General features: G+C 39.1%; 4 protein-coding genes and 1 long non-coding RNA gene across 8 annotated transcripts; 2 read left to right on the top strand and 3 right to left on the bottom strand.

Moving 5' to 3' along the window:
• Positions 1-23,274: 23,274 nt before the first annotated feature.
• On the top strand, positions 23,275-25,828 carry serp2 (stress-associated endoplasmic reticulum protein family member 2; the record flags this gene model as incomplete). The annotated part of the gene is made up of 3 exons (XM_081368955.1): positions 23,275-23,358; positions 25,616-25,688; positions 25,788-25,828. 3 exons carry the CDS (start codon positions 23,275-23,277, stop codon positions 25,826-25,828), a joined length of 198 nt encoding a protein of 65 aa, XP_081225081.1.
• A 1,461-nt stretch (positions 25,829-27,289) lies between these two features.
• tsc22d1 (TSC22 domain family, member 1) lies at positions 27,290-81,729 on the bottom strand. Of its 2 annotated transcripts, none has more exons than XM_081367971.1 (3): positions 78,605-81,729; positions 29,620-29,671; positions 27,290-28,660 (listed from the first exon to the last, which is right to left on the bottom strand). In XM_081367971.1, exons 1-3 carry the CDS (start codon positions 81,124-81,126, stop codon positions 28,385-28,387), a joined length of 2,850 nt encoding a protein of 949 aa, XP_081224097.1. In that variant the 5' UTR covers positions 81,127-81,729; the 3' UTR covers positions 27,290-28,384. The 2 variants fall into 2 exon arrangements, with proteins under 2 accessions (XP_081224097.1, XP_081224098.1); XM_081367972.1 differs by lacking the exon at positions 78,605-81,729 and adding an exon at positions 30,136-30,466.
• Positions 81,721-105,662, top strand: gtf2f2b (general transcription factor IIF, polypeptide 2b). 3 transcript variants are annotated; one of them, XM_081367974.1, is made up of 11 exons: positions 81,725-81,861; positions 85,356-85,507; positions 85,852-86,022; positions 86,582-86,662; positions 87,592-87,665; positions 87,753-87,771; positions 87,943-88,084; positions 100,639-100,720; positions 100,789-100,888; positions 101,430-101,573; positions 105,315-105,662. In XM_081367974.1, the coding sequence occupies exons 4-11, from the start codon at positions 86,594-86,596 to the stop codon at positions 105,450-105,452; spliced, it is 768 nt and encodes a 255-aa protein (XP_081224100.1). In that variant the 5' UTR covers positions 81,725-81,861; positions 85,356-85,507; positions 85,852-86,022; positions 86,582-86,593; the 3' UTR covers positions 105,453-105,662. The 3 variants fall into 3 exon arrangements, with proteins under 3 accessions (XP_081224101.1, XP_081224100.1, XP_081224102.1); XM_081367975.1 differs by lacking the exon at positions 85,852-86,022 and having other exon boundaries at positions 81,721-81,861; positions 85,356-85,470; XM_081367976.1 differs by lacking the exon at positions 85,852-86,022 and having other exon boundaries at positions 81,727-81,861.
• On the bottom strand, positions 95,515-96,392 carry kctd4 (potassium channel tetramerization domain containing 4; the record flags this gene model as incomplete). Its single annotated transcript, XM_081367973.1, has 1 exon — positions 95,515-96,392. Exon 1 carries the CDS (start codon positions 96,289-96,291, stop codon positions 95,515-95,517), a length of 777 nt encoding a protein of 258 aa, XP_081224099.1. The 5' UTR covers positions 96,292-96,392.
• A 1,479-nt stretch (positions 105,663-107,141) lies between the features above and the next one.
• On the bottom strand, positions 107,142-109,763 carry LOC308692286. The gene is made up of 4 exons (XR_014030320.1): positions 109,556-109,763; positions 108,704-108,825; positions 108,480-108,566; positions 107,142-108,246 (listed from the first exon to the last, which is right to left on the bottom strand). It is a non-coding gene; the product is annotated as an uncharacterized lncRNA (long non-coding RNA).
• Between the last annotated feature and the right edge of the window lie 22,735 nt (positions 109,764-132,498).

Genomic DNA, 132,498 nt, shown 5'->3' with positions numbered 1-132,498 from the left:
GTGATTTAGCAGACTATTTTTTTTCTCCAAATAATTAATTATGGTTTACTCCACTGCTTTTTTTTTTTGTAAGAAATGATAAATAAATATATAAAAAAGATTATGCAAAGCTAGATAATTTTATTTTCAAGAATTTTACAAGTTTAATTATTATTTTTAATTAAGATTATTGAAAGCGATTATTGTAATAAAAAAAAAAAACATATATATATAGCCTATATATATATGTACAGTGCTGGTAAGAATTATTTGCCCCCTTGGTAAATATGACCAAAGATGGCTATAAAAAATAAATGGAAAATAAAAATCAGTTCTCATCAACAGCCCCTCCCCAAAAAAAAGGTAAATAAATCTGAAACTGTTTATAATCTCAGATGAAAACCGCTTTGAAAGACTTCTTTGGAATCTGTCAAAGAAACCTGGTTCTGATCTGGTTTGCCGCGTCTTGACAGGAAGTGAGCCGGGTAGAGCCGGCCAGCTGTTTTGGAGGGAGTTTTTCTTTTCCCTGGCGAGGTTGAAGGAAGTGCCAGTTGTATTCAGGTGATCTCAGCAGATGGGCTGAATAGACTGTCTGTTATACACGTCAGTCGCAGCTATAAAGAGTGCAAACAAGCCGGGGGATGTTTTTATTCCCTCACATTCAGCAGATTCGGTAGCCCACGGTGAGGATCTCTTAACCTGGCACAGCTTGACCCATATCCCTCGAGAGCGCCTGAGCCCTGTGTTCATGAAGCCGGCTGGGTCTCCACCCTCCGAGCGGCCTCTCTGCTTTACAGCTGCCAAACATTTGCTCAAATATTTTCCTCACATGTGGAGGAGTGTATACATGTGTACATATGGACTGTGGGAAAAAAGCGGGGCCCGCAGAGGGAAAGAGAGAGGTGTGTTTAGGAGACAGAAATGGTGTGTTGTCGGCTGTTTAAACAGCCCTGTTTGGTTTGGCTGCACTGAAATCTGTTTGACTGATTCTCCTCGTCTCAAACCACTGCCGAGGACGAACCGCTCATCGCCTGAGCTTCTTAATTTGCAAAGACAGGCTTGCAGAATTGATTCTTTTCAAGAAACATTTGTTGCTTAGATCTCTAATCGTCCCAGAAAATGCTTACAGCACTATAGAGTCTAAAACAGCATGCTCAGATGCATTTTAAATATTAGATGTTTTTAAAGGAACGCACAGCTTTGTATGATGCATTGACGTACTTTCCACTGAAACAGGAAGCTAAGGTGGGACATATTGAATGGCTCCTCCCCCTTTTCAAATAGCCAATAGCGTTTAGTTTACCTCACAGACTGCAAGTCGTACTTGACAGCACCATGGAAGTGAATCCGAGCGCTGATGATACGTTGGATTCAATAGTAGAGGTTTGAATAAATTCTAGGCATTTCATTCTTAACCAACGTACAGTTGGAAAACGGAATAAAACTCGAGCATTTGAGCAACCAAACACACATCTCCAACTCATATTGCTCCGTGACGGGTCAACGGTCGCTTTGGCCAGCTGGTATTTATGGGGGTGGAGCTTAAGATTCTAGAGATAGATTCAAGATTCTATCTCCTAAATGCGAATTTTGTCATTGTTTTGAAACACACTAGCTTATTCATAACCTCAAGGCTAACATATTCATACTAAAAGCTAAAAAACGTACGTTTTGATTTCAGGGGGCCTTTAACAATAATTTTGATTGCATGCAAAGTCAAAAAATGTCCAAATCATAGGACTGTATATATGCTCAGTCTGAACCGCAGTATACTTTCACAAGCGTGTGCCAATGTCACCTCACAGGAAGTGGGCAGGGAAATTTAATTTACCCATCAGTCATTGTGGCCCACCTGAAAGAGAGAGTAAGCATTTCAACATGTGAACAAATCAGCACAAACAAGTGTTGTTTGTGTCGTCCCAAATGAAGAGATATGTGAAGATGCAGCTTATGTGTTTTTGGCCACATGTGGTCAGGCTTAGATAGTCCTGAGGTTGTGAATGTTTTTAAAGATTCTCAGAAATGATTTACCCAGAATGCACAGGTCACATAGATCTCCCAGTAATTACTCCAGTATTGTGAGTAATTACCATGGACACCTTGAAACCTGTTGAGCGTGTAACCCACAGTGCCAGGAAGATTCACTCTATCCTCACTCATTAACAAAAAGCCCACATGATATAACCTTACGTGATAGTCTCGGACTTCCACAAACCCTTGTCTTTTGCCTTTACAATGCCTGCATGTACAAATTGGCACACTTTCGAGTCTCGACTTCTGCTGCTTTTAAAAACAAACGGATCATTGTGATCAGGAATGTGGCCTGGAAGATGAAATTGTGCGGACTGAACCATCATGGCTTCCCACGCAAGACTCTGGTTACGCTCACAGATCGGTGACGGCGTCAGGTGACACATCAGAGACAGAGACGCAGGGTTTAGGCTACTGGAGGCAAAACAAACACAATCCCACAAAGACCTCAGCCTGTGTGTTTGCTCTGAGCTGTGGCTGTGTCACCTATACTACTGAATAACTCTGGCGTGACATAACACGGCCTTATATGTGCTTGCGTGACAAGGTGCCTATTATGTGCAATAGTGAAACTATCAGGTTTAGCAGAGGAACTCGGGATGAGTGAGAACATCTGAAGGGCTTCAAATGTCTTCATTCTGTAGACATACAACTGGATATAAAGTGAAGTAGAAAAGTGTGGTTTCTGGTGCATTTTTATATTACAAATTATATAACTGGCTATGTAAAGAAAATATCTGTATTATTTTACATTAATTTCATATCATAATGTTTTAAAATGTTCTAAATCCTAAAACTTTATTTTGTTTATTTCCATTCTAGCATTATATTGATAAACAGGAAAATAATGGTCAATGATGGAAACAGAATGAAATTATTCTGTAACAGCTCTAAAAAAAGCTGTGTTCTGACTTTGATGAAGGTTATCAAAAAAATACATAAAAATTATCCCTCGCTCGATTCTGACATTTATCAAATGCAAAAAATATGTTAATATTTATTGATCTAAAACAGAAAAAGTTTACTCTGATTTAATGTATGACAGTAAAGAAATAAAAGTTTTTGTGTTTTTTTCTTAAGTGTATGTAAATATCTGGTTTCAACTGTATATATATATATATATATACTAAAATAAATATATATAAACTAAAAATAATACTAATCAGAATTATATAACATGCAAATCAGCTTTAAGCAGCTTGTAAGCATTATTTAAATAGTGAGTTGAACACATCTCTTCTTAATATGTGTGAGAAATCACACCTGCGACAGCCTTAGAGTCTGTAAATAGCAAAAAACAACAACTCAAATGAGCGGCCCGAACCCTAGCCAATCAGAAATGCTCTTAGCCCGTCAATCATGTTGGCCGATACATTTTGCTGACATCAGATTGAAATGACCTGCTTGCCTAAACAGCTGAAATCACTTCCAGCACATCTAAACCATTACGGGAGCGCAGTGTGTCTGGAGTTTTTCAGTTGAATGTAATCTGCTGTTGACTTTCACCTGCATTCCTGCTCTGACTCAGAGACAATGGCTGTCGCATGCGTGTGTGAAACCTGCCCTTCACCCTGTCACTTACCGAGGAGCGCTTCACTAACGCTTCCATGGGGAATGCCCGCCTCAAACATTACATCATTAGTGACAGGCTAAGAATGCCAGCTGCCAGATATGGATGAACTGCTCAGCTGTGTGTGTTCAGGATTTGGCACGAAGGGACAAAATGTCAAGCTCCTGCACAGACACAAACAATAAAATCACTAAAATACACCTGACCTGTCCTGTAGATTCCTGGTTATTCCCATTAACAGGGTCCACTTTGGTGTCACATTACTTTACAAAAATCCTGTGTATTTTGTACACTCATAGAATAAAAGGTTCAGTGGGATTCTCAAATTTAAAAAACTCTTCTATGTAAGGAGAAATGTCTCAAATAATTGTACAATACTTTGATGTTTAAAAGGTTATTGTAGTGATAAAGTATGTTTACGAGCTGTTTAATTCAATGTATTCAAAATAAAAACTGATTTAAAACTAAATCCATAAAATGATCCCATGAGAGGAACCCCTATAAAAGGATCTATGAAGCGCCTGACAAACTATATAGAACCTCTTACACTGGTTTATCAAATTCAACTGTTTAAAAATGACTATATTACTGGAATAAAATTAACCCAAAATAGATTGGAGATTAAACCCAGTGTTTGGGTAGAAAAAATAACCTAGCATTACAGAGTGTAGAAGAAAATGCTCCTGCTATGTAATTATTATTATTATGAGAACTGTTATTAACTATTATATAACGTATTAGCCTGGCATGAAAAGTAGCTATAGATAGTACTTAAAACTTAAACTATAGTATTAAAAAATATCAAAATCTGCTATCAGAAACAGTGATTTTTGTCCTGACCCACCTCTGATTTCATCGAGTTAACTCGTTCAGTTATTAAAATCAATCAGCAATCTCATTACTTTAATATAATCTATTGATTTGATATTAACTTTTTAGTTTTTATTGTTTTAATTACCAAAAACTACATTTCCATGCTTATTCACATGATTATGGGCCTGTTACCAAACATGGAAAATGTGAATATAATTTTTGTAAAAATATATAATACAATATAGTCCAATATACAGTACAACATGTCATTTGGGCACTTTCTACATGCTTAAAAGCCTATAATAATAATAATAAAATCTGCATTTACACACATTGTGTTGCTGATCCATCAAGCTCAGCCATTCAGTCGTGTGACTAAATTTTGTAAGAAAAAATATTAGAATTAAAAAAATTTATTTAATGTATTGGAAATATATTTACAATACTATACACCAACATTTGGTCTCAAATTAGCCCTTACTGAGTAACATTTTAATTATTTCCGTTTCCACTATTTAAAATTCAACTTTATCATTTATTATTATTATTATTATTGGTAACACTTTACTATAAGTTTTCATTATTGACATTAGTTAACTACTTTAGTTAACATGAACTATAATGAACAGTACCTCTAAACTTTTGTTAATCTTAGTTTATGCTAATTTCAACATTTACTAATATGCCTACATTATTAAAATCATTTGCTAACATTAGTTAATGCACTGTGAACATGAACAAACAATGTACAACTGCATTTTTATTAACTAGTATTTAAAAAAATACTAAACACATTAACAAATGTATTGCTCATTGTTAGTCAATACATTGACGAAAGTTAACAAATGAGACCTTATCGTAAAGTGTTACCATTATTATTATTATTTCATTTGATAAAGTGTTTTGTTTTATTTATTTCCCTAAGTTTTGACTAACAAACTCACAAAAGTTGCAAGTCTAGAAAATAAATCAACTCAGATAATGAGGTTAACAGACCAATTGCTGAAAGAAAGAGCTTTTCTTTAGTTTAGGCCCTGTTTTGCCTTCTGAAATTCATGTGCAGTGCAAGTCTCACATGAGGGCATCCCTAAACAGAATGTCTTTGTCACTCCACCTCTGTGTTTTGCCACAGCACAATCATTCTCCAGACTGCAGTTTACAGATCACTCCACAAGCAGGGAACTCCACCACACCCACAAACCCAAATAAAGTCTGAGAGTTGACTGTGACTGGCTTCACCAGACCCGTGATAACACAAAGCTGACGTGTCACTTCCTAGAAAGATAAGGTCACCATGGTCACGATGTTTTCAAAACACCAGCGCTGGAGTTTCGGATGAAACTTCAGCGCTCTGCATGCGAGCAGCCGTGCGTGGAGACCTGTAAACCCAGACTGTTTGTTTTCATAGGCAGGGCCGTAAGAAACTAATTGTGGTCCAGCAGTCTCGTCTCAATGACATGTTTGAGGGAGTTTGACTCAAAGAGCGACTGCTTTTGCTGCTCTCTCTCATTCAGAAAGCTGTTTGGCTTGTCATGAAGTGACCCGCTTTCCACTGTGGCACAGGTTGGCATAGATGGCTTATTCACACAGGCTGGCGTTTCAGGTCACACTTCTAAACTTTTGTGTGGCTCAGTTTGTTTTTTTAAAAGATCTGGTAGAGCGAGTGGAAGGAAACCTGACTTGCTGATTTTTTTGTTGACTTTGGCTACACGAGGCCAGCTGGGCTACTTTGAAAATAATTGAATGGCTGTTGAGAGTCTGAAAGGCAGCAGTTTTCAAACTTGTTTATTTAAATAAAATCTCCTTTTGATTGTGGTAAGGGTGTGAGGGAAAACCAAGTGTATAAATATTGGAAGTCCCGAACAGGAATGTGTCTTTTGAAGAACGTTGGTAACCAGAAAGTTGACGGTAGCCATTGACTTCTATGGTATTTTTTTTTTCCTGCTATGGAAGTCAATGGCTACCGTCGACTTGATTACAAGCATTATTTCAAATATTTTCTTTTGTGTTCAACAAAAGAAAGAAACTCATACCGATTTGGAACAACATGAGGGCGAGTAAATGATTACAACGTTTTCATTTTTGGGTGAACTATCACTTTAAAGGGTTAGTTCACCAAAAAATGAAAATTCTGTCAGTAATTACTCACCCTCGTGTTGTTCCAACCCCGTAAGACCTTCGTTCATATTCGGAACACAAATTAAGATGTTTTTGATTAAATCTGAGAGCTGTCTCACTCCTTCATAGGCTGCTAGGTAATCGATATCTGCCATCCCAGAAAAGTTAGTAACGACATTGTTAAAATAGTCAAGTGACTACAGTGGCTCAACCATAAGGCATTGTGTCCACCAAAGTTTATCAAAGCTAGACACTCTGCTGAAAACGCCTAGCTGTGGGGGCTTGAGAGCATTTTTTTTTTTCAGTTGAGACGCTTTGTTGCTATGATACAGAATATCCGCAGCACAGTTTACTTGTACGCAGATAATTTGTTTCACACTAAAATATATTTTTCATCCATTTTGTTCGCTTAGCTCTGCTGGTTGCTGTCGTTGTACAGAAAGAATGTTGTGACAGTTGGTCGGTGTGGTATTAGTCCCGCCCCTCCACTGTGATTGGACGGCTGTGTAAAAGTGACAGTGATGAGCGCTGCGTTTTACCCAAAGTTGAACATTCTTCAACTCTCGGCGACCTGTAAAAAACGCCGAGCGCTCAGCGCTTCAGCGTGAAAAAAACGCTCAGCGCCTCGTTACGCTCATGGCATTTTAAAAACGCGGCGGTCCCGTTGAAAACAATTGAAAAAACACGCCAGCCGCGTGAAAAAACGCCTAGCTGTGGGCACTTGAGAGCGTTTTGCCAGCGTTGTGTTTTTTTCAGTTGAGACACTTTACTTGTTATGATACGGAATATCCGCGAAAGTGTTACTAGTATCTCATTTCACACATATTTTGTTTCTGTGTTGATTCTATATTAAAATGTCAATACAATACAATGTAATATTTTCTCTGGCTCTTGTTTTAGATGATTTTGTTCCGTTATTATGCTTGTTGTTGTCATCTGTTGACGTTGAACAAGCAGAATGTGGCGGTTGGTCGGTGTGGTATTAGCCCCGCCCCTCCTCTACTGTGATTGGACGGTTGGGTAAAAAGTGACAGTGATGAGCGCTGCGTTTTACCCAGAGTTGAACATTCTTCAGCTCTCGGCGATCTGTAAAAAACGCCAAAAGCTCAGCGCTTCAAGAGTGAAAAAGACGCTCAGCGCCTCGTTACACTCATGGCGTTTTAAAAACGCGGCGCTCCCATTGAAAACAATTGAAAAAACACGCCAGCCGCGTGAAAAAACATGTTTATCAAGCGACAAGAATACTTTTTGTGCACAAAAAAAAAACAAAAAAAAAAACAACTTTATTCAACTATTCATTTTCTTGAGTGAGTTCACGTAGTGTCATTTTTTTCACACGCATCACACACATGACCAGCGTCGGCCAATAGTGAGCCTACGTTCTGACGTACAACCCAGAAGCGCTGCGCTTTTACACTACGTGAGGCCCACACAGAGGAAAATGAATAGTTGAATAAAGTTGTTATTTTTATTTTTGTTTTTATGCACAAAAAGTTTTCTCGTCGCTTGATAAACTTAAGGTTGAGCCACTGTAGTCACTTGGACTATTTTAAACATTGTCTTTACTAACGTTTCTGGGCCGGCAAGTTTCAATAACATAGAATCCTATGAAGGAGTGAGACAGCTCTCAGATTTCATCATCTTAATTTGTGTTTCGAAGATGAACGAAAGTCTTACGGGTTGGAACAACATGAGGGTGAGTAATTACTGACAAATTTTTATTTATTTTTGGGTGAACTAACCCTTTAAGTTCTGCCCCTTAGCTTCTGTTTGGCCAGCTGTGAGGGTGAACGTGAATGTGTGTGTTTTGTATGTGAGGGTCATTGAGCAGAATAGACAGCACAAACACATGCACACGCTTGCACAGTCATAACAGCTCTGTCGTGACTGTATGGAGACGCAAAATAAGCACTGCAAGGACGAGCCGGAGAGCGGATGAGCCATTTAATATTCACGAGGGCTGTAAATCAGAAGCCTCTGCAAAGTCATTAGACCAGCAGTGAGAGAGCGAGCCAAAACTGACAGCGGATCCCTTCTGATGAGAAAAGCACTAGAAAATGTGACAATATAAAACCATAATATTTTGAAATATGCTATATTATAACTTTTTTAATATTACATTTTAGTAATATAATATTTATATAATTACAGAAATTAATACTTTTATTCAGCAAGGATGCATTAAATTAATCAAAAGTGACAGTAAATACATTTATAATGTTACAAAAGATTTTTATTCTAAATAATATACTTTATTCTTCATGTGTAAATGTACTTTTGGTTCCACTCAAATATTAAGCAGCACAACAGTTTTCAACCTTGATAATAATAATAAATGTTTTCAGATCAGCATATTAGAATAATTTCTGAAGGATCATGTGACACTGAAGACGGGTAATAATGCTGAAAATTCAGCTTTGATCACAGGAATTAGTATATTTTACAATATATTTAAAAGAAATAAAAGTTATTAAACTGTAATAATATTACACAGTATTACTATTTTTGCTGTATTTTTATCAAATAAATGTAGTCTTGGTGAGCATAAGAGACTTTCAAAAACTTGTTACATGTTTTTATTATAATTCATTTTATTATAGAATTGAATCTGGTGCTTTCCTGTGCAAAACTCCAGGTTGTGTTACAGGTTGTTGCCTATGTTGTTTTGGATGGTTTCTAGGGCGTTGATTAGGTGGTACCTAAGACTTTTTAGGCAGTTCCCAGGCCGTTTAAACTATATTTTTCCTCCCAAACCAGAATATGCGGTTATATTTGACATTTTCATGATATATGTTTCGCTGTTTACTCTATATGCTCCAATGTTGCACAATGGTGAAAATCTGCAAATGATTTTGCAGAAGATTTGCATGCAAAACTCAGCTGTCTCCTAATAAAACTTCTGCACAGTTAAATCTGTTGTCATATGCCACTGTGTATTCCTTCCCACATGCATGACATGGGTCACGTCCAGCCCACATGACGTGATGTTTGTTATCATTTCCATGTACCAGCAGAATCCACATCCACCCATCTTGCTGAATTCATACACTTCACTGACGGTGGTTTTCAGGGGTCAGGCCGGCCCGCTTTGTGTCCCTTTTGTGGTTGAGCGCTTTGTTCGGGTTGATTGCTTAAACGGCGCAGGCGTGCTCATAGTTTTGTGTGGGCCAGCAGCATTAACAATATGACCAGTGGCAAGCTTACAGAAGCACTAGAAGAGATTGACAAAGAAGAAAATGGCAGCGCTAATCGCACGCAGGGCTGAAACAATACGGGCCGAGTAACGCAACTGAGCCCCCCGCCGATGCGGCCCTATTTCATGTTCTCTCTACACTTCATACACTTCAGTGACCAGCCGAATACATCTCTCTCTAAACAGACCCTGCTCCTGTCTCACACACACCTCTTCATCCACAGTTACAACACCTATTTGCTTACTAGGCTTTTGTGAACAATACAAACTCTGTAATCCTAAGATTTGCTTGCGATCATTAAATCTATATGACACTCCCTCAATTTATATCCACTAAGCAACTCCCAAGTATGTTGTATTTTGTGGTTGAAATAGAGTTCACTGCAAAAATATCTTTGAAATCTTGATTTGAGTTTTTTTTATTCTTTTTTTTTTTGCTAGCTTTGAGCATAAATCACATTTTTTTGGTTTATTGATCAATGATTTGATCTATTAGTTTATTATTGATGTTTTTATTTTTAAATTCAAATAAATATAAAAAAATTTTGGGGCATAATAAAAAAAATATCAGGGTCATAAAACTGTCCTCAAATAATAATGAGAAAATTATTATTATTATTAAATGATGTTATGCAACCAACATGCAAACCCCCCCCCCCCCCCCCCAAAAAAAAACAGGGTGTTATAGAGAGGACTCCTATGGACCCATTATGAATTAATAATTATAATTAATATTTTAATATAAAAATAAAACATATACTGATGTATATATACATTTCTTAATACTGAAGATATTTTTACCCCAAAACAAGAGGAAAACATGGTTATATTTAAATATAATACTGTTAATATTTATATATAAAACTATTTTAAAAAGAGGAAGACTGTTATATTTAAATATAATAATTATATATATATATATATATATATATATATATATATATATACTGTATATATATATATACACATGTGTGTGTGTGTGTGTGTGTATATATATATATAATTTATAACGTTCCTTAAAATATAATACAAATATATTTACCTCAAAAAATATGAAAACAAATATTAGAAATTATTCAGATGATTAAGATTGAAATGACAACAATATATTCTCTGAAAACAAGTCTTAATATTTTATTACAAATTTCTTAAAACTGAAGATATTTTTACCCTGAATAATTGTAAATATTTTATTTGTATTATTATTTATTTATGAATGTTATAATATGTGTGTGTGTGTGTGTGTATGTATGTATGTATGTATGATATATATATATATATATATATATATATATATATATATATATATATACACACATACATATTATAACATTCATAAATAAATAATAATAAAAATAAAAATATTTACAATTATTCAGAAGATTAAGATTAAAATTAAGAACACCAACAACATGTTCTCTGAAAACAAGTCTCAATCTTAGGTATTTTTACCTAAAAGAAAGAGAGAGAGAGAAAAATAGAAAGGATTTTAGGAAAATGCTTTTGCAGTGTTAGCAACGTTGGCTTATACCTCATCATTAGCTCACACAATGTCACTCACTACATCATTACATATGAATAAGTTACGTCTCTGCTCTGAATAATCTGTTGTCCCAGAATATGATTAGGATTTGACTGAAGCACTTCTGACTGGCTCTGCTTTGTGCTGTCTCTTATAGTACAAAGCTCCTTTAATCAGATGCGACTGTGAAGGGTTTTGGTCTGAGACGTGCCGTATTATGTTCCATGTAAAGGTAACCCGTCAGGTTCTCAGAAGGGTGTGACTGAGTGTTAGCGTGAGAACTCCGTCGCATGCGTTTCTCTGCGCTGCCTGGATTCAGTTCAGTAAATCATTTATGAATGACCTTTGAGCAGAGTGCGGTCCTGTCTCTTGACCCACAGAGCGTACAGTGAGCTAGAACTGTCTATCTGTCTGTGTGTGTAGGTCAACTAACTTATTCTCAAATGGACAGAAGAACACCAAGCCCAGCAGTCAACAGAGAGTTAACAATAATACATTTCTGTGAGAACAGAACTCTGTTCCTGTGTGTTATATGTTCTAGACTAGTGTTTTCACTCTGTTTATTCATACGGCAAACAAATGAAACATCAGACTGAGTCTGAGGCTACTTCAGCTCAAAAAATCTGGCCTATTTCTTTCTTCAAATGCAGAGAACACATACTAAAACACTTCTTAGTATATTAGTCTTTCATAATTAGTATTCGATATTTCAGCTCTTAGAATGGAAGTTCCATCTTTATGGTAAAATAGCAAACTCGCATTAGCATGCTAAAGCCAAAGTATGATTTCTTTTGTCACATTTTATTCTTTATTTTTGTCACATTTGTTACTTTTACTAATTTCAGTCTTTCACCATTCAAGCAGATATATTTTGCATAGAAAACACCTGCTTGTTACCAATGTTACCGATGCATCTGACTATGCTTACAGTACTTAAACAGTATGTGAGCTGAGTAGTACAGTATATCCAAATTCATATTCATAAAACAGTAGGTGAAAGTAACTGGATGACCTACTACTTCTAGCGAGATTGTGAAATGTTCATTCGATGGACACTTTACTATCCCATGAGGCCACGGGAGAGGATTTCTGAATCGTCGGTGAAGCAACACAACCGACGCTGTATAGGTCACATGATAATGACAACATGGCGGAGGTATCTATCAGATACCTGTCAACATTTGGGTACCAAAATATGGGAGACCTGGGGGGTTTCAGTTCTACCACATGCGGTTTCATGCTATCTATGCATTACACACCCCATCGCCAAATCATTACATCATACAACAAATCAATATACAGAAAAACAGATTTCTAAAATAAGGTATCAGGCCACAAATCTGTGAGTAGGCTACAGTTTTCAAAACTGAACAGGTGATGTTGTGTAATATTCAGTTACTGTAAGAAACTGATAGTTACATCCAAATATTGTTATGTAATCAATCAGCATATTGTTGTGTAACTTCACCTATTGGAACAGTATTTCACAATTTTTCACAGCCTGAGGGAATTGCCCAGGAACTGAATATTACAAACAACTATTGCGAAAGAACGATTTACAAAACAACGATTGCGAAAGCGTGCACGGATTATGAATTTATACGTAGGTTTTTTTTTTTTTCTGTAAAGTTCTATTTTGTTAATAAATTTTGCATTCTATTTTGGCTTTCTCGTGTGTCCCTATTTTTGTTGTGCCCCTTTTGAGACACGGGGCGAAACAGGTACAGATTGAAAAACCAAAGCAACTGTAGCCTACGGTTTACAAATCTGAGCACAGCTGAGACTTTTTCTCTGGTATAGCCTACTTTTGGCGTAGGATATTTATTTCCGTCAAGGTCAGGCTGCGATGTCAAATGTATTCCCAGGAGTGAGTGATGCGCTTTCCGCTTTTAAAGTTTTATAAAATAAGTAGCCTAAGATATGGCTTGAATGGTTTAAAAGCATTAGCAAGAATAAAAGCGCATCATATAATGTAACGCCATGCAGCCAAAGGATGTCAGAAAAAAACGGATGCTGCGTTACCACTGAGTCTTTTCCCATTTCTACCAGTAACGCTTATTCAACTTCCCGCGTCTACTATCTGTGCGGATATCAACGGAACAACTGGGTTGTCGGTTGCCAGGTTGAGCTCACAAATGGGTTGAAATTTGTATGATGTGTTGATTGCGCGAGTAGGATGAGTAGCTTAAGGGTGCTTTCACATCTGTAGTTCGGTTCATTTGGTCCGGACTAAGGGCGAAAAATGATACTTTGTAGCATTTTTCAGGCGTTTTGGTTCCTTTTCACACCACACTGATCGCTCTGGTCCGAATCAGTTTATGAGTTGATAAAACGAACCAAAATGCAGTCACATGACAACATCCACATCACTCGGAACGCATTTCCATAACTGCACCTCGTTTGGTCAAAATTAACGTGCGGGAAAATTCCAACAGAACTCCCGGAAGTAAACAAAGAGGTGGAAAATCCGGCAGACAACACGCCGCTGTTTACTATGGAGAGACGACTGCGTGGGCTGATTGTATCCTTGGTCATATTTTATTATATAGTTTGTCTACACCACTTTAGACAAACAATAATATTTGAGAATGAAGCGAGGATGCGGCTCGAAAATAATGTTAATAATAATTTCTATCAGGCTCCGCACCTCCTCACAACTCCAAGTTTGTCTGTGAGCTGCAAACTGTCAACAAACATTTCTCCTCATCCTATAATGCACAGCGCAGCTGACTACGGCAACTGGCTTAGTCCAAAAATGCGCAGTTCTTTGGCAGTTGGTTCTGTTCGAGGTCGGATCACGTTCTCACCACAAACGAACCGCTCCAGAGTACGTTTCAAAACGTACCGAGACCACCTCTTCCAGGAGGTCTCGGTACGCTTGTTTAGTCCACTTTTGGTGCGCACCCGAGTGCGATTGCCGGATTCACACCTGCCCAAACGAACCGCACCAATGGGGAAAATGAACTCTAGTGCGATTCAACCGAACTAAATGAGGCAGGTGTGAAAGCACCCTAAGTAGCGTTTTCTCGGAGGTCACTGTATAGACTGCTCCCTGAATCGTTGCGCTTATTCATTTGTGGATGTTAACTGAATCTGTAAGTCAGCTACACCGTTTACTTCTGAATATTATATTTTATTCTGGTGCGCTTAACGTCATCACTACTGTGTTATAGTTGCCTATGCTATTCACCTACTAAACATATCCTATTCAATGCGTTAACAGTCTCTTTCACGGCCATCATTTATAGTAGCCTATTCACAAACTGTTTGCTCAAGCATAGCCTGGTCTCAGTGCTAAGTTATTACGCTGTCAGGTGTTTGGTGTTTTTAGCCCCCAACGGCGCCTTCCAGGCAGCGAGGGGATAGGTAGGTTTAAGGTTGAGGTTAGGGTTAGCTGCCTAACCAAAAGTCCAAAGTAGTCGATTGCCGAGTTCACGCGCGTGATCATAGGTACTAAACCTATGCGCGTGAACTCGGCAATCGACTACTTTGGACTTCAACCGAAAAAGAGGATGTAAACACAGGTATTTGCGCTGGCTTAAATAACATAATTTTTATACATTTCTTTCACATCTACTGCAGTCAGATTCACTCGTGTTCACTCTGAAGGAATCACTCACATTTTCTGTGCACTTGTAATGACACATCAAGGATGTTAAGAGGCTAAAAGCAGGTTTAGTACTTGCCCTATTGAAGTCAACAGGGTGCAAATTTTAAAAATAGAATAACTCGGTGTAGGCAACACCGATTTTTGTCGTTGTTCTCTGTATTGACAGCACTCCAAATGTACAAAAAATGAGCTCAATGTTAAAATTGACCAGAGTTCTCCTTTAAGTACTGTACTTAAGTAAATGTACTCTGTTATTGTCCGGCTCTGCCTGTAACTATGTGATGTTGAATATGCTATCGTTAAATAGTTGCCCTGCCTATTCAACTAGATAACTCATGTAGGCTATGCAGGCTTAAACAAGCTTAACTCTCCTCTTACCGATCATGACGCCAAATCCCCATCTTTCCAGTGTAAGCCATCCTTACTTTTCATCATTGAAACAACCAAGTTAGCTGTTTATGTGTTCTCCTTTATTGTGCTTAACGTTGTTTTATCGGTCGTTAACTGGATAGTAGTCAACACGTCAGTTCAATGACGCCAAAGCTATAATGTGATTGGTCATCAAGGCGCATTGCCCGTTTCCAAGTTGATTGTTTGTCCAGTACCAGAGCCAATATGAGTTACTATCCTGTTTCAAATATAGCCTGTGATTCCGATGCCTTACTAGTCTTCCTCTTGTAAACCAGTAACTGGTGTTTTTAACAGCTTCAATGAAGCATGTTTCATTTCTGGCATTCTCTCAGTTCATACCCTTTAGTCAAAGCACCTGAAATACCTGAAGGCTTACAAGTGAACTGTTTCCCTGTCCAGTGTGTACCAGCTCTCTCTGGCCTTGTTTGTGTCCTGCAGCGGGACTCCCAGACTAAACATCTGGAGGCACTGAAGTGTTCACTAGTCAACCACAGAGACATTCCACTGGTCTGTGACAGCTGCAAAACAAATTCATTAAGGACAAATGAAGGCAGGGCTTGAGGAAACCGAACATAGTGTAACATGCACACACGCTCGTGTTTTTCTTTTTCTGGGAAAGAGACAAAGTACAATATTGACTCCATTATGCACTTTTTTAGGCAGTTGTTATGTTTGAGCAAAATACACTACCATTCAAACGTATGAGGTTAGTTTTTCTTTCTTCTTTGAAGGAAATTCATTATTTTTATTGTGCAAGAATGCATTAAACTGATCAATACATTTACCGTGTTGCAAAATATATAATTTGCAAATAAATGTTGTTGTATTCATGCATTCAACGGTTTTCACCAAAAAGCTGTTTTCAACATTGATAATAATAAAAAATTCTTGAGCAGCAGATCAGAATATTAGAATGATTTCTGAAGGATCATGTGACACTGAAGACTGGAGTAATGATGCCTGAAATACAGCTTTGCTGTCACAGAAATGCAGCTGGCATTAAAGCAAGATAGAAACAAAAGACAATACAATTCCTTTATATCTTTTCATGGTTTAATAATTTAATTTGTAGTACAATACTTTGAATTGCTCTCAGACTTTTGGAGCCTACTATATTAACTAACTTACTTTAAAAAAGTCAGATGACGCAGATAAACTTATAAAGCCTACTGTAAATTTCAAAGGCCTCAAAACTTTTGTCAAAACTTTGCTGAATGTACACAATGTACTACATGTATTCTGTCCTCTGATTGACAGTTCATAGTTTTTTTGCAAGTAAAAGGCCTTAATTGTTTAAACGTCCACCTTCAGGTCATGGTATGCTTGTCTTTTTATGAAGTAAATGTAAGAATTTCTTTTAGTCATTTTTGGTAACACTTTATTTTACTGTGTCCCTGTTACCTATGTTGCATGTATTTTTTGTATTTTACTTAATTATGCATAATTACATGCAATTAACCCTCAACCAAAACAGTTCTTAAATATGTAATTACACTGTAACAATGACACCTTAAAATAAAGTGTAACCTAATATTTCAAGATGAACACTTACTGGACTGATGCAACTAGAGTTTACTTGATTATCCATGCATTGTTTTTTATGAACATCATATTAAAATGTGAATATCAAATATGATACATCAGGTTTATCTCTCACTCATCATTGTTTATTGCATTATATGTTTTGCCCCCACAATAATATCTACAAAGCTTTGATTGTAAAACTAAGCATTTAAGACATATTATTGGGAGATATATTGTGACAGTTGATATTTATGCATTGTATGTGTTATGCTGTTATTAAGATCTCATTGATTTACTCAACAAAAAACACACATGCAAACATTTTTTAGATCTTTTATTTTTAACATTTTGTCTAAAGATTAAATAATCTGTTAAAAAATGATTTTTTTCTGCCTCTTATTTCATGTGTCAGGCTTTAGAGGGTTAATGGAGCTGAAAGGAGGACATTACTGTTTGTTCTTCCACCCAGGCCAAACAGGTCACCTGTAATCTGACTGTCCCAGAGAGGCGGCCCTGGCTCCAAAAACCTGAGACGCCACAGCCTTCCACAAAAAGCTCTACAGAGATGTAAAGGGTCTCTTACAGGCCCCTCTTGTTCAGTCTGCTCCTGAGGGACGCATCTGCAGTGTCAGATCCACCGGCATAAAGATGGGAAGACAAAGACCTGGGATGTAACTTTTGAGGAGGTGCGTCGGGGTGAACGGAAGTACTTTTCACGATGATGACCTACATATCTGCTGCAGCTCCGTCTGAGACATGCGTGCCTGTGGTTCATGGACTGCTGGAGGGGGATGGTGCTTGTCTCTGATCTTCATCTCAGTGGCTCTCACGTGCTTTTGCTTTAATAGACAGATTTTACACAACATATTGTGCTAATGATATTGAACTGAATCTGAATATTTACAGTTCTGTTCCTAAATGTCTCAGTGATTTTCTCAGTGACAAATATGGTGTCATGACCTTTGAGGTTTGATGTTAGTTGATAGTAGTTTCATAGTTGTTATATGTTCTGTGGCAGTTCAGAAATGCTAATAATAGACTTTTAATGAACACGAAGAACACTAGCTTACACATAACAATGTGACGTTAACACAAGACAATGAACAAAGGAGAACTAAGGGCTTAAAGGATCAGCTCACCCAAAAATTTAAATTCTATCATCAGTTACTCACCTTCATGTCATTCCAAACCTGTGAGACTTTCGTTCATCTTCAGAACATATGAATCCATATGAATTGAGCAGTTTAGTCCACATTTTCTGAAAACACAAGATCGCTTTATATGATGAACAGATGAACAGGCTTTTATTCACATATAAACATTCATCAACACAAACATAAGTTGTGCTCAAGGGATGTTCGCTTGACGTGCGAGAACCAATGAGGTTCATTCTCGTGTTACGCAGCACGTTTGAGCTTCGGCAAGAACCAATGAGGTTCATTCTCGTGTTACGCAGCACGTTTGAGCTCCAGCAAGAACCAATGAGGTTCATTCTCACGTTACGCAGCACGTTTGAACTTCCGCCAGAACCAATGAGGTTCATTCTCATGTTACACAGCACGTTTGAGCTTCAGCAAGAACCAATGAGGTTCATTCTCGTGTTGTGCAACACGTTTGAGCTTCTGCAAGAACCAATGAGGTTCATTCTCGTGTTACGCAGCAGGTTTGAGCTTCAGCAAGAACCAATGAGGTTCATTCTCGTGTTGTGCAACACGTTTGAGCTTCGGCAAGAACCAATAAGGGTTCATTCTGGTGTTACACAGCACGTTTGAACTTCGGCAAGAACCAATGAGGTTCATTCTCGTGTTACACAGCACGTTTGAGCTTCAGCAAGAACCAATGAGGTTCATTCTCGTGTTACGCAGCACGTTTGAGCTTCAGCAAGAACCAATAAGGGTTCATTCTGGTGTTACACAGCACGTTTGAGCTTCAGCAAGAACCAATGAGGTTCATTCTCGTGTTGTGCAACACGTTTGAGCTTCGGCAAGAACCAATGAGGTTCATTCTCGTGTTACACAGCACGTTTGAACTTCCGCCAGAACCAATGAGGTTCATTCTCATGTTACACAGCACGTTTGAGCTTCAGCAAGAACCAATGAGGTTCATTCTCGTGTTGTGCAACACGTTTGAGCTTCGGCAAGAACCAATGAGGTTCATTCTCATGTTACACAGCACGTTTGAACTTCCGCCAGAACCAATGAGGTTCATTCTCATGTTACGCAGCACGTTTGAACTTCCGCCAGAACCAATGAGGTTCATTCTCATGTTACGCAGCACGTTTGAGCTCCAGCAAGAACCAATGAGGTTCATTCTCACGTTACGCAGCACGTTTGAACTTCCGCCAGAACCAATGAGGTTCATTCTCACGTTACACAGCACGTTTGAGCTTCAGCAAGAACCAATGAGGTTCATTCTCGTGTTGTGCAACACGTTTGAGCTTCAGCAAGAACCAATGAGGTTCATTCTTGTGTTGCACTGCACGTTTGAGCTTCAGCAAGAACCAATGAGGTTCATTCTCGTGTTGTGCAACACGTTTGAGCTTCGGCAAGAACCAATGAGGTTCATTCTTGTGTTACGCAGCACGTTTGAGCTTCAGCAAGAACCAATAAGGGTTCATTCTGGTGTTACACAGCACGTTTGAACTTCGGCAAGAACCAATGAGGTTCATTCTCGTGTTGTGCAACACGTTTGAGCTTCGGCAAGAACCAATGAGGTTCATTCTCGTGTTACGCAGCAGGTTTGAGCTTCAGCAAGAACCAATGAGGTTCATTCTCGTGTTACACAGCACGTTTGAGCTTCAGCAAGAACCAATGAGGTTCATTCTCGTGTTGCACTGCACGTTTGAGCTTCAGCAAGAACCAATGAGGTTCATTCTCGTGTTACGCAGCACGTTTGAGCTTCAGCAAAAACCAATAAGGGTTCATTCTGGTGTTACACAGCACGTTTGAACTTCAGCAAGAACTAATGAGGTTCATTCTTTTGTGATGCAGCACGTTTGAGCTTCAGCAAGAGGTTAATTCTCGCATGTCAAGCAGATTCGGTTGAGCTTCTATTAATATTCTCTGATCAATATTTAAATGTGAATAAAAGCCTAAATTAAATCTGTTCATCATATAAAGCGATCGATTCTCTTCAGAAAATTTGGACTAAACTGCTCAATTCATATGGATTAGTTTTACAATCTCTTTTTACGATGGACTTTTTAAGGCGTTAAAATGGTAGTTGCGTAGATGTCAATGGATTAAGAGAAAGGTCTCAGATTTCATCAAAAAGATCTTTATTTGTGTTCCATTGATGAACAAATGTCTTACTGGTTTGGAACAACATTAGGGTAAGTAATTAATGACTGAATTTTCAATTTTTGGTGAACTAACCCTTAAAATACACAGTACAAATAGATTGTGTATAGTTTTTTGTTTGAGAAGACTTTAAATATACTTGTTGAGTGGCATGGATTTATTTCATGCTATACCTTTATGCCCTTTTTGAATCTTGAAACATTTGGACCTCATTGAATTTCATTATATAGACAAGAACTATTCTTCAAAACATCTTTTCTATGTTCCACAGAAGAAAGAAAGTCCAACAGGGTTGGAAGGACACGAGGTTGAGTAAATAATGTCAGAGTTTTAATTTTTCAGTGAACTGAAGGTTGTTGAAGGATATTTGCAATAATGTAAATTGACATGGCGTGCCAAGCCCACACAGGCGAATAAAATACTGTTCATTACCTCAGTGTTGTTTATATCCACCATTCATTTTAATAGCATATCCATCTGATTCTATGTAAATTATGACACATACATATGACTCAAGCATCTCTCCTCCTGTTTTCCATACCTTTATTCAGTGAATACACTGTCTTCCCCACGAAGATTTAGTTAGAGCATAATTGGACGAGTAATTTAGGAGTAATAAGATCTGAATCTAGGTCAGACATTTCCTCGCCCTTTTTTGGCTCAGGGATTTAAAATGCGGCTGCACCGGCACTGACTCTCAGGACAATGGAGTTTGCTTGGAGTGTTAAAAATAAATAAAGATTTTTGTGTTTCTTCTGATGGTTAATATTTGAAAGCAAACATAAAGGACCCGTCTTCTAGTACATTGTTCTGGCACCTGACACAGAGGGACACTGTGCAGAGGATACGTGAGGAGGAGGGAAAAGAGGATGCCCACTTGTGAATTAGGTGAATGCAGAGAGTGAATGTGCCAATTTGTATGTATAAATGTGTGTGAGGGAAAGCAAAGGAGAGGGAAAGAGAAACCCTTGTGGTAGACAGAGAGAAATAATTTCAAGCTCAAACAGAGGAAGCTAAACCAGCTCTTGAGGTGACATCTAGGTTAAAGGTTTTACTTCCTTAACCTTTTTGCTATGGTCACACAACAGGACTCACTACGTCCTCTTGTCTTGACTTTTTAACCATCGCTCGTCTGAAAATCAGAACACCAGTGCATCTTCTGTCCTTAAAATCAAATGAAAAGACTACTTAGGAATGCTGTTTGCTCTATGTTATCAAATTTCTGGTGAATGGGTGTGCTATTTGCAAGCGGTGTTTATGTTTTATGGATCAGTTTCGTTATTAGTATGCATCTCAGTTCTCCTGTGTTGTGGTATGTGCTACGGTCATAAAGCATGAGAGGAATGGAGAAAGTCAATGTAGTGCGGCTATGAAACACAGTTGTTACTCAGCATGCCCTTGAGAACATTTGTGATCTATAACATGGAACATATAAGGGCCTCATCCCTCAAAATAATCATTGCTCAAATCTTAAGAATGCTGATTAATATTTCTTGTATTAAAAAGATGTGGTGTTCATGCTCTGAGGGATTGGGGATTAATTATACAAGAGATAAAGCAAATACGTATGCGTCAGAACATCTCAAAAGAATGTCAGGCATAATACTGCGCAGCTATTTGCACAATGTGGCATTTTGCATGGCTGGCTGAGTCTTGAACACAGCAGAAATGGAAAGTGCACTGTGGACCCGCTTTCACAACATGCGTTGTAATGCGAAATGTGAGCCCAGAGAACGCCTGAGCTCTTTGCATTGAAGGTGCGCGCTGCTGTGCACAACCCCCTTGATGCAGTTGCTAAGCAACCACTTTATCGTCTAGTAGGACCTGTGCCGTGGCAACCTCGTATCTGACTAACTGGCACCGACTCAAAAATACTGCAAAAATAGGGCATTATTCACCTTGGCGTTTGTGGGGAAACTCAGTGGGGAAGCACTGTACTCCCTAAAGAATTAAAAAGACATGGAAAAGCCCACTGCAACTAAATAAATAAAGTTACTTGGGAAAATTTGTAAATTTGAGTTGAAGTAACAAACAAGCTTGTTATGCTAGATCAAGATTTTTCTTTTTTTGCAACGTATTTTTATACCTGGTAAAACAGCAAACTTTACTCTTTTTCTTTTCCTCCTTTTTGTATCATTATTATTAATAGTTGATGATATTCATAATTATTAATAATAATTGATATTGTTGTTGTTATTAATTATATTATTATTCATTTATTTGTATATATTTTCTAAATGTATTTTGTTTTCTTTAGCTATTTTGTAAAACATAAAATTCATGAAAAATGACATGCTGAGAACAGAGAATAAACAGCTTCAATCCACTAATAACAACAGGTCAACATCTAACCTGGACTATATGGCCATCCTAAAAACAGCTAAAACCATTGTAGACCAGCTACTGACCATCTTAGATAAGCATTAACCAGCTTGACCCAGCTAGTGGCCGTCTTGGACCTGCTAATAACCAGCTTTGTTCAGCTGTGACCAGCTAATGACCATTCAGGAACATCTATGACCAGCTTGATCCAGCTAGTGACCAGCTTATATATCATGCAGTACAGTGACTAACTTTAAACCATCCTAAAAACAGCTAAACCCATTTTGGACCTGCTAGTGAACACCCTAAGCATTGACCAGCTTGGTCCAGCTAGTGATAAATCTTAGACCTGCTAATAATCATTTTATCCATTCTAGTGACCAGCTAATGAAGGGCTAGATAGTGACCAGGTTAGACCTGCTAATAACTATAGACCAGCCAGTGACTAGTTTATGACCAGCTTGGAACTGCTAATAAACAGCTAGATGGAAAAGCTACCATGTTCCAAAACAAATACCAGTTTCAGCTGGATTTCCCAGAAGGGAATAACATGTTTATCTAGTCCTCATATTTATTATTGTTATTATTATTCATAATTATCATCAAATTAACCTTTAGAGTGTGGCAAATCAAGGTTTTAAGTTCACTTGTGAATAAAAAATCTCAAGGAAAAGCAGAAATGTGTGCAGTTCAATGGAGCTGGGCTAAAGCGCGAGCGCGTCCCTCTAGACGTTATTAGTCTACATGGAGGCGCACTTCCGTCCCGCATAAATCGGTTTAGGGGAGCAGGTGCAGGGAAGGGGACTGAAGCATCACCTCAGATAAAGCAATATATTTGATTTACTGTAGCGTTTAATTTATACATATACGCTGGCTCGGAAGATGGTAGCAAAACAAAGAATCCGTATGGCAAACGAGAAGCACAGCAAAAACATCACTCAGAGGGGGAACGTGGCGAAGACCCTGGTAAGACGGTCGTTGGTTTGTCGTCTGTATAAACGTAAACGAATGATGCTCGTGTCATTTATTATGGATTTCGCTTTTAATGTGCATGATTTGGGGTTATCATGACTCATTTCGAAGCCGCTATCAGTTTTATCGATGGTTTTATTCAAACATCACATGAGGCGAGTGCAAGTCTAATTCTTCACCTAGTAATTATCTTCAGTATCGGGGATCATCTGAAATTAGGCTTAATTCGCATGCAGTGTAAACGTGCTATTGCTTTACATAATCACAATCTGCTCAATAAGCTTTATTGAGTCACTATATGATGCAAACCAGCTTTAGTAACGTTGACGCCTGTGTTGTTGCCATGGCTACAGTTGTACAAACTGATGACAGATGCACATAACTAATCTGACCATTGGTGACCCTCCCTTGTAAAGGTGCAGTTTAACCGGGTCACTACATCTGTCATAGGCATCAATGAAATCATTTTGCCCTGTGTGGCAAGCTGCAGTTGTATTTACTGTGAGAATGTGGCATGGGTTAATGCTTGATGAATGAAGATTCATATGATGAAGTACGTTAATGAGTATTTCGGCCATCATGACAGGAGTATGATAGTTATTATTAACATCCAACATGTCTTATGTGGATCCATTTACGAGTGACAAGGGTACTCGCAGAGACGGGCACTTTGACGTAATTTTGCGTACGTGTCCGTTCAAGCACAAAAAGACAAGAAAGCGCTGAATTCTGTGTTGCTATATATATATATATATATATATATATATATATATATATATATATATATATATATATATATATATATATATATATATAGGGTATATATATATAGGGGTTTATCAGTGAAACTGAAACACTGGCCAGTATAGTGTGAGGTTTCACAACTATATACAAACTTCACTGATTTTACTTTCAGTTAGAGTGGAGTGTGGATATTGAATTAGCAGAGCAATAGCACAGCTGAACATAAAATATTGCAATCCACACAACATAATGGGAGACATATCAGAGTTCAAAAGAGGATAAATGTGTTTGTGCTCGTCTCGCTGGCTCAGCAACTCTTTGTGGTTTATCGAGAGCTGTGGGATCCAGGGTAATGTCGGCATACCAACATACAGGATGAAACACATCCAACAGGAGTAACTGTCGACTCAAGAGGAAGCTGTCTGAAAGAGATGTCCAGGTATTAACCCGTATCCAAAAAAACAAAACCACAGCTGTCCAAAAATGTGCACCTCGACTCTCATGTTTCCGCCAAAACTGTTCATCTGGAGCTCCACAGAGTCAATATTCAAGGTCGGGCTGCTATAGCCAAACCTTTGGTCACTCGTTCCAATGCCAAATGTCGGTTTCAATGCTGCCAACAGTGCAGATCTTGGGCTGTGGACAGAAACATGTACTGTTCTCTGATGAGTCCACCTTCACTGTCTTTCCCACATCCGTGTGTTACGGTGTGGAGAAGATCCAGAGAGGCTCAACACCTGGACTGTTGCTGCTCAGAGTGAAGCACAGGGTGGATCAGTGATGGTTTGGGCTGCAATATCATGGCATTCCCTTCTGTGCTTGATGGACGCGTCACTGCCTAGGACTATCGAACCATTGTGGAGGATAATGTGCACCTAATGTTTCAAACGTTGTACGACGTTGCCATGTATCAGCATGATAAAGCACCAATAAACACAGCATGTGACAGAATGCTTTGATGAACATGAAAGTGAAGTCGAACATCTCCCATGGCCTGAACAGTCACCCGATCTAAATATTTTTGAGCCACTTTTGGATATTTTGGAGGAGCGAGTCTGAAAACGTTTTCCTCCACTAGCATCACATATGGACCTGGCCACTGTTCTGGAAGAGGAACGGCTCAGAATCCCTCTGGCCACTGTGAAGGACTTGAATCTGTCATTCTCAAGACAAATTGATGCTGTATTGGCCCCAGGAGGAGGCCCTACACCATGCTAATACATTATTGTGGCCTAAAACCAGGTGTTTCAGGTTCATTGTCCAGCCCCTGTATATAAAGATAAATGGCTGAAATGGCTGTATTAGATAAAATGGCTTTTTGGTTTATCTTGATGCACAAACATAATTTTGTGTATGGACAAATCAAGTCTTCAGGTGTTTGTTTTCTTTTTGTTACTGTGACATTATGCAGACATGTGTGTCATGTGTAAACAGATACCACAGCTTTGTTTTGTTTATGAAATATCTATTTTTTATTTATGAAACATTTCAACTTTCACTGTTTCAGCGACCGCAGGAGGAGAAATATCCGGTGGGGCCATGGCTTCTGGCACTCTTTGTATTTGTTGTCTGTGGATCAGGTGATTTTAAAGTTTGAATTTTTTTAGATTATATGTGCTGATTGCTCGCTGTTTGTGTAATAATGAACTGATTCCGTCATTTTCCTTTCTTGTTTTCAGCAATTTTTCAGATAATTCAAAGTATCCGAATGGGAATGTGAGTCCCAGTGTCGTTCACACACCCTGTCGTACACCTGAATGAGATTCTTCGTGTGATTGGACACAATCTGAAGGAAGACTGGAAGGTTGAAGTCTTGTATGCTGAGCTGGATCTAGTGTACAAAACTACATGACATTGTCACACATGTTTACAGTGTCCCTGGATGAAGGGAACACGTGCTTTTCTACAGAACCATTTTTGTTGTTGACATCTTATTATTTTTATCATATTTATTTGTGATTGATGATTGCCATGATCTATTTCTCTATTTAACTGTGTTTGCGTGAGCCTTTTTCAAATAAACGTCAAACACATTTGGATAATGCCTCATTAACATTTCGCTTTTTTTAAAGCAGTTCAAAGTCATTTAAATGTTATTTTATCTTTTTTTTTTTTCTGTAAACATTCATGAATGTTACGTGACCGTAGATTATGATTTGTCATGTAAAATTAGCAGACAGCACACTATGGCGCAGGCAACCCTACTGGATCAGAGGTCTTTATGAAAGGGATAGTTCGCCCAAAAATTAAAATTCTGTCTCACTCAAAAATCATTTACTCTCCCTCAAGTTGTTCCAAACCTGTATGAGTTTCTTTCTTTCTGTTGAACACAAAAGATGATATTTTGAAGAATGTTGGTTGTCAAAGAGGCACCCATTTACCTCCATAGTAGGAAGTCAATGGCTACCGTTCAACTGTCTGGTTATAAACATTCTTCAAAATATCTTCCTTTGTGTTCAACAGAAGAAATAAAACTCATACAGGTTTAGAACAACTTGAGGAAGAGTAAATGATAAAATGTTCATTTTTGGATCAACTATGCCTTGCAGTTTGTGTCACCTTGACTCTTGATCCTTATTTTTGTGAGTTTTACCATCTAGTCCCTAAGAAAACATGGATCAACTGAAGAGGAATTTTCAATTCAATCATTTCAATTTTTCAAGCATCATAAAGAGGGACTTATTTAGATAAGATACTTGTTAAATTCCTATCTGTTATATAGCCATTATTCATGGGACAGTTAAAAGATTACAGTATGCACTAGGCTACTATGAAGGCCATCAAAATAATGCAATTTGAAATGTACTATGAAATGAAAATTAACATTTTCTAAACACGTTATTGAACTTACTGTGAACGATTAATCTATGCATGTTTTATTTTTTACCTTTTTTTTATAATATAACTCGATCTTCCTGTGAAAACGACATTAGATTTACACTTTTACAATAATGTTACACTTAAAAATGATCTTCTGTTTCATCACGTCTTCAAGAAACAATGATTTTAGCTTGACTACAGCTGTTTGGCCAACTAACATTTGAACTGAAAAAAAACCCCAGCAATGATATAAACTCACCACATCCCTGTACTATGATAAACCCTGGCAAGCGTGTCTAGTTTATTCAGAAGTCTGGTTAAACGAATGCACCTGGCATGCCACACAAGCGAACGCATCAAGGATTTTTCTCACAAACATGACTTTATTGAGAGTTGTTAAGTGCAACTGGCAAGTGCAATTACAGTATTTTACAACTTATCTCCTGGTTTGAGAACATGCACAGAACATAAGCATACAAGTTGTGTACACAATGCAAATCCATGTCAGCTATATGATAGTCAAGAGTAACTGTAAGTTAATAGATTGATCCAGAATACTTCACTGTCCAAACTGAAAACAGAAATCACATGGTTGTAATACTTCAAAATCATCTCAAGTGAACAAAGTAGTGTACAGCGGGTGTTAGATGAGTAGGGTTTTTTTTGTCCGTTTGTCAGATAAATATCGTAAGACTGATCCTGCTTAACAGCATAAAAAAAAAAAGGATGTCGTCTCCTCCAACTACCTCGCTACCCTTTAAATATGTACAACCTATATAGTGTCTCTTTAACCGCTTCACATGATATCGCTATTTTACAAAATACTTACACTAATCGTACAATAATATACAGCCCGTCCACCTCGAATATTCAGCTTGCGTCTCATCCGTCATTCTCACTGCGCAGAGAACGAATGCAGATTTTAAGCATCATGCCTCCTCGTTTTCTTCATTCTTAAGAGTATCATGATTACCCCAATGCAACTATGAACGTCATTGATGCGTCTGCCTTCCCCATGCCAGCTGGGGCACAGATTGGCAGATCTTCAAAGTTTCATCACATTCGTCACCAGAAAAGTGCTTGCTTTACTAGAAGCTCGCAGTCTAAAAAGACTGCCGTCAGCATTTACACTACAAAAGGTAAGGGAGACATGACTGAAAACCAACATGACTTTAGACACAGGCACAGTGATTCTTTATATCGTGTCCACTCCGATTGTTTTTCTTCCACTTGACAATCAATCACATTCTGTGGATTTTGTCAACGTCCCAACCTCAGCCAACTGGATTGTCACCGGTGTATAAATCGCCTCGGTACGACATTTGTCAAGTTTTGAAAGGTGTGCAAATTTCATCAGTCTAACATGTGAGCGAGGCATGTTTGATCATAAGCTTCAGTCCGTTTCCTTTACGGTTCGAACCACTCAGTCGCCCTCAACGGGAACTTTCATCCTGTGCTATGCCGAAGGTCCCGAGTTTTGTGCTGCCAGTTGGGCTGACGGGGCGGGCGGCTGCTGCGCTCCTTGCGTGGAGGAGGAGGAGGACGACGACGGGGGCGAGCCGGTCTGAACTTGCGCCTGGAACTGTGCGAGCTGCTCCGGGCTGGCCAGGTTCTTCAGCAGGTTGTTTTCTTGTTCCAGTTGAGAATTTCTCTCAATCAGTTCTTTAATCTGTTCTTTCAACACCTCCACCTCCTCACGGACCGCATACATCAAGTGACTCTTCACGAGATCCTGAAAGTGGACAGCAAAGCGTTATTTTCACATCTTTCTTTTTGTTTATTCAAACCAAAACATCTGTGTTCATTCACACACACACGTTCAAAAACATCTTCATATTATTACATGTATCATATTGTTATGTGGAAACACAAATCTCCTCTGAGGTGCCGTGTTCACGGTTATGAAGGTTTGGAATAAAGTCTTGAAAATCATTTACTCGCCCCATGTTGCTCCAAACCTGTTACGATATGAGTTTTCTTTCTTCGGTTGAACACAAAAGAAGATATTTTGAAGAATGATGGTAACCAGTCATTTGATGGTAACCATTGACTTCTATAGGTTTTTTTTTCCCCAACAATTGAAGTCAATGGCTGATTACCATCATTCTTCAAAATATCTTTCACGTTCAACCAAAGAAAGAAACTCATTCAGGTTTGGAGCAATATGAGGGTCGAGTAAATGAAAGAATTTTCATTTTCGGGTGGACTATCCCTTTAACCTGCTTCTGCTCGATACCCACAGTCCCTCCCTCCCTTTATGCCGCTGCTCTGCGTCACCAAACCGACAAAATGGCCGTCCCACACCGCGTCAGGCCAATCAGAAGCCGAGATATTTTTAACTAGGTGTAAAAGCTAAGGGGTTTGCCTAGCAACAGTAACAAGGAGCACAGATCGCGTGAGCACGCAGGCAAAACCCCAGGCAAGTCAGCAAACAAACACTTCACTCGTTTTCTTACCAGCTTTTCAGTTCAAACTAAACCTGGACTAGTCTAGAGCGAAAGCTTACCATGTTCAAAACAATGAAACGTTCAGAATCGACGCCGTCGCAATGACAGAACAACAATAATTTGATAATGATTACATAATTCATTCCCCCGGCACTGATGCAACTCGATAGACTGCTTACATCATGTAAACAATATATCTGTTTAAATATGCACTATTCATGATGAGAAAAGCAAGATGACTTACCATCGCTTGTTCAATTTTGTTGTCTATGGCCACAACACTGGCACCCGATGAGCTGTGGGGGAAAAAGAGAGAGAATCGTCACTTCACTGCTTAATTACGCGAGAAACTATGGCAACAGCAAAACAACATCACCCTAAACACACAAAATGACGAAAATCATCGCTTCAAGTTTATGTAATATTACACATACTACAGTGTTTTCTGTGGAAACCTCTAGAACACGTAAAGCGCTGCTGTATTCTGTCGCTTATTCAGAAAGATGCACTTAAACTCAGCACCATCTTTCAGGCACTGTGAGTGAAACAGCAGGCAAGCAGCTTAACGTTACAGCGTTACAGTGAGGGTTTAACCCGACCGAAGCACAACCAGCCATCAAAACGCTCAGCTGTGGCATAAAATGAGACGAATTCTCCAAAACAGCACCGCGTATATTTTCATTTCCACCGCTCTAATTTTGCACAATACATGACACAAGCTTTAGCCTTTATCACGAGCATATCAAGTCTGACATTTTACCTATTGTCGAGCTTGACGGACGAAGTCTCTGTCCCCAACAACGACGAGAGAAAAGATATTGAGAAATTTCTAAGCTGACAAACACCAAGATCCATCGCCACGGAATAGCATGGAGAATTCATGCTATTGCGTCCATAAGAAACCGGGCAGGGAAGCGAGCGCGTGTCCTTCCTACAGCCTTTCCAGCATTACATCCTTTGTGTGCGTTTGCAGGGATATTATGCCGTGACTCCCCGGCAGAAAAGCTCGCTTTATCAAGAGACCGTACATCCAGTGCCGCAGCACAAAGAAACTCCAAGGTCAGCTCATCTCTGCGCTGGTGAATATCTGCAGCCTGGGCTATTTGCATAATATATTTTACACCAGCACAGCTGAGCACGCCATTGGCGGAGAGCGGGCGGGATTTGACTAATCTATGCAGCGACGTCCCCGTTTGGCGCTCTTCCGACTCGCTCTGGATAATTTATTCAAACGCGACTTGCCTTATTCGACAATCCGGTTGGAGCGAGTTGATGTTATTTCCACCAGAAGTCTCAAGGCACCAACAGCTCTTATCAGCCCATTTCTATTACTCAGCATCTATTTGACCACAGAAAGCAGGCAGAAATAATAAGTTTCTCCATGTTATGTCATTTGCACGGCCCTTCTGGGGGAGAACGGTTTTCTTTTTTTTATACTGATTTCTGAAAAATATTTTCCAGTTTGTTTAGTTGAATTGAATACACGGGCAAAACAATATTTGAAGGGCAATTGCCTCTGCTTTGAGCACCGCGTTTGCATGCCGCCACTTATCGGCAAGCAGCGGAACTGCACTGGAGTGAATCCCTAAAGCAGGGGTTTCTGGAGCCCCATCAGGACCCTCAACCGTCCCAGGGACTCCCAATAAGAAAAGTGAAACATTGTAACGATAAAACGTCATATCTTCCTGAGAACCAGACATTTTTTTTTTGGAATTTAGTATTTTTTCCCCCCATGTAATTACATTGTTTGGAGCATTAGAAACAAATTGATTTTTTTTTTTTTATTCAAGATATTTTATTCACGTTATACTATATCCACTGTAATGGACACCAGGACTCCTTGAACCTTTTTTAGCGCAATTTTCCACCGGACAAAATTGCGATTGTTAACTCATGATTTCTGTTCTGTCTGTGCGCACCAATCTTGCACTTCTATCTACTCCTCAACCAGACCACCTAGAGACTTCGGGTTTTCGGCATTATGTTAAGGAAGGTCTAATCTCGGGAACGCACAAAAAAAAAAAAACAGGAAAAGATTTACTATCTCTTAGTGTTGTGATCCCATGACGTGAGAAAATTGCGCTAAAACACTCACTGAGTTATTACTTGTTTTTTATTATTCACCAATCAATTTTTAAGTTTTAGGATTTTTTTAAACAAAGTTTGAATAAAGATGATTCTCAACTATGTTATGAAAGATATAACGGAATGAATTAATATACCATTTTACTTGTTATGCAATATGTGGGTAAAATGGCCATAAATGGGAAGTCCCCTTCAATACAATGCATCTAATTTGCATATTAATGTTCTTATGTCAACATAAAAATGTTGCCAATTATTACATTTCTTTTTTTTAATTACATCTAATATTTTATAGGAATATTGATATATTTAATTTATTTTCCCCATTTACTTCTTGTGATTCACTTATGTCCCAACATGCTGATAAACATGCTTCAAGTCCTGGTGTGTCCACCACTACAGTGGACATGTATAAAATCAATGCCCTGTTCCAAGGTCTTAATGCAGAAAGCATCGACAGCATGTTTAGATAAAACTCGGTCCCCTATGCTTTAAACGCAGCTAACTAATCTCATGTGAGCTTTAATGAACGTGTTTAAATACACATCAGCGTGCTTCATATTATCTGCGCCTGCACATGTGCTTGGTTTGCAAGGCTCAGGGTGATGCCAATTCAGTTGCAGAAGAGACAGAAGATAGATGAGCAAACTAAACCCAAACGCACTAATTCAATACATCTCACGCTATGGTGATGAAACTATGGTATACCTCAAACCTTTTTTTACCTTTTTAAATCCTAACAAGCATGATGTTCCAACTGTGTACCACTTAGCTTCATATACAGCTTTCAAAGCATGAAATGAAAATGATATTTTCTAAATGCACATTATTAATCTTGTGAACAATTCATTCATGTTTTGACCTGTAGTTCTTAAATCAAAATGTCATTAGTCAATCTTTCAGTGAAATGACACTTCTCTCCAGTGACGTTATGCTGGACTTCTCCAATCATTTAGTCCGCTTAAAACGCGCCTCTTTCTTACTATCGAATGCAAGCTCGCCTTCGGTTGTAAACTGAATGGAGGCAGAGCTGATGGACAGAACCCGGTCCCGCCCTACATTTTTGTGTTTTCCGATAATCCATTTCACTTGGATGTATGCCACAATATAGAAGAATATATCTGTCGCTACTTCAGTTATATCATGACTAAGTTGTATTTACAGGCATAATGGAGACTAGGTGGAAAAATTAAAAAATCTCCAACAATAACCACATACTACATTTTTTTGATTATATATATATATATATATATCTGCCCGAGATATATATTCAGATAAAAAATATAAACAAATGGACATGAAACATTGAGCTGATATCATAATGTAAGCAAAGAATGATGAGAGAAATGAAACTAGATATGTAGGAAATCGTTAGGGACAACAGTCAATTATATATAGTTAACAGTCATGACACAAAAATATCTGACAACAAACATGTAATAATAATAATAATAACAAGCCTTAGTTTGCATATAAGATGTGGGTATTTCATAATCCGGTTACATCAGCTTTGCAGTTTCAACACGCCGTCACCTTGAGTCATGATTGTGGTAAGGTTGGTTAATTTCTGTTGTAAAGGTGTGTACTTATCATCCACATGGATAAACTATAATAAAGGTGGCGTAACACCCAACCGGTAAGCTCAGAGGAATGCTTCATTGTGCTCACAGGATCATTTCCCGCCAAATGACAACAGATATCCTCAGTTCCTCTGAAACATTGCATAAGTCCTGTCCACTAATGACAAAGAAAACATCAGTGGGATTTAACACTGCTGTAATGTTTAAACCAAGTGTGTACGCTTGCATCCAGTAAAAATAGATCACTTATCCTAATGAAGTGCACACCAAATGAAGCCCCACACTAAGCTGCTCAGGACGCTGTTAGCTGTTCCAGGCTCTTTGACTGGAAGTGGATTTAAGCAATTATGAAGTCCAAATATACCTCTGCTGTCCATGACCTGACCTCACACTACCACCATTCAGAGCGCTCAACTGAACGACACCTACTTATTTATTGACATCTTTGTGTGGCGATCACAGTTCGCCATCTCACAATTAAAAAACAGGCCATGGCACACACTATTACTCCAGCTAAGTAAGTACTATGACACAATTTATATGAACACCTGATTGGACCAGTAGAAGGTTCTCTGGACAGTGTGTACTCAACATAGTGAACAAGAAGAACATGTTTGTCATTGATAAAGAAGCTTCTGTCTAGAAATCTGTCTCAAAAGGTCAACAGAACAAATCATCCATCTACCCTTTCCACTTAAAGTTTGATTGTAGCTCGAACGGAAGATCTTTGCTCTAGAAACGCCCAAGTCATGGGTCCAGTACCCAGGGAATGCATTAACAAAAAACAATGTTAAATGCAATGCAAGTTTCTTTGGATAAAAGCCTCTGCCATGTAAATGTAAATGAATTTCAACAGAGATCAATGACACCTGACAGGAATTAACAAAACAATGGAGACGTTTGACATGCATTGCTATCTAAAAGCATTTCAATGCACGCAAATATTATTTTGCACTAAAACATTCCTTCTGTATGCCAAAATATACTTTGATTCTCTCGGTTTATCTTCTTTGCGCATAAATCAACAGACTGAACATGATTTCCTCATTAAAATGACCAGATTAATCTGACACACATATGATGCTCAGAGGAACAAAGACCTCCTGAGACTCTCCAACAAATAGATGCCACACTTTTCATTCATGATGGCAAATGCATTTGCATCTTGGTTTAAAATATCTTCCAAGGAAGAATCAGAAAGCATATGAATAGAAAATGCCTTGTCTCACAACTAATATATATATATGGTAGTGTAAAACACACTTTACCTTTTCAAATGCTGCTCTAATTCCCAGAACAAAAGCTTCATGGCCATTTCGTCTCGGCCGTGAACTGGGAGGGCCGTTTCTCTCATTGATGTCGATCAGCGGCCCTCCAAACACAGAACTTGCTCCTCTATTCCTCACACGACTCAAAAACACACACGTGCACATCCACAAAGAGGCATGGCCACTGTTTCACTCCCTTTATCTTCTCCAGCAGTCGTAAAAGCTGAACCATCGCCACCACAAGACCTGGTATTAGCTCTGTTGTCCAGTCTCCGTTTGCCTTCACTATACTGCCTTTGTGCATATAGAGAGATTCGTGAACGATTGAGTGAAAACAAGAGTAGGGCAAGCTGTGATGTCACGTCACTGACATGGTCACGTGACTGTTACATAAACCAGCAACAGAGATTAAAATATTCCCAATGATGGCTTCTCGCACGCACCCGTGCTCTCGGGGAGGCTGCCTTCCTCGCAACCCTCAACGGCTATCCAAACCTATCCTGTCCCAATGTTTTTCTTCTCCTCTTTATTTTCCCGGCACAGAAGCGTGCATTTCTCCCCTGTGGAGAGAAGAGACGGGCCCCTGCACTTGAGCCGGGACTTATCTTGTCACTTCTCATCAGTTTCGTAGCCCGACGCAGGCTTACAGCGTGTGCGGCTGGTGAAACATGCACACACGTCTCTTGGCTTAGGCGGCTTGCAGTAAAAACAACATGGATCCCAACATTGGGAGGGATTTTACCTGTTCAAATAACACTGACAGTGACAGCTTTGAATGGCATTGTGAGGCTTCTGTACTTGCGTGCTGATCAGAATGAACACAGCTGCAGAACTTCAACTTGACTGACTGAAGCTCAGTGGCTTACAAACAAGCCTTCATAATACTTCAGAATCTTAACTCAAAAGGAAGTGATCTTCTGTCTGGTATTGTAGTTTTAAATCACCGCATTGCACTGTGAATAAAATACTAAAACAGGCCTGTGGCTATCATTACATAAGCAGATCATCGGATCAATAATCTGAGATATTAACAATCATTGTACTCTTTAATTTTCAAATCACGTTATTTAACAACTGATGTTTTATTTTAATTTCATATATACAGCACTTATGTGCCAAAGAACAAAAGGAATTTTAAGTGAATATAAAAAGACTACGAAATGCACACTTGTCTCTGTGTCTGATGCAGTAGTGCACTATGAGAGCACTCTAGATGACCTCAAAACAGGCGTGTTTTAAATAGTTCATTTTAAGTCCACAGCGCAGCTTGCATTATGATAATCCATTATGATAATGCCTTATAATGCACATGATTCCATACAGGCTTCATCGTTTCACATTTTTGCATAATTCCAACACTTTTATCCATTAACAGTTACCATCTCTAGTAGGGATGTCAATTTTCACAAATTCCCATGATCGATTAATCGTTAGCCTTAATACTGCAATTTGCGTCCACTGCAGTGGCATATAGCCAACAGCATGACAGGGTCTGCAAATGCAGCTCAAAACGCTATGTTCCTCACCAAATGAATGAGGTGGGTTTTTAATCCAAATAAAGGGCTAGGATTGTAAAATGTTTCGATGTGATTGATCATTTAATTAAATGACTTATTTAATAATCAAATATAACGACTAATACAGCGCGTCACCGACGCCACCTCAGAAACATGCTTGTTAGAATGTGTACGCTCTTCCTGGGACAACGCGTTGAAAACGGTAGCTAAACCCAATGAATTCACAACGATTTAATAATAGTGTTCTCATGTTATGTAATATGACAGTCCCAATCATAGTTATTATTAGTCGTGCATTGCTGATTGAGCTGCGCGCTGAATGAATACCGGTAAACTGGAGCACTTTGCTAGCACGTTATTTAACTCAAAGAAACGCATCCTATATGAGATTAATCAGATATATACAAAATAAACATAATATTATAAATTATATCTGCACAAAATGACGCAAATGCACAAGTGAACTTGAACTAAGTTACATGCGTGCCATTCAGAATGATGTGTTGTGGACGCGCTCGTCCTGGAGCAACGCGATGAAACACGGCAACTACTAAACCCAAATAATTCACAATGTTTTATTACAATATTGTTCTCTTTATAATGTTATATAATATGACAATCCCAATCATAGTCATTATTAGTCGTGCATACCCGTTTAAGCTGCGCGCGCTGAAGCTGATCATGCTTTACTACAGCGTTAATTCTTAACCAAATGCATCCTATATGAGATAAATCAGATATGGATAGGCCTACATAAAATAAACACACTATTACAACTTACATTTGCACAAAACAAAAGGCTGCGAAAGTACACGCAAACTTATAGTCATGATGAAGGTGAAAAATGGTCCCAAACACAACTCAGGTGCGTTCGCTTTACATTTTTTGCGGTTGAGCCGCACGCACACCCAATCGCTAAGTTTGATCGATTAAATGTATTATCGACAATTAATCGATCGTCGATTAATTGTTAACATCCCTAATCTCTAGTGGACATGACAGTGCTTCAACAATTAAAATGGAAAAATAAAAAATGTAATGTTTAACATAATATAATGATAATTTATTATTATTATTTTTTTTATTTTTTTTATAACTATGAACAGCAACAAGCATTTAAAATTAAATTAAATTGTCCTAACCCCAACATTTGTTTACAAAGCCTTAAAGGAAATCATACATCTTGTGCTTTCAAATTCAATCTAAATAAACGACTGTATGTGTGAAAGATGTATGGCAATTAAGCTTCCACTGCAAGTGACATGAGTGACCATTTATCGCTTCGTAATCATGGCAGTCCAAGCCTGAAACTGGGCAGCCTCAATATTTACATGTAAAATAGACTAGCATGATTTGAATAAGAGCCTGGAGAGCTTCGCAGAGAGAGGAGCTGAAACGGACACTGTTTAAACAGCAGTGCAGAGGAGGAGCGCTGCTTACAGAAGCCCTGCAGTCGACAGCTCCCCGATACTCGCGAGCCTTCAGCGCCACAGAATTTATAGAAAGGTAACACGTTTCAAACAGTGTATTTAGACAGGCAGGGCTGTCCCTAGGCAACCGGCCACCCTCAGTGTCTGAGAGTCAGAGTGCAGATGCCATTCTCCACAGCCTTCAACCTGACCCTAGTTTATGCGTTTTGCCCAATTCACAATAGTATGGCACAATGCCATCTGAAACGGTCCACCAACATAACACATATTAGAAATCTGAGTGTGTACCCTGCATACTACGATACAAGTTGGAAATTATTATTGAGAGGCACATCTCGTGAACATGGTATAGCTGGAAGATTGGTGAGATCACATTGTGGGATTTCGACATGAACAAACGAAGGCCACTCTGCGTGAGAGAGAGAAAGTGCCATTTTGCCATTTGGGCTGACAGCAGCAGGTTGCACAACAGAGCTTCATCCTGTATTCTCCAGCTCTGACTGTGCAGCACACACAGAATAGACTGGACAACCTCAGCAAGTTTCACTCCATGAGCAAGAAAAGAAGCATGTGAGAACAGCTTCAGTGCACATTTACTGCCCAGAATGACTTAATACGGTGATGGAGACAGATGTGCACTTCGTACATTTAAACATTTCGCAATTTACTCTTATTGAAATGTCTTTTTAGATTAAAGGCATGTAAAAAGTGCCTTTTAAAGGGGAAAATCATTTGCTTCTGCTGGTTGTATCTTGGAGCACAGTCCCACAGGTTCGTGAGGAAAGAGGCTTTATTTTCTGTAGAGTAGCATATTCCTCCAGTGTTTAGGGAAGTGTGAATGGTCACCGACTTCCTCACACATTTTTGGTTATGCAACAGTTCTACTAGTGTGCAGACAGAAGAAACAGGTATAAGTAATGTGGAGTGAAACCTGGAATTAACAGGATTAGCCCAAAAGCAAAACGGCAACGGAAAAGATCTGGGACGAGTCATTGAAGTAGTTTCCACTACAAAAAGCATGAAGGCCTGCGGCTAGAATAGTAGAAGCCTTCTTGCCTTGCCGCTGTTATACGCACCAAATCTGCACCGGTCCGCCCTCTCCCTTTGTCTGGAAGCACTGTAGCCTTTATATAAAGTGACAGACGAGGCACTGTAGAGATGCAAGACTCTGGGAAATTTACACACCCATGTTATTTTGCATTGTGTGCACCTTATAGCCCCATTGCACGCAATATATTGTAGCTTTCACCGCTTTATAAATGCACTTTTCTCAAGTGAACACTTCAAACTGCCAGAGAAAAACAGCCATTGATGGTGCGGTTAAGCTCCAGTTGGTTGGGGCTGATCGAGCGAGACAATAGCTGGGATATAGGCGAATTGAAGGGGATCTGAGAGGGGGGTTGTTTACATAGTACACTATGTTCTTGATGCAGACGGCCAGTCAAGCACGAGCATTACTTCCACTCGAGCTCCTAATGCGATTTGTGGGCTTTTCGGTATGTTTGCAGACACTGTCAAGATGTAGCTATATTGTATCAGACTGAGAACATAAATGAAAAGTGTGCTAAAGCTGGGCTGTTCTCCACATGGCGCTTTTACGTTGTCAAAAGGATGTGATTAATATAGCAGAATCCTGTTAAAAAAGTTTCACCCCTAGTCTGACACATGGCTAGCTTCAATATTTAAATATAAAATAAAATTGAATTAGTGCTTTGAGACAAAGTAAGTGCTTTACCACAAATTTAAATACAAGAAACTAATTTGAAATACATTTTATGAGAACAAGTTGTACAACTACTTTTCTTTCGAACAAAACAACTGATCAAAAGCACCCAGCAGCCCTCCATCTTTTAATGGAGTGTTTAGGCTTATGTGAATGTTTTTCCAAATGAGATATTTCACGGCATGCAGAGAAATCATTGAGGCTGATGCTTGATCCAATTTTAATATCAGTATGAGCACTGGGATAATCAGAGGAGGATCTCCATCCATCCCACTGTGATATAGAAGCCTAAAAAGGAAGAGGCATCTCCTCCTGACTGAACAAAACATTCCTACTGTAACTCTATAGGATGGGTAGTGTGTGAACAGCACAGGACCAAAAGCACACAGTTCTCAGGTGAAACAGGGTTCATGTGCACAGACTGGACAGTAATTACCCTGAAGTATAAAAGAGATAACAGGCCTGCCCTCAGCTCATATTTATATAAAAACATGAATCATTCCAGTTTCATGTGCAACTACATGCCAAACAGCCAACACCAAGCAATTTGTTTTTAATAATTCTCTCAAATAGTGTTAAGCCGAAAATCTGCTGATATTATATTTTGCCATTTTATTTTTTTGGCCAAGCTGAATTTTCAGTAGCCATAACTCCAGTCTTCACATGATCCATCAGAAATCGCTCTTATATACTGGTGAAAAATGTATTATTCTGTATTATCAATGTTGAAAACAGTGCTGCTAAAAAAAAAAAATTCTGGATTGTTGGATGAATAGAAAGTTAAAAAGAATATAAAAATTTCAATGTGGTAAAACTATTTTTATACGAGTTTAAGGGTGTAGTTCGGTTCGTTTGGTCCAAACCAGTCCTTTTTAGGGGCATCATGTCCCGTTTTTGGTTAGCTTGCATGTCTTTGGTCCCTGTTGTGTTCACATTTCATTCAAAGAGCACCTGAGTTCATTTGGAAGTGGACCAGGACCCATCTTTTCAGCGGTCTTGGTCTGCTTTTTTGTGTGCACGTTCACATTTAAATGGATCACACAAACAGACCAATCACACCAAACATGCCAAGTGTGAACATGCCATAAAAGTATTTAATGCAATGAATACACAGGCATTATTATGGGCCAATCTGTTGTAGATATCGGTAGCAGTATCAGCCATTAAAAATCCCATAGTTTCAACCACTAATCCCAAATATTTACATGTTAGACACCTAGGCAAATGCTTTACGTAAATGCACACACAACACTGGGGCCCACACTGCATTTCCCCAATAATTTACCATGTCTCTGTTGGTTCTCTTTCTTACTAAACTGCACTGCCTGTTTTTTCCAGATTCACTGAGTGGACTCCCCCGCCTGCTCCCTCTCTCCATCTGTCATGTCAGCCTGTGACGAGTGTTCCTCTCTCTCCGCTCTGCCCTAATTCTGAGAAGAATATATATGCTCAGTGCCAACAGGCAGAATCCAGTTTGCTTATGGAAAAGAGCCCACGAGGAGAGGCGCGGAGCTGTCCGGGCAATGAGGTGGGAAGCATTCCAAGCCCTCCCTCCACAGCGCTTAAAACCTCAGAAGCATCTCTGCAGTCGTGTGCTGGCCTGTGTGAGCACACACACCTGCAGCAGCGCTGGAGCTGCTCTATATGCTTGGCAAAAACAGACACGCGACTCACTGAATGCAGAGTAAGGGAGCATTACTGACTACAGCCATAGACACATGAAGTGTCTAATAGAAGATAGGTGGCAGTCATAATACATTAAGTAAAAGTTGGAGACAGCAGAAAAGAGATTCTAATACTGGGAGGTAATAGCAAAGTCCCATTTTACATCACGGTAAAGGTACACATACATATTATTTTGTTCCATTTAGGGCTGTCACGATTCCTCAATTAAACTAGAGTACTCGATTAAAAAAAGAAAAGAAAAAAAAATTAAAATCGACTGCAATTTACCAGTGTCGAGTAACCGGCAAAAATGCCAGAAGCGGCGCGTTCCACAGACGAGAATCCATGAACCGCATTATTAGACTATTTTCTAAGGCTGCACAATGTATTAAAACCATTTAAAAACCATACTACAGCAAATATTAGAGATTAAGTGGACATTTGACTTAAGTGTTGTTTGGCCAATATTAAACAAGGAATTGATCATGCTATAATGTGTTACAACAACCACCACCAGGCTGCAGGCATTTGTTATAATACATAATTGTTGTTCTACAAAACCATATGATTACTTGCTTTTGATACTTTATTTGAACCCAATATTATCGCCTTATTGTTATATATGCAAGCCATTTTAAAGGCTATTGTTTGCTTAGGTCTAGTTTTATTACCACAAACAAATTCTATTACTTGATTAATCGTCAAAATCGACTCAAATAATCGTTGGTGACAGCCCTAGTTCTATTGCATTGCTACACACCTGTCCACAAACCTTGTTCATCAGATGCTTAAATCCTCATTGTTCCTCACTTTTGTCTCTCATCTATGGGTGGCAGATCATTTAAGCCCCTTTCACACAGCGCGTTGATTCCGGTAACATTGCTGGGATCAGTCCCAGAACGTCTTTACGGGATCTTTACGGGATGTGTGTGAACGCACTCACAGATTCCTGAAAATCACTGGCAGTGTGAATGAACCAAAATCAAACGAACCCAGGACAAATCCCGGGAAACATTTTCATATTTTCCGGAATCTCTGTGTGAAAGGGGCTTCAGTGTCATAGCACCAAAACTATGGACATTATCACTATTTGTTCCTTCAAGTCTCAATTCAAATCTATTCTCACAGTATTTTCATCCTTCGGTGTATTTGTATGTTTTTGAGCATATTGTAATGTCTATATTATTGTCCTTCTGTACAGCAACCTTGAGATTGGGAAAGGTGCTTTATAAAACTTTTTTTAATTAAAAAACAAAATCTGGTAATGTTTATTGTTGAACAATCAATCATTTTACACATTAAAAAGGTAACTGATTAAGTTCCAAATATAAAGAGAAAATGGTCCAAGACGACGCAAACCAACGGTATTGCATAGCTGTTACACAGCATCACACTGCTCAGCCCTAGAGCTCATGAAGGTGATGCCAGTTTAAGTCCACCTTGTGTCATTCCCCTCTCCTGTTCTCCACTTTTCTGCTCAAATTCTACATTCAATAACAAATACTGATCCCATTAATTAAAATGTGGCTAAAATGCAAAAAACAACAAACCAAAACAATGAAGCAGCTATGCTGAATCATACCAGCTACGCAAAACCATGCATAGACAAACATCCTGTATGTAATTTAGTTATGAAAAATCTGCAGTGGAATGCAGTGCATGTGTAGGAGTGGAGGCCCTGTGGAGACAACAGGAATCTCTCCTCCCTCCCGATCGGACGGCACACATCCCTCTCCCAGAACCCGTTTCTCCATTCAGGCGGAAGAGAACCTGAGGGAGCCTCAAGCATAGCCTGTCCTCTTTATGCGTTACATAACCGCTGCTTCATTCAGCGAGGGGACCCCCGTTCGCACAAATCACTGTGCGGGAACACGGCTCCGCTCCCTCTGCCAGTCCTCCCCTTTGTGCCCATTTGTTTAAACGGGAAGGGGACACGGACGCAAGGCAAAAGGACACGCCGCCTCCTTCCGCAGAGCTGGCAGCACAACAGACGTGTGCTGTTCGTGCCAGAGAGCAGTGCTCTCAGTGTAGAGGAAATACGCCAAAGACAGAAGTGGCCGCTGCATTCATACACTGACCTAGATATCAGTTAGCAGCCCTGATCACAAACATTTGCGATAACTTTATGGGTGCTTGCCTCCGGAACAAGCAGGAGAAGATACTCTCACTCGCATATGATGATATCTGAGCCGCAGACTTCAAGCAGTCATTGCATGCAAAGGATATGCAACAAAGTACTAAACGTGACTTTAATTAGCATAATATTGATGCGTTTAAACTACGCTTGGGCATTTTTGTTCATCTCTCATTTCTATCATTGACAGGTCTCAAAAACGAGTACTCGGGGGCGGGGCATGTGCAGGGGAGCGGGGCTTGTCCGTCATGAAAATTTACCAGGTCTGAACGCAAATATTTGCAATAACCAAGTATGTTTTTTGTTTACCACATTTGCACTTAAATTCCATTCCAATTTCAAGTGTATGCTGAATATGCAATGCAATATTGCAGAGTTTGACTGGACGTGCATGGTTTGATGTCAACAATAATATATACAGTAAAAGATTGAAGAATTTTCATTTTTTGGGTGAACTTTAAGGGCGCTTTCCTCCGAAACAAGCAGGAGCTATAAATGGCTGCCGCACAGACTCTGGACAGAGAATCACCAGAGAAGATACTCTGCACAGGGTGATATCTGAGCCGCAGACTTCAAGCATCCATTGCATGCAAAGGATATGCAACAAAGTACTAAACGTGACATTAATTTGCATAATATTGCGGTGTCGAAACATTAAGGTGTTCTTAAATGAAGTACGGACCAAGGCTACGTTCACACTGGTCGTGTTTGGGACTGACAACCGCATTTACTTACAGGTGCGAGTCTCGAAATGTCCCGTTCAAGCAGCGTCTCGAACACTGTCTGTGTGTGAATGTGCAAGCCCGTACTCTTACCAGTAACCAAATCAACAGTGACCAAAGTATATCAAAGATGGCGACGTCAATAAAACTGAAAAGTCTAAACACTTTTGACACAAGTGTTCAACATGTCCAATTGGCAGCGGGATTGGCGCTTCTTTTATTGCCTTTTTCACCTATTTTAGTAATAATCACAAATTAGGTATCATTCGAAAACTTAAACACTCAATTCATACTGTGAAAAACATTTTGAAATCGGACATCGCGTTACCATGGAAATTATACTTTAAATCCTTTTAGTGGGCTACTCCCCCTAGTAGGCGGTGTCATATTTCATATTACAACATTTATTTTAATTTTTATAAATCAAAACTTTTTATAATCTTGACAAAACACTTATTGTCGGAAATATTCAAGGTTCCATACTTGGCGACTATTTTGTGAGGGAAGTGATATTGTGACAAATGTTTTTATTTGTTGCAGGAGAACGCATCAAAACATTCAAAAGAATGTGGGATTCACCTGGGGCCGGTTGCACCAGCCGTGCGGAAAATACAACTCAGCCTAGTTTTGACGTAAATGGGCACCAAGTTACAACTTGCACACTACTAAATATTTTTGCATTGCACCATTAAACTTGGCTGAAGCATAACACTAAGATAAACTAAATATTTAAGGAAGCCTCCAATCAGTAAATGTTGGAATAAAATAGCAGACAGATTAAACTGGATCAATAAGCTCTTGTTTTATCTGACAGACTTCAATTCTTTAGCCATATGTGATAATGCTGGCATTTACACTTGCTTTGAGATTTTAAGAGAGAAAACAATGTGAAATATAGCTGCAAGCAGCAATTACCGGGGCCAAGCAGAATAAGACGACAAGACATGCCGACATGTCTGAAAGTGTCAGACCAACTGCAACAATGAGCAATTAAAGACATTTAAAGAGGTTTTTAGACGAAATGGCTAAAAAATCATAGAAACAGTAATTAAAAATATGATTTAATGGATTATCACTTTTGACAAATAGGTGGCACAGTTACAAAACTGATGTGATGTGGTCAGAGTGAGGAGACAATGACACATACAAAGTTTGGTGTCAATATGTCAAGGCATTGCAGAGATAAAGCCTGAATAGTGCTATTAGCATCATGCCTCAAATTTGCTGCTGCGCTATACGAAAACGGTTTCGTCAATTGACACGAAATCCATAACTTTTAGTCGGCACAGTCTGGAGATGATACGATTCGATTTTGGTGAAAATCGGACAAACGGTCTAGGAGGAGTTCGAAAAAGTAGGTTTTGAATGAAAATCAAGATGGCGGACAAGAAGTTTGACCAAATAAGGAAAATTTGGTATCTATGTTCTCGGCTTGACCCAAGGAATCTATTAAGACCAGTGGCATTTACATAGGCCGATGTATTCAAAAGTTATTAGCAGTGTTGGAAATGTTGTTATAACTTTTGACCACTAGGTGGCGCTGTCTCTAAATATGTTGGGTACCTTCAGGGGATGGTGCTGATGGCACATTCTGAGTTTCGTAATATTACACCAATGCATTTGTTAAGTATAGCATTTTATTTCACAAAACTGCATTGAAGTCAATGGGAATTTCATGTTTTGTTCTATTATAGCGCCACCAAGAGGCTCAGTCCCACCATTTTTTTTATGTGTCCTCAGAGTGAGCCCATACATATATGTGTCGATTTTGGTTCAAAAATCTCAATTTGCTTCGGAGTTATAGACATTTATATGAAAAAACACGTAAAAAATGACTGACACATGACTTTGATTGAATATTACTACCCCTAAACATCAATATTTTCGCATTTGGGCATTGGCATATAGCTATCGACCTATGTTTCCAAACTTCTGAAGGTGGTTTCGTCTCGATCGGACAAGCGGTTTCAAAGATATAGCCAAATGTTTTTTAAGCGCTAAATCACAACGCTACACAAACCATAAGGCGAAACCTAACATGTTTGGTATCGTTGGACTCGGCAACGATTCAGGAGTCTAATGAGATGAGTCCTGTGAAAATAAGTTGACCACACCCAAAGTTATAAGCATTTGGAAGCATTTGGGGAAAAAAATTCACCACTAGATGGCACTGTTTCGGAACTTCTCAGGCTCCTTCAGGACATCGTGCTGATGACCCATACCGAGTTTCATAACGATACGTTCATGCATTCCTAAAATACAGCATTTTAGCACATAATTCAAAATGGCCGACAGCCAAAATGGCTGATCTGGGAAAATTGGATATCAGTCGACTCAGCATGATGCCTTGAATCTAACAAGACCACTTTTATGATTTTTGGACAAACCATTCAGAAGTTATAAGCAAAAAAAGCCATTTTTCATATCTCCGGACCAGAGGGTGGCACTGCGACGAAACGCAGCATGTAGGCTCAGGTCATGCTTGTGATGATATGTGCTTAGTTTGGTCTGAATACGATAAAGCGTTGCGGAGATACAGGCTTGTGTCTGTTTTCGCAAGCGCTACATAAAATTTGTTTGCGCGGTATTCAAAAACGGTTTGACGAATCAACACGAATTCCATAACTTTTTGTCGGCATGGTCTGAAGATGATCTGGTTCAATTTTCGTGGAAATTGGAGCAACGGCCTAGGAGGAGTTCGAAAAAGTAGGTTTTTTGAAAAATTCAAAATGGCGGAAAAATTATAATGACGGAAAATGACGTCATAGGGTGCAATCGAATCGTCATGAGCTCAGGAATCAGAGGAAAAAAGAATTTTGTTTCTAGCCCTTGTGATTCAAAAGTTATTAGCATAAACATGAGTGCAACTTTGGACAGTTGGTGGCGCTAGAGGGAAAGACTTAGACACACCAAAATTGGTGTATTTAATGTTGGGACTGTCCTCTATTAGAATGTCAAATCATTACAACTTTCCCGCGATCGGTTCTATGGGCTGCCATAGACTCCCAGTCGGAAGAAGGAAGAATAATAATAATAAATATAGCTGCAAGCAGCAATTATCGGGGCCAAGCGCAAGCAGACGACAGGATATGCCAACATGGCTGAAGGTGTCAGACCAACTGCAACAATGAGCAATTAAATACATTTAAAGAGGATTTTAGGCGAAATGGCTGAAAAATCATATAAAAAGTCATTCGAAATATGATTTAATGGATTATCACTTTCGACCAATCTGTGGCGCAGTTACAAAACTGATGTGATGTGGTCAGAGTGAAGTGACAATGACACATACAAAGTTTGGTGTCAATATGTCAAGGCATTGCAGAGATAAAGCCTGAATAGTGCTTTTAGCATCATGCCTCAACTTTGCTGCTACGCTATACGAAAACGGTTTCGTCTATAGACACGAAATCCATAACTTTTAGTCAGCACAGTCTGGAGATGATACGATTCGATTTTGGTGAAAATCGGACAAACGGTCTAGGAGGAGTTCGAAAAAGTAGGTTTTGACTGAAAATCAAGATGGCGGACAGGAAGCTAGGCCAAATAAGGAAACCTTGGTATCTATGTTCTCGTCTTGACCCAAGGAATCTATTAAGACCAGTTGCATTACAATAGGCCAACTTATTCAAAAGTTATTAGCAGTTTTGTAAATTTTGTTATAACTTTTGACCACTAGGTGGCACTGTCTCGAAATATTTTGGGTACCTTCAGGGGATGGTGCTGATGGCACATTTTGAGTTTCGTAATATTACACCAATGCATTTGTTTAGTATAGCATTTTATTTCACAAAACTGCATTGAAGTCAATGGGAATTTCATGTTTTGTTCTATTATAGCGCCACCAAGAGGCTGAGTCCCACCATCTTTTTTACATGTCCTCAGAGTGAGCTCATACATATGTGTGTCGATTTTGGTGAAAATATCTCAATTCGCTTCGGAGTTATAGACATTTATATGAAAAAACATGTAAAAAATGACTGACACATGACTTTGTTTGGAATTTACTACCCCTAAACATCAATATTTTCGCATTTGGGCATTGGCGTATAGCTATCGACCTATGTTTCCAAACTTCTGACGGTGGTTTCATCTCGATCGGACTAGCGGTTTCAAAGATATAGCCAAATGTTTTTTAAGCGCTAAATCACAACGCTACACAAACCGTAAGGCGAAACCTAGCATGTTTGGTATCATAGGACTCGGCAACGATTCAGGAGTCTAAAAAGATGAGTTTCGTGAAAATAAGTCGACCACACCCAAAGTTATAAGCATTTGAAAAAAAAAATTCACCACTAGGTGGCGCTGTTTCGAAACTTCTCAGGCTCATTCAGGGCATTGTGCTGATGACCCATACCACGTTTCGTAACAATCTGTTCATGCGTTCTTAAAATACAGCATTTTAGCACAAAATTCAAAATGGCCGACAGTCAAAATGGCCGATATGGTAATATTGGATATCAGTCGACTCGGCATGTTACCCTGAATCTAACGAGACCAATTTTATGATTTTTGGACAAACTGTTCAGAAGTTATAAGCAAAAATAGCCATTTTTCATATCTCCGGACCAGTAGGTGGCGCTGCGCCGAAACACAGCATGTAGCCTCAGGTCATGCTTGTGATGACATGTACCAAGTTTGGTCTGAATCCGATAAAGCGTTGCGGAGATACGGCCTTACATCTGTTTTCGCAAGCGCTACGTAAAATGTATTCGTGGGTTTATCGAAAACTGTTAAGCGAATCAACTTGAATTCCATAACTTTTTGTCAGCATGGTCTGTAGATGATCTGGTTCAATTTTCGTGCAAATCGGACAAACCGTCTAGGACGAGTTCGAAAAAGTAGCTTTTTAGATAAATTCAAAATGGCGGCCATATTGTTATGACAGAAATGATGTCATAGGGTGCAATCGAATTGGCATGAGCTCAGGAATCAGAGAGAAAAATAATTTTGTTGATTGGCCTTACGGTTCAAAAGTTATTAGCAAAATAAAAGTGAAACTTTGGACAGGTGGTGGCGCTAGAGGGAATGACTTAGACACACCAAAATTGGTGTATTTAATGTTGGGACTGTCCTCTATCAGAATGTCAAACCAAAACAACTTTCCCGCATTCGGTTCTATGGGCTGCCATAGACTCCCAGTTGGAAGAAGGAAGAATAATAATAAATATAGCTGCAAGCAGCCATTACCGGGGCCAAGCACAATCAGATGACAAGACATGCCAACATTGCTGAAAGTGTCAGACCAACTGCAACAATGAGCAATTAAAGACATTAAAGAGTATTTTAGGCCAAATGCCTGAAAAATCATAGAAACAGTAAATAAAAATATGATTTAATGGATTATCACTTTCAACCAATAGGTGGCGCAGTTACAAACCTGATGTGATGCGGTCAGAGTGAAGTGACAATGACACATACAAAGTTTGGTGTCAATATGTCAAGGCATTGCAGAGATAAAGCCTGAATAGTGCCTTTGGCATCATGCCTCAACTTTGCTGCTGCGGTATACGAAAACGGTTTTGTCAATCGACACGAAATCAATAACTTTTAGTCGGCACGGTCTGGAGATGATACGATTCGATTTTGGTGAAAATCGGACAAACGGTGTAGGAGGAGTTCGAAAAAGTATGTTTTGAATAAAAATCAAGATGGCGCACAGGAAAATAGGCCAAATAAGGAAAACTTGGTATCTATGTTCTCGGCTTGACCCAAGGAATGTAAGAAGACCAATGGCATTTCAAAAGGCAGATGTTATCAAAAGTAATTAGCCTTTTTGTAAATTTTGTTATAACTTTTGACCACAAGGTGGCGCTGTCTCGAAATATTTTGGGTACCTTCAGGGTATGGTGCTGATGGCACATACTGAGTTTCATAATATTAAACCAATGCATTTGTTTAGTATAGCATTTTATTTCACAAAACTGTATTGAAGTCTATGGGAATTTCATGTTTTGTTCTATTATAGCGCCACCAAGAGGCTCAGTCAAACCATTTTTTTTACATGTCCTCAGAGTGAGCCCATACATATGTGTGTCAATTTTGGTGAAAATATCTCAATTCACTTCGGAGTTATAGACATTTATATGAAAAAACACGAAAAAAATGACTGACACATGACTTTGATTGGAAATTAGTACCCCTAAACATCAATATTTTCGCATTTGGGCATTGGCGTATAGCTATCGACCTATGTTTCCAAACTTCTGACGGTGGTTTCGTCTCGATCGGACTAGCGGTTTCGAAGATATAGCCAAATGTTTTTTAAGCGCTAAATCACAACGCTACACAAACCGTAAGGCGAAACCTAGCATGTTTGGTATCGTAGGACTCGGCAACGATTCAGGAGTCTAAAAAGATGAGTTTCGTGAAAATAAGTCGATCACACCCAAAGTTATAAGCATTTGAAAAAAAAAATTCACCACTAGGTGGCGCTGTTTCGAAACTTCTCACACTCCTTCAGGACATCGTGCTGATGACCCATACCAAGGTTCGTAACAATCCGTTCATGCGTTGTTAAAATACAGCATTTTAGCACAAAATTCAAAATGGCCGACAGTCAAATTGGCCGATATGGCAAAATTGGATATCATTCGACTCGGCATGACGCCCTGAATCTATCAAGACCAATTTTATGATTTTTGGACAAACTGTTCAGAAGTTAAAAGCAAAAATAGCCATTTTTCATATCTCCGGACCTGTAGGTGGCGCTGTGCCGAAACGCAGCATGTAGCCTCAGGTCATGCTTGTGAGTACATGTACCAAGTTTGGTCTGAATACGATAAACCGTTGCGGAGATACGGCCTTACGACTGTTTTTGCAAGCGCTACGTAAAATTTGTTCGAGCGTTTATCGAAAACGGTTTGACGAATCAACAAGATTTTAATAACTTTTTGTCACCCCTGGCTGAAGATGATCCGATTCAATTTTCGTGCAAATCGGACAAACCGTCTAGGACGAGTTCGAAAAAGTACCTTTTTAGGAAAATTCTAAATGGCGGCCATGTTTTTATGACGGAAAATGACGATATAGGGTGCAATCGAATCGTCATGAGCTCAGGAATCAGAGGAAAAAAGGATTTCGCTGATTGGCCTTACGGTTCAAAAGTTATTAGCAAAGTAAAAGTGAAACTTTGGACAGGTGGTGGCGCTAGAGGGAATGACTTAGAAACACCAAAATTGGTGTACTTAATGTTGGGACTGTCCTCTATCAGAATGTCAAACCAAAACAACTTTCCCGCAATCGGTTCTATGGGCTGCCATAGACTCCCATGGCGGAAGAAGAAGAATAATAATAAGAACGGGAACAGATACAATAGGTGCCTCCGCACCTTCGGTGCTTGGCCCCTAAATATAGCTGCAAGCAGCAATTACCGGGGCCAAGCAGAATAAGACGACAAGACATGCCAACATGTCTGAAAGTGTCAGACCAACTGCAACAATGAGCAATTAAAGACATTTAAAGAGGATTTCAGGCGAAATGGCTGAAAAATCATGTAAAAAGTGATTCAAAATATGATTTAATGGATTGTCACTTTTGACCAAAAGGTGGCGCTGTTACGAAATTGATGTGGTGTGGTCAGAGTAAGGAGACAGTGACACATACAAAGTTTTGTGTCAATATGTCGAGGCATTGCAGATATAAAGCCTGAATAGTCATTTTGGCATCATGCCTCAACTTTGCTGCTGTGCTATACGAAAACAGTTTCATCAATCGACACGAAATCCATAACTTTTTGTCGGCACAGTCTGGAGATGATACGATTCGATTTTGGTGAAAATCGGACAAACGGTCTAGGAGGAGTTCGAAAAAGTAGGTTTTGAATGAAAATCAAGATGGCGGACAGGAAGTTTGGCCAAATAAGGAAAACTTGGTATCTATGTTCTCGGCTTGACCCAAGGAATCTATTAAGACCCGTGGCATTTCAATAGCCAGATTTATTCAAAAGTTATTAGCCTTTTTGGAAATTTTGTTATAACTTTTGACCACTAGGTGGCGCTGTCTTGAAATATTTTGGTTGCCTTCAGGGGATGGTGCTGATGACACAATCTGAGTTTCGTAATATTACACCAATGCATTTGTTTAGTATAGCATTTTATTTCACAAAACTGTATTGAAGTCAATGGGAATTTCATATTTTGTTCAATTATAGCGCCACCAAGAGGCTCAGTCCCACAATTTTTTTTATGTGTCCTCAGAGTGAGCCCATACATATATGTGTCGATTTTGGTGCAAATATCTCAATTTGCTTCGGAGTTATAGATATTTATATGAAAAAACACGTAAAAAATGACTGACACATGACTTTGATTGAATATTACTACCCCTAAACATCAATATTTTCGCATTTGGGCTTTGACATATAGTTAACAAGCTATGATTCCAAACTTCTGACGGTGGTTTCGTCTTGATCGGACAAACGGTTTCGAAGATATAGCCTAATGTTTTTTAAGCGCTAAATCACAACGCTACACAAACCGTAAGGCGAAACCTAGAATGTTTGGTATCGTTGGACTCGGCAACGATTCAGGAGTCTAATGAGATGAGTTTCGTGAAAATAAGTCGATCACTCCCAAAGTTATAAGCATTTGAAAAAAAAAATTCACCACTAGGTGGCGCTGTTTCGAAACTTCTCACACTCCTTCAGGACATCGTGTTGATGACCCATACCAAGTTTCGTAACAATCCGTTCATGCGTTGTTAAAATACAGCATTTTAGCACAAAATTCAAAATGGCCGACAGTCAAAATGGCCGATATGGCAAAATTGGATATCAGTCGACTCGGCATGTCGCCCTGAATCTATCAAGACCAATTTTATGATTTTTGGACAAGCTGTTCAGGAGTTATAAGCAAAAATAGCCATTTTTCATATCTCCAGACCAGTAGGTGGCGCTGCGCCGAAACGCAGCATGTAGCCTCAGGTCATGCTTGTGAGTACATTTACCAGGTTTGGTCTGAATACGATAAACCGTTGCGGAGATACAGCCTTACGACTGTTTTTGCTAGCGCTACGTAAAATGTATTCGTGCGTTTATCGAAAACGGTTTGACGAATCAATTTGAATTCCATAACTTTTGGTCAGCACTGCCTGAAGATGATCTGGTTCAATTTTCGTGCAAATCGGACAAACCGTCTAGGACGAGTTCGAAAAAGTAGCTTTTTCAGAAAATTCAAAATGGTGGCCATATTTATATGACGGAAAATGACGTCATAGGGTGCAAACGAATCGGCATGAGCTCAGAAATAAGAGGAAAAAATAATTTTGTTGATTGGCCTTACGGTTCAAAAGTTATTAGCAAAATAAAAGTGAAAATTTGGACAGGTGGTGGCGCTAGAGGGAATGACTTAGAAACACAAAAATTGGTGTATTTAATGTTGGGACTGTCCTCTATCAGAATGTCAAACCAAAACAACTTTCCCGCAATCGGTTCTATGGGCTGCCATAGACTCCCAGTCGGAAAAATGAAGAATAATAATAAGAACGGGAACAGATACAATAGGTGCCTCCGCACCTTCGGTGCTTGGCCCCTAATAAGAACGGGAACAGATACAATAGGTGCCTACGCACCTTCGGTGCTTGGCCCCTAATAATAATAATAAGAACGGGAACGAAAACAATAGGTGCCTCCGCACCTTCGGTGCTTGGCCCCTAATAAATGACTTTGTTAGTGGCTCTTGAACATGAACCTGTCCTAGCAGTGTGCTCTGTGTGCATCTTTCCATCGGTCCGTGTTGTGCATGTCAAATAAAATCAGTCATAATCAAAAAATAAGTTATTTATCCTAATAAAGTTTGTTTCAAATACAGTTTTGAGAATGTTATTTACATATAAAAACAAATATATCATATTTAATAGAAAACGTATTTTTACAGTTAGTCATGCGAGGCAAAAGTAGTTAGAATGAAGGATTAACTGAAATTCACGACATTCCAACACAACTTCTGCTCACGTATTTGAAACCTGCAACTGGATCATTGAAGGCAAACGTCATATTTGACTACCCATTACTTTACGGAGAGCTTACAACCTACTAGCTACATTCTGCCTTAACAACAAGTGCTGTAACAGAATAAAGTACAGTTAGTTAGAAACTAGCTAGTAGTTACTAAGCCTCTAGTGTGGACTTTACGTTCCAATTTAAGAAGAAAAAAAAACCTTACGAAAGGCTGGTGCAACCCTATTATTTTCGCTATTACGTCTAAACAACATAGGAATATACATTGTGATATCAACTTAGACATATAGCTTTGATTTCATAGCAATTTTAGAGTAAAACCTATTTTGTAAAATATAAATTGTATAAAATAGCCTAAATGTTTAGTACAATACATTTGCTTTACAGTAAACTTAAACATCTATAACTTTTTTTTTTTTTTTTACACATTTTCAAAGTGCTTTTACTTCTGCAATAATCTGCTGGGTATCTTCTTCAAAAAAGGCCAACCAACATTAAGTTATATAATCCAAAGCATTCATGAATTACAACCATAGTGACAGTTCAGTCATTCAGTCATTCAGTTCAGTCAGTTCATCAGGGTTACAGTACTGAAGATAACAGACACTAAACCTGCAAAGTTTTTCAGCAATGTAGCCTTGAGCCCAAGACTAACAGATTTAAGACTGACATGTTTTTCAGGAATCACGAGTGTTTGCTGAACTGGCAGATTGTCTATCATTCTTAGTATTTATGATGGAGAGAGCATGTCTGGTCTATGAAAGATGCCAGTTACATCACTCTGTGCTCCTGTAATGACAAGCAAACCTCAGTCGAGTGGCTCGGGTAATGCTTAACATTACTACTGGGAATTGAATTCACCTCTCACGCTAATGGAGCCAAGAAAACCGTGTTTGTTGATGAAGGTGACCTTCGACCTGAACCATAATGCTGTTTCAGAGGAACGTTTTAAGGTCATTGTTTGTGGCGACTTCTTAACCTCACACTGCATGGCTTAGTGTTCAAGCCTGGCTATATTTACCCCGTTCGCTCTTCTCTTCCTGCCACACACCCTGATCACCCCTTCATCTCATTAAACATTCACTCACAGAACCCAATATACCAGATTACTACTAGTCTACGTCAGATGCAAATCCATGACGCCCACATCTTGACTGTAATAGACTTAATCTCTGGGCGCTGTCCCGGTTGTATAAAAAAACTGGTGAATTGTGTGGCTAGATTAAGATCGATAGATTAAGTCAACATTTTCCTTCCAATATGATAACATTGGATATGAAGTTATAAATGCAAAAGGTACCAGAAGTCTCAGGTATACCATGTACCAATAAATGGGTTGACCGCTCGCAGAGAAAGACATGCTAGCTTGAGAGAGAAACAGACAGCGATATGGAGGGGGGAGTGGCAGAGCCCAGCCGGTTATAACCGGTCCTCTTGACTCCGAGGAGCTCACGGTCCCTATAGTACAGTTACAAAAAGGCAGCTGGGTTTTCCCTATTTGAATCCCTGAGTTTTCTATTTGTCTTTGTCATTTACACCCAGCTCTAGCAGCTTCACTTCATGACTACAAGGTCTCAAAGGCCCAACAAAGGTCATACAAAAAGCAGTGCTTAGATGATGACAGCAACACTGAAGCTAAAAACAACAAAGGAACAAAGACAATACAGGGCCGGGCGGCATGATGGTATAATACAGAGTGGCAGTAGAAATGCATCAACTTGTAGAGATTTTGCTACATTGTTTACAGATGGACATATCTGTGTGCCTTTTATTGGGCTGGACCGCTTTATGTAATTCACAATGTGTGGGCCATTAAAAAATGTGGATTAAAATATAGAATGCAATTTGTCCTTTAAAAAAAGCCAAGGAAGAACTAAAGCAACATTATTGCAGTGCTTTAGTTGTTGCCAAGTAATGTTGCAGCATTAATATGATAATGCGGTCACATTTATGTGCAAATATCATTTTACAAAGTGGCTCATCCAGTCAGATTTCAGAGTGGGAATGGTTTAGTAATATTGTTTTTCAATGGTTTTGTTTTTAATTCCAGTGTTATATAATGCGAAGTAGATGTTTTTTTGCATTGATGTTTTTCCATATTTATTTAGATATAATGAATAATCTTATGTTGGATGAGTAGATACCATTAGAAACATTCAAAGAATAAGGATAATAAAAAAATAATGATGAACCTTTTCACATGTACATTTGGGTACATTTTTTTTTTAAACTACTATATATAAAATGTTGAATATAAATGTATAATACTGCAATGGGGGGAAATTTGGGGGTCATAATAAAATAATATTTTTTTTTAAACAACAACTTTATTTTGGCTTAATATTGCGATAAGCATCATACCATGAGCTCAGTATCGCAATTTGTATCGAATTAAGATTATTAAGATTTACAAAACTGTTAAATTACAAGCAACGATATTTATACAAATGGCATATGCCGTTGCAGTTTTATAAAATTACTCTGTGATATAAAGTTTCAGTCACACCAACCCTTATATGAATGTAGTATCTAATAGCTGCTAGTTTATATACTGAGGCACAAAATCAAACAGTACATATAATAAACTCAATAAGGAAATTTAACTCAATAAGGAATTAAAATTAAACTCAATAAGGAAATGAAACATGCTATTTGTAAATGTACATTGTGATGCATAGTTTTCTTTAATATATGCTTAGGGGCTTAAGCATTTAACATGATATAAATGTAATATAATTTGTGTTAGACCCAATGAACTCACTCCCCCCAAAAAAACGAAGCACAGAGAGAAGGCTTGTGAAGAAAAAAAAACAACAACGACGAAGTTTGCACAGCAGTTCTAGGAACTATAGTGCAATGAGCCGTCTCTCCGCATAAGACGTTTTCCCTGAAGACAAACCTAGAATTCCATATGATTTCAAGGAATGGAGCCAGGCAGGTATACACTAGTAAAACAGATCTAGATTGCACAATAGCTGCAAACAGGAGGGCAGCGTGAAGTAGCTGACGTTGTTTTGGTCATAAAAGTTGACCATGCAAAAGTAACCTTTCGTTTTTTGTAATTCAAATCTCAAACTTCTACAGTATCTCTCTGCATGAGCGAAAGTTGGACGCACAAGATCTAGAGCGGCACTGTTAAAATGACCTTAGAGCTGAGCTGGGGCAGGCAGACGTCATTCTGTGCTAAATGTGAGGGAGGTTTCATTTCAATGGACTTTCCAAATGGCACGGCTTCTGACGTACCTGGTGAAACAAGCAGAATGCCGTCTCTGGTGATTAGCGAATTCATACAAAACATTTTGAAAAATAACACTGTTCAAAACAAACGTAGGTCTGCTTGTGTGATATTTCTACAGCAACACATGTTCTTAGAAGAAATTGCACAACTTGTTTACTTTTCAGGAAATGAATGAACCTGCCATCTAACTAACCGTAAACAGCACTCCTCCATCTCACAGGCTCAGCATAGCATGAAGCCAAGACAATAAAACACACTGAAAAGGTTTTCCATACACAACATCAATCTGACATGAGCTGAGCTTTTTCCAAACAATTAATCTGAAATCAAGTCAAAGAAAACTGAACATTTCTCCTATGGGCATATCTCTGATATGGTCAACACTCTCATATGGAGGTATATAGGTTATCAACAAAGGCACTGGTTAAATGAATCAGATGCTTCAAAATCATTTAAAACACATGACCTCACACAAAGGGATAAAGGCTTGAGTACAGCTAGAGTGTTAGTCGCTACACCAGTTTGGATGGTCACATTTGCCCTCTTGTGTTCATTGGTGGCAACAACAAAAGGAAAGTGCTATGATATATCATAATGCCATACGATAAAGATATATAGAACCATGTCACTAAGTCACCAGTATCATTTTATCATTTGCATAATTTATAGAGTGTTGATCATTTTAAAACTACTAATTTCCTCAATTATTTCTTGCATCTAGAAAGTGAGGCAAGAATCATATCATTAGTGATTTGACCACATCTATAATAATTAAACTTCAGTGTGACTTGTCCTGCATTTCAATTTTTACAGAGCTCGTATTAAAACGAGAAATCAACACTGGCTTGACTTTTCAGAAATGTTGTAAAAGTCATGTGAAGATTATGTTTTTATTACTCAACAGGTTAAGTTATTTTATTGAACAGATAAATTGCCATTTGTAACTCAGTTCTTGGTAAAGCATTATCTATTGTGAGGGGTTTTATTCATCTGCAGTCACGCAGAGCCGAAGCACAACCAAAACAATGTTCTTCCCCAAAATGCATGCAGTTTTGCAAACCCTCTTCGCACACATTGGCAATAGAATCGAATCGAATATATATTTTTTTATTTAATTATTTGCCTGCGTTTATGTTACATTCGGCTCCGTTCACAGACGCTACTCCACTGCCTCCACATGAACTATCATTTGCATGCGTAGAGCAATCTCTGACTCAAACTCTCAAACTCCATCTCTGCACATGCTGTGAGTTCGGGTTGCTTACAACGTTCATCTGGGAATGCAATGTGCGCCATTTAATCAGATTTGTAAGGAGAATTATTTATATACCAACACCAACACAGCAGAATACATCATTATATGTTTCTAAATATGCAAACTGTTCATCATGATTTCAAAATAAGTCTACACCCTCGCTCTGAGTTTGCAGGTTTTGATGTCCATATTTTCTTATTCAAGAAATTACAGTGGCTGTAGCATTTCTATTTTAAAGAAGTTGCCAAATATGAAAGATTAGGTTAACATTTGAATTAAATATTGTTTGGCCAATATTAAACCAGGATTTGATCTACTGTAAAGTGGGACAACACCAGGCTGTTGGTGCCCTCTGCAGGCATTTGTTATAATACATAATGTACATAAGATGAATGTCAAAATTATGAAGGCCTATATAATATTATGCATTTAACAGTGTTTTTCTATAAAACTATAACATGATTACTTGATTTTGATACTTTATTTGAAACAATTATTGCCTCATTGTTATTTATATATGTATTTTAAGCCATTTTAAAAGGCTATTGTTTGCTTAGGTCTGTTTTAATTAAAAAAAAAAATCTGATTAATTGACAAAATTAACCAATTACCAATTACTCGATTACCAAAGTAATCGTCAGTGACAGCCAATCAGTCAATCAAACATTATATTATGATATTATGATAATCAAACTCTATTTAAAGATACAATATGTAATTTTTTTTTACCGTTAGGGGTCACTAGGTTGATGACGCATAAGTGGAATTTTGGAACTTGCCCTCATGCTGATGAATCTAATAATGTTTATGGATGAGTGAATACATTGATGTTTTTTAACATGACTGTGGTATGAAGCAGGGCACGATAGCTAATGAGAGACAGATATCAGCGCCACATGCGAGTCCCGCGTATATAAAAGAATGAGGATATTTCATTCTACCGAACTATCCGCAAGTGCTGAATTACTACTCACACAGGTCAGTTTATTAGACGAATGAAACGTGTGAGGTAACGCAGCGCTGTTTCACTAGGTCTACACCAGGGGTCGGCAAGTAACTTTGGCCACGGGCCAATATTTTTTTTAGCCAGTAGATGGCGGGCCAGCTACACAGAGTAGGCCTATGGATACAAATTAAATACTTTTATATAGGCCTATAATCGCGGAATATGATGGGTCCGTCACCGTCCGTGGATCATTCGTTCAATCGTTTTTTCAAATTAAAACCAAAAATAAAAAGATGAAAAACGACTTGTTTTTCCATTATTTATTTCCTGAACTAAAATGAAAAAACGAATAACAATGGGTTTTCTGATTTTCTGATTGTGCTCAGATCAAAAATAGAAAAAATTAATTACTGGATTAGACAAATTTTAATTTTTAATTTTTAATTTAACACCTTAGGCATATATCAAGGAAATCATTTTACTTTTGTGGTAACAGATTACAGCCATTTTAATAAAGGTGTGAATAGCTATCATACCTCATTCGCTTACAGTCCGACTTTTGAACTTTATTATTCCTTTTTTATTATCATTATTTATTCGGGACACACACATACACACCTAAGGTTTAAGGAGGTCTGCGCGGGACTGTTTTTTTTTTCCGTCCCGCTCCCACAAGGTTCTATTCAGCAACCGCTTAAAATAGCCTACACTCGGTGTTCACCCGCTTTATTTCCCGACCTGACGGGTCCGCAAAATTTGTGTTCGTGTCAATATAAATATTAGACTATTGTAACATTGTACTGTCAGCAGAGAAAAAAAATGCCACAGAAAAAAATTATGAAATATAAATAGCCTAACAAATTAAATAGGACAAAGCCTATCACTCAAATTTCTAAGCAACATAAACGAAAATCATATTGCCCTACTGACAAATGAAGTAGGCTATTTTCTGCCGAACTATTTCAAACATCCTTGCAAAAAAAGAATGTTGTTGACTGACAATGTTTTCAGTACCAAACAGCTCCTCAGAGCTAGGTGTACAGGCGGTCAGAATTAAGTGCAGATACGCTGTCTAAAGATGTCGGGAGTGGGCTTTTGTCAGTCAGACCGCCCGCTCCGTCCAAAGTAGCCTACACCAGAGTTCTGACCGCTACCGTCTTTTGATGCGCAAATGGACACAAAGTGGTCAAGCGTATAACTAGACGCGGCAGGCGCGAATTTGACGCGCTATTCGCGTCCGGTGTAAACGCACAGTTATACTTTAAAATGTAATCCCGCGCCACATGGGTGTTTCACACAGTATGCGGCGGTGAAATCGCCGCGCGACTACGGCTTTTCTCAAGTAGTGGAAGAGTTTTGTGCAGCATTTAGAACTTCCAAAATAATCCGGCGGGCCAGAAAATATTGCTGGGGGGCCAAAACTGGCCCGCGGGCCGCCAGTTGTCGTTCCCTGGTCTACACTATCACACTAAATTGCATTTGAGTGTGTTGAAAGTTACAATGTTATTCTGTGTGTTCGTTTGTTGGCGGTATGAGACTAGCAGGAAGCAAGATCAACATTAGAATATCGTACTGATCATATTCTAACATTTCATCATGTTGAGCTATATAACATTGATTCGTTTTATGTACATTTGCTCACCTGTCTAATAAAGCACATGCAAGAGCAGCGTCCCTGTCAAGTCGTCACGACTAAAATTACACGAGTCACTCGTGAAGCTCAGTCAAGTCGAAGTTAGTTGCGGATGTGGAGCTCTCGGCATCTCGAAAACGCCACTCTGATTTTGATCCTCGTTTTAGTTCTCCTTTTGTCCCAAAGTCTGCTTGCCATGGTCCATCATGTTTGAACGAAACAACAACAGAGTGCGAGCGTGTCGCTAGACGTAACACAGTTGTCCACGTCTGTCGCCATGGTTACTTTGGCAGTAGGAGCAAAAGCCAGGGATAACACGGATATTACATCATTAACAGGCGACAATGACCAGGGACAAGCCATTATTTAAAATTGGAATTTCTCTTAAATTAAAAATCTTTGGGAATTTTTGGGATATTGTAAGTATACAACTGCAGGAAATATATCACACCGTGCAAGTGATTTTTGGATATTTTATTATAAAAATCTTACATATTGTACCTTTAAATGATCAAATTTAACATTTAGCAATCTGAACTAAAACTTGATTGCATATTTGTCATTTTAACTTAGGACTGGTGGTGGTGCTTAAGACATTGTTGATCAGTGTTTAAAAAAAAGATAGTAATTATTAAAATATTATAATATTACTATTAATACTACTACTAATAACAATATACAACGCACTAAGGATTGATGAGCTGCTGGGTTCATGAAAATTAAACGCATTGTCTACGTTTGCTCAAACTGATTTGCTGAAATCAAAACAGGGATGGTAATAGATGAGTGCCAGCCAATGAGATTGCCGTTTGCGTGTTAGTTTTGCCCACTACCGGAATTACCAGCATACCTTCTACTTGTTATAAGCTGAATAATTACAAATGAACTGCATCATTTTGACAGGAAAATACAACAAAGAATATCCTTTACATGTAGTCCGTCGATTCTGTGTGGTAAGACTCTCGCTCTCTTTCTTTGCGTGTGTGAGTGAGAAACAGCGCTCTAAGCAAAGCGACGGCGAGCCGTGTGCCTTCACACTAGAGTTTACGGTACGTCAACGCAACGATTGAGCTCTCAAACGCTCACACTCGAGTGTTCAGCGAGTGAAAATATATCTATGTTAAACTTACACTTAGCCTCTAACACACTGCAGGTAAAATCTAAGAATTTATTAGCAAATGGCTAATGATAGACATTATTTAGTTGCTCAGAGTGAAGATTTAGTCGCATATGTAGAGGGTTGTTTTGTTTTTTAACTGCTAGAGGGACAAAAGTTACACAGACACCACCTTTAAAATAAAGCAGCAATAACTTTGCAAACCATCACAACATCTGAAAATCATTATATCTGCAATATTACACCCAGGAATCTGTACAGGAATTCATACTTTTCTCAGATGGATTAAAATGATTGGCCTTTTTTTTTTAGTTTAACACACTATAATCTATGGAGAAGTCCTATTGGATCATCATTATTTCAGATGTTTTGTGAACCATGATCATTTCATCACCAAATGACGATTTAACAGCAACACCAATTATATTCAAATTGCCTTTGCAAAATTGGAAACAATCCTAAAACATTTTTATTTTGACAAAGACTAGCTCTGTATGAATCATTTAGTATTTTGTCATTAACAAGAGCATTTTCTTAGTGCTTTATTTTTATTACTAAGTTTTTTTTATTGTTATCTTCTGGTTATTTTAGACTTCACTAGATGGCACTATAACACCTTACATGTGATTGAGATCAAACTACATGTCTGTCTGAGCACACAAGGCTTTTTTTTTAGGTTAATATGACAAACACTGCACCAATCATCCATATCCAGCTCTTAATAATGAGAAAACAAAATCACACATACTTTAACATTTTGGCACTAATGATTCACAAGTATTGTTGCAGTATGAATGGTTTCTGTGCGCACTACAGCTTGAAGCACATTGGGCAACTATAATGACTTGTAACATCTTGCCAGATTTGAAGTTGATGTCAATGTGCACTTGAAAGAAAGAGGGTGGGGGAAAATTCACCAAACCCAAATCATCCAATTATCATGCTGTATCCTAGGGGTTCGAGTTCGGATGGTTTGAACGATCTAGCCCAGTTTGTGAAGGCACTGCAGGGGTTCCACCAATTATTTTTGGACCTCAAACAAAAGCTTGCTTTTCCATGTAATAAAGAGCTGATTAAATGTTCCCCAAATGGCCATTAGATGGCAATATAAGCAAACATAGTGAAGACAGAGCTACTAACATATTCAACTCATTGCTGCCACATCCACAGATTGTGACAACACTGACCTCTCCTGCCAAAACTCATTTATCAAAAGCCAAAATCATTGTGTCCACCATTTCCAATAAAGCCTCTCAACTCTATTACATAAACTGAGGGAGGGAATGGCCGCGCTCTTAGAGTTCATTTCAGGTGATGTGAAACAACCGGCCCTAAAACAAACAGAGCTCCTTCATTTGTGTTCAGGTGCAGAACCGATCCCAAAAGCAGAAGACATCCAGTCACACATAGGAATGCTTTTAATCCGAGTGTTTAATTTCTAAAAGATGTTCACGTGAACGAGACCTTGATGCCATCACAGTCTGACACAACAATGCTTTGATAAAACTTGTTTCATGACCTCAGCAATGAAAGATATGAGTCAGTCTCTGACTCTCTGTCATAAGAAAACTATGTTGCCTGCCCAGTAGCTGAGCACATCGGCATAGTTCAACCACATTTAAAGAGATGGCTCACCCAAGAATGAAAATCGTAATTTATTCACACTCATGAGTAAAGCTTTCGGAGCTTGAAACTGTTAGACCTCATTGACTATCACTGTATTGACAAAAACAAGACTTAAGATTATTTTGTGTTCAACAGATTAACGAAGGTCATACCTGTTTGTAAAAACATGAAGGTGAATAAATGACGACAACATTTATTTTTTGGTGAACTATACTTTTTAAATGCATTTTTAAAATGTATTTTGCTGGAGCTTTTATAATATAATATATCATACAAATATTTAAGAATAATTCAAAAAGCTCATTTTAAAAAAAAGGTAATAATCATCAGAACTAAAACAGAGATTTAATTGTTCAAACTCAAACCCAGGCACAGACCATAATGTGAAAGCATACAAATATCTAGCCTATTCATAGTATGAGGGGCTTGACCTGGCCATCGCTGTGGCCTGAAAGAGACGGACTGTCGCATCTAGTCCTCATTGACACTCTTATGCAATACTGTCTGTCCAGGAGCCACAGTCTGTGTTAGTGTGTGTGCGACTGTCTCAACAACCACAGGCTCTCTCTCTGCTGAGGCTGAGGGCACAGGAGGCAGGCCGGGACACTCATTTAACTCAGACATTTTCTATTAAAGCATTATGCACACTGGGCATGAATTTTGGGCAAGGGAAAAAAAACTCCATGCATATTTAAACTCCTGATTGTTCAATATCAATTCAACATATCCCAATTTTTTCAACATTATATTCAGTATGAATAGCTCATGTAATTTAGGTTGCACCTTCACAACATTACTGTCTTTACATATAGCTTTAAGCAATGTCACACGAGCATGAGTAAATGTGATATTGATTTTACACAACAGTTAATTATAGGTGATATTAACTTGTTTATTAAATAACATTAAATTGTCATGTTTTTGCCTTCACCAATTAAAATAATTCCAAACAAATCCACAATGCAGCCATTGTGCTTCTCTGAACAACAGTAATATTTCCTCACTGAATGAAACCATGTTTTTGAACGAGTCGCTCTAATGAATGACTCAACAACTCACTCATAAAGACAGTCGCTGCATCCAAAATCGTATGCGAAAACAGTACGCCAACAGAGTAGTGTCCAAATACATAGTATGTGAAAAACAGAAGGTGAAAAGTACCTGGAAGACCCACTACTTCCAATGAGATTCTGAAGTGCACATTCGATGGACACATTACTATACCATGAGGTCACGAGAGAGGAACTGTCAATAGAAGTGAAGTGACGCAACTGACGCTGGTGTGACGTGACAGTAACAGTAACAGCAAGGCGGATGTAGTACATCCACATTTAATGGGGGTGCTTGTCTGAAGTTTAAAATCATTGGTTACCCGTAAGCCAATCACATGTTTGGTTATGACGTGTGTTATGCGCATGCTCAACCGCATCGAACTTCCACTGTAAACACATGTATGATGCGAAAACAAAACCATCGAGCGAAATACCAGAGTGAACATGGCTGTGAACGACTTTTGCAGATTACGTGAAGTAAATCTACGCATCCACGGTACAATCAGCGTCTACGTCACGGCTCTCAGCCCGCCCTCTGTTCGTTGATTGGCCGGCTGTTTTGAGGCCGGAGGAAAACGGGAAGAAAGGTCGCTATCTCAGACTGAGTACAGAAGCAAACTGAAATTGAGCGGAAGTACGAAGTCTGACGTAGTCAGGCTAGTAAACGTAGCAAATCCATGACAAATCCCAAGCACTGAAACTCAGTTCAAATTAAATTAACTGGGTGGAGCTGTTGATTGCATTTGATTATGTAATGTAGTCGTCTGCCTCGAAGTTTGGAATTACATGAAAATGATCTTACAAAATGGAATTACTTTTGATCAAATGTTGAAACTGAGTTATAATATTACTATCACAATGATAAATCACATGAAATGCAAACACCAGTCGAATGAGGAAAAACAGCCGTTCATCACTGCATTCCCAGGTAAGCGCATCTGAGCGAGGTGAGAAAACTTATCAGATAGCAAAATGATCTTTGAGCATTTGGTTCCATCAAGTTTCATCGAGGGAGACAGGTTTAAGAATAGAAAACACTGTTGTTAGAAACAATCGCATAGCACACTGTTATCTTTGTGTCCTGAGAAGTCTGTCAGCTGAGCACCATTTTTTACAGAGCATGTGGATATTATTGTTTTTCTCAACATGAACATGCAAAACAATATAAACACGATAACCATATGCCGACTCAAGTATATACGTGCAGTACGATGCCGCAGTCTCAGCGTTCAGTCTCATTCTCTCGTTAAACATTTAAATAAACGAATATTTGTTTTTTTTTTATGAGCCCAAATATTTGAATACAATATTTTAGAAAAATGCCCATCCCTAGTTCGCTCTAGACAGATTAGCCTCCTCAACTGCTTACTCATGACACAAAGCAACAGCTAAAAGTATTCTTAATATCAACTTTTATTGAAAGTAGTCTACTTTTACCTGTTGAGACATGCCTTCACAAGCACCGCAAGAGTTGTGTTTGTGATGTTTGAGTTGGGGGAGGAGCAACATGCGAAAGGGTCGTTTGTAAAATATGCTGTATTTTTGTAATCCCGCTAGGTGCCACTAGTCTCAGAAATTACACACTTCACCTTAAAACGGTTTTTATACTTCACAGGACATTTGAGCACCCTTAGAAAAAAATAGAAACCAAAACGTAGATGAAAACTAAAACCTGCATTTAACTGCCAAATGCAGAAAAGCATTCAATAAATGACCTTACAGATCATGACGGATGAGGACATGGTGATTCATCACAACAGCCACAGAGGTCGATCAGTCAGTAGGGCCAAAAGCCATCTACACAGTCATTAAAACATCCACCAGCACCTACATGCTGACTCACAAGCCTGCTTCATCTGAATGACTGATGGGGAAGGAACTGACGTTCTTATGTAAAAGCACATTCAATTAGCTTATTTAATGGTAAAGGGAAGTACTGGTCTAATTATGGACAGTTCTGTGCATTGTGATTATGTGCTGCTTGTGACAGACAAACAAAGTGAGGAAACAAGTGAGTGAAATGTGAGAGCAGACCACATCATGTGTGTACGCGTCCAACTCACCCTCTCTTATTCTCACACACACACACTCTCACATTACTCGGCCCCACGGCTGGGTGAATGAAAGCCCTGTGTGTGGGCCCAAAGGAAAGTTCTCCATCAATACTGCATGGCTGTCACTGGATCTGTGCGTTCATGCTCCTCTGAGAAAGAGGCACACTTGAGTGTGTACTGTACAACCTGTAAACAAAATCAACTGGAGGCTAGAAAACCAATTTATGTGTGCATTTTAGCAAAACTACAAAGAAAAGTAGTCGGACATTCATAACAAACATATTAGCCTAGCCTAGATCTAGGCTTGGTTTGGTTTGAAATCAAAAACAGTGCTGGATCATAATGCTAAGACGAGATCTATTCTTCTTGGATTAGACCTCATTCTGTTTAACACCATTCTGAGATGCAGCCCATCTTTAACAAGTTCTACACAAAAAGAGTAAAAAAAAAAAAAAAAAAACGTTTGACAATGCAGAGCACATCTTGAAAGGACGCCATTCACTGTCAACGTGCTCCCGTTCACTGCGATTTACACACAGCTTACCTGATATGGCTGCACACATCCACTCACAGCAGTCAGAACGAGCAGATTTCAGCACTGAGGGCTTAAAATACTCTCTGCAATCTAACCAGTAATTCAAAGCATCAGCTTCACCGCAGATTAGATGATAACCACAGCCATTAAGAGCTTCGGAAACCAATAGTCAACAACACAAAAAGCCCATGATGACAGATTCCAATATAAAGAAGAGTAATCACTGTATCGGCTCCACCTGTGTGGTACCGCAGACTACAAAACAGCTGTATGAAGCAACTGTATAACACAGATGAGAAATCACTGCAGCATTCAAAATTAACCCATGCAAATGTCTACTTGTAGACCAATGGATGGTGGCAGCTAAGGAGATGAATAGATGGATGCCTTAAATCATGGGGTCAAGGTGGGAAATTACCTAATTTTCTAATTTTTCCTAATATAGAAATAAAAAAATATTTATAAATATAAAATAAATCAAAAGAAAAAAATTAAATGCATTAAATAAATAAAAATTACATACATTATTTAAAATAAAATAAAAACAATTAAACGTACAGTATGTAATTTTTTTCACCGCTAGGGGTCGCTAACCTCTTACAATAACAAAGGTGTAGTTTGATGACGCAACATTTGCTAAGAATTATGGATCTTGTCGTCAACGTCAAGCCGACCGATCTAATAATGTTTATGGATGACTGAATACAGCGATGCTTTTATCATGACTGTGATATGAAGCAGTTCGGGATTGCTAAGAGACAGCTATCAGCTCCACACGCGACGCGAGTCCCGCGGATATAAAAGGAATATGGACATTTCATTCTACCGAACTACACGCAAGTGCAGAATTACTAACAGGTCAGTTTATTAGACAAATTAAACTTGTGAGGTAACGCAGCGCTGTTTCACTTGGTCTAACATTACACTAGCACACTAAACTGCATTTGAATGTGTTGAAATTTATGTTATTCTGTGTTAGTTTGTCTGTATGAGACTAGCAGTAAGCTAGATCAACATTAGAATAACATACAGATCATATTCTAACATTTTATCATTGTTGAACTATATAACATTGATTAGTTTTATGTAAATGTGCTCACCTGTTTAATAAAGTACATGTAGGAGCAGTCGAAGTCTCGGACGTGGAGCTCTCGTTTATATACTGTCTATGGGAGCTCTAGGCATCTCGAAAACACCGCACTGATATTGATTCTCGTTTTAGTTCTCCTTTTTTATCCAAAGTCTGCTTGCCATGGTCCATAATGTTTGAACGAAACAACAACAGCGTGCAGATAGACATTACGAACTACACAGTTGTCCACGTCTGTCGCCTTGGTTACTATCAGAGGGCTCTCGTTACTACGGCAGTACGAGCGGAAACCATGGAGAAGGCAGATATGACGCCATTGATGGCAGTGAAGAAACGGGAGAGGAACTGTCAATAGAACGTGTCTTCGAATTAAATTACAAATTTCTCCTGGTTTGAAAGTTGTTGGAAACAGTCGGGATAATGCAAGTACACAACTAAAAAAATATATATAACATAGATATAGTGATTTGTGCTATTTTTAAAGCAAAAAAGTGACATATTGTACCTTTAAGAAGAAACTCCAGCCATTTCTAAAAAAAAAAAAAAAAAAAGAGAATATCCCAGAATTGTGGGTAGGCTCTTTTGATTCAGTAAGTAACCAGTCAGAACACCCTAACAACCACCTAAAAATTTAAAAATCTAGTTTTCATTTTAGTATTGCAGAAGTCTAACTGACTGATCCATTGTTGGTGCTCGAGGTGATGGACAGCTTCCAGTGTAGACAGCCTCAAATCTGGGGTAGACGCGGTGCAAGACTGAGCAAATGAATGCCATACAAGTCTCTTTCAGAAGGTTGTGATGTTTGTGTCTGGTCTAATAAAGGCTCTGTGTACAGTGGTTCAGGTTTGAGTAAGTGAAAAGGCAGGATTCTTGATGCATGTGGGAGGGTTGCCTAAGGGGACACGGCTCTAATTTACAAGGGCCAAACCCAGCGCAGTCAGGGAGCTTCTGGCACTGCGCACTCAAACAAGCCAAGGCAGAAACCCCAGTCATCAGAGGATCGTAAGAGAGGAATGAGAAGGTTGCGATGTCAGTAAGGCTGCGTTTACACTGCAAGTCTTAATGCACAGATCTAATCTTTTGACCGTTCCCGATTTTTTGTCCCGCCTGTTTACATTCACTCTAGACACGACTGGTATCCGATATCTGCGTTTACATTAATCCCTGGACAAAATAATCCCTGTTGGTGATCGCTTTACTATGTGACATGGCCGTACTAAAATTATTTTATAATTCACTTTGGGTGGCCATAATTATCCGCCAGCATTGATAAGTTAAAACCTGTCATGGATGTTTGCAGCTCAAAATCTAGCTGAAAAGATATATACCGTAAAATAACTATTTTAGTAGTGCGGTAAGATTTCATTTATTTGATTTTTGTGTTTATACTTGTGCAACAAATTCCGATCTGTGTCAGATGAGAGTAAAAATGTATGTATTAGCGATACTGGATAATCTCCTGGATTTTTTATTTATTTATTTTTTTAATGAAACCGTTACATTTAATCTTCTATTCCCTGGCCAGAATCCATCAGGACTGCTCTAAGGATGCTACAAGGATGCTTAGCACGTCTCTGCCACAACCACACTGTTTGCATACATCACAAGGAGAACAATGGACACACACTTTCAGTCATCTGGAAGATGTTCTACTTGGTTCTGTTTTCTTACCATCACTATTTATCTTTCACTTAGAATAGGATTATAACCCTTCCAAAAAAAGCAAGGCTACATGACAGGACAAAACACAGCTTCCCACTAGCCAGAAACACTAAAACAGGGCCTGATTTGTTAAAGGGGCCATTCCTGGAAAGTCCCCGTTTGACACCAGTGCTACAAATACAGGACCCATGGGACAGTGTAGCAGGAGGTCATCTGAGAACACAAGCTCATGGTTACCGTTACAAACAGTGGCACTGCCCATTGATTCACCCCGCATAGCTAGAACTGCCCGAGACAACGAGTACTGATATACTACGGACAATTATCAACACTCTGCTGACTCCTGGGACAGGGACGAGAGAGAGACAGACAGACAGACAGACAGACAGACAGACAGACAGACAGACAGACAGACAGACAGACAGACAGACAGACAGACAGACAGACAGACAGACAGACAGACAGACAGACAGACAGACAGACAGACAGACAGACAGACAGACAGACAGACAGACAGAGAGAGAGAGAGAGAGAGAGAGAGAGAGAGAGAGAGAGAGAGAGAGAGAGAGACTAGTGATGTGCAGTAAATCAGTACTTAAAGCTCCATGGTGCAAAAACATCATTTTATCATACTTTTGGTACCTGACTCAGACAATTTGCAGTTCAGGTCAATGTGACATGACCAATTACTACATTTACCAAATTTGGCATTGTTATTGCTCTATAATAAAATCCAGATGGTAAAAGCAAAGTCATCTGCACTCTTTGTATGGTGGAATTTAAATATAAAACCTCAACATGTATGAAATAAAAAAAAATTTACAAGCATTTGATTAAGATAACAGCAAGAAATACATTTCCTGCAAAACTGCTGCATTCTAAGAAATCACTGACAATTTTCTTACATTGTCACCCAAATGAAATGGCAGACTCAACACATTTTGTTTTATCCTAAAAAAGGAAATATACAAAATTGAATATAAATGAAAAATTATATCTAAATATAATTAGATTAATCGCAAATTACTGACACTGATTTACTGACACTGAATTGTTCAAATCGACTGACAGCCCAAGATTCATCGTTTACCATGACAGTTTGTTGTCCAAGTAATAAATTCCACTTTTTGTATTGTGGAATTTAAATAAAATCTCAACAAGTATGAAATGCATATTATGAAAATGACTAACAAAAATGGCTCCTGCAAAAACTGCATTCCAAAGGAAACACTCATATTTGTTTTCTGCTACATGTTTTTTTTACTAAAAAAGGGAACTAAAATATAAATAAATTAGATTAATTGCAAATTAAAGTCCGAGCAGACACTGAATTAAATCTACTGACATTCCCCAATGCCGTTTCTCTGTTATCCAAGTAATAAACATTATTTCTACTGGTATTGTACAAGGCAAAACGTTGGTAAGGATTCAGCTCATGAACTGACATGACCCCGGATGAGAAAGCAACCTCTGTAGAGAATAGAGATCTGTTCTTTACCCATGCTTCCTTGAAAACCACCATGACAGAGCACAGCAACTGCTATTCTGCCAGACTCCGATCTAAGGCTAGGCATAAATTTGCATGTATTCTGCAGCTAGTCCAAAAACAACCAAGCAAACAATAATTCTTAAGTCCTTTGATTCAGATTTCCAGCACAAAGAAGCGTGGCGTGGTTTTAAATGGGAACTCGTAGCCCCTGCAGAATGAGCGCAGCTTCTCCAGAGCCAGTTCGAGAGTGATGAAGACACAATTGTCTCTGGGAGGCTTATGCTAGGGGGTTTTAGGGCTGCCGGTTGCTATAGCAGCTCGGTGGCAGCTCAGACGAGCGGGCAGACTGGCGTAAAGGACAGGGATGGGCAAGCGCGCGGGGGTTTGCACAGAAAGCGCGAGATGGCCGGCGGCCAGGCGACACTGGCAGTGTGGCTGAAACAATGACTCAGTGCTAATGGCTCACAGCGGCACGCTGTATGCTAAATACAGAGCCCGGCACTCATTCAGCCTCCTCGCAAAAGAGAGAGGGATTACTTTTGGACAAAGTGTTGGGAGAACGACGATAAACCCCATCGTGTCTAAAGAGTACTTTGCCATCGGATGGAACTGCATCAAATAAAAGCAACTCCATAAGATGTAGTCCTGGAGTGATGATCAGTTCACTTGAGCTCCACGCTTCTGTTCTAACATCAGTTCATTGAAATTTTTAACGTTTAAATAAGATTTGTCACGACAACTCTTGGAGTGTTTTGCATAACGGGGACAATATTGTCTGTTTGGTTATTATTGCTGCTGCGGGACTTGCTACTGCCAATACAAACACAACACACTGCTGTGAGCAAGTAAGACATGCTGCTGCTGTACAATATAGCGTACATGAATTACCAGTTGCAGATCTATACAGGTGGAGCTGGGGAAGGTGGAGGGTTTCTGAAAGCGCACTACACTGCTAAGGCAAATACTACCCAAGTGTTTGAAGGTCGAGCAGCGAGCTCATTGGCTACTGATACAGCAGGAACCAATCAGCTGCGCCCTATAGATAACGATGTGATTATGAACAGTTGAGTTAAAGGACCTATCACGCCAGAACTTTGTATATCAACAATGTTCACATTCACATATAGGTGGACGGCACCCAAATGATGAATGATCTAGACTAAGGTGTCTGAGGACTGAAGCAGAGATTAATTTGCACAAGTCCAAGCTGCTTGCTTTTTATCTGGTATTAGGAGTTTAGAATTGTGCAGAGGTGAGAACTTGACTGGCAGATAATCTGTGGCACACATGGTGTTTGTGGCAGGGATGGGGAGGAAGTGGAGATAAGACACTCTGCACAGATGGAGCAATGCCTCGGGGAGCCAGCAAGGTGATTGGTGGGAAAAAATTCCCACTGTCAAAGATGATCAATCATTCAACCGACAGGCCATTAATAGAGTCAGTAAAAGTTTATGTTAAGCACTAAAAGGCAATTAAATAAACGTCAGCTGAAAAGCCACTTTCACATTTATCAGAGAAAAATAAAGCCTTTCTAAATTAGAAGCTGTCCAATTCAAAAGAGAGTCGAGGAAATGTGTTGTTCAGCGGTCGCCATGTTTTCCACAGTGACCTCATTTCACTCTGTCCAGTCTGGTGATACAAGAGGATATCTCATTGTACATGTTTAACAGAGCAAGAGTGCGGCATGAGCACATGCTCAAGGTTGCACACGAGATTTCCTGCCCAGTCTGAAACCACAGAGAGAGGCAGCTTTCCAACTCTGCTGACTCACGTGCCGACTGCTCTTAGAAAGCCAACATAGGAAGGGATCAAACTTTCTACAGGCTGTAGCTCAGGCATGAATAACGACTTGGGCTGGGGAGTGCTTTAATTTCAGAGCAGCGATCTGGATTTCTCTGTAGGCGTATTAATCAGGTAGCAAAGGATTGACCTTTAAGTAAAAGCATGCATGTTTATCATTACATGTCAGATAATGAGAGCACTGGAGTTTGGAAGATAAAAGAAATATATCTGGCCAATAAAAGCATAAGATCTAATTTAGTCCATTTCAAAATAATTTTCAGATGATAATAGGACAAACAAATAAACACGGACATAATGAATCACACACACAAAAGGCCGAGGCTTGGTTATGCAAATACCTCATCCATTTAAAAACAAATCTACTGAAAAGAATAAAACAATACCCGTCCCCAACGATCTCTGAAAGCAATCTGCTAATTCCTCTCACTGTTGGACAAACATTATTAAAAGCAATGAAAATAAAATTAAGGAGGTCATGCACTGCAATCATTTTACCCAGCGGATCAAAGGAGTCTGCTAAAACATGACAATGCAACGGCCAGGAGGTTGTTTTGCTTGGTCTCCGTTCTGCTGTTCAGAGAGCACTTAAATTGGGCTGGCTAAATGGGCCAGATGAAAATATCCACTCGGCAAATATGCTTTACAAGTAATAAAACGTGTTGCTGCGCCTTGGCACTTCCCTTTACGCTTTTTGTAGAGGCTTCATAATAATGAACTGTTTACATGTGAATGAGTTGCTTAGCAGCCGTCCAGATGAGATTCTCTCTGGACAACTGAACAGAGCCGAACACGGCCGAAGAAACATTCAACGCAACAGTTATGATGCAACTCTGTAGTTTTCAGAACTAAAATGTTGAATTTGTACCCAATGTGCATTCAGAAAACTAACAATTATGCTAGAGATTTATGGGAGAAAAACAATTGCAATCAGGAGATGTAGGAAGCACCAAAGCATTCAAGGAGATGTTGTCACGCCTGGGAAAGAATATGAAAGCCAGCAGATTTCAAACCTGAAAAGAGTTGAGACAAGCGCAAATGTATGTTGTGAATGTGAGAAACCAGTTCAGCTGAGCTCATGAGGTCTCTGCCCCTATTAGCTTTCAGTCCCTAAAGTACTTTGCTGTGCTCTCTGCTCTCAGGTTTGGAAGGACAGGTTCTAATCCAAATGACATCATCCCAAAAAAAAAGAAATGTGCATACAAAGAGCCTTCTGATGTCTGTAATGTGGCTAAAAAAAACACATTAAAGGGAAAGTTCGCAGATAATGAAAATGTTATCATTTATTCACCCCCTCATGTCATTCAACAATGTTTTGTCACCCATCTGTAAAAAAAAAAAAAAGTGAGTCAGAATGTCTGAGCAGTTTTGTTTCATTCAACAACAAAAAAAATCTTGATTTATATCATCAAGCTTCAATTTAAATTAAGTAATAGAGGAACTTTATAAATATGGCCTGTAGGGCTTATGCACTATATTCCGAGTCTTCTGCAGCCATACGATGGCTTAGTGTGAAGATCAGGCAGAAATGTAGCATAGCCTAAGCCTTTATTAGGGCCCTATGACACTCCACGTGTGTTTTAAAACTATCGTCATATCTTACACACAGAAACTCAAAGTTCTTCACGACAACCCCTAAAAATAAAAGTTTTGCTAACTTGAAGACACTGTGACAGAAATATATAACTATTGTATACTAATAATTATAATAAATACATTATAATAATTAGTATTAAAACATTATTTAAGAAATTTCACACTTTTTTTCCATGTTTTAATTTCAAAAGTAAAACTTGTTCATTTTATTACATTTTAAAAGATTAAAACATAACATACAAAACATTTTATAGGACCATATTACTGCAAAACAGTAAAGGTTATACCTTATGTTAAAGTTTGATTAATTAAATTGATTAGACATGCTTTTTGATTATTACAATTTAATTAGGCTAAACCATAAAAATCCATCACATTGTAAACTATACAGGGAACACCAATTAAATGATTTGTTTACTTCACTTTAAATGACATAAGGAAGTTTTTATAATAACAATAATGTTATAATAATAACAACAACAGCTTTTTAAATGAGATTATTTCTATAGCTGACTAACAAGTTTATGACTTTACAAGTTTTTTTTTTTATACAAATATGAGCTTTATATTGGCCATCGGCCACCCTTCTCTCGAAGATATCGGCGTCAGCCATAAAAAAAAACAATATCGGTGCCACTTCACTTTTTACGGCAAGAGCGATATGTCTCGCCACATTAAAGAATGCCACGGTATTTATTGCATAATAAACCAGAACTCGAAACCTGAGACTTTGATCCATATCAAAACAAATAACAAAACTTATTGCAATATTTTTGATTGGAGGCGCACTACAAAGCTTGTTCATTCATCAACTGAAAACAGACCAAAAGATCTTTTCTTGGGATTTAAGAATTGATATTGAAAATAAAATAAAAAAATTTTAATGGATTTCATAGGGCTCTACTTGGTTCACTGATAGTGTTCCCCTAGGGATAGTTTCATTCATAATGTGCAACTCATCAAGGTGTGGCGTCATTGAGGACAAACGTCATATGTTCTCAAATGAGTATCATATGAGTATTTTGTTGAAATACAGAGACTTAAGTTTCGTTCTCTTTCTAATTATTGTATGGCTTCAGAAGAGTCCACAACACCCAATTCCCATTTTTATGGAGCTTGACTGTCCCATCAACGTTCTGTGGAAAAGAGCAGTTAAGACATTCTGCCCAACATCTCTGTGTTCAATGGGGGGGGTGGATAAATGACGATTTTCATTTCTAGATGAACTATCCCTGTTATGGAGATTGGGAGAGCAGGGGAAATGAATATCACTAAGGGACCAAGAGAGAAAGCATACACAAACTGCCGCTGTAAGTTCTGCCACGTTATCTGCTCTGGCCCGATCTGGCCGAGTGAAAGCATTTCCTCTCCTATCCCATTCCACACGGTCATTAATTGGAGAGATAATCTACATGATCTCTACACAATGAGTGATTCATTGAGACTCACATGTGTGGCTTTTATCACTGCCAAGAGCAGATTACATTGAAAAAAAAGCAAATGTGAGATAATCTTTCTATACGAGGCTGCCAGTCTGTGGCACACTGTGACCTAAGAACAGTATAATAAAAAGATTGAAATAATTTGTGCTGACTTAATCTGTTATTGAGCAAGAGCAAAAAGGGGGAAAACTGAATGATCTCATCCTGTATAAGTGGCCTCATGCTTTACACCAAAACAGCACCAGCTGATAGTCTTTCAAAACAAAGAAATAGGTTGAAATTCAATTGTTTGCTCACTGAGAGGAAAAAGCTTTTCCTGTATTTTGTTTTGAATGGTTGGCTCTCTTGTAGGCAGGCCTACAGTCCTTCAGTCCTTTAACCAAACACGATCACACCGAAAATGTGACACTGGCTAAAAAGCACATCTATGAGGACAGCAAGCCTTGGAGGATGGACTTGAATCCAACAGATGTGTAGTCCTCCACATCATGTCGATCACATGGTTAAACTCAAACATAATAAAAGTGTCAAGCTGTCAACATGCCAAGTTACATTTAACAGAAAAACTTGGTCATGGATGTTTGCAGGTCTGGGCAATATATTGAATATTCAGGACATATTTGCAATTATTTTGCTGGCGATACACAAAGTAGGCTAGCATTGTGAATATGATTTTATTTTGATGGTTCACTTTAGACATTCTACTAAGTAACTTTGCAACTAGGCTATGTCAACTAACTCTCATTAGAGTATTAGTAGAGACTGTAGTAAACTTATAATAGACTTAAGTTAGGGTTTGGTGTTGTTGAGGTTAGTAGATTAAGTTGACATGCAGTTGCAAAGTTACTTAGTATAATGTCTGGTGGGCCATCACAATAAAATGTTACCATATGATGATTTTAATATGGCCATTACATTTCATTAGACTAGTTTTATAACTCTACTACTTACAAGCATTAGAGCGTTTAGACAGATATTTAAAAGCATCTGATTTAACGTTAAGAGTTTATAAATTCTGTGAATATTTAAACTATGTTTGAAAAGTTGCACATTTTACTTTTAGCATGAAAGATTACAAATCTACCTGGGAACTAAATTATGTAAAGCTATTTGAAAGCAAATGCATATCAAAATATATACTGAATCTCGCTAAAAGTCTTAAAACTATGCCATCAATTTAGAAGACCATCTAGTTGTGGCTGACAAAAAGTGCTGACCAAAAATTGACAAGGCAATTAAATGCAATATAAGTGTGATCTCATTCCCAGCGAGGGTCTGATGTTTTGTGACCACCACATTTTATTTACATTATGTCTGAATATAGTTCTGAACAGATCTGGTCTGTGATCTGACATTGAGTAAAGCCAGACAATAAAAGCTTTAAGCAAGATTATGACTAACACCTGAGAGAAAGAAGTGGTGCCACACTTGTGTGTGTGTGCACTGTGACAAAACTGTCTGTTTCAAAAAGGAGTGTTAGATTACAGAGCATCTGTTAGACAAGCTCTGTCAAGCAGAGGAAACTTTACTTATGAACAACTCATTAAAATAGCACAGTATAAACATGCATGCCTGTTTCTTCTGAACAGCTTAAGACAAATGCAAACATATGTCACACCGTTTTAGCAGTACTTTAAAAATGTGTATGCATTGCAACCTGGATTATTAAGTATGACATGCAGAACTTGCTTTCATATGTAGGTTACATTTTGGGCCTTGCAGTAAAAAAAAAAAAAAAAAAAAAAAAAAAAAAAAAATGGACTAGACTGAAGCTACAGTTTCTGGATTTTAAAAAGGCTGAGATCTATTAACAGAGTACACTGCTATCTGTACGCAAAAATCTGTATGAGACAACCTACGTTTAAAAAGACACACATCAGTGATCTATTTTGGGTTTAACTGTGTTACAGTTTGAAGTAAAGAAAAAAAAAGCATCTGCAGCAAGCTCATTTTTAGTCTGTATTTGAGTCCTAAAAAGCATATTTACAGCTTTTAGTCCATAAAATGTTAGCTTAGATGCCACCTATATACTAGTGTAACACTTAAATGTCACTTTTAGCTGATCGTTCTTTTACAAAATAGACCAAAAATGATGATTCATCATGCAATCATTCTGTCCAATCAAATTCTATCTAGAATGAGAAAGAACCTCCCACTAAAACATCTACATCTAACTATGGCTGTGATGTAAACAAAAGACTATTGGCCCCCGTTTCAAAAGTGAATGTCAACAGCACAAAAATACAGCCATCTGAAGGGATTTCATGGGGTCTTTAAAGGCATGCTGACATAGGCTACTTTGTAGAGCAAAGCATTTACCTTACTCTTTCTGTCTGTAATACCACGATAACAGTCTACATTGTTGTGTTACATGAGAAAACACTTCTAGCTATGCTACATGGAGGCCTAAATCCCTGCTTCAAACCTGTCTGCTGTGATATTTAATGCACAACACCACCCTTTATGTTTCAAGCACTGCATTAAGCCATAACGCTGATCATCACCCACTGCCAGCATGTGTAATTTGTAATAAAGCTAGTCCAACTGTAATTACAAAAGGTAAATAAATTGAAAACAGAGTGAATAAGCAATGCAAAAGTACTGAAACTTACCCATCATCCTCTCCATCCACAGGTAAGCTCTTCAGCAGGCTGGCGGAGGCAGTTAGGGCACTGACTCCGCTGCTTCCCTCTGGACCACGGGAGGTGCCCGTCTGGGAGGCACATTCACCACCGGCTGGCTTGGGTTGCATGAGCAGAGACTGGTGCTGTAACAGAAGGAGCTGGGCATCCTCCAGCGTTCTGGGCATAAATGCAGGCTGCGGCCCGGTCTCTTTTGAGCCATTTTGGATCAGACTGGACTGCGGATCACTCAGAAGTTTAGGAGGAATGCCTGATGAGGTCACGGCCGGGACAAACTGTGTGCCACGAGCTTGTGACTGCTGCTCCAGGGAGGGCTGAGGGGCGAGCTGCTGCCCCTGGGTCTGCTGTACGAGACCGGTGCCCGACTGCACCAGCTGGGACACGATCTGGACCATCTGCGCGGTGGGGGTCTGTTGTGGCTGCAGGAGGCCTTGCTGAAGAGGTTGAGCAGCGGAGGGTTGAGAAGCCACGATCGGGATGGGGGCGGGCAGGTGGGGCAGTGTTTGTGTTGACCCAGGTGGCACAGTGTTCATGACCTGCTTGGATTGAGGGAAGTCAGGTGGTAGGCTGCCTCCAGGGATTAAGGGGTTAACATGTGCTGGTGCTACCTGGGCCGGTGCAGGCGAGTAGCCCATCTGCTGCTGGGTCACCACAGGAGAGGATTGTGCTGCCTGGGCATATGTCAGTTTGGGCATATGAGTGGGCACAGCTGTAGACGAATGCCCGATTGTGTTCTGCAGTCCTCCGATAGTTCCCGGCGGCGGCTGCTGAATGCTCGCCGGCATCGGAGCTACCGCATTAGTCTTAAGATGAGCATGGACTAAGTCCTGGGGTTGCATCTGAGAAATGGACATGCTTGAAGAGGGGTAGTCGTGCTTTTGAGCAGCGGGCTGTTGGAAGGTCTGTTTCGCAGCCGAGGAGCCGCCAGTCTCTCCGCTACCCAGACTTTCAGTGTAATGGCTGGCCGAGCTGCTGACAGAACTCCCACTTACAGACTCTCTGTCGGGACACACAACACTCTCAGGCACAAACTGGCGAATGCTTTCGACCGTTCTGGTGCTGGGGGCATTTTCAGAGGACGCCGCACCCGGGACCTCCTTGTCGTAAAACTCGGTGCACGTCCACCTACCCTTCTTAAAAGGCTCAGAGGTAGAGTCCAATTTGACCACTCTGAAACGTGAGCTGGTGGAGGCAGGCGGCGGCACTTGGGCCTGCGGAGGATGAGCGTTCATCACTGGGGCAGAGGGAGCAGGCACTGCATGCTGGCCCACGGCAGCTGGCCCCACCTGCCCTGCGCCTGTCGGAGCAACACCACCGGAAACTGTGGGAGCAGCAGTGACACCCGTGCCGATTATTCCACTGGGAATGTGTGTCAAGTTTACGGTTTGGTTACTAATACTATTTAAAGCAGGGGAGTAGTTTACACTGCTACTATTGGTACTCTTGCCACCCACAGCAGGCACACTGGTGGAATTTAACATACAAACATTATTTGTTAAAGGATTACCAGTACTAATCGTGGCACCTGAAGTCACAGAGATCATTCCAGTTCCTGAGGCGACAGTAGCCAAAGGCTGGCCGATGACACTGGTTGTGCCAACAGAGGCATTCGCAATCAATCCTACCACATTTGAAGGCATTTTCTGGCCTGTGCTAGCTAAAGCTCCAGAGCTTGAAGTCACTGAAGATGTGACTGCAACTCCCAAAGGATTCCCAATCTGTGTCCCACCAGCAGGATGGGCTTTTTTAGAGGAAGCAGAATTATGGTGATGATGGTGAACTGTCCCGTTAACCATGGTGCCGTGCAGGTGTGCTTGGGTGAGGATGGTTGGCTGGTTGGGCGACACGGCCCCCGGGGTCTCCGCTTCATGGAAGTTATTCAGTGTCTCCTCTGAGGAGCTCCTTTCTGGTCCTCCTGCATTGTTGTTCTGCGAAAGGGACACATCCATGATCTCTGAGGATGATAAGTCCTCGGTGTGGGACTCATCCAAGTCGTCACAACTCTCTGTGTCTTCTGTAATGCTGTTATTGGTGCTGACAGATGTCTGAGCAGGGGTAACGCTGGTGATCTGAAAGCCACTCTTCTTCTTCATCTGTGCCACTGCAGTGGGCAGAGTTTGGGGAAACATAGTGGTCTGCAAGGGGATACTGAGGCTCTGAGGAGGGTTCTGGGGCCCAAGCGAGGATGCGGCCGGTGTTTGAGTCTGAATCAGCACCGGTGGTGAATACTCATCCCCTAGCATTAAGTTGTTGCTATTAAGGCTGGTGCTTCCCGAAGTTGTCAATGAGGAGGAACCACCTACCGCACTGTTACTGCTGTCCCGTCTGGGTAAACTCATGGGGTAAACCATTTTTCGGGCGCTGCCGGAGTCTCCTGATCGGTCGTGGTGATTCATTTCTGAAGGATAGTCTCTGACAAAGTTATAAATACAGCTCAAGAGAACAAGCTCTTTTTGGGAAGCAACTTGAAGCCGCTCGAGTAATTTCCACATAAAACCAACACTTTTCCAGTAACGTTAACTGCCACGATAATTCCACTTGGAGGTGTATTTAAATGTCCACCATGAGGAGCAGGCTAATGCCAATGCTAAGTTAACAGTCGCTAGCGAGCTAGCCGACACGAATTCGCTTCAGCTGTTGTTGTTTTCAAAACGTATATCCTCGCAAAAGCATTCAGCACAGCATAACGGTGAAGTTTAAACGTGAAGGAGACGACACAGACGGCCCGAGGTGATCGATATCCAACCTTACAACGACAGCGTCTCTCCCCATCACAGTTCAAACTGCCAGGCGCATTTTCAATTGTTGTATCACCCGTCACCAGAGCACGAAATCACACGAAACAAAGTCCTTCGGCCAGCGTCAGTTGACAGAGAGAAACCGAGCAACTCAGCGCTGCCCTGCTTTATTCCATCCCGTGCTTTCTTTTGTTTTAGTCCTGTGTTAGCGCTATGTCTCTCTCCCACTCTGGTCCTATTCACCAGCTGCCTCCTTGTAATGTAGCCTGTGCTAGTGCTATCAGCCTGTGACGAGTCACCGAAAGGGGGAGGAGAGCGCGATAACATGGCGACCGCGCATGGCAGTTCACGTTCACAGCGGCCAGACATAAAGCCGGAGAGAGTCTGGCAATGATGGGCGGAGGACAGGGGGGAGGGGGGTGCCCTAGAGACGGCCGGCGAAGAGCTCCGAAAACCCTCGAATGAAGCCGAGTACAGCCAACTGTGTTGGTGAGGGATGTTTCTTATTATAGCCTTCGGTAACTGTGGCAGCAAACACTCAGAATAACATCTTTTGTCCGCTGTGGTTATTATTATTTGACATTGAAGAAGGGGAGAGAACGACAGGGCACGGATTTCTGGGTCCTATTAGGCTGACAAAGTGGTTTAGCTATGTACAAAAAATATTTTTGGATTTTATTGATTCAAAACTCATTAAACCGAAAATAAACATTTTGAACCTGAGAAAGATGTAGGCTAGGCTAGTAAACACCAGTATTTAGGTTAGGTGCTGTTGTGTGTTTTTGCCCTGTACAGGGCAGCGACATCAACAAGATGTAAACAGACCCTGTGACATCAATGATTTGTTCTGTTTTTGCAAAACAGCTAGTCTGAAAGAGTAGCCAGATATTTCCACAGACAGAAAAGAACAACCAAACACATCTGCACTGACACACAGTTATTTCACACATGCTGTTTGTTGCTCACCTCTGTTTAGGGATGAGAAGTAAAGTTCTAGGTCCAGCAGACCTACACAGTGTCTACTATTCATGTGTTTTGCTTTAAACATGTATAATTTAATCCCAAAATATGTGTTTTATTTCAGACAACGACAGCTAGGTTATAAAATAACAACAAGGAATGTATCTCATGTGCGCTGATCCAGCTATATTTAGCTTTCAGCTGTGACAGTGAGAATAGCATCTTTGTTGTGTGGAAGAAGATACATTTTCAAAAGTATGAACACCAGATATGTATTAACGCTGATGGTTTGCCATTAAGGCTGCCGGGTGAAATAGTGGGTTTCACATAGCTGTTGAAATTTGTAAACAAGTTAATATATATAAAAAAAATTCTCTTTGTCAGAAAAGGGTAATGGTATGACTAAGAGCAATATTATGCTGAAAGCATATCAAAGATTATATTTAATATTAGGTTTAATATTTAGTTGACATTTGATGTTATAGTTGAAAAGAAAGTTAATTTCTTCATTCCTAAAGTACCATTTATTATAACATTATGTGTATATAACGTGGCATTGTGTAAAAGCTGATGTGATATGCAGTATGTTGACAGCTCTGCTGGTGATTTTTCTAATATGGACTAACATAACATGTGACGATGACTCATTACGACAAGGTACCAAATGTCTTGCATATTATCTTGTTGTTTATTGCATCAAATTGGCAATTAATGAGTGTCCCATTAGAAAGGGCTGACACATCCCATTGCCCTTGCCAAACCCGTGCATGCGCTTGAATGTGAATGTGGAATGACCCAAGTGAGTGATCTTAGTGTAACACGTTAAGTATGAGGAAATGGGGTCTGACAGTTCCAAAATGGGCGTGTGCCCTGATGTCCAGATCAAGCAGACAGGCTGTGCCCATCCATTCAAATTTCAGAGGGAGAGAGCCAGCGAGAGCTGATTGCAATGTAAGCGTCTGGTGCTGTCAGCAGCTTTAAATCACACTGGCACTCCACAACAAAAAAAAAAAAAAACAGAGAGCTATTGTGCTCCCGAACAATAATGGTCAATTTATACACTGGAGTCTGCTTTCATTTTGTAAACACTTATTAAAACAGGTATATTTGGTGGTATAGGAAAAAAAATAGAGATCCTCTATGAGAATTGCCATTGTTCTGTGTAATTTAACTCCGAAATGAAAGCTTACCCCTCCGGAGTTTGCCAATGGTGGCCGAGGTTTACTTTGACAAGGCTGCCGATAGTTTCAGTCCGATCTCAACAGTTTGTGTGGCACGTTTTAGCTGGGATTGTTTTTTATATCTGACGCAGTGTAATTTAGGCCTTGCAGAAAGTTTGTTATTGAAGGATAGGGAAGTTATAAACTATAGCTACTGGAGCACTGTTGCTCATTTCACATGTGAATCAGTGTCACGGTGTGTTGCAGAAGAAGGCACGAAGATGATGAGTAAGTTCCAACATGAAGTTTAATAACAATAATCCAAACAAAGTAAGAATCGGGCTGGATAATAAGACAAAGGAAAACAGGAACTAAAGAATTACAAACTAAAAGTCCATGAACAACAACAAAAAAAAAAAAACTAAACATAATGGTGACAAGAAGGTGTTTACATAGCCTGCAAGTTTAATGAAGGGTGGAAAAAAAGTAAATCATGTATGACATGAACTTTTTAAACAAAGAAAATTATAAGGTAAACATGCTGGGGTTTCTCCCAAGGTTTTTCTCCATTACTCTGAACACACTTGATGGGGTTTTGGTTCATTGTCACTGTCGGCTTTGGTTTGCTCACTTTGGGTTTAAAACACTCAATATTCAGTAATAATATCGATTTGATTATACTGATTATCAGATGATAACAAAACTTGAACTGTCTTCTGTTTAGCTGCTTTATTGTTGAATCGATCAGTATTATAAACTGACACAATTTGTTAAAAAAATTATCTTTGCAACTTCGACACTTTCATTGAACTGAACTGAATCAACTGTCTTAAGCTGAAAAATTATAATTGTCTTCTGTAGAGCTTCTTTATTGCTAAATTGAGTTTCATAATTGATGAACTTGGCTGTTATTGAACTGGGATGAATCAACATTGAACTAAATTGAGCTGAATAATGACACTTTTTTGTCTTCTGTGGAGCTGCTTTAGCTGAATTAAATCCATTTCAAAACTGAACTTTGCAACATTTTCATTGAGCTGAATAATGATACTATCCTATTCTGTAGAGCTGCATTATTGGTGAAGTTGAAGTAATTTCATAACTGATGAATTTTGCAACACTGTTTTTTTTTTATATTTATGATTTGGCTTGACTTGTTTTGATTAGTCTTTTTCTAAATGAAACCCCCCAATCTAGAAGTGTCAGTTTATAATACTACAGCATGTGGGTAAGAGGAAATGCTTATAAATGACTTTACAGTATTTGACAATGCTGTTAGTTAAGCGCATTCCTCTTCCCTTTGCAAATTAATCATAAGTGTTTGACATGGACCCCCTTTGTGCCTCTATGAGGAAATGCAACTGTTTCAAAAGTAGTTTCATTCATTTCTTTAGGAACTTTAAAGACAAAACTTCCTATACACACAATACCTCAGACATAAATCCGCAACAGTATGCTATTCAATTCTTACAGGCTCAGGAAGCTGTGAAATATTGAAGGAAGTTAGCAAACTGAGCAAGAAAGGTCAATTATGAATAATCATCTAACTGGAAAGATAGTGATGAATATGCAACATACTCAAGCAGGTTTTGCAAGTTTACTAACTTGATCCGGTTTATTTATAGGGCACGTGAATAGGCAAGGCAAGTGAAGGATTAGGGGCATTAAATAACATTATCCGCTTTTTTGCTTGAAAACCTGATCAATTCCTCTTCTGTACTCTGTGAGGCCTGCTGGGTAACATGCATCATCATTTTTGTATTATTTAGTCACTTTGTTTGCTTGTAATGATCTTAAAATACTGAGTCTGCAAACTTTTTTGGATGGTTATGTATAAATGAATGTGAATGTATTTCATTCCAGTCTCCTCTGCCTCATGAGTTGATGTCCTTGACAGTGAAAGCAAGGACGGCGCTCCCTACATTTCAGCACTCTGTAATATGTGAATAATCTTCGCAAAGCTACTTGTTCAGAAAAGGTTTGAATTCACATGAAATATGAACTTGTGGTGAAAGGTAAGCATTTTGGCCTATGAAGGATGTGTAAACCACCTGTGTCAAATACGTTCTCAAACCAGATGGATTTATTGAATTGAAATGAAAAAGACATTTTTGAAGACATTTGACATAACTATTTATTAATTAGTAAAATGTAAATCAGCCTGTTTGAGGTTTTAAGCTTCTCTTTAGTTGAATTCTATTTTATCTAACTATCTTTTTTGGATATATTTAAGTGATAGGCCTATATCAGATGATACAGATGTACCACTATTAACACTTTCTAAATACTATAATTAAGTCTTCACTTGATATTTGAATGGACAAATAAATGCTGAATTAATTTGATTTTATGCCTTTAGAAACAGGCCCTGGATTTGAGGACTATTGAAACAAAAGAGGGTCAAACTGCTTCATCTAGTGGTGACTTCATGAGATTTCCCATTTTCATGAGATTTACCATTTTCATGAGAGTTTCCTGAGCAGTTCACAGTTGAAACGACAGTTGCAACCGGTTTTAGCTGTTTAGGAAAGTATAGGCTACATTTCCACTGAACTAATTAGTTGTAGTATATCGTCAAGAGTTTGACAGTGATAAAATGTCAGAATGTGAAAATTGATTATTTTGTGTTTATCGTAGACTTTGAAAACTCAAACAGAGAAAAAAATCCATATGGGTTTTTGACGATTGATTTGTGATTTTCATATTAGCTTTGCATTCTTATGTAGCCTAGCCTAGCAGTGAGAAGTAGCCTAAGGTTAAACATACGTACTTACGTTACGCCTATATTCTGCATGCTACATAGTTTGTAGTTCAAGTAATTTAACTGCTTATGAAACTTGGCAGTCTAATATACACTAACTCGCTCAATAACTTATGGTTTTGTGATGCAATGTAAAGTAAATATAATTTCTTCACATGGCCACTAGATGGGGGTAAATAGATATATAAGTCTCTGAGGCTCTACATGGGGAGGCCAGCAGGTTTATGAACTAGAGTGTTTGTGTTGTCTATGTATAGTGCGATTTGCCTGTCATAAACCAACGACACATTTTCTTATATTCAGTAATAGCTTTTTGTTCATAACATAGAGCCCTTCAGTCATGTCAGACAAAGGAAAAGACGTCGATTTAACAAGAGCCAAACAAAATACGGGAGTCTGGCTGGTGAAGGTTGGTGATTTATCAGTCAGAAGTGGCTTCTGGGTTTCACTGCTGAACATTTACACAAACTCTGGAATACTGAGCTATGGCACGTGACACTTTATACGGTAGACATGAATGATAGAAGGTGTCGTTTACATGCTACAAATTAAACCTTTGGAAGGCTAAGTCTTCAACGAATCCCTGAAGTATGTAAATTAAAAAGTGCTGTTGTTTAAACCTGCCCCAAAAATGAAGTTGGTTGTCAGTAGGTGAGAGATGTAAACAACAGGATTCAGAGAAACATGGACATCAGTTTAAATTATTTTAATCATATTTTTATACAATCCTCAGTTTACACTCATACACGCATTTTAAAATTAAAAAAAGGACACAAACAGAGAACATTTTAATTAAGAAGAGCAAGTTAGAAATAAACATTGACCAAATACAAAACCCAGGTTAACAATAAAAAAAAACAATAGACAGTGTGACTTTTTTTTTTTAAATCTCAAAGTTATGTAAATATTTTATATTAATACACAGAGTCATCAGTGATTATACCTTGTAGCTCTTGTCTTATTGTTTAAATTGATGGTCGTAAAACTTCAAATTGGGAGGCGTAAGCTAGTGATCAGATGTCTTAGATTAACATTGAGGGATGGACCCAAGCTGTAGCCAAAGACTAGAATTATTATTACTTTGTGGTCTTTTTTTAAACTTGTTGTAGCAAGTAACCAGCTAAAAACAGCCCTGAAAACCATAGCAATGTGCAAAGAACCACATTAGCAACAGCACAGCAATGCCATGGCAATCTCACACATGTATCATCATTGAAGCAGGTTTACACGCATTTGCTTCAAACATATATTTGAATTAATAAACTAAGGCAATATTTAGTTATACTCACACAAATATGAGGAAACAAGAGATAAATTGTCTTATTCACTTTTCTTTAGGTTCCCAAATATCTTTCTCAGCAATGGGCAAAAGCATCTGGGCGAGGAGAAGTAGGCAAACTTAAAATTGGGAAGTATGGAAGTATTATTTTTAAACCCCATTCAAAATGGAAATTATTGTCTGAAATCTTTCTACTCATGTTTTTTTTCCTGTCTTCTAGAGCTCAAGGAAAGACTGTGGTAAGTTTTATTAATGTTTTTAAAGGCCTGTGGAGGGGTAGTATTTGCTCCTCATGTTTTATTCAGATGTCACCGTTTATTTGCATAATTACTGTGATCAGACCCTGGGCTGGAGAGAGGGATCATTTGATGATGGTGCTGTTGCAGACACTGATGGATTTGTTTCCTTAGGTGTCTTTCAATCTGAGTGAGGATCTGACAGTTGTGGAGTGCTCTGGGGAGAAGGTTTCGTCCGTGCGCAGCCCTAGAGAACATCCCTTCACCATGCAGATGGTGGGAGGTCAGAGCCTCGCTGTCTTTACAGAGAGTTCTGGTCAGTATAACGATGGCCTCTGAGACTGAAGACTAATTGGTTTAGGAAACTGTGTCACCTCTATGTCCAAGATCGACATAAACGGTTAAGTGAGAGTTTTTACATTTAATCATTTAGCAGACGCTTTCATCCAAAGAAACTTGCAAATGAGGAGAACAATAGAAGCAATCGAACCAACAATAGGGCAACAATAAGTAAGTGCAGTGACACGTCCCAGTTAATCTAGCACAGTGCTTCTCAAACCTGTCCTGCATACCTCCCACCCCCCGCAAGAACCAATGAGGTTCATTCTTTTGTTACGCGGCACGTTTGAGCTTCAGCAAGAACCAATGAGGTTCATTCTTTTGTTACGCGGCACGTTTGAGCTTCAGCAAGAACCAATGAGGTTCATTCTTTTGTTACGCGGCACGTTTGAGCTTCAGCAAGAACCAATGAGGTTCATTCTCGTGTTGCACAGCACGTTTGAGCTTCAGCAAGAACCAATGAGGTTCATTCTCGTGTTGCACAGCACGTTTGAGCTTCAGCAAGAACCAATGAGGTTCATTCTTGTGTTGCGCTGCACGTTTGAGCTTCAGCAAGAACCAATGAGGTTCATTCTCGTGTTACGCAGCACGTTTGAGCTTCAGCAAGAACCAATGAGGTTCATTCATGTGTTACGCGGCACGTTTGAGCTTCAGCAAGAACCAATGAGGTTCATTCATGTGTTACGCGGCACGTTTTAGCTTCAGCAAGAACCAATGAGGTTCATTCTCGTGTTACGCAGCACGTTTGAGCTTCAGCAAGAACCAATGAGGTTCATTCTCGTGTTGCGCTGCACGTTTGAGCTTCAGCAAGAACCAATGAGGTTCATTCTCGTGTTGCACAGCACGTTTGAGCTTCAGCAAGAACCAATGAGGTTCATTCTTTTGTTACGCGGCACGTTTGAGCTTCAGCAAGAACCAATGAGGTTCATTCTCGTGTTGCACAGCACGTTTGAGCTTCAGCAAGAACCAATGAGGTTCATTCTTGTGTTGCACTGCACGTTTGCGCTTCAGCAAGAACCAATGAGATTCATTCTTGTTGCGCTGCACGTTTGAGCTTCAGCAAGAAGTTGAACCAATGAGGTTTGTTCTTGTGCATCAGTCAGGTTCAATTGAGTTCCGCTGATCAATGTTTATATGTGAATAAAAGCCTAAATTAAATCTGTTCATCATATAAAGCGATCGAGTCTCTTTAACCGGACTAAACCACTCAATTTACATGGATTATTTTTATGATCTCTTTATGAACTTTTTGAAGCACTAAAGTGGTTAGTTGCGTAGCTGTCAATAGAGGGACAGAAATCTTTCAGATTTCATAAAAAATATCTTCATTTGTGTTCAGAAGATGAACAAAAGTCTTACAGGTTTGGAATGACATGAGGGTGAGTAATTTATGACAGATTTTTCATGAACTAACCCTTTAGAGAAAAAGATTCGTCCTTAGCCTTTTCTTGACAACTCAGCAGCTCGGGTTGAGTTAGGAAGTCCTTCCACCAGCAGGGAACAGTCAAGTTAAAGGTCAGTGGAAGTGATTTTGTGCCTCTCTGGGATGCCACCACAAGGCGCCGTTCACTTGCAGAACGCAAGCTTCTGGGGGGCACATAAGTCTGAACTGTTTATATCCAGTCAGAAGTCTGAAGCACGTAAGTCTGTGTTTATATCCAGTAAGCCGTTACATTAGCCAGTCCAAATAATTGGATGATATTTGGATATGTTGAGATTATCTGCATAAATCAGTAACTGCATGCCCGCTTGGCTGATTAACATAATTAATATTATTTATCAGTGGGTAGCACTGTCGCCTCACAGCAAGAAGGTCCACGGTTCGAGCCAGCCGGAGACAGGAGTCTTATCTGTGTGGAGTTTGCATGTTCTTCCCATTCCAAAGACATGCAGGTTAGGTGGATTGTAGGGGTCTGTGTGCATGTGAGTGTGTCCCAGCACTCTCAGTTAGGAAGGGCATTCGGCTTAATACCTGTGCCAAGTCCAATGTGTGTGTGCGGATAATTCAAAAACAGATGGATCATTTAAAAATATTTTTTAATGTGCAAAATACATTTTTATTTAACACATTTGCTTGCTTAATCTGTTTAGCAGTTTGTTTTTGTTACATATTATTGCTAGAATAAATTTTATACTAGCTCCTTGTTCTCTAGATATTGAAATCGGCATCGGCCACAAAAAAAAAAAATCAGTTGGCAACAACTAATTTATGTAGAACTGTAGGAGGTTTAGGAGCCTTCACTGTGTTTAACTTGACAGGATGCAACAAATGAAAAAAGGCACATTAGCATTCAAATGTTTTTGAAAGGAATCAATACTTTTATTCAACAGAGACATTAAATTGATCAAAAGTGACAGTAAAGGCATTTATAATGTTACAAACGATTTCTATATCAAATAAATGCTGTTCTTTTGAACTTTCTATTGATCCTAAACAATTGATGATAATAATAAGAAATGTTTCTTGAGCATCAAATCATCAAATCGATGATCATGTGACTCTAAAGACTGGAGTAATGATGCTGAAAATGCAGCTTGACAAATATATTCAAATAGAAAACAATTATTTTTAAAGCTGCAGTCCGTAACTTTTTAGGGTTAAAAATTATCCAAAATAATTTTTTGAGCAAGTACATAACCAGCCAGTGTTCAAAACTATCTGCTTGCCTTAGCTCGATTCAAAACGGTAAGTTTGTAATAATGTTTTTAACTCCAGTGGTACTGGTGGATTTCCGCGGGAAATTCAACCATGTCTATGCGTCATTACGTCACATCTGTACACATGAAGGAGTCTCGGCTAGTAGTGTGAGGATATTGGAGGTGGAGATTTATAGCCTTTTCTCACAGCACTTGATATAATTAAACTTATCAATTTGATGGCGGATCCAGAAAGGTTCAAACAACAATCACCAGTGACAACTGGAGATTCACCTGTTGTAAAATGCAAAAGACAAGGATAAATATCGGAAGGGCTTTTGAAAGATGGCTTGAACTCAAAACGGACGCAGAGACGGCTTTTTTTCTGCTGGACAGGTGAGAACCAGTTCTAAGGAACATTAATTTGTTGGTATGACAATTAGAAATTAGACTGCACAGAAATGGAAACTGAACTACAGGTAGCCCTAATACACATTAAATGTAGTCACACAATGCTGATGTTGTTAACATGAACAATTTGAGAACAAAGTTTAATTTACACGGTTTGATGTGATATAAGCGATCGTTAGATTTAATCAGTGCGATTTACTGCAATGCTTTTTTTCCCTTAGTTGGTCGCAACAAAAGTGGATGTTAGTTACTTGTTCAGATGACATTTTCCAGGGAAAATTCTTATGTTGGTCATACTTCCAAAAAGTAGAATCTGTGATTGTGAATGACAGGATCCACACCGGCGCGGTGACTGACAGCCGCACATTCTCCTCAATTCATTGGATTCATCCGCGCTGTGCCGTGCCGTGCCGAGGCACAACCCACGTATAGTTGATAATTCCACGAATAACTGCAATTGCAGATTTTGAACAGAGATGGCGACAAAGAGAAACAACTACGGACTGCATCTTTAATTGTAATAAGATATTTTACTGTTTTAATTGTATTTTGCTGCGACTGTATCATGCCATGCAGCATTTTATCGTTCATTATGGACAGACAAATTCCTTAAAGCTGGAATCATTGTACACTGTATAAACTTGCGGACTTGAAGGGGGCCTTGCGGGCCATCCTCTTACTTCCCATTGCAAGATGACAGATATAGATCTTTAAAGTGACCTCACTGAAGATCGCTGTATAACTGCAGCACATATGCACAGCTAAATAATTGCAGTCTTACTGATAATCACACAAGGCTAAGTGCAGAATTGCAATCATTGTGTTGTGCGCTTTTGTTCACTTATGATATTTTTTTTTTCAGTTGTCTGCTTAGCGCTCAAGCCCCGGGTATTGATTAAGTGGTTGCTTAGCAACAGGTTGGCCACAGAAGTTGGCAATGAATAGAGGCTCTACTTGTACAGTTAAAAGCTTTTTCTGGGGGTGGAAGGGTAACAGTGTCTTTTTCTCAGTAAGTTATGAATTGAAATGGTTCAAGGTATGAACAGCTCTCTATTGGCTAATGCTTGCATAAACACTTTTCTTTGGTATTAGTTTCTTTTTTGGTGTTTAAGAGGACATAGAGGGCTGTTTGAGAGATGGAGGCCGTGCAATCAGGTATCAGAAAAAGATCACATTTTGGTATTTTCTGTCATAAAGGCCAAAACAAAACCTCCACAACGAGGGTGTACATGTTTAGAGATTGATTTGAACTGCACATCTATGTGTTTTAATAGTAACCCTAGCTGTGATGCATGTGGTTAAGACACACGTGTCCTTGGCTTTAAGCTCACTTGATTTAGAGATAGTTCGGCCAAAAATGAAAATTCTGTCATCATTTACTCACACTCATGTTGTTCCAAACATGTAAGACTTTTGTTCCTCTTCGGAACACAAATTAAGATAATTATAATGAAATCTGAGAGATGTCTGTCCCTCCGTTGAAAGTCTGTTCACTGTTCAAAACATTCATAAAGAGATTGTAAAACAAATCCATATGAATCGAAGTCTTCTGAAGATACACGATCGCTTTATGTGATGAATAGATTTAATTTAGGCTTTTATTCACATATAAACATTTATCAGCGAACGCACATCGAGAACTCAAAGATGGTAAATGCAAGCTCAAGCCAGTGAGGTTCATTCTCACATGTCAAGTTTGTACAGTTAAGATTTTTGGTTTATTTGAGTGCTCTGTTTTTAACGAAGTCTCTCAGATTTCATTAACAATATCTTCATTTCTGTTTTAAAGATTAACAAAAGTCTTATGGGTTTGAAAAGACACGAGAGTCAGTAACTGATGGCAAAACTTCATTTTTTGGTCAACTATCCCTTAAGATACACACAGCCTTGTGTTCTGCAAAGCAATGTATCGGCAGAGTTTGGGTAATTAGTAAATGTTTTTATTATTATATAACCTCTCATTTTGAGACAGACTTCTGTAACAGCTTTTCAGTGCTTGCTGTTTTTTGAAGCAGTCGATCTGTCAGAAAGCAGCAGCGTATAAATGGACCAGGTGCAGCGGTGTGTGGAGGAGCTGCTGAGACTTTAAGCTTTTTTTTTTTTTCTTACTTATTAAGTCCTTCACAATGATAGGTTGAAGAGGCAACTTGAACTGATTGACATGGGCACTTAAAGCCTCCATGTTGCCAGGTTAAAGTTAGACTCAAAGAGTTGGACTCTTGCGCATGTGCGCTACTCTTTTGAAAGTTGCGAAAGCCGTTTTCTGTGCACACAGTAGCGCCGATTTCCATCTGTGGCTTGAAATAGAGATGTCGCTTTTCAGCTTGCACAAAAGAGTCACGTGACTGGTAATCAAGGCTGGATGTTGAGGCTTGAGAAGGTAGTTTTTTTTTCTAGATATGCACAGTAAACATGCAGTAAGAATGTTTAATGCATTAGCAGTTTCTTAATCTGAGTATTAGTGATAGATGGTTTGGTGAATACTTGTTGAACATCAAAAGTCAGCATGAAGATATGCAGGCTTTGTTTCTCTCAGCAGTTGAGAGAAAAAACTTGCCTTTTTCTTATTCCAACTATTTACTTTGATTTGTTCCATCATGCTTTTCTTTTACAGATGGCCTTGACTACTGCCCATTTCACGTTGTTCTAACATGGCGATGTGCCTCTATTCAAGCTCACACTTTGAAAAGTACATTAGCAGGAATTTTATTCTTTGCTTTCTCTCCATTCTCTCTCTGTGTGGATGAGAAATTGGTCTCTTAAGGGCATATGAGTCCTTGAAGTCACATGTTCGCCTGACCATTAATTTTGATCAAATTGAGAGGGAGCCATTAGTCATGCCTCCTTGGGAGCACACGATGAGAATCTTTGGCTTCTTTTTTTTATTTTATGTAGGAGTCTTATTTGCCTGGCAATAATTGGATGTGAGACTAATCCATGAATATTGCAGCTGTTAATGGATTTCTTCCATTTGAAATAAATGCTCCCGCTTACCAGCACCCTCCCGCAGGTTTCCAGTCCCCTGCTGGCAGCGGTTTAGAAACACATCAGATAGTGACGGTGGCTAATAAGCCCTGCTGTGTCTCATCAAATATGAATGACTGATATCTGCAATTAAAAAGAACCCTGTTTTGATGTCCACATGACAGACTGTGGAGAGTTGTTTCTTTTTTTCCCCTTGTCAGAAATGTGCTTCTGACTCATTTTAGTGGGAGATTGCATGAGAGTGCATGACAGATTTGATGGAAAACAGATGGATACTAGTGTGTGGAGATGTCGGCTAATCCAAAGTGAGTGTAACCATATGTCTGCCTTTGCCTTTCTTTGAAACGGCCGACTTAGACTGTAACTGAATTTAGCTGTGTCGAGCAGAGCTGTTTTTCAGAATTACTCAGCGCTATTGACTGCGCTCCTGAATGCATTTTGTTGCAAATTCACAGGGTGATTGATCTATTTTGAACTTGATATTTTCCCACGGTAATGTTCTTGGCTCTGACTAATGTATCTGCAACATTTGAATACTTAAAACATATTTTCTAAAGTTGACAAGTTCTTTTTTTTTTTTTTTTTTTACTGTGCTAAATGAGTTTGCCTAGTTTTCTGGGAACATCAGATGTTGTTTATGAATCAGTGCACACATACTGGAATATGTGTATGTATGCCATGTGCTCTAAAAATGATCACACCCATCTGAATTTGGATCAATGCTGGAGGAAATTTAATTTTAGGTCACATTTTGCTGCATAATATTACAAACTTTCAATTTAGGGCAGAGTATCTTTCTTACAAGCATACTTCACTGCAAATAAGAAAAAATAAAGCTCTATGTATACAGCCCACAGTAATTTGTCAGCGTACATTCCACAGTTCACAGACAAAACCATATGCAGTGTATATTTTCACCTAGAAGGTGAACCACAGTCTCATTCATAAACATTTCAACAGTGCTTTAAATAAACTATAATGCGGCTTTATTGTGCAAAACATTCACAGACTCAAAATTACAACCTGTTGTTTACTACATGTGTTCACATGACCAGAAATCACAAAACTTGCTCACAAATGTAATGATCATCACACTCAGCCTGCAATTCAGATCCATTATCACTATCACAAACAGTTGCTCTTCTTGTAAAAACAACTGCAAACAGAAGACAACTACATACACAAGCCAAACAAAACCCCACAATACAGTACATATCATCTCTCTTGTTTCTCAAGGCTGTCCGTTGAGTGTGTCATGTAGAAGCAGACTAGCGGAGTATTCCAGAACAGGTTTTCGGTTGAGGACGCTGGTGTTTGTTAATGCAAGATGGTTTTCGGCAGGTCATGTGGTTAGTGGTGACAGTTCTGCTCGGGTCACTTGACAAAATGCAGAGCCTCGCACTGAACCACTGATCCGCGACTGCTGTCTAGGCTGGTGAGCAGGCGGAAACCTCCTTTGAGTGCCAGCATCACCGTCTCCAGCTTCAGACACTCCAGTGTACACACAAACGTGCTGTCCTGCTTCAGCACAAGCCGAGAGCCCTGCTCCGACTTGATGAAATGCCGGAACTGGATGACGTTGGACGACACCTCGAACTCTTCCGGAAAGCCATCCAAGCGACTTTTTGATATCTGCACTAGGCGGCTTTTCACCTTCTCGATGAAGCTGTTGTCGCTGCTGTAGACCTTCAGACCCTGCGAGCGCTCGTGGCTGTCCGTCACCTCCAGGAAGGCGGGCTCGCGCTGCGTGGCCTGCTGATGCTCCCAGTTCTGCAGGGCTTGGGCCAGCTCGCTCAACCGGTAGAAGTCGGCCTCGCGGCGGAGCAGCTCGCCTTCCTTGAAGTCCTCGGGCAGCACCAGCTCGCCCAGGCGCAGGAAATTCAACACGTGCCGGAAGATGGGCCCGTCACGGTCGATGAAGGTGTTACCCATGGAGTCCACGTGCAGCACGGGCTTCTTCCCGGTGACCATCTCCTCCAGCAGGGATCCGGGGTGCTTGGCCAGGGTCTGGCGCTGTGCGGCGTATAGGTAGCCCCCCACGTTGATGGTGATGGTGCCGGAGGAAGGTTTCTTAAAGCTCTTGCTGGGCTGCAGCAAATCAGGATTGATCTGTCTCAGTTCGCTCTCCATCCTTCTGAGATTCCATTCCATGCCGTTCCTCACACCCAGCCTGGCGGAGTGTGTGTGGGGAGTGCGCGCGTGAGCGGGCGGGCGGGCGGACAAATAGGAGCGCAGCTGAGCGGCGCTGGCATGAAGCGCAGGAGCAGTGTGCGTTGCCAACACAGTGTGTGTCTGAGCCTTTCACAGCCACGCAAACACATATATGTGTGCGCGTGTACACTCGCTGTGGGAGGAGGGGTGTTTAAGGGTGGGCTCTACTGCGTCAGCGGTGTGGGCTCGGAAAGAGCTAGTGCTTTGCTCGCTGCTCGCCGCTCTAAAGGCTGAATTTAATCACCTTTCCACTTCAGCGCTTCTCTGGCTCTGCAATTAGTGTCACTGCCCTCTGATGAAAGGAGTCCTCGGTTGGGTGGCGGCACGTGAACTCACCGAGTGGGCCAATTCACAGGGATCCCACATAATGAACTCCCTCCAACAAAAGTGTGAGAAGAGCGAGATGTTAATGCTTTCACGTCTATCGTGTTAAGTCATTGCTTTGAAAAGCCGTCTGTGTGATGTGCCGACTTGAACTGGCAGCTTTATCGCCAAACGAGCCATATCGAGTACAGTGTAGGTGTAGTTATGTAAATTATTTGTTAGTCTTCATATCAAAAGGGATGAATGCATTGAAGCCTTCTCGCTCTTTCTGAGAGGCTGGGTTCGCTTTGAGGCGCTCGTCCATGACCCAGTTATTGGCGAAGCTAAGAAGTGAGCCTTTGATAAGGAAGCCTATGCCTTCACTTGAAGTCATGGGGTCTGAGCTTGTAATTGGCCCCAAGCCGTCTTTAAGGGTGCTGTACATGCTACAAAGATGTATCGTGCTGTGTCACCATATAAACCACCTAGAGAAAAGAACCCGAAATCGATATTTCCAACACAATTCCTTTTAAACGTGAGCTCGAACAAAGAGCTCAAACCTTCGACTGTTGCATAGAGGATGTGCCCTTAAACAGCAGCAGAATCGCCATGACATCTTTCTCAGTAATGTCCCTAACAGATGACAGCCTGTCAATCATTCTTGAACGACGGCACTTCTGCTGTTGCCCCAGGACGGGAGATGGACCCTTCTGAGCCACATTTTGTGCTATGTACGTCATTAGCTGAGATGGGATGAAGGCTAATTCACTGTCTGAGTGCTGGGGTCAATTTGGCTTTACATTTAGTGTCTGTTTTCATACAGACTCTTGTTTATTTATTTTTCACTGAAGGAATATTTAAAAATCAAGGCTAATTTGCATTTTGCCAAACAATTTGATGTACCTCCTTTGACAGCTGATATTTTGGTTTATTAATAGTGATTCCTGGATGAGTTTTGAAGAACGGCACAATCAAAAGAGTCGTGTCAAATCGTCTAGTTAACTGGATCTCTAGATTAATGTCAAATGTCAAGATTAAATTCTTTAAAATCACCTAATTAATATTCAGAAGCTAAGCCTTCAGCATGTTGTGATGTCACAAATGTGCACCGCCACCACAGTCCTCATCACTCTTTTAAACCGTGCCGCCCATGCACATAGCCATCTGATTTTAGATGCAGTGACAGTTCATTATGGTCATATATGACTGATTATAGTTGTTATAGACAGTTGTTATAGATAGCTCGGCCATGGTTTAATCATCATATGATTACTGGGTTTATTCATCTGCATTTGAATTGCAAACAGGGTTTAACTATGCCAGAGAAAATAGTGGGTGGCTGACCTGCTTTTTCTCATCTATCTTTTTGTTTTAATTGGTGCACTTGATTGTTCAACTTGAAGAAGCCCAAATTGATTTTAGTCCAGCAGTGGCAGACTGGCAAAAGCAGGCAAATGTAGATCAGAGCACTTGGATAGGAAATATTCTAGTTAAACTATGCAGAAGAATATGAAGTTTTGACAAACACAGAAACAATGAATGATGGTAAATATGAGCAAATGCTGTGCTTGTTGGCCAGATATATAATTAGTTATGCATATTCATGAAACCACAGTAGCCATCCTGAGTGGCACATCCTTACAATTAATTTTGAACACTGAGGTCATTTGTCAATGTACCTTTGAATTGAAATACTCCTCATTTATTTATTCATTTTTTATGATTGTTTGTTTTCTACCACAGTCTTAACAGCTGAATTTTTTTAAAGGGAAAGTTCACCCCAAAATGAAAATTCTGCCATTAATTACTCACCCTCATGTCGTTCCAAACCCATAAGACCTTCTTTCATCTTCGGAACACAAAAATTAAGATATTTTTGATGAAATCCAGGAGCTGCAGAATAGACAGACTGCAACGTTATTACCACTTTCAAGGCCCAGAAAGGTAGTAAAGACAGTTAAAATAGTCCATGTGTCTACAGTGGTTCAACCTTAATGTTATGAAGTGATGAGAATACTTTTTGTGCGCAAAAAAACATCAAAATAACTACTTTATTCAACAATTTCTTCTCTTCCGGTTTGGAACGACGTGAGGGTGAGTAATTAATGACAGAAATTTCATTTTGGGTGAACTATCCCTTTAAGTATGAATTTTGCTTTTATGTTGTTGTCATGGAAACATTTCGATTCAAAATAAAGTGGCAGTGACGTATGGCTGTTCCAAATGGCCACATATGAGACAGTAATGCCCTGCACTCACTTCAAATGATCTGCCCTTCGGATATTAGAATCGCCTTGAGACCAATTGTGAAAGGGATGCTTTTAAAACGAATGCAATGAAAGTCATGCATTTTTAATCCTAAATACATTTGGGGCTGCCATACATGCCATCGTATGCAGTTTGTGAAATTGGCAGCCGTGTAAAAAAAAAAAAAGGTACAATTGCTTGATGTTTGTTATATTTGCATAGTGCTTGCAGACACTAGAGTATTAAATGAACTGTATTTCAAAACAGATGTGGAAATGGAGCTAGTAGAGAGAGAGCGGAAGAAACATGATTTTAATAGCCCCTGAGGCATATGATTAAGAGTCTTATTATTATTTTACTGTTATATCTTGTCCCAAAATATCTACCTCTACTCCCTCAGAGTCCTTTTAAAAGATTACAACTGTTATTATGCTTTGGCAAATCTTCTCGAGGCTGATAGTCCATCAGTAAGTGATACCTTATGAAAAATCTTAATTGAAACGCATAAATTAAATGCTACAGTGCAGTATTTGGATGGCGCGCACTGCGCATCCAGACGCATTTCAAAATAAACAGGTGCCGAGTGAGTGAGTTTAAGAGACCTTGAGGCATTTGAAAGGCTTCTTTCTCTGCTGCTGTATGCTGATGAAGAGACATGAAGGGATTGAAGATCTGCCTGCAGGTGGGTGTGTGTGTGAGTGGAGGCATAGAGGCTGTGTCCTGCTGAGGGCTCGGGATGTTATTGCTCTTGTTCGGTGTCTCTGAGGAAGTCAAACTGGTGGGATCTTGTGAGGAGGTGGAAGACCGACCCCCGTAACCTCTCTATCATCTCAGCATCGGATCTGCTGCCCACCAACGGGTTGAGCAACTCACGCCACCCCCAAACACAGTCCTACTCCATTCAGAGCCAGCGTTAATGCATCTCCCGCTGATTTAAATGGAGTCCTCTATGGAAATGCTTATGTAACGTTACTGGCCTCGTAAGATGTGCGAGTCATGTGATGTTTGGGGAGGGACTGCGCAGAGGAGATGCAGACCTTGAGGTCTTGGTTTGCCCTGACCCCTCTTCATAGCCTCCGGGTAATTGCGAGGAAAATGGATGCTTTGTTGAAGTTGTGAAACACAAGTGGGCGTTTTTATGGAGTTACTCCAACAAGTGCTCTAACACTCATCTGGCAATAATTGCCAATAATTGTGCGCATTAGTGCTGCTCTGATGGATTTTGTGAGTGAAATATTTCTGCCCTTTAAAAGGGCCTGTGGGACAATAGCCACAAGGTATTACAGGCACCGCTGTACATTTAATACAATCAATAGAAGCAAGCTGAACCATTAGACGGGCTTCATGGTGCGCCAACAAATGGCAGCGGTGCAACACAATGATGTTCTGCAGGAGAGAGGCTCATTTGGGTCTGATTAAAATCATCACTCATGGCTGGCTGACCCCATCGTTTTTCATATAAGAGTCAAACACTTCAGAATAGTGCCATAAAAATCTCCTGGTTGAATCACAGTTTTTCAATTGTCACCTAAAAAGAGGGATTTTGTGCTTTATTAGAGAGCGCTTGCTGTTGAAGTATGTTAATGTTTTAGTACAAAGAAAAGGCCATTAGTTGTCCTCGCAAAATTCAGACATTTTTAATTGGGTTTGCTTATCCTTTGTATGAGTGTGTAATGCATAATACAAAAAAGTTATTATTTGATGAACTATACCAAGTCAAATGTTGGTGTTTTTAAGACAAGCTGGCTCTTGAAGGCATGGTTGTTCAGCGAGCTGAATGCAGACCTGCAGTCAGTGAGAGCTACATGAAATTAAAGAAGTAAGTCAAAGCTGTCAAAGCTGTCTAATGTATTTGATCTGATCATCTGAAGATGTGTTTATTCACAGGCTGCAGATTGAAGAATCCACCAAACCTCTTCGTTTTTCTCAGAAGCTTGAGAAAGCCATCACAACTAATTACAAACCTGTGTCCAACCACAGCTATAATGTAAGTGTGTGTGTGGTTCAGGTATTTCCTATGTTAAGGGGACAAAATTTCCTTAGACAAAACATCCAAAGGATGGCATAAATGATACTAAATGATGTTTTTTTGAAAATGTAAAAAGGAAGAACGTTTGCTGTGATGGGTAGGTTTAGGGTTAGGGGATAGAATATACAGTTTTTAAAGTATTAAAAATATTATGTCAATGGAAACCCAGCGTGTGTACAACTATCTTCATGAGGACCGGTTTGAGTTTTAGACCATTGGAGTGAGGACAAATAGAGTAAAGTGAGGACATTTTGGCGTAGAGCCCTTTAAAGGCCTGTTTGAGGGTCAATACTTGGTTTTAGGGATAAGGTTATAGTTAATGGTAAGTTTAGGGTAAGGGTTAGGCACTTGGTTGTGATGGGTAGGGTTGGGGTACAGACCTACAGACTGCATTGTGTCAATGAATGTCCTCACAAAGATGTACGTGTGTGTGTAAGTGTGAGAGATCATAACTTTAGCGAATTAATGAATGCTCTGTTTTGCTTATGCTTCTGTTTAGTTGGAATATGAGAAGAAAAAGAAAGAGGAAGGCAAGCGCGCAAGAGCTGACAAACAGAAGGTTCTAGAAATGCTCTTCTCTGCCTTTGAGAAGCACCAGTACTACAACATCAGAGACCTGGTGGACATCACAAAGCAACCGGTGGTGAGTTGTTCAGCTCAAAATGAGTAAACGTGCAAACACTGTGCCATAGGAACAGAAACCACGCTCTCCAATATTTTTAACTTGGACTGCAGTACCCATTTTAACTGCTAGCTCTCAATATTACATACTTCCCCTTTAAATTAAACATTTAAACATTAAAAATTAAACAAAAAGTAATGAAAGTGTGTTTTTTTAAATATAATTTGAGGTACTGCATTCAGTAAAATTAACCTCACTTCTTTTTCACAAGGGTTTTTTATTTCTGACAACATTATGGCAGTGATAAATCTCATTTGTTTCTCTGTCTTATCAGAAATCATACACAAGAGAGATTAAACCAAGTAACAAGAAATCACAAATATTTAACATGGACTTGGTCTTGATTATATTATCATAGATAAGTGAGCTCCTTTGAATAAATGCCACTTGACTGCTGCCTCTGTCTCCCTGAAGGATTGGAGAAATATAAATGTGATTGAAGTTGGATGAGTCATAACTAAAAAGAAACTAAACTGAGAAGAAAATTACTTCCCACCGTGGTTTTGCCATTTAGTGGATAGATTACACTAGTGAGGCTAAATAAAGAATTTAATACTTTTCACAAAGTTGTCTGAGAGACTTGATTAAAGACCCCCTGTGGTGAAAATCAAGTTTTTAAGGTTGTCTATTTGTCTATGAGGTGTTTTTAGTGTTTCACCGCTTTAAGACAAACCATGTGCAAATTCACAAGTCAAAACCATTGCTGAGTATTTTCTCCTTAAAACTGCAGTGAACCAAAAACTGTCAAAAAAATCACCTGTTCTCATTTACATTTATGCATTTGGCAGACGCTTTATCCAAAGCAACTTAAATTGCATTTCAAGGTACACATTTACATTCACAAATCACGTCAACTTTTGCATATCATTAACTATACTGCGAAGCAGGGGATTCTCAAGAGAAGCCAGATTATCCCAGTATATTTTTCTGTTGAGATGAAAAATCTGGTACATTTAACTATATAGCGGGTGAATTATGTATATGATGTATATTACGTTATGATGAACTTTATGCCTTTCTCCAATGATGTTCTGAGTTGTTCAAAGCATTTCTAAGGATACTGATTTTCAGAAGGCAGATGTCTGACTCTGAGATGGTGAACGGGAACATGGTTTGTGTAACATTGGCAACACATTATTAGCTGTTTGATAAAGTAGTCAAGCAAAAGGCTAATCATATTAATTACTGTTATGTGTTCGACATTGTAGAGAGCGATACATAAACCGCATTACCATTCTGATACATCGACTTTGTATACGAGCCTGTATAATTCACTCTTCCACTTCTTCTGAATCAGTTTCTGGCTCAAAAATACTGTATATGGCTGAATTAAACCAGTATTTCCATTTGCCATTGTGCAGCGTTTACTACAGTAAAGGGAGATATTTTATTTAAAGCTGGTGTCAGCAAGTCTGGCAGATTGAGGGGACTTAGCCAAAATGTTTAATGTTTACAACTCTCATGCCCCTCCACCACTACCACCGAGCACACTCCCATCGAGTTCGTGCTCGTCAGTGTGTGTGCACCAGGTTTTCTGTGAACGCACCTGTCTCTACAGCATTGAAGCATAATTTTCTTTTCCTTGGTTGTTTTGGACCTCCTTGGTTGTTAATCGAGGAATTGGAAGCTTGTTAGTAGATTTTCTCTCCGCCAGCACACTTCGTACAATCCAACACACCTGCGAACTTCAGGTGTGTGCATGTGATATTGTAAAGTAGGGGAGGGGGGATCTGTGGCGTGTGCATGAACTGTGATTGACAGTCAAATCTCACACAGCCCTGCACTGATTGGACCAGAAGAACCGGGGGTGGTGGATTTTTGCAAACCACATAACAGGCTCTAGGTGGAGGTAGAAGCGCGGCTGATTTATGTTGTTCTGTCGGAGCATAGTGTCGGTTTCAGTGAATATGATTCAGTGAGTCTGTTTGGACTACAACACGATTTTTCCGGATCTTATGAAGTCACAATGTTACTCACTTAAATAATCTCTGCCCACAGAATAAGCAAAATGGGACGAGGCCTGGTTGAGCTGCATTAGAGAAGACAATGTTGTCGCTACGTCAAAGAGACACATTTCCAAAAACTCATTTGTTTGACCTTCCAGGCTGACGAACTTAACGTGGTTAAAACTTATTTTAAACACTGTTCCTGAACATTATAACCCCAATGTTTATCTGTGCGCTCCACATTTTATGGAGAACAGCTTGTTCTTTTGCTTTTGTAAGCTTCTGCTTTTGTAAGACAAAATTACAAAAAACATACCACTCTGAAACGTCCTGTGAAATCCGTGCTTGCAAAGTCTGTGCATGAAATCTGTTCTGCACGATCCTCTTGTTCATTAACATTGTCAGGGTCTGAATCGGGCTCAAATTGGTTTGAAATTGACGCCATCCTCAATATTTACACTAGAGAAGAACTTAAAGTTATGGAGGGGCAGGACATTTCCCGAATGCACACTAAGCGTTGCCAGTCACAACACACTGGGCCAGCTAGCCAATCACAGCACATTTAGTTTTCGGAAGGAGGGGCTTTATCGAAATCAGCGTGTTCGAGTGAGACTGGGGAGAGAGAAGCTGTAATAATGTAAAAAAAAATGTGTTTTTTGGACAATCAAGCATGAAAACATTCTAGTACACCCTAAAAACACAATCAAGAAAAGGGCATAATAGGACCCCTTTAAGAAGATTAACCGGCCATAAATATTTTTTAGCAGCCACAAAACTATTTGCAAAAACAGGCAGTTATGACATACATATTTAAGATACCAGTGAAAATACACAATTTTCATTTACAGAAAGTTAATAAAGTAATCAAATGTAAAATAACACTGCATAGTCTTCACTGTTTAAATTAAACATAGTTTAATCCTTATTAAAGTTACAAAAGTTATTCAGTCAAGGGAAGTGAGTGATTTTTTCTGTGTTTTTTGTTGTTTTAATAACATTAAGGACACAGACGGCTGCAGGACTATTAGGCAGGTATTCTTGCGCTTGAATATTTCAATTTGCAAGACTTAAACTTTCAAGACGATGCAGCAATTGTCTAGAGCGTCGTTCACGATCTCACAAGATTGCATTGCTGGAAGTCATAAAAATATTACCAGTCAACTGCCGATCGACACCGTTTCATATACTTGCTAACACTGAATTTTACTCTCATTTGGCGCTCGGCAAGTGTTAATTTTAGGCTCTGGTTCAATTCAATTCAATTCACATTTATTTGTATAGCGCTTTTCACAATATACATCGTTTTAAAGCAGCTTTACAGAAAATGCCACATTAGTCCACATTACAATTTAGAGTGATCTGTTATCAGAGGTAACTGTATGAGTCATGCATTTCAGAAATGTACATATACGAATCACAGTTAGCTAAAAATTTTAACAATGTAATAATTTAAATTATTATTATTATTATTTTTATTTAAAGCCAAAACAGTCTTACCTTAAATTATACGTTTATCTCTGTAAAGCTGCTTTGAAACAATCTACATTGTTAAAAGTGCTATATGAATGAAGATGACTTGACTTGACTAAAATTTTTAACAATGTAATAATTTAAGGCAGGAACAATGAGCTCATTGAAGTAATGAATACTTGTCTGTTAACAAATGATTATGACATATAGAAAATTGTAGCATGGTTGCATGTATGATTGGATTTTGGCAGCATGTGTTCACCCTGTCAATCTACTCTTCCTCTAGATTTACCTGAAGGAGATTCTCAGGGAGATCGGCGTGTACAATCCTAGAGGGCCTCATAAGAGCACCTGGGAGCTGAAATCAGAGTATCGCCACTATGAGGAAGGACAGGAGGAGGAGGAGGAGGAAAAAATGGAGTAATCCAGATTACATAAGCTTGAGGGTCTGTTTTGTTTCATGTAACTGTTGCTTCTTTCTGTGCCAGATTTTTTTGGTCTCTTGTTCGTAGACCTTGTTAACTCTCAGGTGGAATGGATGTCAGTAGAAAAGAAATGAAGATATACTTTTTTTTCTTGGGTTACATAAAGTGTTTCTCTAAGAGCATTATGAAATGAATACTTTAATTTGCACATGACTCTTGCATTCTTCTGAGTTAAGAGCACTTGTGTGTTATGGTTGCAGGAGCATATTAATAGTATTAATGAAAACGCAGAGACCCTTGAGACTTATCAGGAATGATCACATGCAAGTAAATTGCTCAAGACCAAGCCCAGGGGATCGTGTATAAAACTTTACATAGATTTCATCCTAAAAAGTGCTCAAAAGTTTTCAGACTTATAAACCATGCGTACACCAGAACCTGCACAAAATCCCCTTTATAAAACCCAGACAGTGGAAGATTGTGCGCACGTGCAACTCCATCCCGTCTCCTCGAAATCACCATATGTAGAGTTTACACCGATTATTGTGTGTAGGCTATCTTTGGATAGTTTACTGCTCTTTGTTGTTTTAAACCCCAAATCTTTTACTTATAACATTCTTAATTAACAATTCTTCAATTATATGTAATATACAATGTCATTGCAAAGTTTCAATGATAGGAACTTGTAGTGTAGCTAACTACTTTTTCAGAAGGGTTGCTTGACTCTTAACTATAATCTTAACTGTACTTAACTTATGAGTAGCTTGTCAAGCTAGTTTGAGTAGCTTCCCCAACACTGTTTACCATGCATATCCTTATCTGCATAATTTCCATATGCATTTCCAAATGATACCATGTTTAACGGTACAAGACATTAGGTAAACATGAGATACGGACTATACATGCTGTTTGTGCAGTTACATTGCATTTCTAAAAATCATTTAGTATCCTTGTCTTGTTTTAGAATAAATATAGGCTATCAAAATATCTATAAAAGCAAAATTGTATAAAACACTTTTCAGAGATTTATTATGTTTCACTGACCAAATAGTATTTAGTTTAGGGTCCAATTCTCACTTTTAGATAGTTGCTTATTAACATGAATATTACTAGGATACTGTCTGATTATTAGTACTTATAAAGCACATATTAATGCCTTATTCTGCATGACCATATTCTACATCCCCTAATCCTATCCAATACCTAAACTTAACTACCTTACTAACCATTAAATAAGCAGTAATTAGGAGTTTGAGGCAAAAGTCAAAGTTAATAGTGAGAATTGGACCCTAAACTAAAATGTGACCAGTATTTTTAATTGTTTTAAACATCAAATTTATGCAATTTTGCTTATAAGATAAACACGTTTTAGTATTGTCACCTGACCTTTTCAAACCGACCAATGGACCGGTCTACCACTGAACGAAAGTGTGCATCATTGATCTCGCAGAAAACTATTTTCTCAGAACACGAGTTCTGCCATCTAGTTTAAAGAGAAATGATCATGCACCTAGCACTCTTCACTGTCAAACATTAAAACATGGCGTGCCACAGGAAATATTCAAAAGCAGCACATCCACTACAAATATTTCTATCTAAATTCATAATTTTTACTGACCTTTTGGATAATGGTTTATGTAATCTGAGTGCTTAACTGTATTGAGAGTGAAATATTTAATCAAAATGAGAACAGTTTAAAATCAGTTTACTTAATTTCTTCACCAAGGTAAAAGTGCATACACAAAGTCAAGGGTGCAAAAATTTATGCAGTTTATTTTTTATAAATCTCAATAAGTATGGAAAATTGCATACAGACATTATGCCTTTTTTTGTGCGTACAAAAGGTTCATACATCAGGCCCCAGGTCACACTTCACCACAACTGACTGAAGCAGTGGGTTTTGCATTGCGAGTTGAAACATTAAGGAATAAAAGACCTTCAGACTGTTACCTAATCTTTAGAATTAAGCACATTGCCCCAAAATTCATTACAGTAACACCTTTTAGACCTTCCGCAATCACCATTACTCTCAACAGTGTTAACGCAATCTTTTCACATTTAAGCAAGCATGAAGACAACACAACAAATGTTTATTACAATTATGTCATGAAAATAAACATTTAACTTAGTTGGGATAAAGGTATCCAAACTGTTGTTCACCTAATAAAACACATTAAAGCATCTTTGGTGTTTCCATGGTTTCTACAGAGGTAAAACCGGAAATCGATGGTAAGGCGGATATGACGTCATTGACAGGAGATGTTACACTGGTTAAAATGGCTGATTTCTCTGAATTTAAACATTTTTCGAATCATTTAAGACAATTCAAGTACACAAGGTCAACAATACACGCTGTTCTAGTGTCTAATGCCTTTAACAGTAGTGTATAAACTGATTGAAATGAATTTTCTTTCAAACATGCAATGAGCTACAATTTAAGATGAAGGCAGTGTCACTTATTTTGTCATTATAATGAGCATCAAACAACTGCAGCATGCTTTGTTTGGATTCCTTGCTGTACGTTTATGAAACAGGAAGAAATCTAGTGGAAAGCTTTAGACAATAACATTACCTAATGTCTTGTATACTACATTTACATGCGTTCATCTGTGCTTTCTCCTTATCTGATGTGTGAGAGCCAAGTGTGGTAGGTACTGGAGGTGTGAAACTCTTATTCTATCACCACCTTCATACATTTGATTTTCTCAGCCTTTCGGCCCTCCACTGTTATTTTTCTTCAGCTTGCGTGGCTCCACCATGCCATCTGGATTTATAGTTCTGCCTGTGGAAAAACTGGCAAAAGAGGAAGAGTCAAAAATAGAGTCCTCCGACCTTCAGGCATACAAACCTGCAGAGAAAACATGTGCTCAGCTAATACATGCTATTATGTAGTTTCACTGGTCGTGACCTCAGCAATTTTGTAGTCATCATTGCACATCTTTACCGCGTTAATGCCATACATTTTAGTCCATGTTGCTAAACTATTTGCAATAAAGGTGCATCCAAGTTAGCTTGAAGTGTCATACCTTAAAATCCTTTGCATTTAATATTTTCTTTGTGTGCCATTTAGTTTGACTTCATCTTGACTTTATCTTGACTTTAATGTTGCAAACCTAAGAGGAAAAAAATAAGACCTCATTAAGCTCATTCACCATCATATATGCCACACAGGTATAATATCAGTTTTAATGCATATTCATGAGGCAGAAGGGCTCTTGACTTAGTGAGCACTTGTATGCTAATGCAGTACCTGACGGCCTCGTACATGTTAAACGCATTTTCATTTAATGGGCACCTTCCCTCTGCTCTCGACTGATGCTCGGACCCCAGTGTGAGAGAGCGGTCCATATCGGTCCACGTCCTGCAACACATCTAGTGAGAAAAGGAGAGGAGAGTTAATTAGTCATTTCATAAATCCAGCCATTCAATCAGTAATTCCACATAACCTACTCTCAAATGAATAATCGCTAACAAAGAAAGGCTTAAGGGTCAGGGAAGTGAATTTAAAAATACATTACTGTATGCAATTCATGCTAACTTAACTTCAACAAACCTTTTCTATGAGGTTGTTTTTTCATGTGACAAAAATAAACTAAAATAAATGATAATAATTAAGTTACTAAGTTAATAAATAAGATAAAAGTGGAAAGGATTGCATTTTAGTGGTATACAAAATGGTGTACACATGTTGCAACGATGTATGAATCTAATTTGATTATCTAAAAACTTGTCACGTGCACCTTTGGTCCAATTCGATAAAAACTATATAGACCAAATTTATAAGCATTATAAATCTAGATATTTAACAACGAGTATTTAATTAAACTCCAGATTAAGCTGAACTGCATCAAGAGAAAATATTACTAACCTAATATTTGTCTGAAATAAGATATTTCAGCTTATACATTTCAAAGTAAAAATGCACAAAATGTGTTTGTAACTTAAAATATAATTGATTATGAACAAGACACATTATCAAGTAATTCATGATGGCCGAGGCATGTTGGTGAACACGTGTTTCGTAGGCCAGAGTCTGAAAAGTACGGAAAACCAAAAGTCCAGATCCGTGTGCATTTAAGATTGTTATTAAAGTTCAGATTACCTGCGATGCCGTCTTGGTGAGTCATTATAGCGGACAGTAATTTCGGTCACTGATACTATAGGATTTCAAGATCCACTGCTTCAACCACCTCTGCTTCTTCTGGTATTTCTTCAGAAAGGGAGAGAAACCTCAAGACACCAGGGTTTAAAAGCGGCAGGAAATACATCATCGCTCGCCTCGCTCCGCCCATCGATGGACATGTGCGCCCTCTGCAGGAGATTATACACTCATAATATATCAACATATTTGAGACTTGAAATTTGATTTGTCATTGTCGCTCATTTGATCTGAAATTAATAAAAAAAAAAGTTAGCGGTACTATACGGCTATCCGGACCACACGTAAATGTACTATACGGTTAACCTAACCCTAACCCTACCCAAATAGGTGTGGTCCGCATAACCGTATAGTTCCAAGTTAGCTTATTTTAGTTCAGTTACTTTCCAAGATTTTTCATTTAGTTTATTTTGATGTATTAACCAAACTAAAACTAAAATAATGAATAAAACTGCATATATTTCCATCAGTTAATTAACAGTGAATTAAAACTTCTGTAGAATTATTTATTTAAAGTATTAAAAAAAGGTTCAGGTGTAACAGTTGTGAAGGAATTTGATGAAGCTTGAAAGCTTTGGGATGAGGAATAATCAGAAAATTCCTAAACTAGTAATTTATTTAAAATCTATTGATCTATTTTAGACACATTTAGTGGAAAGCCATTGTAGGTTTTACATTATATTTTTTAGACTAGACATTTTATCTGTCTATTTTCAAAAACCATGCAAAAATGGCCACTAACTTGTTAACATCGCTTTGTAAATCTCAAAGCAGTTCAATCTCACACAATTCTCAATGGTAGGCTAATACATGATGACATGTAGCTATGTTTTAATCGCTTGCTTTTTATAAATGTAGCCACATGATGCCATAGAAAGACAGGTTCCCCGTGTTATAGCCCTGCCTATGTGCTCTCAGTTTCAGCAGGTGGTGCTATTCAACAAGCATATGGATTCAATTCAATCACCATTCAATCATATGGATAGACCTTATTCAGAGCAGCGCCATGACAGGTATGATTATGAAAGCGAGGCTGTGAGGTATCTGCATCCGCTAAAAAGCTGTTTAAAGCGCCTATAGATCACTTATAATATATATATTTTTTGTCTACTGTAATTTCTTAGAAAGATGGGGGTTTTTTTGCAGTGTTTCGTCATCGGAACAATCCAAAAAACACATTAAATAATAGCCTATCACTAGCCTACAACAATGAATATCAAAGATGACTTTAGGTCTATAACTCAATGATAAGACTCAGCTTCCAACTAATTATGTTGATCATCAACCCCCGTAATACTGAAACAATTCACTAACTAGGGTAAACACAATCTAATCTAATGCTAAAACACTGTGCTTAGGGGGCTTTTTGAGCACAGGCAGATGATTAATGCTGCCTCCTTTTGTCTAATTAGTGTCTGGGCAAAATTAAGCCATTTGCAACCGATTTCATTCCCCCTCGGGATATAGATAAAGTAAACGGACCTTATTTGGTGTTAAAACCCCCGCTTTTCTGTTTTTATGCTAGGTATTGCCACGTGACGGTGATGTTCATTGCCTGGTAACGGATAATAAAGCACTTGTAAACACTAATATCCAGATGAGGGCAGTAGTGCGTTACTGTCTGAACTTACAGAGAGTCTGAGCACAGCCACATTTGACACTTTCCTTAAAATATATAGATAGAAATTAGATCTTCACAAAAGAAGAGTAGCATAATAATTTAAAGTAGGCTATTATAATTCACCACCTGCTTTTCTGATCCGTTCTTTTCACTTATGATTTGCAATGTCCTGCAGCAGGGATGCTAACCGCTAACAATATGTGACATGTAACACTGTACATCCACTTGAGAGATAACAAGAAAAAGCAATCAAATTCTCAAATTACCAACAACTTCCCATGTTCAGCTGACTGTCCAATTATCTGCCGGCCCTTGATACAACATCCAGTGACGCAATTACAATAAAATGCTTACACTCTGGGCTGAAAATGACTGTCCTTCAATCAGTGTTGGATTGTGTGTCCTTAGAGATATGCTGCATATGCAGATGAGCTGCTTAAAGAGATGCATTGGGTCATAAATGCCCAGTGCAATTAAAGTCTTCAAACTGGGGATGAGACTCTGAGTGATTTATCAAAATGAGCCTCTTTCCAGTTTTTATCTGGGGCGTATAGGGAAAAGTCAATGCGTGAGACCTTTCATAAACTCTTATATGATGCAAACCAGTCAATATCCTGCTTAAAACTCAAATGTGTAATCTGTAGACGGCTTAAAATCTTAACTCTTTGGGGAAAGCAATGGGCACATTCATGCAGATTTTGGGAAATGAACGTTTTTAAATATTAAAGGTTTCAAAGATTTACTTTGACCATATATTGGCTGTTCATGCATGCTGTCAGGTTATATTTATGGCAGTAATTTTACTGTGTTTAATTGGAATATGAATATTTTAATGTGTAGTTTATACCCTTAAGCTGTAAGAGACGGTCAGAAAATGGGATTTTAATCACAGAATTATAAAGTGCCCTTAGAAAGTGTTAGACTTTAAAATAATAGGATTTTGCGAGGTTCATTTTTGCATAGTTATACAAATATGAACTTGTGAAGATTCATAAATCTAATGGGATCGGAGGGGACAATCGATTTTTTTTTTATTTTCAATAAAAAACACAATGTATATATATATATATATATATATATATATATATATATATATATATATATATATATATATGCTATATAAATGCAAAATAGTGGCCCCAGACTTGTGGACCCCACTGTATCTATTAGCGTCATCAACGTATCATTAGTACACTGGAGACTTTAGCCACTCTCGTCTACTGGTTTTGACATAACTCATGTTGTTTTAATTCCTCAATGGTTAAGTCATATAGAGAATCAGGGTAGTCTGGGGCCGCAGTGCCTTTTTTGGGAATGTCATGTGAGAGCGCTGATGCCGTTTTGCCTGAAAATAAAGTTGGAGCTGTCTGGAAGTTGTGGAATGTGTAGCCGGCTCAGGGCCAGCGCTGTGTTTGGAGTCAGCCGGGCCGAATAGCAGAGGGTTCTCAGGGACACCCAGACAGGTACCGCTGATCTACATCCTTCTCCTCCCACCACATGCAATACGGAAAAACACTTCTAAGAATAGCTTTTATCACAGTTGAGCAATACTGTGAATCGAAACGCGTAGGTCCATCATGTGATGACAGCTCTTATTTTCTGCTGAAGGGAGGACATTGCTGCTGATGTTCATGTTGCAGGACCAGTGCTTTGATGCCCTTTGGCAAAGTGTCCACACTAATGGAGAAACAGTCTTCCACGTCTCCCACTGGAATCTGAAAGGGAAATGAAACTTCTGTCATCATTTACTCCTCTTCATGTTACTCAAAACATGAAAACATTTTCTGAAACACAAGAAGACATAAGAAATCATATATATACTGTGTATATATATATATATATATATATTCAGTATATATATACTATATATAGACTAGGTCTCATATAATTTGTTTTATTTATTTCAATAACCGGAATGATTTTTAAACATAAAAGAGATATTGGCTTTTTTAATACAATGAAAGTCAATGGGGTACATACAAGTACCATTAAAGTAGTCCATTATGATATATTCCAAGTCTTCTGCAAAGCTTTATGAGAGGAAGAGAACAAATGATCTTGTTTGACAACCATGCTCACCATTCATTATTATGGAAAACAGCAGCATGGACATTTTTCTAGATATCTCCTTTTGTGTTCCACAGAGGAGAAAATGAATACTATAACTATACTAAAGTGAACTATCCATTGTAGCTGCAAAGCACCTCACTTTATCTCCTTCTTCAAAACATGTCTTTAAAGACCATTTCCCCTTGCTCTGTAAACTGCCTAACATGTCTTACAGCAAATAAAAAGTCACCCATGCAGAAACAGACACTCTGCCTTACAAACCAAATCCCAGAAGGACAATAACAGTTAATTCCTTTCATTATTTTATTCCCATTGCAGGGGGTTATAAATTTAACAAAGTCGTCTAGAAACTATCTCAGAATCTCCCAGGGCAGCCCTAAGGTTTAATGTGCATGATCTTATCTTTGGGAAGGGCCATTCAGTTATTGGAGGATGAGAAAGGAGTGGAACATTAGCCCATTATCATCACCACAGTGAATCTGTGTTTGGTGGGCATTAAAAAACTGCACTGCAATCAATGAAATAAATTCCAGCACTGTATCTAATGTAAATGAGAAATAAACATGCGGATGTCTAATGGTAGGCTAACAGACGCTTTGTTTTCATAGTGACAAAGTATGAAAGCTGTCCCTTGTGAAAAATAAGTACACTTTAGCGTTATTTAATTATGAAAATAAGATACTTTTAAATAATATATTTAAGGACTTAGTACATCTTGATATTTCACAATTACTTCTTTTGCCTTTGAAATGTGGTTAAAGTGTACTGACGCATGTAAGCATTTATTGTGAACTAAAATATACTTTAATATCATTTCTATTGAAACTTGTGTCATGTATCTAAATACACATAATTTGTAATTTCTAATTACACATTTGTAATGCAGTTGCTATTTGGTACATTTAAAATATATTCACTTTACATGTAATACTGAATAACACAGTACAGTTAAACTTATTATCAAGAGCTTTACATGAGCTTTAGTATGTTAGTCAACACATCAAAATATTAAAGCACAACAAAAGATTATTAAAACATAATGATTTAAAATGGAATTTAAAGTAAAACTTAACTTAATTTGATATAATTAAAAAAGTGCTTTTTAAAAGTGAAGTACAATACAACACAAGTGCATATTCAAAACAATTAAGCACGTCTTTTTCTCACTTTTTCTCAGGGCGGGTTGTGGCAAATTGGAGAATATTTCATGATTTGACCTGTCAAATGAACATTATGAAATGCATGGTTTATTCTGATTCGGATGTCACATTTAAAGGTGTCGTATTGAGTGTACATTCTGAGTTAATACAGCAAGTTACTCAGCACTCTAAATGTGTTGTTACTAAATGTGGCTATTTATTGAAAAATTGTGTATTTTGTCAGTCATTTGTTGTTGTTTGCGCTTCACATTGTGCTTGAGAAACCTCTTACCTACAGTATAGTAAAACATGGCTTGCGTATAATGGTCTAGTTATCCCCTGCTAAAAGCAGCCTTCTACATCAGTCATTCAAAAGTAGAGCAATTTTCCTTTTTCAAGCAATTATATCATATAAGATGTTTACCAGTGCCCAATTTTTCAGAGGGCTCTTAAAATCATGAAAAATACTTATTTTGCCTGTCTACTGTCTTGGACGTCACAGCTCAAGATAGTGAGATAGTCAGGATAGTAAGACTTTATTGACTGTGTGCGTGATTTATAGTTGTCAGTCACATGACTTGCCGTGGAGTCCTGAAGGGTAAAACATCAAGAACTGCCACACAGGCCATTCGTTTTAAGCCACGAATTGATATAAAGCACCTGCAGTATTTAAATCAATAAAAACAGCGGTGTCATGATTATGTTCTATTCTGTCTGCTTTTATTTTTACATTCTGTTCCATTTCCTTTAGTTCCTGTTTCTCCACGTTCAGTTTCAGTTTCCTTGGTTACTGATTATGTCCTTGTTTGTTTCTATACTTATGTATTGCTGTCTCCTGTGTCTAGTTTAGTTCCCTTGTTTGTTATGTGTATTTATAGCCCTCAGTTTGCAGTCCTAGTTTGTTGGTTATCGTCTTTGTTTTTTGTGTTCTGGTTGGATTAAAATAAAGAGTGTTTTTAGAACTGGCATGCCTTACACACACACACCACTACCTTGACGCACCGCTCCTTCTGTGTGTTCTACCATATCAGCCTATCACGCCAGCCCAGAGTAGGTCCTCGTGGCACCTTTGATTTTGACCATCAAAACCTTTTGGCAACTTTTTGACCATCTATCATTGTGGTACCTGCAAGGCAGAGGAGGGAAAGCTCACCAGCCCCGCACCTCCACGGATCCTGAGATGAAGCCCATGCCCGCCACGGAACCAGAGCCCAATCCCATGCCCGCCATGGACCCTGCGCTACAGCCAGCCACAGTGTCCGTCCCAGACCCAGAGGCCGCCACCATTACCGGCCCGAGGCCAGAGCCTACGCCAGGTCCGTCCAGGAGGCGGTGCTTGCGGCTCAGTCCATCCCCAAGCCAGGAGCAGGCCACTACCTTATTGATCAGTGGTCTGCGGAACCAGGTCCTACCTTTGTCCCCACCCTCGAATTCTCTCCTTGTCCGAGGTCCCTCTACTTGGATGACCTGGTGTTGCCCAGAGTCCTTCTTCCTCCACTGTCCCCATCCTCTCTGCTGGCTCCTCTGGCCTTGCTGCTGATCCTCTCCAGCTCTCCAGCTCCGCCTTGGGCTTCTCCACCCGGAGCTCTGCCTTGTGAGATGGATCCCATGGCTTCACCCCGGGGCTCTAGGCCCATGACACTTGTCAGCTCTTCGGCTTCGCCTTGGCTCTGTGCACCCTCGGCTCTACCGTGGTCCGTCCTCCCTTGGGCTCCACAGGGCTCCCTCAATCCCCCAGCTCTGCCTTGATCAATCATCGTCTTGGTTCCGGCATGCACTTCTGTGCCTCCTGCAGTGCCTCAGCCCTCCACCCCTTCGGCTCCACTGTGCTCCTTCTTCCCTCTTGCTCCACCTTGGTCCTCGCTCCCTGGCCTTCCAAACCAGTGGCGTCACCCTGGGCCTTCTGCTCCGCCTGGGTGTCCACCTCATCTTGCTCCACCTCAGTCAGTCGGTCCCGAGGTTTCCACCCAGACCATCTGTCAAGGAGCCACCTTGGCTCCTCCCTCTATCGGATCCGCTGTCGGTTCTTCCTCTGCCGGCTTTCCCAGGGTCCTGTCATCCGCCAGCTCTTCCTCGTCCACCTCCAAGACCCCCACCCTCTTTCCACTGTTGGACTATTATTTATGGCACAAGGAAGCATTTTGCGCATTGTGTTCATATTCTGGGTTCATTTGCTTGCCTGTTTATTAATAAGGTGTATACCGAATTTGGTCCTCCAATATCACTCTCTTATGCATTAAGCCACGTTAATCATTTTCTGTATAATGGTTTTCAATGGGAAAAAAGCTTAACAATAATTTAGTGCATATTGTGTTCATATTCTGGGTGCAATGCCTGTATATTATATGCATGGTCCATTAGGTGTATACAGAGTTTGGTCATTTAATATCACTGTTTTAGTACATTAGAACTATACTTGGTAAAAATAACTGGTGGGCAGCGGAGGAAGCCTTGTTTTGCCATACATGTGGGCATTTCAGCCCGATCTCATCCCAAGGCGTCATATACTGACGCTCGACATTTCGTCTACATCGAACGCACATGGCACCCTTTAGCGTCAATATGAGACGCAGATAGATATGGGCCAGAAGGCGCCTCCTAGCGGTCTAACCCTAACCCTACCCCAGACCTAAACCTACCCATAACCGAACAAAGCTCTGTGCGTGTCATATTGACGCTAAAGGGTGCCATGTGCTTTCGATGTAGACGAAATGTCAAAAGCGTCAGTATGTGACGCCCTAGGATGAGAATGCGTTGGGCATTTCTATGAGGATGTGACGTCATGTGAAATCCATGAATTGCGGTGCCATTAGCCAGTCAACATAGCTGTTATTTTACTGCAGCTCAATGATTGGCTGTCAAAAAAACTGAGTGCACATGAGCAAAGATGGCAAAATTCAAATAGTCTGTGCCAGCCGAGCCACTAACATTGAGAATGCTATGAATACTACTACTACTATTACTACTACTACAGCCTATAGCTTACGGCTTTATTAGTGAATTTCCGTTAACAATTATAACATCACGTCAGTAGAACAAAGGATAAAACACGTTTAATAATGTTTTTAAAAGTATACAAAAATATGAAAGTTTTAATTAGCTTCCCCCAGAAGTTATCTGGTTTGGAGAACCAAGTTTAAAAGGAAGAGCATTGCATTGTGAGTCTCTTTCAGTGCAGTATTATTACTGGCATTGCACAGAGTCTTTGATGTCCTTTATCTGTCACATCTGTGCCATATATCAGGGAACACGTGTGAATGAGACATAAACACACTAAATAAGAGCAGATTCAGTTTACAGCTGCACAATCGAAAAGATCAAACAATGCGCCCATCAGCAAGCTGGCAAAGGGGTCAAACTCCAGCAGCTGGAGGTGTATGTTTGCCAGGCTTGAGTGTGATTCAATGTGTTTGGAAACACTTGTTAGCGATTTATGCGTGTACAAAGCATCATGTCAATTATCCATTGATATTGTCACCATTTTATGTATTTTATTCCCTGATGTGCAGAATCTCATTAGTTTCTAATTTAGCGAATATGGTGCGTTTGCTCCAGGCACATTAACAGAAGTGCTGTGAACATGGCATCAGAAACTTCAGCATCCTCGTAGCTGTACACCAGAGAGAGAGAAAGCACACATGTGGGTGTCATACACAGGCTGGAGTCTGGCTCACACTGAGCTATGCAACATGAGAAAGAGAGGAGTCCTGGAACATGGCAAGAATGATGTTTTCTCTTCATAAAATCCCTTGTTTTCTGTCGCATGGTGAAAGGACAAGAAGCTGACCCAATTCCAGCCTCATTGCCATGCCCTTTTGGATAGGGTTCAAATACTATAATGTCAGCTCTGTTGGCAAAGCTTCAATTTGCACAGTGTGACTCCTCACAAGAGCAGGGCCAAACTGTTCACTAACAACTTGCATTTAGACTGTATTCAGAGGCTTTCGTCAAAGTATTTAAAGAAGAATCAGAGGAGCTGTGACCATTGTGACCTTGAATACACTATGAATACATTTGTTTGAATCTGTTTATTAAGTGCTTTTAAGGCAAAACACTACAGGCAGGCAAAAGCGCTGTTTTTTCAGGCACTGGTCAAATTTGTGATTTTGTGCTTTTTTGCTTTTTGTCTTCTTTTAGACTAGTGGAAAAAATGTATTTATGTTCATTTTATTACACTTAGGCCCGGTCTCACAAAAAGGGCTTAGATTAAGCCAGGATTAAGCCTTACAACATTTAAGTAGCTTTTATAAACCTGCCTTAAAAAAAAAAACATCTTGGGACAAAACAATGGCAGTGACATATTTTAAGATATTTCCTTTACTGTTAAAACAGCTCAAACATGCATTTTAGTCTGGACCAGGCTTAAAGGATTAGTTCACCTCAAAATTAAAATTTCCTGATAAGTTACTCACCCCAATGCCATCCAAGATATTCATGTCTTTCTTTCTTCAGTGGAAAAGAAATTAAGTTTTTTGAGGAAAATATTTCAGCATTTTTCTCCACACAATGGACTTCAACGGTAACCAAATTGTTGAAGTCCAAATCAATACAGCCATTTTTTTCTGGCTGTTGACGGTATTTTCTGATTTTATTGAGTAATAAAATGAAATATCCCCTCTGTAAAAAAACAAGAATTTTGAACCTGGCCATTGTTTAGATTTTTGATCTGGAAATGTATGCAAATGAGTATTTTTGTATATTATTTGCATATTTTAACAAAGCATTTCAGAAAACTTTTAATACAAAACAAGTTTACACTTGTTTATTCATTTAATTGTCCCTTACCCAGTATGCAATTGTTGCAAGTGCTATTACTCTTAGTAACACGTGTTCTTTCCAAATAGTAATATTTTAAAAGTTAAGAAACACCACACTTGTGGACACAGTACTTACATGTACAGAGCATTACTTTAGACACCATGTATTTAAAACATTATTATGAACCAATGTTAAATCATCATGTTATGGTGACGTGGCATTATCTGAACTCCTCGACCTTGTGATGACACTTTTTGCTCCCCATGAGGAAAACAGGAAAACTAAATCATACTAATTGATGTTTTTTAAAAATGTAAAAATGCAGAAAGTTTTGTTTGTAGGTTTAGGGTTAGGGAATAGAATGTACATTTGTACAGTGCATTATGTCTATGAAAAGTCTCCATAAAACGCACGCGCGCGCGTGTGTGTGTGCGCACGTGTGCGTGCGTGCGTGCTTGCGTGTGTGTGTGTGTGTGTGTGTGTGTGAGAGAGAGTGTGTGATAGTGTGTAATCAAATCCACTTAAAAGACATAAGATGGAAACTCAATTAGCTTTGCCCCTTGTGGTCGCACTGAGGATCTTCTAATCAGAAACATCCAGAGATGTTATAAAAGAAGAACACTGAAGTGTTTTCCTTTACTTCCCAGTGTTGTGCTTCATGGTAGACTGGCATAAACATATCTGCTATTTTATTAATCATCCTGTTTTTCCGTTCAGCAGCTGTGGGTCACAGATGGATGCAGCATGGACACATCTGTAGCTGAGCTAAGTTTCTCTGAAATAAATAAACATTTCTTCCAGAGATGTTTCCAAGCAGTGATTATTAACCAAGTGTGCACGTAAAAGGGAAATCTGAAAGATTGCTGTTTTTGCGTTGTTACCCCTAAAATATGAATATGCTATTAAAATATTTGGGTGGCCAAGAGATACTATACATAAAAACAATTGATCATATGTTTTTTTTTTAATTGTTTTTTTTTTTTTATTAACAACACAATGGGTTAAATATATAAATAAATAAGACATAATGATGATGATGATGAAAATAATTTGTGTTTTGTCCATGGCTGACAGTTGTAGCAGAATACACACACAGGGAATTTCTTTATTTATTTACTTACTTAAGTATGTGTGTATTTATTCATTTAGTAACTATTTATTTGTTTGTTTGAAAAGACGCTAGTGAGTCCAAGTCTGTTTAATTAAAAAAATGAACCACTGTAATGACCATTTTATTAACATCAGTGAAAATGCAAAGTGACATCAAGAGTAATTTCCGCTAAAAGAAACACTTCTGTAGTCAAGTACTTGAGGACACCCTGTTTTAGAGCTGATTAAGATCAAATTTAACTTTCTAAACTTGTCTTTAGTTCGTTGGACATAGTATCTGAGATCTGTAATGGCAGCATATTAGCCAGTCTTTTACTGTACTGTCCATGTGTGAATGAGGTCATCAGCAGGAGCTGGCATTCTGTGCTAGTCCTTCAGCCTCCACAGTAGCTGGCAACACAATGTACAGACTCACAAAAAGAAGTGCGAGAGAGAAAGAAAAAGGAATTCTTGATAAGCCTTGAGCACATAGGAAGGCATGATGGAGAATGCCGGCTATGCGGAGCATTCACAACAATGTGTAGTGTCACTGGAAGGGCCCCACAAAAGCGCTGTTCTCTCAGCTGTCAAAGACGCCATTGTGGCATGAGCCGAACAGAACCAACCCGCCAAGAGTCTTTATCACCAACACATTCCACTCATGCTGCCCCCTGATGCACAAGAGAGTGCATTCCCCTCCATTCACCCTCTCCTCGAGTGGGGCCGATCTCTCTCGGCCCTTCTTTATTACACCTGTCTCCAGCTGTCGTGCAAGAAACGGGACGGACGCTGCCGGAAAGCGGCGGGTCCTGGGTGTTGCAAAGAGCGCTCAGCACCTGAACAGAGATGCACTCTCTCAAAGTCCCATGACATCTGATGTGTCCTGAAGGAATGACGCCTCCCGGGGCACGGTGTCAGTCAAGCGTGGGAAGCACCAGTCGGCGCGCGCACGCCACCCAAAAGCCGCACCGCAGCTAAGATTGTAATCTCTTTGAGGAAAAAGTGGGATAACAAGGGCTTTAGCCTGCTTATCCCTCTCATGCTTCAAAGCAAGGATGTGTCGCTCAGCAGAGAGGAGCTCCTAACAGGATAAGACATCTCAATCCTTCGGGGAAGTGATACAAATTGGGAGCTAATTCCATTGTCCTGTATTCACCCAGGCATTGTCTTGCCAACCAGCTTCAGTCCTCGACAGCAACAGGGTTGCTCTCTCAGGGTCCTGGCAGGTTTGCTTGTTTAGGGCTTGGCCTACCCACTGAGAGCTTGTTCCTTGCTTGCCCAGCCTGCTGGGTTGGGGTAGGGTCTGGATCAGATTCCCTGCCGGGCTTGTCTTAGAGTGAGCGACAGGAGCCCCGGCCCAGCTCTACACACACCCACCTCCTCAACTCAACTTCCTCTGGGCTCCTAGAGCAACTGATTGACACTTGTTTAAAGGGGTCTGGCTTCACGAAGACATTTGACATATGTGAGATGCCTCCTTCCTGTCATGTCTTCCCTCCCCTGGCTCTCCTGACTGTGTTAATGGGTGCAGGTGGCAGCATGGGATATGAAGTGAGTAAATATCAGTGCAGAATGAACGAGGTGGCGAACAAGGGTGACCACATCAGGGCTGCGTTTCCCAAAATCATTGTAAGTATAAGTAGATCGAGACCACTGGTGCCAATGGTTTCTATGATCTTCTTATGGCTTTCAGTGCTTTTTGGGAAAAATAGCACAGGAATGTATTCATTTCCACTTATGCATTCGGCTGACACTGTTATCTAAAGTGATTTGCATCGCATTGAAGGTGTAAGTTAAAGCGCTCCCTGACCCTGGGAGTCAAACCCATTATCTGGGCATTACAAGCGCAAGCTCTACTGTTTGAGCTACAGGAACGCACAACAACCCCTCTTTTGAAATACTCTGAATAAAGTAGGCGTTTAAGCCTGAATCAGGAATAGAGGAAGGATTACTTAACAAGATCCATTCATTCTTCAAAACCACTTAGAGTGCTGCAGTGATTTCTGTAGGCCAGTTTGGTGGTTAGCATTACCCTGGTGCCCTCAAATAGGATCTTTCCATTGGTTTGTGGATTATTGCAGGAAATAAGCCCTGTGACCAACAAAAGTTATCGATTCTTACATGTTTAAGTCCTTATGATAATCTTCACAAATGAACACAACTGTCGGCAGTAGTAAAAAGCTAAATGCAGGCTGTAAACAAAGTACAACGTGGTTGCACCTGAAAGTTTGAGTCAGAATAGTTTGCAAGAGCACAATCATAAACACAATGAGGTTGTAAAAAGCAGACCACTGAGTAGATGAGTGTTCCTGTTTGTTGTCCGTATCATGTCCCTAAAAGCCTCTGTAGTCCCATTTAGCCACTTGTTAGCAACCACCATTATAAAGAAAAGTTAAGGCTTTAGTAACTGACATAATACTATCTTAAGCTTGTGTTAATCACATACCTTATTTCATGCATTTAGCCAAAAACCCATTAAAAAAACGATTGATTTCAGTGCTAAAATGCTAACTCGTTTCCGAGGTTTGGCCTACATATGTCATCCCTGCAACACTCTATACGGTCGCGGGGATCCAGGGGCTTCTACCAGAGTCTTGGTCCGAAGTATATCGGAACGGATGAACAGCACAGGCAGTAGATGCTGCGCATTATTAAATTGCAAAGTTGAATGGCTAAGGGCCGGTCCAGTTGATGAGCCTAATTGGGGACAAGACAGGATTTTGACGGATCGCTTCCTGCATGAACCTTAGCGTCTGTTCTAACTCAGTTAGTTGACAATGGCCGTGTTTGTAGGGATAGGGTGGAGTGTGGGACCACTGTGGGAGTGCATTGGCAGTTTGTAGATTTAGGCTGATTCGGATCTACAGGGGGCCGTCAGAAACCAGCAGGTCAATGACAAGGGGAGGAAAAGAGCACCCCCCACCCAACTCAACACTGACACAGATATTGTATCTTTCCGTCATTATTAAAGGAATAGTTCACCCAAAAATGAAAATTCTGACTTCATTTGCTTACCTTAATGTCATTCCAAACCTCTATGACTGTCTTTTTCCAGCACAAGTAATATTGTATTCTACTTTTTATGGTGTTTTTATGAAGAATGTGACACAATATCATTTAACAAGTGGCCATTGTAAGGGTTTATTATGCTTTTGTTTAATATTCAACATAGTGAAATGTGAGCAGTGTCGACTTATTCCAGTAAAACTGTCCATCAACAGGTGAAGCAATTAATGATAGCCTAGTTCATGTCAATGCCATGAATGAGATATGCAATGCCGGACTAAATTTATTTGTCATGCTGCTTGTACCTTAAAGCTGCTCTAATTCAGTATGGCCTGGGCAACAGTCTTAGCCTCTTTCCCTTGGAGGTCTTAAGGAAGCTAGTGATGAATGACTGGGCTACATATTACAGGCCAATGATGAATGACTGGCCTGCATATTAGAGTGGAGCTCTGGCTGGTGAACTCTTCCCTATTACCTGCGTTGAGTCATTGCCTGTGTTTGTTTGGTTTATGTGAGAGACTGCAATGTCAGAGTCAATGCAGCATTCCTCTGTCTGCTACATACCTCAGTGCTGCTCAGCCACGACCTCTAAGTGATTTCAGATGCCTGTCTGGTACTCCTGTCTGTCCTAAACTCCCATGTCAAGTACCATCTTAAGTTTTACATGGCTTTTATTTTATGGCATTTTCCTGTTGTGCACAACACCTTCTATTTAGACCATCAATTATCAGTCCGATTGTGAGTAAAATTGCTTTGGTGAGTAGAAAAAATGGATTGACTTGCCTGTAGTTGACAGTTAGTTCATAGGAGCAGCATCAATAGGGTACATGGTTTAAGTAAGAACAAAAATCAGACACTTGCTGATGTAAGTGGTGTACATAATTCATAACTGTCTAATAACGAAACCATCTGTCAACATCAAAAAAAAAAATTCTCCATGAGGTAACACATATATGTGAAATACTTCAATACTTAAATTGGGCCAGTGCCATTGCTTAAAATTATTGGCCCCTAAACAAATTATTTATTGGAGGGCCCTCCATTCCCAATGAGCGGACCACCTCGGTGAGCCAAGTAACGGCTTTGATTAAAGGGTTCGTTCACCCAAAAATGTAATTTTTTTCAATTAATTACTCGTTTAACGCAACTGATGTGTGTTGATGAATGTTTATATGTGAATAAAAGCCTAAATTAAATCTGTTCATCATATAAAGCAATTGAGTCTCTTCAGAAAATTTGGACTAAACCAATTCATATGGATTAGTTTTATCTCTTTATGAACTTTCTGAAGCATCAAAAGTGGTAGTTGTATAGCTGTCAATGGAGGGACAGAAACCTCTCAGATTTCATCAAAAAGATCTTCATTTGTGTTCTGAAGATGAACGAAAGTCTTACGGGGTTGGAACGACATGAGGGTGAGTAATCGATGACAGAATTTTCATTTTTGGTTGAACTATCCCTTTAAGCTGCCAATATATATATACGTAACAAAATTACAGTTGGATTTAACAATTTTACAATTATACCTTAATAATTGACGACGGGCACACCCGAGGTTTTTCAATAATTCACTTGCCCGGAGTAAATTATTCTGCTTATACTACGGTTACCACACCTCAAAACATTGTTCAGATGATGTATTTTCAGACATTTGTCAAGTTTTTGTCATTAAAACGTAATTTCATCCCAAGCCTCTGATGTTAATTCCAAACTTTAGCCGTGAGTTTCCCTGAAAATAATTGCACACCTCAGAACCTTCGTAAACCAATCAGATTCAAGCATTCAACAGACCCGTAGTATAAGATGCTGTGAGTGACCTGTGCTTTTTGTCACAAATATACAAGGAAAAATAATCCCATTGTCATAAATAAAACAAAACAAATGTTTTTGATATTTAAATGTTCTAAATTCTCCCTGAGTTAATTTTGGACACGGTCTACTCTACAGTATCATTTATATCTCACCAGCATGACAGTTGTTTTTCCTTTTTAGCCAAAAATGTAATTGGCGCTTGTAAGTAGATTTTAAATACATGGTGGTGTTGTGAATTTACATTCCCCTGAGTTTGTTTACTTTGCTGCGGTGGTTGTTGAGGGCCGGTTTAGGCCTCGGAGAACACAGTGATCTCATTGTGAGCATGAGAAGCCCGTGGCCCGGCACTGTGATTGAAAAGCGCAACATGCCAAACAGATGTAGGGGCTGCACTCTTGCTGAGCCCACTCTACCCGTTGCCAAGCGCCTGAACCCTAGAAACAGGTGGAGGGTGCCTACTAATCTCTTATTAAAGAGGAGAAATATTTTAGCTATGCATATGCTCCGCTCTGTTATTCTAGCCTTTGGCTGAGCACTGCCTTTCATTACCTAACAGCCAGGGCTCACAGGCTCAGTTAAGTGCCTCTGGCTAAGAGGGAAAACAGACCAGAGAAAAGTCATGTAGTGCTTCTCCCATGGTAAATCACGCTCCCATGGAAAATCGGTAATTTGAAAAATGAAGTAAATTTTACCCAGCACAGCTCACATATCGATGACATGTCATTCAGAGAAAAGCAAACCCTATGCTACCTGATTAGCCATGTCGTGTAAAGGAGCATTTATCTCAATGCCTACAGAACGCAACAGTGTCCGTCCACTTTTTCAGCGGCCTTTGGTTCTGGAATTATTTATCTATAGTCGTTTTTTTCCCATAGGGCTTTTTAAAGGGTCTGAATGAACTAAACCAACCAGCAACAAGGTAAATCACAACATTACACACTTTGATTTGAAGCAAAAGAGCATTTGAAAAATTGTCTTGACAAGTGTACAAGTCTTAACGACTCTAATGAGGAAAAGAACTACAATCCCATGAGGCATTGTGAACAACATTGATGGAGAAATATAAAACTATTGATTTAAAGATGTAGATTATATATATAGAAACAATGTATTTTATGTTTATTGCAATGTATGCATATATTCACAAATATTTAAATAGTTTGCGTGTAGCTTTTGGTGATATTTGCTTGTCACATTTCTGGAGATTACTCTGCAGAATCATGGTTAATGTAGTTTTTCTTCCACTGTAAAAACGTGATTATTTAAAAAAAAAAAAAAAAGTTAAAATAATGCAGGCTGATGGCTTCAGTAAAAGCATAGACCATTAATGATTAACAACCACAGTAGTCTTTAAAGTCTTTAAAGGTGTATCATTAAAATTCCCCTATGAAGAAAACAAATGGGATTTTTACTTCCAAAGCTCTTAAAGCATCCCTTCAGTCTTAAAGGGGTAGTTCTCCTAAAAATCTTTATATGTGTTCCACTGAAGAAAGTCTGTGGTTAACAGAGCTATTGTTACTAGACAAACCTTGAGCCCTTGGAGCACGCATGAAGCAAAGATGCTGATTTCAGATTCTGTAAATAACTGCAATTAGGGGAATGCTAACCCATAGCTTTCTCCATGTTAGTAGTCAGGCTGCTCAAACAAACAGATTGCTATTTGCATTGTTGCCACTAGTAGCACAGAAATGACACACATTTAAAAACAGAGATTTTAGACAGGCAAGAGAGATTGAACTGACCCAGCAGTGGAGTGAAGATAGAGTGATTGAGATGATAAACCTGTTGAAGAATCAGACTTCCACCTGCTCACTTCATCCATCAGCAGAACACAGAAAGTTTAGACATGAGCAAAGGAAACAGAGGTGCTAGACTATGAACGGGAGAAGGCCTCCTAATGAATGTCTTCCCCTCGTCAGATGACCGTGAGTCTCAATGATTAGCACCACTAATGAAAATGTTTGGTCTTCAGCTCTTGGGAGGAAAGAGGAATCCCTCTCTTAAAGCTTATAAGCACTGACCATGCCCAGACCAAATTCTCTATCTGGCTGGAGGCCAGAGCTCAGATATTTGAATAACTCTGGCTGTGTGTCTGTATCCAAATTAGACACCACAGCCCTGCAGACTGGCTCTTCATGGAGGGAAATGGAATGTTTATAACTGAGTTTTGCAGGGGGAAACTTTGTATTGGACTCTAGAGCCCTACTCAGATTTCCAACATAGCATTCACACTTGTGACAAGGATAAGATGGATATGATTTGGAATAACATGTTTGGGACTGGGCAGGCATTTTAAATTTACTTAGAATGAGCAAGAAATAAATGTTTTTTTTGGGGAAAGACTGATTCACTATGCATTTCCAAAGTATGGACATTTTTTTGGTTAAAGGTGTATCATAGATCACGAGGAGTCTAAATATTTCTTGATTTATTGAGGTAAAAGAGCTTGACATACAATAAAATATACTGTGCCTTTCAGAAGTCAAATCTTTACAATAAAAACGAGCATTTATTTGAACTAATTGTAACTTTCTGATGTCCGATGAATAGATTTGAACTTATGACACGTAAACTTCACTAATGCCTTTAGAGCAGTAAAGTGAAGTAAAGTATTATTCATAAACACCAGAAAAACGAATGAAAATGTATGTAGAAATTTGTGCCGTTTCTGGCCCTGTATCTACTACTCTGAAGGATCCTGACATTAGAAATAAGCAATTAAACCAGTTTGAGCTGCACATGTACTCATTTGACATTCATCCAGAAAAACTTAGATTGAATTTTATCAGTGCATTCCCTCAAAATCGAACCTATGACCTTGGCATTGCTAGCACCATGCTCTACTGTTTAAGCAACAGAAACTCATTTCAGCACAGGTTGTTTTGTGAATATGTCACAATTCAGGCTGTTATTGAAGGATGGGGCTTTTACAACTATATGACTTTTTGTAGCACTAAGATACTGTACTAACATTATTAGTGTACTTTAAGGTGAAATAATATGATATGAACCTATAAAATTTGGCGCTTATTGTGTTTACACTGAATTGATTCGGACCATTTAAAGTGTTGTTCATTCTGAACAATAGTATTGCCACCATAACATGCAAGTTAGGAAGTGTCCCAAAGGAAGGGAATGAGAATAGTGTTTTCTGTGTCCTGGTGAGAATGCCGAATGTGAGGGGTGGGGAACCTGTCTGAAGCCTGATTCCTCCTTCAGACTCCCTCATACTCTTCTTTTCATCATGTTCCTCTTGTGTTCAAGTTGGGTCACAGCTGCCAGGTCTGTGAGTTAATTATTTCACTAAATGTAGCCAGTGTGTTTTCTAAATGTACTCTTATTGGTCTTAATATACTTGAGATAAAACTAATCATTGTACAAGATAAAAAATATCAATTTTCTCATCTGTCTTTGAACGTCCAAGATTATAAGATTTGTAGTCCTAAATGAGAGTCTTATTTAGACTGAGGTCAGGATGGTTACTGGCACGAGGTCGGCATGACATCACAGCAATAGCAAACCACAACCATCCAACGATCCAATCAGTTCCTGATGGACAAAATAATTTGTTCTCGAGAAGCCGGTTCATATGGTGGTCAAGAGAGCTCAAATCGCTGCAACTGAAGAAAACATGCAAATAATTAAAATACAAGCAAATTAAGAAAACATCTTCAGTTTGACAACACATGTGCTGCAAATACACAACCAAATACAGGAACACGGTGCAAATACTCTCAACGCAACCAAATACAGAAACAAGGTGCAAATACTCACAACGCACATATGATTAGAATGTTAAAATAAACAAAATAAATCACCTTACAGGTCATCGACAACACCACTGACAAGTAGACATTGAACAATAAGCGGTCCCAGCTAGGTTCGTCACTTCTTGGGGTCCCCTTGAAACATTTATCTTTCTGTGCTATTGCAGCATGTTTCTGTATTTGGTTGTGTTGTGAGTATTTGCAGCGTGTTTCTGTATTTGTTTGATTTTTGAGTATTTGCTGTGTTTCTGTATTTGGTTGTGTTGTGAGTATTTGCAGCACATTTCTGTATTTGGTTGAGTTGTGAGTATTTGCAGTGTTTCTGTATTTGGTTGATTTTTGAGTATTTGCAGTGTTTCTATATTTGGTTGAGTTGTGAGTATTTGTTGTGTTTATTTATTTGGTTGAGTTGTGAGTATTTGCAGTGTTTCTGTATTTGGTTGAGTTGTGAGTATTTGCAGTGTTTCTGTATTTGGTTGAGTTGTGAATATTTGCAGTGTTTCTGTATTTGGTTAAGTTGTGAGTATTTGCAGAATGTTTCTGTATTTGGTTAAGTTGTGAGTATTTGCAGCACATTTCTATATTTGGTTAAGTTGTGAGTATTTGCAGCACATTTCTGTATTTGGTTGAGTTGTGAATATTTGCAGTGTTTCTGTATTTGGTTGAGTTGTGAGTATTTGCAGTGTTTCTGTATTTGGTTGAGTTGTGAATATTTGCAGTGTTTCTGTATTTGGTTGAGTTGTGAGTATTTGCAGTGTTTCTGTATTTGGTTGTGTTGTGAGTATTTGCAGTGTTTCTGTATTTGGTTGAGTTGTGAATATTTGCAGTGTTTCTGTATTTGGTTAAGTTGTGAGTATTTGCAGAATGTTTCTGTATTTGGTTAAGTTGTGAGTATTTGCAGCACATTTCTGTATTTGGTTAAGTTGTGAGTATTTGCAGCACATTTCTGTATTTGGTTGAGTTGTGAATATTTGCAGTGTTTCTGTATTTGGTTGAGTTGTGAGTATTTGCAGTGTTTCTGTATTTGGTTGAGTTGTGAATATTTGCAGTGTTTCTGTATTTGGTTGAGTTGTGAGTATTTGCAGTGTTTCTGTATTTGGTTGTGTTGTGAGTATTTGCATTGTGTTTCTGTATTTGGTTGATTTTTGAGTATTTGCAGTGTTTCTATATTTGGTTGAGTTGTGAGTATTTGCAGTGTTTCTGTATTTGGTTGTGTTGTGAGTATTTGCATTGTGTTTCTGTATTTGGTTGATTTTTGAGTATTTGCAGTGTTTCTATATTTGGTTGAGTTGTGAGTATTTGCAGTGTTTCTATATTTGGTTGAGTTGTGAGTATTTGCAGTGTTTCTATATTTGGTTGAGTTGTGAATATTTGCAGTGTTTCTGTATTTGGTTGAGTTGTGAGTATTTGCAGAATGTTTCTGTATTTGGTTGAGTTGTGAGTATTTGCAGAATGTTTCTGTATTTGGTTGAGTTGTGAGTATTTGCAGAATGTTTCTGTATTTGGTTGAGTTGTGAGTATTTGCAGAATGTTTCTGTATTTGGTTGAGTTGTGAGTATTTGCAGAATGTTTCTGTATTTGGTTAAGTTGTGAGTATTTGCAGAATGTTTCTGTATTTGATTGAGTTGTGAGTATTTGTAGAATGTTTCTGTATTTGGTTGAGTTGTGAGTATTTGCAGTGTTTCTGTATTTGGTTGAGTTATGAGTATTTGCAGCGTGTTTCTCTGTTGCATTGTGAGTATTTGCAGCACATTTGTTGTTAATCTGATGATGTTTTCTTAATTTGCTGGTGTTTTTTCTATTCGCATGTGTTTTCTTCAGTTGCAGCGCATTGAGCTCTCAGCCATCATCGTAGGTTCACTCGGATATATGTCACAATAGAGAAGACAATCGCAACTTCCGTTTCATGCCAACTTTAAATAATCGATCTGGAAAGAAGAGTATACTAGTACAATGCAAGTAAGCTACCTGATAACAGTCATTTTGAGACATAAAGTGACGTAGGCTAATATTCAATGTAGCTAAGTATAAAAGTTATAAATGCGGGCTCTTTTATTAAAATATCCTAGCTGTCTGGGTGATCATGAACCGTACCATCATGGTTGGGATCCAAGAAAAAATATTGGAACCGATTGAAGTTTGGTTTCGTTAACTCTCCTTGCACATGTATTAATTGGCAGATGCAAGCAAAATACCATACTAAACTACTCTGATAGAGCATTTTCATAGCATTTCTTCATTTACGAATCTACAGCGCGTGATATTTCCCCATAAAGATTCCGTTGGTCATGGCAATCACAGTGCCTACACATTGATACAACAAATACTAACCCCTAACTGTACTCTACACCCTACTTAAACCGATGGAATTGGCTACAGGGAGGGATTCGTGCTGAACTAGTTTAGGGGGAAACGTCAGCCATTTTCAGTGTAAAAAAACAGACAGTGCATCCATTGACGCCCAATTCCCAAACAAATTACTCTTACAAGTCAGTTATTTTAATTAATCAAAAACGTACAGTGCAATCAGCTAGTCTGATTTCCAATGACTCGAGTGACTAATGATGAGTAACCACTATTATTAGATATGCATCCAAGACTCTTTTGACCCATCTTTATATTTTGGTATATAAGTCATGCATTCCAACACAGATTGTTGGATCTATTGTTGACATTTTAAATGCAGTATAGATGTACCATGTTCATTTAGTTTTTGCATATTAAATATAGTACAGCTACTATCTGGTGTTAAATATTTGATAGCATAATTATGTTTTTATTGCGCAGTGTGAATAGGGAGGAAACTAAAGTGTCATTAAGTGTGAGGTATGCACTCTCATTAAACTGTGGGTGGGCATGAGCTCTGCTGGTGGACTGAACAGAAATGTTGATGGGATATTCCTGAAGGCTGATTTTAAACACTCATCAGTGTCGACTTAAGCCCATGTATTACATCTGTGTTTCACTTTGATTTACTGCCACGACAGCTGCCAACGTTTCCGTAGACCACATGTTCACACCACTAATTTAACAGTGCTGTGCAAATATGCCTTTTCTGCTTGCACATGCCACATGTATACAATCCTAATGCATTTGAATAGGTGGATCCCAACCCTAAACAGGTAGCTTTCGGACCCCTCTGTACATGTGTATTATTGTAAGTGACCTACAAGAAATTCCAGAATTATGTATACACTACTGATGCTCTTGAAAGAACCAAGGCTGCATTTATTTGACCAAAAAATACAGTAATATTGATAATGATTCTGATATTGAGAATTTAAATGATAAATCTTATTACAATTTAAAATAACTGTTTGCTATTTTAAAATATTTTAAAATGGCATTTATTCCTGTAATGGCAGTTGGATGGTATAACAGATTCCACAAAAATATTAAACAGTGGAAACCTTCAACATTGATAATAACAATAAATGTTTCTTGAGCAGCAATCATCATTTCTGAAAGATCATTGAAGACTGGAGTAATGATGCTCAAAATACAGCTTTGCATCACAGGTATACATTACATTTTCAAATATTTAAAAATTTAGATTGTATTATTTCACAGTTTAACTGTTTTACTGTATTTTTGATTATAAGGGACTTTTTTCAAAAAAAAAAA

Source organism: Scardinius erythrophthalmus, assembly GCF_964197995.2.
Source record: "Scardinius erythrophthalmus genome assembly, chromosome: 6".
In the NCBI taxonomy this organism is placed as follows: Eukaryota; Metazoa; Chordata; class Actinopteri; order Cypriniformes; family Leuciscidae; genus Scardinius; species Scardinius erythrophthalmus.
This window is presented reverse-complemented; position numbering and strand designations above follow the sequence as displayed.

What these genes read in the sequence shown, in the direction of transcription:
- tsc22d1 (XM_081367971.1), bottom strand. Translation starts at nt 81,126, where the DNA reads ATGTGGAAATTACTCGAGCGGCTTCAAGTTGCTTCCCAAAAAGAGCTT. An exon ending in GTGGATGGAGAGGATGATGG is followed by an intron (nt 29,672 to 78,604) that starts GTAAGTTTCAGT and finishes TTTCCCCCACAG; the next exon opens with CTCATCGGGTGCCAGTGTTG. An exon ending in ACAAAATTGAACAAGCGATG is followed by an intron (nt 28,661 to 29,619) that starts GTAAGTCATCTT and finishes GTCCACTTTCAG; the next exon opens with GATCTCGTGAAGAGTCACTT.
- gtf2f2b (XM_081367975.1), top strand. Translation starts at nt 86,594, where the DNA reads ATGTCAGACAAAGGAAAAGACGTCGATTTAACAAGAGCCAAACAAAAT. An exon ending in TGTCCAACCACAGCTATAAT is followed by an intron (nt 100,889 to 101,429) that starts GTAAGTGTGTGT and finishes GCTTCTGTTTAG; the next exon opens with TTGGAATATGAGAAGAAAAA. An exon ending in ACATCACAAAGCAACCGGTG is followed by an intron (nt 101,574 to 105,314) that starts GTGAGTTGTTCA and finishes CTCTTCCTCTAG; the next exon opens with ATTTACCTGAAGGAGATTCT.